At 41.6% G+C, this 144,179-nt stretch overlaps 1 protein-coding gene across 1 annotated transcript; it reads left to right on the forward strand.

The window, feature by feature from the left end:
• Positions 1-14,513: 14,513 nt before the first annotated feature.
• FOXO1 (forkhead box O1) lies at positions 14,514-77,831 on the forward strand. Its single transcript, XM_063428961.1, has 3 exons — positions 14,514-16,365; positions 70,323-71,652; positions 75,675-77,831. The coding sequence occupies exons 1-2, from the start codon at positions 15,790-15,792 to the stop codon at positions 71,637-71,639; spliced, it is 1,893 nt and encodes a 630-aa protein (XP_063285031.1). The 5' UTR covers positions 14,514-15,789; the 3' UTR covers positions 71,640-71,652; positions 75,675-77,831.
• Positions 77,832-144,179: the final 66,348 nt, after the last annotated feature.

Below are 144,179 nucleotides of genomic sequence, written 5' to 3' on the forward strand. Positions count from 1 at the left end.
AAAATGGCAGATGAAATTTAACGTAGAAAAATGAAAAGTTATGCACTTCGGGGTTAAGAATGCACAAGCAATTTACACCCTAAATGGTAGTGAACTAGGGATAACCACACACGAGAAGGATTTGGGAATTGTTATTAACAACAAATTAGGTAGCAATATGCAATGTCAATCTGCCGTTGCTAAGGCCAGTAAGGTTTTGTCATGTATAAATAGGGGCATAAAGAGGTAGTTTTGTCAGAGTCTATACAGATGTTTAAACTGCAATTGAATAAATACTTGCAAAAACATAACATACAAGGATATAATTTCTAATTAGTGGGGTAATAGCTGCTTGATCCAAGGAGACATATAACTGCTATTTTGGGGTCAAGAATGAATTTTTTCCTAGTTTGTTGCAAAATTGGAAGCGCTTCAGACTGGGTTTTTTGCCTTGTTTTGGATCAACAGCAAAAGCATATGTGAGGAAGGCTGAACTTGATGGACGCAAGTATCTTTTCAGCTATGTAACTATGTAACATACAGATACACACTGTCACAGATACATACACACAGATTCACACTGGCACAGATACACACTGACACAGATACACACTGTCACAGATACACACACTGGCACACAGATTCACACTGACACAGATACACACATAGATTCACACTATCACAGATACACACACACAGATTCACTCTGACACAGTTACACACACACAGATTCACTCTGACACAGATACACACACACAGATTCACTCTGACACAGATACACACACACAGATTCACTCTGACACAGATACACACACACAGATTCACACAATCTTACATACACAAACACATGGTATACTAATTTGATCTGCAGCCACCCTTAACTTACCTTGTCTCCTTAGCTGGGAGGAAGTGACAGGCTGTGTATCACTTCCTCCCAGCTGGCAGAAACCGCAGGGGCCCTGTCAGGCTCTTAAAGGGCCTGTTCAGAAATAATGTTTATCAGGTGGGAAATATTAATTTATGCTAAATGCCCTTAATTTGAGAGCATTTAGCATATATAAAATCCTGGAAATCTTCCGGTGCCAGAATGTACCGACCCTATCACCGACACCCTATAATGTCACAACGTGTACCTAGAGAGACATCGACTAACATGCCATGGTTACAGCGGCCAAGAGACACGGCTTTACATTGTGCCATTACTGTACCGACAATACCAATCGTAACTTGATGGCTGCACCACAGACCCACGCAACTTGATGTGTCTTGCTCACAGAAATACCATTATAAGTTACCAGTTAACTTTCTGTTTCCGATACCTATTACTACTCGAATGCTGTTTGATCTCACATGTCATAAAAGCCATTACTATGTATTCTATTCTGTTCACTAAATGTCAAATTGTACCAATGACAAAAAGACAAAAATAAAGATTGTCAAAAAAAAAAAAAAAATCCTGGAAATCATACACACACACACACACACAATCTGATATATATAGTATGTCAGATAGTTTGAGATTTACGGGATGTTGTGTGAGACATAAGGGTGTCAGGGAGACACACTACAAATACGGGAGTCTCCCGGACCTACCGGGGGACTTGGAATGTCTGGAGGTATAAGTTACAGGCAAAAATAGCAAGCCACTGGTCAAGGCACAGAACGCCAGGTGATATCTAATGACTTGCACGCTGTAATGTGGTATTCATTACCACCCCTGGCAGTCTAGGTTCTAATGCCTGGCTTTGATGCTGTCAGGGTACCTGAGGCCTCTACCTCTAAGGGAGGTAGAGACTTGGTGGTGTATCCGTCCAGGCGAGCTGTTTCCTCCGTTCCTCGCGGTTCATCCAGTCACTTAAACACCGGCCGCGAGGAATCCACGTCCTTTTCTAGCAGGACGCTCAATACGTGACGTCATGACGCTAGCACGAGCAATCTGTCACTCAAGTGTCCGATATCCAATCGGTACTTGTCAGAGGCGTGATTTCCATCCAGAGCCAGGGTATTTAAGCTTACTCCTTACTTCAGCTCATTGCCCTGTCGTGGTTCTAGCTTGTCTAGTCACTCAGTGCTCTGGTATTCTAGTTTGCTCTATTGGTTTTGACTCGGCTCGTTGTACTACCCTGTTTCTCTGTTTTCCCTTGACCCGGCTTGTCTCTCGCTTATCTGTCTTCTCGTTCCCTCGACCTCGGCTTGCCTCTGACTATTCTTTACTCTCGGTACGTTAGTCCGGCCATTCTAAGGCCCGGTATACGTACCTTTCCACTCTTTGTACTCTGCGTGTTGGATCCCTGTCCCGATCCTGACATTACGACAGGGCCAATGGATCCTGCAGGTACAAACAGTCAGCTTGGTTCTTCGGATCCCAGGTTTGACGCCATGGAACATAGGATGGATCAGATGGCTTTGGCACTACAGGCACTTTTGTCTCGTGCTAGTAATCCACCTGAGGAGACACGTACTCCTTCTATCTCCCCTGCAGTCTCAGGTCTAGAGGTAGCCACTGTAGGTGCTTCTTCCCGTATTACCCCACCAGTACGTTATGGCGGGTCACCGGAGAAGTGTCGTGGCTTTCTAAACCAGATTAGCATCCATTTCGAACTACAACCCCGCTCTTATCCTACAGATAGAGCAAAGGTTGGATTTATTATTACTCTGCTCATCGAAAAAGCTTTGAGATGGGCCAATCCTTTATGGGAGAATGATAATCCACTCGTCTATAATTATAATGCCTTTGTAGCTGCGTTTAGAAGAACTTTTGACCCTCCTGGCAGAAAGGTCAATGCAGCTAGATTAATGTTGCGCCTTAAACAGGACAATCGAACACTTGTGGATTATGCACTAGAGTTCAGATCCTTGGCGGCAGAAGTTAAGTGGAACGAACAGGCTTATATAGATGTGTTTCTGAATGGGTTATCAGATGTAATTCTTGACGAGGTCGCTACTAGAGAACTCCCTGAAAATTTGGAGGATTTAATTTCTTTTATATCTCGTATTGATGAACGCTTAAGAGAGAGGCAGAACACTCGAGATAGGACCCGTAGACCCTCCTTTAAACTAGCGCCTACCTTTCAAATCTCTGAGTTCGAAGACTTACGTATTCCTGAACCTATGCAGATAGGCAGTACTCATCTCACTGAAAGGGAGAGACAGTACAGGAGAAGGGAGGGTTTATGTATGTATTGTGGAGTCAGGGGTCATTTACGCCTAAATTGTCCCAATCGTTCGGGAAACGCTCGCACCTAAGTTCCTCTAGAGGACAGGCCTTGGGTGTTTCTACTTTGTCCTCTATTCACAACTACAAGGAGCTCAGGCTTGTGTTACCCGTTTCTTTAAAGTGGGAGAAGGGAGTAGTTAAGACTATGGCACTAATCGATTCTGGAGCTGCTGAGAGCTTTATAGATCAGGGTTTTGCTGCCAAGCATGCTATTCCATCCCAGTTAAAAGAGACACCTCTGGCTGTTGAGGCCATCGATGGTAGACCGTTACTTGAGCCTGTTATTTTTCATGAAACCATACCGATTAACTTGACTGTTGGCATCCTGCATAAAGAGGATATATCCTTGATGCTCATTTCTTCTCCGTCTATTCCCATAGTTCTGGGGTACTCCTGGCTGAGGAGACACAACCCTATTATTAATTGGGAATCAGGGGAGATAGTTTCGTGGGGAGAGAATTGTCAAGAAAAATGCTTGCGGAAGGTCTTACCTCTTGGATTAACTAATACATCGAATACCTCTGACAATCCTACAGAGACACAAATTCCGTCTCAGTATCTAGATTTAAAGGCAGTATTTGACAAAAAGAAAGCCGATACCTTACCCCCACACAGGTCCTTTGATTGCAAAATTAACCTACTCCCTGGTACCATGCCTCCCAGAGGTCATGTATACCCATTATCTATAAAGGAGAACTCAGTCCTAGAGGAATATATTCACGAAAATTTAGACAAGGGATTCATCAGGAGGTCCTCCTCCCCTGCCGGGGCTGGATTTTTTTTTGTTAAAAAGAAAGATGGTTCTTTGAGACCTTGTATTGATTATCGAGGCTTGAATAAGATAACCATTAAAAATGCCTACCCGATTCCCTTGATCACCGAACTCTTCGATCGTTTGAAGGGCTCTACAATTTTCACCAAGTTAGACCTCAGAGGGGCATATAACTTGGTGAGAATCCAGCAGGGACATGAGTGGATGACGGCATTCAATACTCGATATGGCCACTATGAATATACTGTCATGCCTTTTGGGTTATGCAATGCGCCAGCAGTATTCCAAGATCTGATTAATGAGGTTCTTAGGGAATTTCAGCAAGAGTGCGTCATTGTATACCTAGATGATATACTCATTCATTCTAGTGACATTGAGATTCATCACAAACAAGTCAGGAGGGTTTTGCACAAGCTTCTCCAGCATGGCTTGTACTGCAAGTTGGAGAAATGTAGCTTTGATCAAACCCAGGTAACTTTTCTCGGCTATGTGATCTCTGGGGAGGGATTTAAGATGGATCCGGATAAGCTCCAATCCATTCTAGAGTGGCCTTTACCCACAGGTCTTAAAGCCATACAGAGATTTATTGGTTTTTCCAATTATTATAGGCGCTTTATTAAGGGCTATTCTTCCATTATTGCACCCATCACTAACATGACCAAACAGGGGGCTGACACTAAGAATTGGACTACTGAAGCTCTCCTTGCGTTCAAGACTCTCAAGGAGCTTTTCGCTTCCGCTCCAATTTTAGTTCACCCTGACACTTCTCTGCCATTTTTGCTCGAGGTAGACGCATCAGAGACTGGTTTAGGTGCTGTCCTATCTCAAAGGTTGGGTGTTGATAAACCATTACATCCATGTGGATTTTTCTCTAAAAAATTGACCGGTACTGAAAGCAGGTATGACATTGGTGACAGAGAATTACTAGCGGTTATCAAGGCTTTGAAAGAATGGAGACATTTATTGGAAGGTACATTACATCCTGTTACCATCCTGACAGACCACAAAAACTTGTCCTATATCGGAGAGGCCAAGCGTCTGTCCTCCAGGCAGGCTCGTTGGTCGTTGTTTCTTACCCATTTCAATTACGTTCTGACTTACAGACCTGGGTCAAAGAATTCTAAAGCCGATGCGCTATCTCGCCAATATGAACCCTCTGCTTCAGTTGAACCACTTTTGTCTTCCATTGTACCCAAATGCAATATTATTGCTAATACCAGTCTCAAAATTCATTCCCCGCTACTTGACCAGATCTTGAAATCACAACATCTAGCTCCCGGAAACACTCCTGAGGGAAGAAACTTTGTTCCCCCTGAACTTCAACTGGAGCTCTTACAATGTTTTCATGAAAGTAAAATAGCTGGTCATCCTGGTATTCGCAAGACGTACTCTCTGATATCCAAGGATTTCTGGTGGCCTTCACTTCGTAAGGATATTGAGGAGTTCGTTGCAGCTTGTGAGACTTGTGCCAAGACTAAACTATCTCATGCATCCCCATGTGGCCTGTTACACCCCTTGGACATTCCTGAGAAACCTTGGTCCTGTTTGTCCATTGACTTTATCGTTGATTTGCCTGCTTCCAAAAGACAGACTGTTATCCTCACGGTGGTGGATAGATTTACCAAGATGGCCCATTTCGTGCCACTACCCAAACTTCCGACTTCTCCTGAATTGGCGGAGATTTTTGCGAGAGAAGTTTTTCGTCTACATGGGATCCCTTCAGAGATTGTTTCTGATAGAGGTTCTCAATTTGTCTCACGTTTCTGGAGATCCTTTTGTTCTCAAATGGGCATCAAATTGAACTTCTCCTCTGCCTATCACCCTCAGTCTAACGGAGCTGCTGAACGTACTAATCAAAAGATCGAACAGTATCTGCGTTGCTTTGTTTCCGAACACCAGGACGATTGGGTCGGTCTGATTCCTTGGGCGGAGTTCGCACACAATAACCTTGTTTGCGATTCAACTCGCTCTAGCCCTTTCTTCATGAACTATGGCTTTCATCCTTCGATTTTTCCTTCGGTTTCCTCTTCTCAGGGGATACCGTCGGTTGATGATCATGTCGCCAACCTGAAGAAATTATGGGACCAGACTCGACAAATTCTATTACATAGCTCCTCGCTGTTCAAGAAACACGCTGACAAACATAGAAGAGCGGCTCCTGTTTTTGTTCCTGGGGATAGGGTATGGTTGAGTACTAAGAATATTCGCCTAAAAGTTCCGTCCATGAAATTTGCTCCTCGTTACATAGGTCCTTACAGGGTTCTCACTCGTATCAATCCGGTTGCGTATCGCCTTGCTCTGCCACCTGCCTTACGCATCCCTAACTCTTTTCATGTCTCCTTGTTGAAACCCCTCATTTGCAACAAATTCTCCTCTAAGGTCTCCTCGCCTCGTCCTGTTCAGGTGGAGGGTCGGGAGGAGTACGAGGTCAACTCCATCATTGACTCCAGAATTTCAAGGGGAAAATTGCAATATCTGGTCAACTGGAAGGGTTATGGTCCTGAGGAGAGGAGTTGGGTACCTCAGGAGGACGTCCATGCTTCTCGCCTTCGCAGAGCATTTCACCTTCGCTTCCCATCTCGCCCCGGTTCATTCCGCCCGGTGGGCGTATCTGAGAGGGGGGGTACTGTCAGGGTACCTGAGGCCTCTACCTCTAAGGGAGGTAGAGACTTGGTGGTGTATCCGTCCAGGCGAGCTGTTTCCTCCGTTCCTCGCGGTTCATCCAGTCACTTAAACACCGGCCGCGAGGAATCCACGTCCTTTTCTAGCAGGACGCTCAATACGTGACGTCATGACGCTAGCACGAGCAATCTGTCACTCAAGTGTCCGATATCCAATCGGTACTTGTCAGAGGCGTGATTTCCATCCAGAGCCAGGGTATTTAAGCTTACTCCTTACTTCAGCTCATTGCCCTGTCGTGGTTCTAGCTTGTCTAGTCACTCAGTGCTCTGGTATTCTAGTTTGCTCTATTGGTTTTGACTCGGCTCGTTGTACTACCCTGTTTCTCTGTTTTCCCTTGACCCGGCTTGTCTCTCGCTTATCTGTCTTCTCGTTCCCTCGACCTCGGCTTGCCTCTGACTATTCTTTACTCTCGGTACGTTAGTCCGGCCATTCTAAGGCCCGGTATACGTACCTTTCCACTCTTTGTACTCTGCGTGTTGGATCCCTGTCCCGATCCTGACAGATGCCAGTTTTAAGATACCCTCTCAACACAACTAGGTATATCAGATGATTTAATTCACCAATGAGATTTCATAGACTAAACATGTGTATTTATTCATAACACACAAAATATTTTCAAAATAAAAACATGTATTATTTTACAAATACACTGAATTTAGGTAGACGAAACAAAATCCAAGAATCACTTTCTTCTATGACGACGCATCTGGACTGACATCCATTTGGGATGCCTAATCAATGAGATCAATACGTAAATTTTCATACTCACGTCACATGGTTGACTCATATGTTGGTTAAACACGGGAGGATAGGTTTGAGTGACATAACTCACATGCAACACCTGCATCACCGAGCTGCAAAGCCTCCTAAAAATAAAATGAGTTAAATATTACCTAAAAAGTGTTCAGGGGAAACAGTGATGCCATAAACTACCTCTATTCTTTTTAAAGAGCATCACATTTCATCTGTAAATGGTGCTAGTAGTTTTGCTAGCATATGTACATATGGGGGTAAATAACCTATTTAAAAATACGACAGATGTATTTTTTGCAGAGAATTAATATTAGGCAGCCTGGAACAGAGTCATATGTGCTGGGATTGAAACTATCCCCCAGCACAAAAGTGAAAATATGTCTGGATTGGCAGGGGTTCAAGCAGGAATGCTGTTCATCCAGACTCCTACCACCATGACCACTTCTAAAAGCAGACATGGTTATGGTGGTTGGAAAGACCCCCACTAGTAAAACTATCTAAAGGGTCAGCTGCCTCTTTAAGGGTATTTCTTCCAGAGCTTCAAATGACGGATATTGCAAGGCTGACAAAACTAAAGGAAGATCCCAAGGTGGGGTGGGACTACATGGGAACACAGGTCTGTATAACTGATTTTATCAATCTGATCTCAAGATTAAGACTTGACAAAAGTGTCAACCATAATCTCTACGCCCAGTATGGAATCACCACTACCAACCCTTCTTTGTTGCTAGTTAAGTCTTCCAAAAGAACTTGAAAATCAGTAGAAATTAGGAAAAGCATAATCCTTTAGTTTTTTTCACATGTACTAGAGTGCATCCACTGCCTCCACCTGAGGATGCGGACTTCAGGATATTAACCTCTCCACTAATCTGTTCATAGACAGAGGGCATCGTGTGCACCTCAGTCTGCCCCACTACTGGTTCGTAGTCATCTCAAACGCCCATTTTGCCAAACATTCTTCTGGGTGCACTTGATGCCAGCTCAGGTAATTTCCTTACAAATTTCTCATTCCCGAAAGATATATAGCTAGACCATGAGGTAGTCTGAAGCACAATCCAAAAGGGTATGCAGGATCATAATTACCTTCTTGCTCCTGGTGCCCCCTGAAGATTAAGACATGCAACCACCAAGGTATTGCCCATCTGTACTTTGACCCACTAGTGTGAAAAAAAATCATTGTTACAGTAGAATGTTCGATGAAGTCTGCATCAGTGGTCATAATCAGGTTATTATTATTATTATTATTATTGCCATTTATATAGCGCCAACAGATTCCGTAGCGCTTTACAATATTTTGAGAGGGGGGGATGTAACAATAAATAAGACAATTACAAGAAAACTTACAGGAATAATAGGTTGAAGAGGACCCTGCTCAAATGAGCTTACAGTCTATAGGAGGTGGGGTATTAGAAACATTAGGATAGGAAATATCAAGTAGGAGTGAAGCAGAGCTGGAGGAGAGAGCAAAGCACTATCCCATAGGGACAGGTATGTAAGGGAGAGATTACTCTGGGAGGCCATACGCTTTCCTGAAGAGATGGGATTTAAGGCCCTTCTTAAATGATTGAAGACTAGGGGAGAGTCTGATGGCAGTAGGCAAGTTATTCCATAGGAGAGGAGCCGCCCGTGAGAAGTCCTGCAAGCGTGAGTTGGCCGTACGGGTGCGAGCAGCGGTCAGGAGGTGGTCGCGGGCAGAGCGGAGGGTACGAGGAGGGGCATATCTCTGGATCAGTGAAGAGATATAAGAGGGGCTGGAATTGTTCAGTGCTTTAAATGTATGGGTTAGCACTTTGAATTGACTCCTATAGGATACAGGGAGCCAATGTAAGGACTGGCAGAGGGGCGAGGTGTGAGAGGACCGACTGGATAGGAAAATCAGTCTAGCTGCAGCATTCATTACAGACTGTAGCGGGGCAGTACGGCTTTTGGGGAGACCAATCAGGAGAGGGTTACAGTAATCCATGCGGGAAATTACTAGAGCATGGACAAGCTCCTTGGTAGCATCTTGCGTAAGAAAGGGGCGGATGCGGGCTATGTTTTTGAGTTGGAACCTACAGGACTTGGCAACAAACTGGATGTGAGACTCAAAGGTGAGACCAGAGTCAAGTAAGACGCCAAGACAGCGCGCTTGTAGGGATGGACTTATGTGGATATCACTGACTTGAAGGGAGAGTGAGAGAGGAGGATCAGTATTAGGAGGAGGAAAGACAAGGAGTTCAGTTTTAGAGAGGTTAAGTTTGAGAAAGCGTGACGACATCCAGTCAGAGATGGAAGAGAGGCAAGCAGTGACACGTTGCAGGACGGCCGGGGAGAGGTCCGGTGAGGAGAGGTATATCTGAGTGTCATCAGCGTACAGGTGGTAGTTGAATCCAAAAGAGGCAATAAGTTTTCCAAGAGAGGCAGTATAAAGAGAAAATAGAAGGGGACCAAGGACAGAGCCTTGGGGAACTCCAACCGAGACAGGGCGAGGGGAGGAGGTATCCTTGGAAAAGGAGACACTAAATGAGCGTTTGGAGAGATAGGAGGAAAACCAAGAGAGGACAGAGTCACAGAGACCGAGTGATTGAAGAGTTTGAAGGAGGAGAGAATGATCAACTGTGTCAAAGGCAGCAGAGAGGTCAAGGAGAATTAATATGGAGTAGTGACCTTTGGATTTAGCGGAGATTAGGTCATTAGTCACTTTGATAAGAGCGGTCTCAGTAGAGTGGAGAGGGCGGAAGCCAGACTGAAGAGGGTCAAGGAGAGAGTTGGAATTAAGGAAGTGAGACACACGGGTAAAGACAAGTCTTTCCAAAAGCTTTGATGAGTAAGGGAGCAGGGATATGGGACGATAGTTCGAGGGGCAGGACGGGTCAAGAGATGGTTTTTTCAGGATAGGTATTACAGTGGCATGTTTAAGGTCAGCAGGAACAGTGCCAGAAGAGAGAGAGAGCAGTTAAAGATGTGTGTTAGGATAGGCACAAGACAAGGGGAGAGAGATCTGATGAGGTGAGATGGGACAGGATCAAGTGGGCAAGTGGTGGGGCGAGAGGAATGGAGAAGTGCAGCCACCTCTTGTTCAGTAGCTGGGGAGAAAGTCTGAAGGGTAGGGAAAGCATGATTTATGTGTGGTTGAGAAAGAGAACGGCAAGGAGGGGAGAATTGTTTCCTTAGCTGTTCAATCTTGTCAGTAAAGTAATATGCAAAGCTATCAGCTGTAAGGTTAGTTTGGGGGGTGGCCACAGCAGGGCGGAGAAGGGAATTAAAAGTGTCAAAGAGACGTCTGGGATTGCGGGAGCATGAACTAATGAGAGAGGAAAAGTAGGACTGTTTGGCGAGGGCAAGGGCTGCGCTGTACGAAAGCAACATGAATCTATAATGAAGATAGTCTGCCTGGGTGCGGGACTTCCTCCAGGAGCGTTCAGCACAGCGGGAGCAACTCTGCAGATAGCGTGTTGATTTATTATGCCAAGGTTGGGGTCGTGTTCTCCTCGTGGTGCATGTTTGGAGTGGGGCTGCAGTGTTCAAGGCAGATGTGAGGGTAGTGTTATATGTGGAGATGGCCAGTGAGGGACAGGAGAGGGAAGGGATGGATAGCAGTTGTGAATCAATGTCAGCCGACAGCTGCTGGAGGTCAATAGAGTTAAGGTTCCTCCTGAGCTGAGGGGGGTTAGGCTGAGGTTGTTGGGTGAGGGGGTAATTGAGAGCAAACGATAAGAGGTGGTGATCAGAGAGAGGAAATGGAGTATTGCAGATATTAGATAATGTACATGAATAGGAGAAAATAAGGTCGAGGGTATTGCCAGCTACATGAGTGGGAGAATTAGCCCACTGCAATAGTCCAAGGGAGGAAGTAATTGAAAGTAGTTTAGAGGCTGCTGGGGTTAAAGGTGGGTTAAAGGTTCCTTAGATATACTAAAAATCCAATGAGAGGCACCTATTGTCAGGATCTTCTATTCAATCTTGCCTAGTGGAAATCCCTGAAGGAGGTTTGCATCCTCCAACCACCACATCAGGTCTTTTGACTCTGCTCATAACTAAAATTAGCTACTATTGGATGTGATGTGTTTATTGGGCTATGAAATATTGCTGAGGGCCTCTAAGATTCTTCTGTGCCAACTGTGTAGGTCCTATAGAGCAGAGTTCCCGGAAATATCATGTTGCAACAGGCCAATAGCAACCTTAAACACAGTGGCTGAAGAATCATGTCCAAGAGACGTGGGTCTCTTTCTCTGAAAAAAAAAATACTGAGACCTCAAGATTGCTAAAGAAAACCCCGAAATATATAATTTGTTGTGCTGGGAACAGGTTGCTTTTCCACTAATTTGTGACTCAGCGGTGAACTTGAAGCACAGTTAATGCCGTATCTCAATGTAATCTAAGGATAGACTGAGTCTGTGCCAAGTTCAGGACAGAAACAATTTGCCAGCTAGACTCCCCAGAGAAACCTCAGCTCAGTGACACACTGTATTGGGCACACAACAGTGAGTTTACCCCAGTCTTCATGGCAGAACTGCCACCTGCAGGATTACAGCAGCAATAGTCTGTGCCATTACAGCAGCAATAGTCTGTGATCATAAGGAGGGCCTGCAAGGGGTCACCTTTTTGGAGGACTCATGTCCTGCAGTCTCCAGAGGGAAAAGGCTGAACTCATCCAGGAAAGGAACTAAATAGCTCCATATAAGACAAACTCTAGTTTACACATACAAATATTGTAGGAAGAATTGACGAGAAAGGTGAGAATTGGGAATATCCCATCCCTGTTCCAAATAATTAACCGTGCCACGCATACAACTTCAACATATTGCAGGGCTGCACATGAAAAATGTTGCCCCGAATTATCGGCACATTAATATGCAGCATGAGTGAAATTAGTTCATTAATTATAAAGGAATTTGAAATTCACTTCCTGGATTGCTTAACATATTTTCCCCATTCTACAAATGCTGCATATTCCAGGGCATCGCATTTCACAAGCTGCAGAACTGGTAAATCATCATGTGTTCCTAGACAGATACAGGGTTAGTCACTAAAGTGTGAATTTCAAATTTAAGGTCAGAGTAGCAAACTGAAAGTAGCATGGCTGAATTACAGAATTTTCCAGTTCAGCTATTTTGACCTTTAAATTTTGAAAATCACTTTGAATTCACCTTGAATTCTCACTTTAGTGAATAACTCAGATAATATCGCTTTTACATGTTTTTGGGCTGTACAATAATACTGCCCTCTTTTATGTAGTATGCATGATACACTTCTTTTGGGATTCTTGATTAATACATTAAAGTGGCACTGTCCCACAGCAGAGAGCACATGAGACCCCCAAAGCGGAGCTACATCACATTTTAAAGGCAGAACATGCGAGGCATAAGCTGATCCCTCTCTACTCACCACACTAGGCTATCCAAACTCATCTGCCACTGCACTGCCGGTTCTAAACAACACACTCTGCAACACTGAGCTGAAATGTGGCTGCTGACATAACCTAAATGACACTCTGGCTGTACACTAACAGGCCTATGTCTGAACACTGGGACTGCCGGTGCTGGGGGTTTGGTGGACTGGGGGTACCTCTCCATGAGCGAATAAGCTATCCTCCTCTGACTAAATACGTGTTTAGGGGCCCAGGGGCATCTACTAACCATGGCATGCTTACCTTTGTTTTAGTTTATTTTCATCTGTTTGCTTCCACATGCCATACTGTTCCAAGCAAACTATATCTGCTATCCCTACTTTTTAAAAATGTGCACTACTTAAAGGACCACTATAGTGCCAGGAAAACATACTTGTTTTCCTGGCACTATAGTGCCCTGAGGGTGCCCCCACCCTCAGGGTCCCCCTCCCGCCGGGCTCTGGAGAGAGGAAGGGGTTAAAATCTTACCTTTCTCCAGCGCCGGGCGGGGAGCTTTCCTCTTCCTCCTCTCCTCCTTCCTAACGACGTCATCGGCTGAATGCGCATGCGCGGCAGGAGCCGCCCGCACATTCAGCCAGTCTCATAGGAAAGCATTAACAATGCTTTCCTATGGACGCTGGCGTCTTCTCACTGTGATTTTCACAGTGAGAAGCACGCAAGCGCCTCTAGCGGCTGTCAATGAGACAGCCACTAGAGGCTCTAGAGGCTGGATTAACCCTCAGTGTGGGATTAACCCTTCTCTGAAACTGCTATGTTTATTTAAAAAAGGGTTAACCCTAGCTGGACCAGGCACCCAGACCACTTCATTAAGCTGAAGTGGTCTGGGTGCCTATAGTGGTCCTTTAAGACATATGCTATTCAACTTTCTTATCAACAATGCTCATGCTATGTCTCAAATAACTTGTTCTTTATCTATGCACAGCAAAAATAAAGAATATAATAATAAAAAAATAAAAAATAAAGAATATAAAGTGACACTGTCACTCCACCCCATTAAAAATGGATATTTCATAAAAATAGATTATGAAATACTCATATTGACTGTGTTGTAATTTAAATACCAACCCAGTCAAGAGATATACTGAGACAAGGAAGAGACTACTTTGTCTATAGATACTTCCTACGCCTGACACTTGTTCGGAGCTACTGCCATCTTGAAGTGTCAATCCCCCCAGCCGTCACCACGACGGCTGCAGGTAATTGACTTTATCTCTGGAGGATCACACCCGGCCATCGGAACCCACAGTGGTGATATCACAGTCTGGGGTCTTTGCAAATTCTTCAAAGTCCCCAGAAGGTGACAAAATCGTTTTAACTTCCTTTTTGCAGCATATATTGCAGGGTACCACTTTTTATGTACTGCCCATGCCCATGTAGAAGTGATGTGTGTCCAGGAAAATGTTGCTGAAGTGGCAACAAGATGTGTCCAGGAAAGCACAATGAATCTGGCAGTCCTGGGTATGTGTCCAGGAAAGCATACTGGGCCTGACAGTCCTGGGTATATGTCCAGGAAAGCATGCTGGGCCTGGCAGTCGTGGATATATGCCTATAAAAGTCTGATAATATTCTGGTAACTCTAGACACAGTGTCAGACACGAGTTTCAGGTATTATCACGTGAAGCATGCATGCTCGAGTTATTGGAGAGAAACACACATAAAAACAGAGATATTATCATCTCTCGGTGTCATTCCCCTCTCTGCTCTTTGGATACTCGGGGCTGTTGACACAGAGGATTCAGGGACTGACTAGTTATGAAACACACCGGTCTGTTTGTTTTCCCTCCTTGTGTCTGTTGTTGTGATGATGATGAGTACTCTGCTCAGGCAGCTCCCATCTAAGCTCCTAGTGAAGCTCTGGAACACCCTGCATGGGAGAACATAAACAAACCCTGGCTAACCCCTTCACTGCTGGTACCTCCTGCAAAATCAGAGAAGTACAAAGGGCGCTTTTACCCAACAAGGGCTGGACTACAGCCGCTTCCTAGCTGAGAGTATTGGGAGTTATTTTCTAGCCTTGACTGTAAGAGCTCACAGCGCCCAGAAACATTAAGAGTGCCACTCATGCACACCCACTCAGAGTGACTGAGGTAAGGAAGGGTGGGGAGGACACTGGCAGCTAGGGCTCTCATTGGAGGAAAGCCGGCACGGAAGCCACGCCCCTCTCCTGTAGGGGGTGGGTAGTGAAGGAGAGGCCGGCGCGTGACATGCTGTGGTGGGTTCCAGTAAAGTGCTTCTCATTGCCGGAGTAAGTCGGAGTTCCAGAGACATTCAACAGGCGGCTGCAGAGAACAGTCTGAGAGCGGGATCGAACCCTCGGACGCAAAGGTTCTCTTCTAGTAAAGGGACTATATCGTCACCGGGACAACGTTCTATTCTGTCAGAGGGATTGTGACAGCTCTGGGGCAACGTTCTATTCCAGCAATCGGACTGTGCTAACTCTAGGACAAGGTTCTATCACATTAAACGGACTGTAGAAACTGTGGGGCAACGTTCTATTCCAATAATCGGACTGTGCCAATTCTAGGACAACGTTCTATCACATTAAACGGACTACAGCAACTGTGGGGCAACGTTCTATTCCAGTAATCGGACTGTGCCATATCTGGGACAACGTTCTATTCCATTAAACGGACTGTGTTCGATCTGGGGCAATATTCTATCCCTACACTTTAACGGACCGAGTTGATCTGGACAAGATTCTGTTTTACTGAGGGATTGTTCCTGCTCTGGGTCAACGTTCCATCATAGACAGAAGGACCGTGTCTGCTCTGAGACAGGAAAGGGATTGCGTCTGTCTTGGGACAAGCTTCAGCACAGACTGGCAAGGGGTTTGCTCTGGGCAGGTAGAAGGACCTGGCCACACTCTTCTGTGAGTTTCACCAAGATAGCACAGCTCCCATGAAGTGACTAAGTTTGAAAGCAGTTTGGGGCTCTCTCCAGTGTGTTTGCCCCATCTTTGTGTTTACTGCCCCCTGTTCAGTGGTAAATTAGGCTGTTATGGCTGAAGCACTACAACCTCCACCACCTGTGGTGGAGATAGACCCAGATTTTGAGCCCTTAGCCCGGCCCAGATCATGTACCTGGCCGCTACCCCGACCTGAGTTTAACGCAAACAGTTCTGCTAACTCGTCCCCAGCTCCTTCCCTGCAGCCAGATCCTGCGGCAGGTAATGTGGACTTTATGAGCAATCTTAGTCTGCTGGAGGAGAGTGAGGACTATGACCCCACTGATGCTCTTGGAGTCTGTGGAGAGTTCCAGTGTCAAGATCTGCGCCAGCTGCAGCACCCACATCAACCACAGCACACCCAGACTGGGCCACTGCATGTGTCCCCTGCCCTGCCGGCACTGTCACCTGCCTCCTCCCCTTCCCCCCTGGGAGCCCAGCAGCCCCGCAAGAGCAGCTCCTCCCGCCGCAATGCCTGGGGCAACCTGTCCTATGCCGACCTCATCAGCCAGGCCATAGAGAGTTCTCCAGAGAAGAGACTCACCCTGTCCCAGATCTACGACTGGATGGTCAAAAGTGTCCCTTATTTCAAGGACAAGGGAGATAGCAACAGCTCAGCTGGCTGGAAGGTAAGTCTGGAATAGAGAATAATGGAGGTGTGGTGCACACAACAGCCCATCAAATCAGGGTTTCACCAAACCAAAGCTTGTCAAAATCTCTGTTTACCTTTGCTCCCAAAAGTCATGGCTAAATATACATTCAGGTATAAAATACAATTCTGGGACTAAAGCTCATGTTAAGAGGAGGTTTGACAACTGTCTAAGTGTCACTTTTATTTCCCACTAAGAATAAGTACTAACATGTTGTGGTCCTTTACAGCGTTACGGAATGTGATGGCGCTATATAAATAATAATATAACACAATAAGCCTGTCTGGAAGAGCATCATGACAAATGCAGTCCAACCACAGATAGAGAGCCAGATGTAAACTATCTCTCAACACACCTTGTCTGGTGCCAGACTGGGCAATAAGTTGGTGATTACACTTGAAAAGAAGTATTGGATGATAGTGCACTGGGGACTATAGCGTCTGTTCAGTTACCAGACAGGCTCCAATGCACTGAGCTTATTACATTACATGCTCCCCAAGGCGATGGTACTAGTAATAAGACTCAGAGGAGTTGTTCCCCCTCAGCTAATCTCTTGCATTGATATTGAGTACAGCTAACAAGCTTAGTGTGCGGATGAGGGACCTAATTGTGACCCCACAATAGAGCATTGTATGTATGTAATAACAAAATCTCTCCACTCACCATTTCCTCTGAGTGCATCCTGAGGAAGCACAGGGACAGATACACCAACCACAATGGGAGTGTATCATAAAATGCCTGAAAAGCTCTTTAAGACAAGGGTAGCCAAAAGGTAGATCCCCAGATGTTATAAAACTACACTGGCAGGTACTGCAACGTTTGGTCGTCCAGGGTTTAGAGGAACATTGCTGTGATCTGTTTTAGCCTTTACAGTATTATACAAATCTAAAAAGATATGAAAATATTATTAAAGAACTATTTTGGCAAATCAACCTGCAGACAGTGTCTATCCGTGGCGATGTGCCAAGTTATCTCCTTTTTGTGATGATCACATCAACGAGAAAGCATTAGGATTTTTGTTTGGGGTCTTTCGCTCATCCAACATATGGTATCTGCATTTCTCTTTGGCTGGTTTGGTTCATTAGAAACATTGACTGTCTTTTAAACAAAGTTAAACACACGAGTTTGCCTCTCTGTTACCATTTGCTTTTTCAACAGTTTGTATTTCAATATTTATTATGGGCAGTTATTAGATTCTAATGTTGAATGACGGTTCCATGATACCAGAGAACTGCATAGGACATTTCAAGTCATATGTCCTAAACATTTACACTTCTGTATCATCTACAAATCTAAAGCAGAGTCCTTCAAGGTGACGTATAAACATATAAACATGATGCCCCTCTGTGCTCATTTGCATGTTAAACTAGGAATTCTGGGAAAATTTTGAAAACAAGAATACTTGGAACTACTATGACCATGCCGAACTTGAGATAAATTAGATTTACAATTTTTTACTAAAGTACTTGTGCAAATATATATATACACACACACACACACACACACACACACACACACACACACACCAATACTTATTTTTCACATGCGTTCAGTGGAAGTTTTGAGTCATTTAGCTCTGAGATAACCTATTTGTGCACAGAACGTGAATGTTTCGTTCCTTTCTGTTTGCAGCGTTTTGTATATTTTAGTTTCTGTGTACTCTACTCCTAGGGCAGTATACTCACGTGAAACAATGTGGTTTATGTGTTAAACTAGGCAGTTCTTGGGCAAAAACACTAAAGGCAGAGCAATCATGTAGAGCAATTCATGGGTCTCCATAAAGCTTGCTCCATTTTTAGATCATTTACACAGGATACAGTTAAAGGTGTTGTTTTTTTTTTTTGCACTCTTACCTGGTAGATTCTGCACTTCATCATGCAGAAAGCAAATAAGTGGTAGGGCAGGTTTCACTATGGCTTGTTAAATGTGTTAATTTGTGGGGATTTTTTGTTTTCTTTTGGTATCTGAGCTATTTGATTTAAAAAAAAAAACAACTACGGTAACTTACTTTTGTTGGGTAGAGGGGAAAGTATTATTAACGTAAGATTGAGAAACACTGGATTTCTGAACGTGCTGCTGAAAGTCAGTGATTTACTTATGGTTATGGGTACAGGTCTTGGCTGAACCTTTGACCTTTAGAATCTGTGTCTAGCGTTATAATCCCTTATATCACACTTCCTGGTGGACTAGATGCAAAATTCACACTCAGTGACTGCTCGACAAAGTCTTTTCCCAGAGAAATATGCTTGCTCTTGATACCAAAATTCTTCCACATTCCTCTAGGGATTAAACTTCACACGCCATCCAAAACACAAAAGCAAATTAAATGCTAACCTTTTCGTTTCCAGGAGGGTCAGCGATATTTTGCAGAACAATTTATTATCTGACTAAGCGTCATAAGGAATAATTAGATATTTTGTCAGCACTGCAACCTGTAATGACTTGAACATTAGTTTGCAAATCACACCATAAAATCTTGCCCATAAACTTAATGTTAAGATTTAGAGGGAAGTTTTTATAGCATAGAAAATAATCACAGTGATGAAAAATGTACTGTAAAGCTAATGAGATTGTAACTGGAAGATAATTGGCGAGCATAAAATATGCATCATAAAAACGAGTTGAGTAGTTTTAATTGCACTTTTTGTTCTGCTACCCCAAAATATACATCCTCCCCTCTCCAATGTATCGTTCTAAAGGGTTATACTGTGTCCTCATTTGTCCCTGTAAACCCCTAAGTGTTGAAACTCGTTACTGTTTTATGTAGTGCTAACATGTTTTGTAGCGCTGTACAACACTGACCGTAGCAATACTGTTTTCTGGCTGCAGAACTGCCTATTCTTGTCAGTTTTCAAATTGAGACCTTAGGTTGGAAAATGCTGACTATACTTGTAAATACTGGAATTGTGTGGACTGATGTTGTTTGATGGTAGATGGTGTGTTATTCACTGTTGCTTAGAAATGCTTAGTGTGTGTGTCTTTTATGAGAACCGAGATCAACAATGCTATGTCGGGTTTCATGCAGTGCATTTTTTTTATGGTAGCAATGTATGATATTAAAAGCTTTTAAGGGACCACTCTAGGCACCCAGACCACTTCAGCTCAATGAAGTGGTCTGGGTGCCAGACCCACCTCGTTTTAACCCTGCAGAGAATCTGCTATGTTTACACTGCAGGGTTAATCCAGCCTCTAGTGGCTGTCTCCCTGACAGTCACTAGAGGCCGCTTCCGAGATTTACACGGAGTAAATCAAACTTATTTGAGTCCAGCGTCAAATAAGATCCCCATAGGAAAGCATTGAGTAATGCTTTCCTATGGGCGGGTTTGAATGCACACGCGCGCGCCTCTGGTCGTGCATGCGCATTCGGCTCCACTCGGGAGCTGATGTTGGCGGGGGAGGAGAGGTCACCAGCGCAGAGGGAGCCCGGCGCTGGATTAAGGTAAGTGGCTGAAGGGGTTTTGACCCCTTCAGCACCGAGGGAGGGGAGCACTCGAAGAGCTTATACTGCCAGGAAAACGGGTTTGTTTTCCTGGCACTATAGGATCCCTTTAAGACCTGACTTGCATCCCGATTTGTTGTCTCCTCTATTTACTCCTTACCAGTTTAGAAAGTGTCAATTTTTTTTTGGGCTGAGATATTGAGTTAAACAGGACGCATAGATATTATTATTATTATTATTATTATTATTATTATTGCCATTTATATAGCACCAACAGATTCTGTAGCACTTTACAATATTATAAGAGGGGGGAATTTAACTATAAATAGGACAATTACAAGAAAACTTACAGGAACCATAGGTTCAAACGAGTTTACAGTCTATAGGAGATGGGGTATAAAACACAATAGGACAGGACATGTACCTGAACTGAACAGTTTATCTGACAATTTAAAGTATCATTGGGGTAACGCTTTTCCTCTTTTTTATTTTTTTTCTTGGACATTGTCACTTTTGCACTGTGACCACTGGTCAAACTTGTAAGGAACTAGGAATATTATAAGAAAACCCATAAATTTAAACCCAGGAAACAGTTACAGACTGTAAGAGAACCTGTGAGTGGACAAACACTTTCCTCGTCGTTACTACTACCTCATGAGGTTCCCCTCAGAAGAGCTTGGTTGAACGTGAGCATTTATACCATTGGGGTGGCAGACCGTTCATTCCCACAAAAGATGTCCAGGACTAAAATGCCAAAGAGCCCTCTCTGCATCTGCAATACAGTGATTTTTATACTATATATATATATATATATATATATATATATATATATATATATATAATTTTTTTTTCCTGCTTTTTGTTAAATGGAATGCCATACCTGTCTTGGTATAAAGGGATTTACATCAAGTGTAGGGATGTTAATACGGTCCTGGGATGTTTGTTTAAAGCAACACTAGCATTAGGGAATACAAAACCTGTATTCCTAACACCTGACTGTTATACATGCTAGTTAGATTCAACGTCCCTTTATTCCTCCCTATATTCCTCCAGCGCATCGGTCTCTGTTATTGCAACTCATCCAATACTAATCATATCAGCCAATCCAATGCTTCCCCTAGGAGGCTAGTGCATATGAGTGTCAATCGCCAGTCTGAATTTCCTCAGAGTTGTTTTGATTCCATGCATCTCTAAGGAGAACTTTCAGCTTCTCCATGCGAAGCAAGTATGTCAAAGGTCCGTCCTGCAATCTTTGCATAAAGGCACCCAGTAAGCCCCTCTAGAGGCTGTCAGAGTAACAGCCACTATAGGTGCCTTTAGGTAGCAATGTCAATTTCTCTGAAAAGGCAGTTTTACAATGCTCAACCATTGACCCAGAAACACTACATGAAGCTGCAGGGGGTTCAGGTGTGAAGACTGTTCATTTAAATTGCATGTTAGGAGCTTAGGGCAACTGTGCAGGTTTTTGGATATCAAAGTTTCACTCTTCACTTCACTCTTATGCCAATGGCATACTAGTAAAGCTCAAGGAGATCTAACTGATGTATAGTTATGGCTTTTCATGTATAGATATATTAGTACTTTGGCTAGCACAACGTATAGGTGACATTTTATTACTTTTTAATAACGCTGACAGTGGTTTTTTTTTTTTTTTTCTAAACTTTAAATCTTTATGAGTTTCAGATTGTAGTTCACAAAAGCTGAATCGGAAACATTCTCCAAGTAAACTGTATTTTCAGTTCAGCTGTTTTTGAACCTAAAATGCAATATTTGATTTCACATAAACTCACATTTTAATGAAGACCATCAGTCCTGTTCTGTTGGTTATGGCAGGTGCACTTTAAGGGCTTATTATGAAGGTGGCAGGGATGCTTGACTATTGCTGCTAACAGCCTGCTATAGCTGATTGGTTTTGTGTCAGGACTCCTGCCTATTTCACTGACGGTGGTTGGGGGGTGGGGATTAAATAAAAGTGAATATACCTCTAATTGCTTGGCAGTAGAGGAAAACCGATGGAAATTTTAAGAAGCAATCCACACTTATTTACTTTTTCTAGTTTGAAATGTCAGTCAAGAAGTATATTTGTTTTTAAAACAAAAAGTATTTTTACTTTTTTTTTGTTCAATTATATATATATTCTTTTTAGTACTAGCCTTTAACCACTTAAGAGCCACACGACAGTATTGGTGACGTTATAGTCTGGTCCATATAAACGCATACAAAAATCCCACATCTTTCGTCCTAGAAGCTAGAAGTGTTAAGACTTGTTTTCATTAAAGTATTTGGACTTTCCAGATATTTATGACGACACAGGTTGTCAGATCACAGCACTGTATTGCTATCTTGAACATAATAATGGTAATAGTGGCTAGGTTTTGTATGCCTTTTGCCCTTATGTCCAGTGGAACATGCAAATTCATTTACAAATATTTGTTGCTTTTTTTTTTCTTTTTCTTCTTAATTTTTATTTTGTTAGAGTTTTTGAAGACACAAAACGTTTTGATTATAGGTGTTTGTGTCCATTTGTTTTGAATTAAAGTGAAGTGTCTTGTTCCCGACGCTGAAGAAATTTTTTAACCCATGACTGTCCTGTCTAAATACCTGCTTGATTTAACAATTATATAGATTTGAGTTACTTTGTTTATAATATTGTATAACCAAGTAATGTTTGGGACTATTCCCAACTCCTTCTACCCATGTTACACATACTTCTGCTTGGCATCTATTGCAATATAACTTTGTATGCCCACTATACAACTGGCACGTTGCATTGCGCGTTGATAGTGTCCGATGTATAACATGTAACCTAAATAGTGTATCATTTTTACGTTGGCTAGCTGTATAACGTGGGACTACATTTGGTTTTCCTTGGCTTACAAAACATATTGAGGCTCAAAATCATTTGTTTTATTGTAGCTAGTCATTGCTTTTACAAAGCTCTGACTAATCTGAATATGAATCTCAAGGATTTACAGCAAGCATCATTAAAAACCAAAACAAAAAAAGTGGGCAGTGTTGTAGCTTAATCTGTTCATATATTGTCAGATCCAACACATTTAGTCAACTGAACTGATGGGTGTGCATGTGTAGCACCTAGCCATGTTAATTTGTATTTAGCAATAAGGGTGGTGACACAGGTATTCTCATAGAGGGGGAGAAATAAAATCTATATATTTTAGATTTATCTATAGGTGTAGGTGAATCCAAAGATCTATATCGCCATGTATTTGCTATTTACTTCCGTAAATGCTTTAAAAAATGAAATTGACCATATAAACTATTATGCACAATATTGTCTTTCAGAGAAATGGCAGTGTTTACTCTGCTGCCTCGTTCCACCTCTTGCGGCTGTCACTTGGACAGCCACTAGAGAGACTTCCTGGAAGAGGTTATGCAACCTTTGAAGGACCTGTGTTCAGCATCTTCATGCTCTCTGTATAGGGAAGCTGAACACAAACAATAGAGATGCATTGATCCAATGCATCTCTATGAGAAGATGTTGATTGGCCTAGTGTGGTGAATTGCCATCCATGCGCACTAACTTCTTACAGCTCCTATATGGCTGGGATCATGAAGACTGATCATTTTAGCTAAGGAGGTGGGACTAGCAGTAAGGAGACTAGTGTGCTACGAGATAAAGCAAGTAAAAAAAACAAAAAAAAACACCTTTTTTTTTCTTAACTCTTTCAAGGGTGAGTCACAAATATAAATGGTGAAAAGAAAACTATAGCGATAGGAATACATGTTTGTATTCCTAAGGTTATAGTGTTCCTTTAAGTTCCTCAGTACCAATATTTACTTTAGGACTTGCATGGGAGATTAAGGGGTCATTCTTATTTCTCTGCTCATAGCTCATTTACTAATGGCTATTTTCATGTATTTTTTTTTTTTTTTTTATATATATATATATATAACTTTTGGATGTAAAGTACACTAAACTGTACGTTATATTTTCATAATTTACTGTATTAGCCTCCCCAGGCCCACGATGCTGGTCTGTGAGAAGCATTTGAAGGGTCACAGCTAAGTACAAACAGTAAATATTTTGCGCTAAGCAAAAAGGAAAGTTTTGCAGGTTAAAAAAAAGTTGGATTTTATGCATTTATGGAAGATTTAAAAAAAAATAAATAAAAAGTAAAATATTCATTTTTGTAAATGCGTTGTTCAAATGCATTTAAATATCATCCCTCCCAACCGTCCTTTTCCTGCCTTAATCGACTGGAGTCCCGCATTTGGGGAAACCAGGAAACTGTCCCCAACAATCATAGCACAAGTGCATAGTTGGGAGTGCTCGCAGTATGGTTAGGCCACTGTTTCAGTGCTCCCTGTACGGTCTGCCTTCAGTGGGCCTGCTACTATTGTTGTTAAGCAGCTTGGTGCATATTCACACCAAGCAGACATGACCCCTTTCTGGGTGGGTCCGACCCCTTTACTCCCCTCCTCCCAGTGTCCCGATTCTGGGGGTACGAAATATCCTTCTATGCTATCATAAAGGCTTTAGGGACTGGACTAAGATTACCTAAAAAGTGTCATTAAAAGCATTTAAATTGTTTAAGAAATAAAACAAAAACAAAACAAATTAAGCGGTTCTTGTTATCTCGTGATCATCAAACCTCACAGATTATCATATCTGTGCACCCTGTTTTGTGTCCTTAAGCTTAAGAAACCAAATCTTTTTTGCTGAATGACCAGTAAAATCATTCAGACCACTTCATCTAAATGAAATGGCCTAGGTTTAACTCTTAAATGCAAAACATCGCCATTTTTGTAAACTATTTTGTCTTCCTGAAAGCCACTAGAGGCACTACTGCATCCATAACCAAGTAAAACTCTGTTCTATAAATGCCTCTGATATTTGATTGATTCTCTTTATGAGAAGCATTGGATTGGCTAAGACGTCATCAGGGATGCTGGCTGCTGCAGTGGCGGAGTCTCTGTCCTGGAAACATTATGAGTACTTGTTATTATATAATTATACAGAGCAAAGGTTAGGGGCTTGTCAGAAGGGAACATGTCCTGAAAAAAAAATTATTTTTAGGACTATAAAAACAAAAATGCTTTAAAAACCATTTAATTGAAAATATAATTTTTTAAATACTGGTAATCGCAGCACCTCATATACCTATCTTCTAGTTAACTATAATCTAGTTCTAAAATTGAGGAGCTGACAATACCTCTTTAAATTAACAAATAAATGCCTTGAAGTACACTAGACACATCTACCCCAGTATCCATCACTAGTTAACATATTGCTTCTTATTTTAGTGTGTGTGTATTCATATATAATCGGTGTATATGTAATGTATAAATATTATGCATTGTTAAGTATGTGTGTTCAAATAACTATGTGTGTCTTTCTAGATTTAAGTTTTGCCATAAATACGGTGGGTGTTCTTTGAATAAATAAAGTATGGGTTAGAAAAGCAAGTTCCAAAAATGATTTCAAGTTGGTCTGCCTACTTCAATAGAGGAAATAGCAGGGGTGGAGCAGACAGCCAAAAACCCACAAAAGTAACAGATGTGAATAATCATAGCTTCACTTGCAATATGACTAATCCCAAATTCAGAAGGGCCCGTCAGTATGACATTTGCATGCATTACTCGTGTGATCCATCTCCATTCTATTCTGTAATGAATTATATTTGAATGCTTCTTATTGCATAACTGTTGCAGAGAGATAAATGTGTGGAGGACTGCTTTTTAGACTATAGATACTCTTAATTAAAAAAAAAAATAATACATTTTTTTTTTCGTTATGCTTTCAATTTATCCATTCCAAGATCAGTATGGTTCTTTCCCTGAGAACTGGAATGCTCAGCAAATTTTTTTATTTTTTTTAATTTACCTGTAATCCATCTCTAGGACAGATTTTTCACTGCAGCCTGATCCTGTTCTGGTAATATCATCATTCTTGTTGATCAGTGTCTCACGAGAAACATTTAGGACATGCAGTGCATGCGCGGCAGTCGATTCACTCCGCTAGTCCATTGCTTCTCTGGGAAACATTGAATCCAACTTTTTCCATAGAGCACCATTAGATGCACACAGCCTCGAGTGGTTGCATACTATAAATACGGACGCTGAACATAAAGTACATGCAACAGTTAATTTAAAATTCTAACTTTTTTTTTAACTTTAGATCCCATAGTGGCAGCCTGCCTGACAGCCTCCCACTTAGATTTGGAATATTGTGAAATGTAAAATTGGAAAGCTGCAGTCCCCAAATCACTTCATTAAAGGGTTACTCCAACCACCATGACCACTTATGTGATCTGAAGTGGTTATGGTGGTTGAAGAATGCATGTGTAGTGCTTCTGCTTGAAACACAGCACATACTGAGATACCGTATATACTCGAGTATAAGTCGAGTTTTTCAGCACATTTTTTGTGCTGAAAAACCCTCACTCGACTTATACTCGAGTTAATGTCTGTATTATGGCAATTTGCATTGCCATAATACAGACATGGACCGGGGGCTGTCAGGAAGCTGTAACTTACCTTCACAGCAGCTCCTGTCAGCTCCCTTCTCTCTTCTCCGGTGCGTGCAGCTCCCAGGTCAGCTCCCTCTGCAACTCTCGCGAGAGCTGCGGGGTCAGAGCGTTGCCACGGGTTACCGTGGCAACGCTCCGCGCGGCCGCGAGAGTTGCAGAGGGAGCTGACCTGGGAGCTGCACGCACCGGAGAAGAGAGAAGGGAGCTGACAGGAGCTGCTGTGAAGGTAAGTTACAGCTTCCTGACAGCCCCCGGTCCATGTCTGTATTATGGCAATGCAAATTGCCATAATACAGACATTAACTCGAGTATAAGTCGAGTGAGGGTTTTTCCTGGCAAGCTAACAAGCAGGGAGGGGGGACGAAAATTAAATCAAATATTAAAAAAAATACAATAAAAAATATTAAAATAAAAAAAACTTAAAATATTAAAATAAATTATAATAAAAATGCCCTCCTCCCACCCAGTACACACACACACACTCTGCATTCTACACACACTCTGCATTATATACACACACACTCATACAAACAATCTGCATTCTACACACACTCAAACACACACTCATACACACACTCTGCATTAATATACACACACACTCATACAAACAATCTGCATTCTACACACACTCATACAAACACACACTCTGCATTATATACACACACACTCATACAAACAATCTGCATTCTACACACACTCATACAAACACACACACTCTGCATTATATACACACACACTCATACAAACAATCTGCATTCTACACACACTCATACAAACACACACACACACACTGCATTATATACACACAGTGTGTGCGTATATAATGCAGAGTGTGTGTGTGTGTTTGTATAAGTGTGTGTGTAGAATGCAGATTGTTTGTATGAGTGTGTGTGTGTAGAATGCAGAGTGTGTTTGTATGAGTGTGTATATAGTTCTAAAAATCACAGAATTTCATAGCCCCAAGTTTTACCCTCGACTTATCCATGAGGCATAGCATATTTCACAATTGTTGGTCACAAAACTGCCCTCGACTTATAAATGAGATCGACTTATACACGAGTATATACGGTATTTGTAATTGTGCTTGGGGCCAGTTGCACCTCCCCCCCCCCAGCACACGTGGCCTAGGCAGCCCAGAACTCTGTTTTGGACTACCTATTGTAAATTGCACAGAGTTCTGGGCTGCCTAAGTCACGTCTACTCGGAGTGCCACTAGCCCCCAGCACACAATTAAGAATATTTCAGCACGTGCAACACATCTGAAACACTGCACATACTGACTCCTACCACCATGACCACTTAAAATCATTGAAGTGGTCATGGTAGTGGAAGTGTTAGTTTAGCTGCATGTCCCTCTTTTTACTTAGACATAAACAATTCACATTAGTGCCCCCAACCTATCCCCTCATCAGCTCCATCCCCCTGTCCCCCATCTCCTTCTCTCCCCTCCAACTTTAGCTCTCTTCAGAGCTTTCTCCTTCTCTCCTCAAAACTTTATCTCCATCTCTCCATATCTGTGGCTGTGAGGAGCATCCTACTGGGGAATTTCCAGGTATCCCAGTGGGTCAGTCTGGCGCTGTGTGGCACCATGACCACTACAGAGAGCTGTAGTGGTTATGGTGCATTGTGTGTTCCTTTAACCCCTTAAGGACCAAACTTCTGGAATAAAGGGGAATCATGACATGTCACACACATCATGTGTCCTTAAGGGGTTAAGCATCAGTGTGGCAATATGTGAAATCCAATGCTGTCATTGAGACTGTTATGCTCAATAAATCCTATCTATAGGTTAACCTTGAATGAAGGCAGTGCTTCCTTTAGGCATGAGCCCTGTTATTTTTTTATTTTATTTTTTTTCCCTTGAGCATGAAAGCACCCTATTCATTTTTCCACTTTCAGGCAAAATTTCTTGTTCTGATGAAGTTGAATCATTCAGTTATTTGGAAGCTGAGTAGCTGCGTTACCACCCACCATTCTTCCAGCATCAGTGCAGAAAGAAAAAAAAAAAAGACATGACATAAGGGTTATTGGAAATGTAAAAATTCCACTGATTACAGATTTCTGCTTATAAAAAAAAATGCAGCATTGCATCATTAAAGCTATGGCCCAGCATGTCTGCAGGCTGTAATATTGGGAAGAGGCTGTACATACTTTTCACTGTAGGCAATAATGTCTGTAAGTATTCTGATCAGATAGGTGAATTTCAAGCTCCATAATTTAGCTTCTTTCAGGTTTACAAGGAAAAGGGATAAGGAAATCTGCTCCAAAAAACATTGGTGTGTTCAAGAGTTTACATCATGTCTTTCAGTGGGAATACGCAACCTGTGTCCAGAGAACAGAGAGTCCACAATGAGAAATGTACTGAATTATTAATTCAAATTTTGTCCAACCTGGTGATTGGTTTAGCCATGTGCTCTTAGCGAATCATTGCCTTCCAGGCATGAAAATGAAGAGGCTTTAATTGTGCGTTATTGGTGAAACTTAGCAGTACTCATCTTCTGTGTGCTGAGAAGAGCATGGGTTTATGTAAAATCAATTTTGAACTGTTTGACATTAAAGGGTTACTCCACGGGCCAAATAAAAATCACCGTCTATTAGGGATTCCTCTGATGAACATATGCATGCAATGCCATTTTTATGCATTTTGTCATAAGGGGCATACCTAAAAAACATTTGAACTAAAGCTGCAGATATCTTGTCTGCAGCCTTTGCAAGCCCTCCCATTCTAACCGTGCCTTTTAACCCAGGGGAAAACACCAGGACACTCAAAGCAACGTAACCTTAACAGTGAGCTGTAGTGGTTATGTTACTAACATGACTCCTCTTAGTAAATATTTAGTAGAGCTGCCACACTGGCGTTAAAGTTGCATTAAGCATGTGTTTGTCATTAACAGTAAGACACAGTGTTATTTTAGCTAATTTGTTTTCAAGCCATAGGCATTCACTTGTGATGATTTTTTGGCTGAGATACATGTTTGGGGGTGAAAAAGTAAATCAATGTTTTCTATCAGATGGAAAAAACTGTAAAAGGAAGTAGACACACTGATAGCTGGATACTTCGCGTCCACTTGATTTCTGCGCGCAGGATATGTTTTTCAGCAAGGATAGTGGAAATTGAGCATAAATCACTTCCTTCTCATTTATTAGGGATGCCTAAATCTAAATTCCTGTTTTCACTGTTAAACATGTAATACCTGGAAAAATTAGAAGCAGTTTTTTTTTTGTCTTGTTTAGAAGCTGCATAAGTAATGTCTTCGGGAACTCTTTATTCTGTCAAGGACACATTGATATTATGAGCATTCACAGCTCAATGTATTGAAAATGAAATGTTTAAATGAAAAACTGAGTGTCATTTGTTATATTTCATATTGGAATTCTGTGTATTTTGTGTCATAGAATCTTCGTCCATTGTGTCTGTTCTGATGTCTCAGAGAATCAATGCATCTTTATTGTTAGTGTTCAGCTATATGTCTGTCCTGCAATTGTTGTAGGAACGCATCCAGGTAGCCCCTCTAGTGGCTGTCCGAGTGACAGCCACTAGAGGTGGCTTTAAGCAGCAGTGTAATGCAATTTTCTCACTAAGCTGTAGTGGTTCTGGTGCCTAGAGTGTCCCTTTATATTCAAATAAGTATGCATGACCATGGGGGACACTTAATGACCGGTTTCTGCCTTGAGTGTTCTTCATAGGTTGAGACAGGTATAACTGAAGGTTGAAAAAGTCTAGAATGTTTGAGGATTTTTGGTCCTCCAAGGAAGGTACTGCTTCTATATATAACTAATATGTAAATGTAGTAATAGACTATCCGGATCATTCACTTAAGTGAAAACAGTTTAATGTAGTTGTTCTGGTGAGTGTAGTATGTCACTGCAGGCATTTAATGGAACACTGCCTTTTCAGTGAAAAGGCCGTTCTTACACGGCCAATAGAGGTGCTTCCTGGATTAGTGCTGACTTTCAGCGTCTCCATGCTCTGCATTGTCAATGCATCTCTATCAGGAGGTGCTGATAGGCGCTGTGTGGCGTTTTGCCGTGCATGCGCAATAGCCTCCCAATGCTTACCTATGGGAAAGCATTGGATTAGATGAGATTATCAAGTTTGCCACCATTTGCGATAGGACCTGTGCGGTGTTTGAAAAAGTTGTGTAAATGATAGTATTTTTCAGAATATCATAGTATGCATTGTACAGATATGCTTGCAGATATGTTTACTTGGTCAGATAAGCCAGTTTGGGTGGCTATACTCTCTTGGCAGATATGCACACTTACTCTGGCATGTTCATTAAAGGGATACTATGGTGCCAGGAATACAAATCTGTAATCCTAGCTCTGTAGCTCCATCTGCCTCCCCCTTCCCTCGTGCTGTGGTAAATAAAAAGTTAAAAACCCTTAATTTACGTACCTGATCCCAGCGCCGATGTTCCACTGCACTGAGTTGTGGGTCTGTCTCTGTCACGTATTCATCCGCTTATAGAAATGTGGTTAATGACATTTACTGTCCACACAGGAAAAGTTGTGCCGAGCAGCAACCTAATCCACAGAAGGGTTAATGCTGAGCAGCAATTATGCAAATGAAACCTGGTAACTAACTTTGGGGTCAAAGGCCGGTTACAACCTATCAGATCTAGAGGAGGGGTATTTAGGCCCAGTTCTCATCCTGCTCAGTGCCCTGTCGTGGTTTCCCTTGTGGTTGTCCGAGAGCACGTTCCTGTTATTAGTTTTCTACCTGGTTTTTGACTTTGGCTTTGTTTATTGACTTCTCTATATTCTGGTATCCTGACTCCTGGCTTTCCTCATCGCTGCGTCCCTTTCTGTGTTCCCTGACCTCGGCTAGTATTTTGACTATTCTATGTACGTTAAATCCGGCCATTCTAAGGACCAGTAATACGTTACTTATACAGTTCTACGTGCTGGATCAAACAGTAATCCTGACAGTCTCCTCAGACGTTACTGACGAGGGGGCACTAATGCTCATGTGCGGCGAGTGCCTCCCCATAGGAAACATTGGGAAGAGGACGTCCAGCATGAGGAGCGTGAGGACATCCGGCACCAGTTACCGGACCAAAAGTCCGTTAACATCCCGGAAGTACCTCCAGTGGCTGTCTAGTAGACAGCCAGTGGAGGCAGACCTAGTCCTGCAATGTAACATCTCTAAAATTGCAATGCTTTAGATTGCAGCACTAAGTTCAATAGGGACACTGCACCCAGACACTTCAATGAGTTGAAGTGGGCTGGGTACCTATAGTGTCCCTTTAAGGTTAGTTCTCTTACTTGGCATATGTTTCCAATGTTTTTCTAAGTCAGACATGCTACTAAATGCAGACATGCTACTCAAGCACATGTTTAGTTTATAATCTGATTGTTTCAGTTTATCATTATCTGGCTTTCTCTGACCGCTCACTGACATAACCAGTAACACTTGGTCAAACATATTCTCCTGACACTTCTAAACACAGACTTTAAATTCACACACTTGTTCACTCAGATTGGTATTTAAACAGTTGCTCACTCAGAAAGCTTTCTCCCCCTTGTTGGTGTGCTCACGCTAACTCAATTCCTTTTGCCATTTCAGTCTGCCATTTCTGTGTGTCTCTGGATCAACCATATCAGTGTGCACTACCTTCTGTACTGTTCTTTGTGTTCTATAACATGTTTCCCAGGTCTTTCCTTTTTTATTTTTAACATTCAGATCTGTGGCATTTTGTTTGTTTTTATTTTTTCCCTCCCAGTTCTAGTCATAACGAAGGCTGTCAAGGCAAAGCCAGGCATGCAATGCAAATCACCGATGTCACATGATGTGCCGCGTTTACCACCTACCTGTCAAAGGGCTTAACTTGTGGTACTTGTTAAATTATCTTTACAAACACAGCAGAGTGACTCACAGTAAGTCTCTCTCGGTCAGGATTAGCGTCAGTTTAAAGATCCCTGGTTATTCATTCTTGAAACAAGCATGTCATGTAGGTGTGCCACTGACTCCTCACTCGTGCTAAAGCATGAATCATTTCTCTCTTATCACAAACCTAAAATTCCTAGACTCCCTTATGGAAATTTCTATTGAAAGAGCTTGCTGTGTGTCAGTGGTGATTGTTACCTGTTCTTGACGTTTGTTTTTAGTTATTTACATTTCTATGCTTACTTCAACATCTGTTGCTGTGGTCACCTTTGAGTCTTAGATTTTTAGAAGGTAACATTGATCTTTGTTTTTCTGTTTAATTTAGTTTTAATCAAAATTTTAGAATGTGAAACTTAGAGAAACGCAGAGTTTGCCCTCAGCCCCTCTCCTGAGATAAAATAATTTGAATACCACAAAAGTTAGCACTCAGTTGTCTGTCTGTGATTAGCGAGTGTGTTTTCCTGTGTCATTGTACATTTCTCTTGCTATAAACACAGATTGGTTTATCTAATAGTGTTTTTTTTTTTTTTTTTAGGCTCAAAGCAATTTTGTCTGTCAGGAGCCATTGTCACTATAGTACTCTTGCACATGCGCAAGATACAACATGGGGTCTATAGAGAATTGTGCAAGACTGTTTATACTCTTTAATTTAACTTTATTGTAAAATGGAACCCCAGAACAAGTGGACAAAAAGTTTAATGTGTTTCACCCCTCAGTGGGACATAGTCATAGAGACCAATAGTTAACATTCTAGTATCATCATAACAAAGAGAAACACATAAATTAAAGTTGTACTTACATTGATGTAAAACATTTAAGATGTGGCTCATTGGGGAAATTGACAATATATGGTAGGTTTTATTGTGTCAAATCTTAGACATTTTTTTTATCCTCCTTAAAATTAAATTTTCTTCATTCACACAGTATACGACCTGTAAGTTCCAGCTAATTTTTCACTTTTTGTATGTATCAAATATGGGGGGTCTTCCCAAGCGTCTTGCCACATGATAGTATAAAGAAACACTAACAGGGCTATTCATGGAGGGGAGAATAAAAAAGGGAATTTCACATTTTAGGTCGAAGTAGGCAAATTGTAATTGTAAAATAAAATACAGTTTTTTTTTTTTTTCTCTCAATTTGGCAATTTTGTCCTTGTATTCGAAATTTTATTTAAATTCCATTTTAATTCTCACTTTTTTAAATAACCCTGTCAGATTTTTTCAATCTCAAAGTAGTAATCCTTTTAAGAATACAAACAAACTGCCAAACAAACACAACATGCATGCTCATAGACCTTAAGAGCACTGCACTGCCTCAAGTTAGTGATTAAATATACCGGTACTTGCCAAGAATCTATATAATTGTCATATTATAACCTGGTCTTATGTTTGGAGCAGGAAAAATCGGTTTATAATGAGATAAAGAGATCCTAATGTGTGTGAAATTAATTGCTAGTCTCAGTCCAATTCTGTTTAGCTTGCTAAATAACGAATAACTTTGCAATTATAAGAATCTCTACAATACGTACGAAAGCTTAACACAGTAATTACTCATCAGTATAGTTATTATCCAATTATAATTGGTATGTTTGATCCTGCATTGTTAGCAAAAGCTAAATGTTCAAGATTTAACTTTTTTTTATTCCCTTTTTTTTTTTTTCAATGTACAAGCATAATTTTATTGTGAAAAATCGACTGGCTTTATTTCTTGTAATCGAGCTAGTATTGTATCTCTCCAGCAAGCACAAAGTCATCGGGTTCTTGAGGAAACGCGCAGCAATTTATGCAAATTGTCTGAGCATTTTGAAGCATTTTTGTTCAAAATGTGCTGCGCTGAGAGCATTCTTTAAAATGAGGTGTAATTTACATGAACACTACATTTATCCCAATGGAAAATGCAATCTGTTAATAGTGATATGTAGGCATAAGAAATATAGCTGTGTATATTCTGGTATAATGGAGATCTTTAACCTAAACGCTTAGCTTCTGAGAAGTCGTGAACTTGACTTGCTCGCATTTTTATTTTAAACTTTTTTTGAGAATTTAGAACTGTAATTTAGCTTGTGTGAGCAGCATATATCAAAAATACCTTTACTCATGGTAAATTAAGTAGGACCCAGTGGTAATTTTTATACCGTGAAGGTCATCTAGTGGTGGAAGAGCTGCCAACAGTCCAGTGTGAACTAAACCTCATAGAAATTAGGTATTTGGGTTAGAGGTGAGAACGCATGGCTTTTGGGCTTGTTTTATCAAACTTTTGCGTAAAGTATTTTTCTAATCTATATCCCATATATCCCAATAGCTGTTTGTCATACTCTATATGAAGATCAAAGAGTTGCCGAAACCTTTAATCCATTGCAGCATGTATGAGAGTTCATCCTTTTTCTCTTTTTTTCTTACCAAGTTTAACCATGTTTATTTACATGTTATGGTGTTTTTCTAAATCAATAAATACCTCTACTCTCTTTCAAAATAACGTAGACCCCCAGAATGTGCTTGGGGAAAACTAGCAATCCCTTTATTTGGTTAAATAATTATATATCAGTGTCTACATTTTAGCTATTCAACATTATAAATGTAGTCTCATAATATAGTTTAGATCAGGGGTAGTCAACCTTTTTCTACCTACCGCCCACTAATGCATCTTTCTTGATGGAAAAATTTCCTTACCGCCCACCAGTTTTCGCGCAAGTGCAAAATATTTTTTAGAAAGGAGGGTGTTTTTAAAAATAAAATAAATGTACGTACATTTATCTTTTTATTTCTACTTTATCCATGTTTATAATGTTTTTTAACTTTATAAAGTTTAATGAGAAAAAGTAAATTGAAATTACCTTTACTAGTGATTAATGAGGTCCTTGAGGTTGATGCTGCGAGACTAAATATTATCTGGTTCGATTTTCGTAAGGTGGATAGGGGGGGGCTGTAAGGTGGGTAGGTGTTCTGTAAGTTGGGTAGGGGTTCTGTATGGTGGGTAGGGGTTCTGTATGGTGGGTAAGGGTTCTGTATGGTGGGTAGGGGGACTGTGAGTTGGTATGGGGGCTGTGAGGTGGGTAGGGGGGCCATATAGTGGGTAGAGGGGCTGTAAGGTGGGTAGAGGGGCTGTGAGGTGGGTAGGGGGACTGTGAGGTGGGTAGGGGGACTGTGAGGTGGGTAGGGGGCTGCATAGTAGGTAGGGGGACTGTGAGGTGGATGGGGGACTGTGAGGTGAATAGGGGGGCAGTATAGTGGGTAGGGGAGCTGTGAGGTGGGTAGGGGGGTTGTATAGTGGGTAGGGGGGCTGTGAGGTGGGTAGGAGGGCAGTATAGTGGGTAGGGGAGCTGTGAGGTGGGTAGGGGGGCTCTATAGTGGGTAGGGGGGCAGTATAGTGGGTAGGGGGACTGTGAGGTGAATGGGGGGCTGTATAGTGGGTAGGGGGACTGTGAGGTGGGTAGGTGGCAGTATAGTAGGTAGGGGAGCTGTGATGTGAGTAGGGGGGCAGTATAGTTGGTAGGGGAGCTGTGAGGTGTTTAGGGGGGCTCTATAGTGGGTAGGGGCTGTAAGGGGGGGGTAGGGAGGCTCTATAGTGGGTAGGGGCCTGTGAGGTGGGTAGGGGGCCTGTGAGGTGGGTAGGGGGCCTGTGAGGTGGGTAGGGGGCCTGTGAGGTGGGTAGGGGGGCTGTGAGGTGGGTAGGGGGGCTGTGATGTGGGGAGGGGGGCAGTATAGTGGGTAGGGGGGCAGTATAGTGGGTAGGGGGCTGTGAGATGGGTAGGGGCAGTGAGGTGGGTAGGGGGGCTGTGAGGTGGGTAGGGGGGCAGTATAGTGGGTAGGGGGCTGTGCGGTGGGTAGGGGGGCATTATAGTGGGTAGGGGGCATTATAGTGGGTAGGGGGCATTATAGTGAGTAGGGGGTCAGTATAGTGGGTAGGGGGGCTGTATAGTGGGTAGGGGCTGTGAGGTGGGTAGGGGGGCTGTGAGGTGGGTAGGGGGGCAGTATAGTGGGTAGGGGGCTGTGAGGTGGGTAGAGGGACTGTCTGTGAGGTGGGGGCATTTGAATGGTGGGTAGGGGGCTGAAAAAGGTAAATACCTTTCAGGGTCCTCTTGGTATGGTGGGCAGCTTCCCAGTAACATGTGTGGGGGTGGAGCTTGTGGGCGGGAGGCAGAGCTTCTGTTTGGGGGCGGGGCATGCGACCGGAATGATTTTAGAGTGTGCAGGGAGACTGAGAGGTCTCCCTGCAGCTGCTGGCAGCCACACCAGCCCCCAGCTCCTCCCTCCTTCCTCCTTCCTCCCCTCGGACTGACAGGCTGGCACAGTCTGAGGGGAGGATTAATCAGAATGATTAGGTCTGTCAGCCCAGCCCCAGCCACACCAGCCCAGCCACCCACTCTCTCAAACAGAGGATTTAGCCGCCGAAATCCCTACCGCCCACCTGGAATCCTGAAACGCCCACTAGTGGGCGGTAGGGACCAGGTTGACGACCCATGGTTTAGATAAAGAGCATTTGTTGACCTGAAGCTCACTTGGTCTACAGAAAGTCTTCAAGACACTAGTCTACAGAAGGTCTTCAAGACACCAGTTGGATTCCAGGAAGTCTGTCAATCTCGCATACACAACTCTCTCAAGGATCTTGGAGACAAACGGCAGTAGAGAGATAGGGTGATAGTTGGACGGGGAATTAGGGTCAAGGTTGGGCTTTTTCAGAAGCATACATTTTTAAATTGTGATACAAAAATTGTAGCTCTTTAACTAAACTTTAATCACTAAGATTCCATTTGAGTTAATGAGTGACTCTCTTAGTAACATATAAGATTAACTTATTTTTAATGTTAATGAATTGCATGCTGTGCAAAATACATATAACACGCAAATCTATTTATGGCATTACTTACATTTCTTTAAAAAATTGTCTGGTTTCTTTCTGTTGGGAGGCAAAATACTTCCTTAATTCTCACTCTTATTTTAAAGGGACAGCAAACCTACCTTTTCTATGTAATGAAGCCATTTCATTCATGTATCCATTACATGGATTATATTATATGGAAAATGTTGATTATCAACACTATACAAGACTAGCGTGTAGGGCAAGCTTGCCTAGTAGTAGAACTCAGTAGCTCTATTTATTGGACTTTACGGTCACTTGACTCTGGCAACAAGTAGCTGTATTAGCATTGTGCATATGCATGATATAGAATCTCAGGGAAACGTGCAAATTGACATATTGTTTTACGTCCTTTAAAAAGAGAAGAAAGAAAAAAGCCACAGGTTAGGCAAAGCACTGCCCAGTTTCTTGTATCCCTTGCCCATGAGAAGGTGCTTACATCAAATCATTTTTAATTTGTCCTCCGTGATGCATATGTTTGTTTAGTAAGCAGTAGTAACCTCTGAAAATGTTACCTGAAACTGTTACGATCACAGACTTTGTGGACCTAGGCTCTTATTTGAACCTTAAGTGTTCTGGAACTCTGAACGTGCCATAGATTGTCTACATTGCCTAATTTCAACCTTGGACCTGTTGACTCTCACACAAGGCCAGTTAAACCACTTTTCTTCCTTTTAGAGTCTAGATACTTTGTATCTGCTCTTTTTTTTTTTAAAGGTACATTTCTTTTGTTTCTTTTGTCACTTTCTTTTTCTTTTTTTTTTATTTAAGAATCCAAGTGATTGACTGTGTGATGGACTAGTGTGAATGACCATTTGTTCAACTTGACTGTTTTAAAATTGACTGTCACTACGTACTGTTTGTCCTTGTAGTTATCAGCATCGTCCACTAATAATTATACTAAGCTGAAAACTTTGATTCAGTTGCAGCTAGTCTCTCGTTACTCCTGTGCACCAGTTCTAATCAAGTCACAGTTGGTGCCAATGTCCCATGGTACAATTTGTATATGACAGTATAGGCATTTTGATGATCAAGCTCAAAATTGAAAGACAATTCCAAGCAAAGTATAAGAAGTATAGCATTAAAAGTTTGTCACAGGCTATTGGTCTGGACATTCAACTCTTGCACATGACTGTCCTAAAAGAGTTGTCAGTATGTTAATCTAACAGTTAGAGGGTCTAGTTTGGGTACTCTTAGCCTGTCAGGTGCTACTTCATCATATTTAGCTAACTGGTACACTGTAAGCAGAAAAACGCATTGCTATTAATGGACAATCAATGTACTATATATACTAAAAGATTAAGCGCACCTGTGCAATAATATACAACCTATAACTTCACTGTTGCACTCTCTTGCTGATTTAACCTTTGTATGTTTTCGGCAGCTGTAGCGATGGCCAAACACTGGTCCATACTGGTATGTACTGCATTGAGTTGTGCTCTTTTTTTTTTTTTTCAGTAATTCATTAACTGTTTTACTGATCGTATGTTTTAAATTGCAAGCTGTTTGTCAAACAGACCATTGATAAGTGTTTAGTAAATACTTTTTTTCTGTAAATAGTACATTTAACCCCTTAAGGACCAAACTTCTGGAATAAAAGGGAATCGTGACATGTCACACATGTCATGTGTCCTTAAGGGGTTAAAACACTGGGATAAGCTGCAGTGTCCCGTCTCCTCCGTGATCTGTATATCACTGACATGCTAACTTGTCTCACGGTGAATCATTCAGCTTTAAAAGTCTTCCTGCCCATCTCTGAACGTATTCAAGCAATCTGCTCCACGTATGTAATAAGCCATAAAGCATCTTCGTCTGGTTGCAGATCTTTATTCCGAGGAATTAAATAGAATAGCCAAACTGTTATTTGAATGTTTTTTTTTTCTTGCATGTGGAGTTTTTCAGATCCTCTCATAAAAGCAGATGTCCTCATGTGTATATTTTCATTTCACCTTTTTACTGACGTCGACCTGGGAATACCCTACACAATGTCTATTAGTATTAAAGTTATTCCTGTAATATAGCATTAAAATACAGTTAAAATCAATGCTGTATTTTTTTTTGGGGGGGGGGGTTGTTTTTTTATTTTTTATGTTCTGTTTTGCCCCCGATCATAAAAATAGTTACAAAAATAAGCGGCACTTATTGTGCAGTTTAATAATATTTTGGCAGACTTTGTGTTTGTTCCCCCATTTATTTTGAAACTGTTTATGCCATTTTTGTGCCATTTTTTTCCCCTTGTGTCCCTGGCATTGTTTTTCCAGGCCCTACCGAAAAAAACATGATCCTTTCTTTTACGAAATGGGTTTTAGTGGGGGCTTTGTTAATCAAGTATGAGAGCAGTAAAGCGGAATTGACTTAGTTATTTTTACATTTTCCTGTACAAACAGCCACAATGAGCTGCAATGGATTTCCTTAGTGAGCATGGAGAATAGCCCATTTATTATTTCAGCTCTGTTTCAAAGTCAACCTGTTGACACTTGATGTTTTAAAGCATAATCACAAGTTACAGGTTAGGGCAGAACTTTAGATGCCAGGTATGATGTTTGCCTGCCCTATACTTACTTATTTTACACTTTTTTTTTTCTTAAAAGCTCTGATTGTTACTGTCAATCTTGGTATCTTTGCTGCACAGATTTTAGTCAGCAGTGACAAATACAGTTTTGTGTTTTATTTATTTATTTAAAAAAAGCGGCCTATCATGCGTTTTAGAGAAGCCGTGAGATTTTAGGGAATGTATTCCTTGAGAATAAAGAAAAAAAATGTAATAAAAATAATTAACCCGTCAGAAATCAAAACTGCATTCGGATAGGTTGCCTGGTGTCAGAATAAATCAGAATATTCATTTATGAGGGTAACGAAGGGCAGGGTCACATCTCTTGTAAAATGCAGACTTCCTGGGACAGGAAAAGTAAAAATAGATATTTCATGGCTTTCAGGTTTTTTGTGTAATCTTAATTTAAAGAAGCCACAATGCTTCAGTGTACATTTTAGTTGATGGCAAGACGATGGTAAAATGATTTAAGTCTAACATCTGTTATCTTTTGTGTGTGTGTGTGTGCTTGTGCGTGCGTGCGAGTATCCCAAAAAGCAGCCCTTGGCTAACATTCTTAAAACTTGGGACTAATTTTGGCAATAAAATACCTCTGACGCCTTTCTTGTCATTAAATGTGGTGGTGAGTTTACCAGGTAATCTGTTTGGGTGTGAATATTACACTTATAAATCTTTTAGTATGATGAGTAAGCATGTTTGACTCATTACAGCGCAGTGCACTTCACATAGTCATCACCTGCAGCCTCAAAGCATTTACAGTATCATGTTAAAAGGATCCAGATTATGTAATAGCCCTATAACTATATCTTTAAAGGGAATAAACATACTAACCACTGAATTCAAAGTTCAGATGCTTAAATTCTACCCTTTCATATGTCCTTTGTAGATACAATTTCGTACAAAAAAAAATAAGTATCTCTTTTATGTTTACTATGCACCTGATAACCACTGTTTATTGAAGGTTTAGGTGGTCTGATTTTTTTTTTTTTTTATAAACTGATACACATATTCAAAACAATAAAACATTTTTGCCCAATCACCTACATACGTTTGAAGTTCACGTATAGTATATATTTGAAATGTTGGTACTTAGACATTTTAATGTTTTATATGAGCTACACTGCACTTAATCTTCTGATATTAACCCGTATTCCTCAAGGTACATTCTAAGCACCAAACAACTCTATCTTAAAGGATCACTATAGGGTCAGGAACACAAACATGTATTCCTGACCCTATAGTGTTAAAACCACCATCTAGCCTCCCTGCCCCCCCCCCCCCCATGCCTCCATAAATATAGCAAAATCTTACTGTATTCAAGCCTGAAGCTGTAACCCTGCATGCTGTTTGCCTTAGAAAAACAAGCAGTCTGCTGACATCATCAGAAATGGTAGCCTGATCTAATCACAGTGCTTCTCCATAGGATTGGCTGAGACTGACAATGAGGCAGATCAGGGGCAGAGCCAGCATGATTCAAACACAGCCCTGGCCAATCAGCATCTCATCATAGAGATGAATTGAATCAATAAATCTATATGAGGAAAGTTCAGTGTCTGCATGCAGAGGGAGGAGACACTGAATGTTTGGATGCATTTTAGGCAGCCATTACCAAGGAAGGATCTCTAACAGACATCTGAGGAGTGGCCAGTGAAGTTATCACTAGGCTGTAATGTAAACACTGCATTTTCTCTGAAAAGACAGTGTTTACAGCAAAAAGCCTGAAGGTAATGATTCTACTCACCAGAACAAATTCAACAAGCTGTAGTTGTTCTGGTGACTATAGTGTATCTTTAATTAAGCAGTTTTAGTGTGTAGATCATGCTCCTACAACCTCACTGCTCAATTCTCTGATGTTTCTGCCATTTAGGAGTGAAATCACTTTTGGTTCTGTTTTTGCAGCCATAGTCACACCTCCTCTGGCTGTGACTCACACAGTCTCCATGGAAAAAAGGCAGATTTTCGATCAGGTCTTACAGCACAGTGTGTTTACTTTACACTTAAACTTCTTCTCTCCTGTTCTGTTAATTTAACTTTAATCGCACACAAGAGGCTGCTGCAGGCTATAAAGGGCAATTAACAGAAAAGGAGATAAGAAATATAAACACATTGCATAATAAGGGTAGCTAATAAAATTTATCAGGACGTGTAAGGCTCTTTGAATTGTGCCAAATCATATTGTTTAAAAAAAATGCAGTAACGTAAGGGTGCATGAGTGCATATGGCAATGGAACTGCTATTCTAGCGTGCAGCTACACTAGGCATTTTAACATGCTTAACTAATGATTTATAGGGGGAATATATGTGCACCATATTAATAGTTTTTACCTGTGCTTATAGAGTTAAATACAGTCAGGTCCATAAATATTGGGACATCGACACAATTCTAATCTTTTTGGATCTATACACCACCACAATGGATTTGAAATGAAATGAACAAGATGTTCTTTAACTGCGGGCTTTCAGCTTTAATTTGAGGGTATTTACATCCAAATCAGGTGAACGGTGTAGGAATTACAACAGTTTGTAAATGTAATGGGACAATTGGCTGCTCAGCTGTTCCATGGCCAGGTGTGTGTTATTCCCTCATTATCCCATTTACAAGGAGCAGATAAAAGGTCCAGAGTTCATTTCAAGTGTGCTATTTGCATTTGGAATCTGTTGCTGTCAACTCTCAATACGAGATCCAAAGAGCTGTCACTATCAGTGAAGCAAGCCATCATTAGGCTGAAAAAAACAAAACAAACCCATCAGAGAGATAGCAAAAACATTAGGTGTGGCCAAATCAACTGTTTGGAACATCCTTAAAAAGAAAGAACGCACCGGTGAGCTCAGCAACACCAAAAGACCCGGAAGACCACGGAAAACAACTGTGGTGGATGACTGAAGAATTCTTTCCCTGGTGAAGAAAACACCCTTCACAACAGTTGGCCAGATCAAGAACACTCTCCAGGAGGTAGGTGTATGTGTGTCAAAGTCAACAATCAAGAGAAGACTTCACCAGAGTGAATACAGAGGGTTCACCACAAGTTGTAAACCATTGGTGAGCCTCAAAAACAGGAAGGCCAGATTAGAGTTTGGCAAAAACATCTAAAAAAGCCTTCACAGTTCTGGAACAACATCCTATGGACAGATGAAACCAAGATCAACTTGTACCAGAGTGATGGGAAGAGAAGAGTATGGAGAAGGAAAGGAACTGCTCAGGATCCAAAGCATACCATCTCATCAGTGAAGCATGATGGTGGTAGTGTCATGGCGTGGGCATGTATGGCTGCCAATGGAACTGGTTCTCTTGTATATATTGATGATGTGACTGCTGACTGTTAAAAGCAGCAGGATGAATTCTGAAGTGTTTCGGGCAATATTATCTGCTCATATTCAGCCAAATGCTTCAGAACTCATTGGACAGCGCTTCACAGTGCAGATGGACAATGACCCGAAGCATACTGCAAAAGCAACCAAAGAGTTTTTTAAGGGAAAGAAGTGGAATGTTATGCAATGGCCAAGTCAATCACCTGATCTGAATCCGATTGAGCATGCATTTCACTTGATGAAGACAAAACTGAAGGGAAAATGCCCCAAGAACAAGTAGGAACTGAAGACCGTTGCAAAAGAGGCCTGGCAGAGCATCACCAGGGATGAAACCCTGCGTCTGGTGATGTCTATGCGTTCCAGACTTCAGGCTGTAATTGACTGCAAAGGATTTGCAACCAAGTATTAAAAAGTGAAAGTTTGATTTATGACTGTTAATCTGTCCCATTACGTTTGGTCCCTTAAAAAGTGGGAGGCACATATACAAACTGTTGTAATTCCTACACCGTTTACCTAATTCGGATGTAAATACCCTCAAATTAAAGCTGAAAGTCTGCAGTTAAAGCACATCTTGTTTGTTTCATTTCAAACCCATTGTGGTGGTTTTAGACCCAAAAAGATTAGAATTGTGTCGATGTCCCAATATTTATGGACCTGACTGTACTTTAGTTCTTAGCAATTAGCACTTTATATTAGTAGTATTGCATTCATATTAATTTCCCATTATTTTTGTCAAACCTGTATATTTAATAGGGCTAGATGCCCATGATAGAATTTCAGTGATGCTTCAGAAGCTTGGAGTTATGTCATTTTTAACCTTTACTGACAGGGCAGTAATTCTTCATCCGTTTCTCTGATCACAGAGTGAGATCCCTCCCCTGCTTTCACCTCAGCTCCTTAATACCTTAAGCTACTCATCGCATTAGGAATAAAATTATCAGCCAAAAAAGGAAATACACTAAAGCTGATAGATTTCAAGTTCAGCTGGTGTCAAGATTTAACTCTTTACAGAAAGAGACCGTTGACTCCCAGCTGAGTACGGGAAACCTATTTTAAAATCCTAGTGAAAGGGGCACTATTGTAGATGAAAACCTGACCCCTCACCGTTCACAAGGGTGTTGTGAGTTTTGCAGGTCTACATGTCCAGGAGACGGGGACAACCATTACCAGTTGTACGGCCACGGGTGAGAAGCATTTGTGGGAACACACACTGACAGTCATAGATAAAAACAAACACACAGTTACATGCACTCTCACACACATACAACAGTAATAGCGTTGGTATGGTCATACTTACACATGCCTATGCTGGTTGATGCATGATATGATTCCTAAATACATGAAAGCCCATTCTTCTTTTAATAAAGTAGCTAATTCTTCAAGTGTAACATCCTTGGCCAGTAATTTACCAGAATACCTTTATTGAGCTTTTTCAGTATCAAATAAGTCTCTATTGCATTTGCAAAGGCAATGGCATTAGACTAACCAGCTTTTTGTAGGCAGGTGAATAAATGCCAGATGAATATTATTTTTATGCCCTTTAGCAGGGACCTTTTTTTTTTTTAGGTTCCAACTTAACCCCTTAAGGACACATGACATGTGTGACATGTCATGATTCCCTTTTATTCCAGAAGTTTGGTCCTTAAGGGGTTAACCACAACTTGTATAATGTAATACCTGCTCTGATTGGTACCACGTCTCATCTTACTTGCAAGAAGAGGTGCATTAGACTAGTGCAGCTTTGTTCCATCCAGCTCTGAGTGGCATTATGAGTAGAAGTTTATTATAGTTAAAGGATGCAGAAAAGAGTGGGGGAAACCAGTGTCTTTGGAGAATGATTGACTTTAAAATGTTAATAAAAAGATGAACATGATTTTTTTTTTTTTTTAACAAAAAGCTTTATCGTTATAACTGCAGCTTTACATGTTTATAGTACCGTACCAAATATGTCTAACAAATATTTCAAATGTATGTCCTGTTTTTTCTTAACCTGTACTCTGATGGCAAGTTGTACAATGAAATGAAACTTGCCGCCAGTGTTAAGCCTTATACAAGCAATCAAAGCAGGTGGGTTCCTTCCCAGATAAGTTTAAAACACCTGAGCTTTTATTTATTTGTGCGAATTCCACGTCACAGGTCAGAGAAGATTTTGGAAACTTTTCTTGAAATCTAAAGCGGGGATTCCAGACTTTGACCGTTCAGCTGTTGTTGGGCTGAATGTTTCCCACCCACTCAAAAAAAGTTTGAGTGGCCATTGAACCCTATTGGTCCCGGGGTCGCCGGGCTAATTGCGTACAGCGCTCTCTCATTACTGCAGTGAGAAAGGAACTCGCCTGTCTTCAACTTGAAAGGTTTGTAGTGCAACAGTGAGAAAATGGTATGCACAAGATATGCACACACCTTGCACTGCAGCCTCACAAGGAAGATATTATAAATCAACCTTATGTGCGTTCCGCAAGGAGATTACACATCTTTCTATATTGTTCAGAGATTCCACAGTGGTTTCCAGTATTCAGTGCAGTGCAATCAGCTGCATAACTGCCTCATTCATTAAAGCAGCATTGAGATCATAGACACAAAGCTGCTTTCTAGGACCCCACGTTGTATGATTTATAAGAAAATATATTTCATTTTCTTACAATTCATTGAAACGTATCATATTAAAATTAACTATGTAAAATGTTTGTGACAAAAAGGAATGGCAGCCAGGTTTGTGTGTGTTTTTGTGCGTACTTGTTTCCTGGATGGCCTTGCAAAGGGCACAATGTCCATGGTAGTTACGTTTGGGGCATTGACTTTTTTTTTTTCTATTTTTTATTTTTTGTGACATACTTGGATCCGAACTCTGCACTGTCCTACATAATACATTCACTCTCCTCGTTATTTACTGGCAAAAGATTCCTGACCTTTGGTCGTGTGTAAAACACGTCACAAGCCTGTTTGTGCTAGTGAACGACAGCTCATCAGTTTGTATTCGGTTACAAAATCATTTAAGAGGCATAGAGGAGATGCTTGCCACCATTGTCTAGGGTTCAGACTCTATAGAAACCAGCCAGTGTGCTAGTTAGACATCTCTATTTTTTGCGTGTAAGCCGGGGCATGTTCTCAGCCGTGAGCAATGTTTTATGACCGTTATAAATGGCCGAGACTGTGACACATTAACTGGATAATGCTGAAGTCCCACCAAGATGAGGTGGGGCACGGATTGCCAAGCTGTTTGTCAAGAACAAATCCCCAGACAGCAATGACAATTAATTACTTTCAGTTTTACCAGCTAATAATCTCATTTATGTGTGATCAAAGTGCAGTACATAAGGCCAAGTCAGGACAAGGAATCTCTTTGTATGAGTAGGAAATGTATTCTCTGTCTCTCTTGTAATGTACTAAACGATTAAAGGGTGTGTTTCAGCTTAATGTTTTTTTCTGAAAACTCAGATTTATATATATTTATTAAATTTTTTTATTTTGACACACGTTTTTCTTATCCGAGATGTTTATTACATGTATACAACAAATTCTATGTTTTTGATACACAAGACAGATCTATAGGAAACTATAACTCTTTTTGGTTTGAACGTGGCATGAATATAGGCATTAGTCACTAAACTGCATGGTCATCTCAGCCTTTCATCCTACTAAAGTCCATACAATGTATACCATTTAGTTGGGTAATACAATTCAGACCCCAAATTGTAATTTACAACTTAAAAGGCAGATTTGTTTTACATAATTTATAAGTGACTCCTGCAGCTTGTAAAACATGTAACGTAGCACCTAGCAGTATGATAAACTTACATGTGCTTTAGTCTGTCTGTCTGTATTGCTCTATCTTCTATATGTCTATATTTATGTATGTGTATATATTTGTGATATATGCATTTGACTGTCTAATTCCACCCATCTCATACCTCCCAACAGTCACAATTTCAGAATCCTGTCCTTGTTTGCTTCTGTGGTGCCCCTTATCAGTGGACATCAGAGTATGGTCCCCACCAAATTGTAAAAGAGTGCATACTTGTACATGCTTTGCTTTGCTGTATGGTGTCAGGACACTAGAGCTATGCACTAAGCATGATCTACCCTGAGTGGGAATGGCCATGGCCGCTTTCAGCCTGTTGTGCATTCATGCCAGGCTGAAACACCCCTTATTTTGGTGATAAGGCGGTCCTCCCGCTTAGGGTATCGTCAGCGAGGCAAGTGACTCACCAGCATGCCTCCACATGCCCACCCTCCCCCAATCACGATTTCTCAATATTTGGAGGTATGCTATGTATATGCATATATTTGACTCACTCTCTACCTCTCTATCTAGATGTGTAATAATTTAGGTTTTTATACTGGTTGGAACAGTTTTTAGCATTAGAAATCCAAGGAGAGATCTGACTGCCACTCTGCTGTTGAGAAGTACTGTAACTCTAGTGTGAATCAGGCCTGCAATCCAGTACTTCGAGATACACCTGTAACATGGACAAACAGGGATGAGTGGTTGGAGGCCACTTTTAAGTATTTACTGGATATGGTAATGACACACAGGTTGCTACTTTTGAGACCCCTATTTCAAACCTAATTACACGTCGAAAGTTGATTCTTCGATTTTAAAACATTCTGTTACTACAGATGAGAAAAGAGAGGTTTCAAGACGAATCCTTCTCTGCTCTATTCACAGCATTCAATTATACGCTATCCTTTAACTGGCATTCTCCTCACAGTATACATATATTTTAATGTGACAACAAAATGTCAAAATTGTACCCATTTGAGAATCGTTATAATTAGAAAATTGCATCTTTATACACCTCCACCATTGTTCTCTTCTATTTTACACTACTGCATAAATTCATTTCTATCCCGGGGAAGAAAATGTGTGTTAGTATTTAGACTCCAGAAAGACTTAAGTACTGTGAATTATTCAAATCGATCCCAGCAGTAACATTTAATGGGGTTTGTCAAACTTTGACTCCTAGTTTCTGAGTCACATACGAACACATTGGGGTTTATTAACTAAACAGCGAGTATGGGTGAGCTGTAAACCAAAAAGCAACATTGAAGTGTGTATATATAGCAGATTTGGTAAAAGTTAGTAAAGGGACACAATAGGTACCCAGACCACTTTAGCTCATTGAAGTGGTCTGGGTGCAAACTCCCATCACCCTTAACCCTGAGCATGTAATTATTGCAGTTTTTATAAATGCAATAATTACCTGCTAGGGTTAACTCCTCCTCTAGTGGCTGTCTACCAGCGGCTTTTGGTCGCCTAAACCATGCTGGACGTCCTCACGCTATGCATGAGGACTTCCAGCGTCACCGGAATTCCCATAGTAAAGCAATGAATAATGCTTTCCTATGGGTAAATCCTAATGCGAGCGCGCCCATTGCTGCGCATGCCCGTTATGTCTCCCCCACCAGGGGACGTTATTAACCCCTTTTGCACCACAGGAGGGTGTGGGGGAATCGGGGGAGCTTGACAGATGGGGAAGCTATAGGGCCAGGAAAATAAGTTTGTTTTCCTGGCACTATAGTTTCCGTTTAATTTGACTATAGTCACAACTATACTATTTTAGCGCAAGACCATGTGAGTGAGTCTTGCTAATGTATGGATTTAAAAAAAAAAAAAAAAAAAAGAGAAGCCATGCCAAATAAGTGGCACACCATAGGGTCAATAAAAGGAGTAAGATACTAACTTTAGTTTCAATTATATATTACGTCACAGGCAAAATTGACATTGGAGACTGGGGACTGAGTGGTGGTAGGAATCAAGAGGAATAGCATGGGCTTTTAACTGGAGGGGAATAAAACATACATACAAGTCAAGAAGGGGAAATGTTGAAGGGTTTGGGGAGATCAGGAGTGACTTAGAAGAATTGTAAAATGCAAAAAAAGGATCTTTTAGTAGATTGCTGTTCTTGCCATATTATGTATCTGATCATAATGCAAACTCAACCTGCCCATGGCTCGTGTATGCTTGCCATGCTAATGTTAAACAGTATTTTCTGTTTATTTTAAATGCAAGACTTTGGAACCTTACTGCACTTTTGAACTCCTTAATATATATAGACAAACACTTTTTTTTTAATTGGCTTGGCAGCCCAATGACAAAACAGTAGTACAAAATGTTGACCCTTTCTTCTTGTTATCAAGATGACATCCTGCTTATGAGGGGCCTGGTGGAATGTGTGGCCAATCATAGCATCAGGTTTCCTTCCTTTTGGCTCGGACTTACGCATCTTGGGCATAGATTAGATGTGGTTGTAAGAATGTATATACTGTTATTAATACCTTCAATAATAGTTGTGTTTTCAGTCTGGCAGTTCATTACTAAACCAGTCATTTAATAAACATGGTCTGACCTTCAGTTCTGCCGATCACAACAAAACAAGTGAACAATAGGTATAAAACCGCTTGTAAATTGCCTGTTTTTACACAAAAAACACCAAAACAACAATTACTTAGTCCCAGTCTTTGACTTTTGATAGTGCATCATACAGCCTTCATTCTGCTAGTACAGGCTGACATTAGATGTTTATGAACAGACGTTAACGATTCACTGTGTAGGCTTTGCATGTTGGCTTCGTGTAGATCAGGGGTGCCAAAAAGGTAGATCCCCAGATGTTGTACAACTACAATCCCCATGATGCTTTGCATGCCTTTAGAATGGCAATGCATCATGGAAGCTGTCATTTTTAAACATACATCTGGGGATATATCTTTTTCAGCACCTCTGGTGTAGATGTTAAAAAGATACACTCCAGTCTCCAAAAGCACTTGTTGAAATGCTTTAGGGTTTTAACAGTATGTCCTCTCTGCCTTATTTTATAAAAGTGACCATTTTAAGAGAAATCAGCACCTTTATTAATCTTCTTAGTAGCAGCACCGGGTTATAAAACAAACCGCATGGTGGGACTTCCTCCATCATTCACTTTGAACTGTTGTTCAGGCAGAAGTGTTTCTCGTAGAGAAACACTGACAGATTGCGGCAATTGCTGGACACTGTGTCCCAGTGCTTCTCTATGAGAGGCATCTGATTGGACACAAGTCATCAGTAATGTTTCTGAATAGAGTGTTACTTTAAATATGTGGTCATCTGAGGTTTCTATGTCTTCCCCACTGGAGTGCTTGAGCACTGATTGCTAACCTTGGTGCTATAGATTTTTTTTTTTGATACATGTTTACCAGGATTATCAACCAGCCTTGGCGTTTGTAGTACTAAGGATTATAACTCTTTCTACGTTTAACATGACTCAATGAGAGTTTTCAAAGCAGTGTTTCCCTAACTCTGTCTTGGAGGAATCCAGTAATGGTTTGGAATATATCTCTGGAATGTCTTAGTGCAGTGGGCCCTGTCCTTTTAACCCTGTAAAACATTGCTGCTTTTTTAAATTGCATGTTTAATTTGCAGGGTTAAATCCACCCTAGTAACTAGGTCACAAGACATGGAAGTTGATAGGAAAGCATTAAATACAATGGTTTCCTATGGGGAAGCTTGCTGTCCATGTGCATCAGGTTCCCTGTATGAGGAGCATTGGATTGGACCATCGTCAGAGGATGCTAAGCCTTTTTCGATGATGAAGGTAAGTAAAACGTATTTTATAATTTTTTTATTTCTCACAGGGGGAGGCTGTATGTAACCAGGGGCAGGGGCAGTATAGCCTTAGGAATACAAACCTGTCTTTCTTTATAGGAATGGCTTGATTCAAGATGAATTCTCATCCAGGCCACTGTCTAATGTTCTCCTGTGCTCTAAGACCACTTCATTCAGATGAAGTGGTCTGGGTGACATTAGTGTCCCTTTAACATAGTTGTAATTTTTAAACTTATACCAGTAGGGTAAGCACTGTAATGATTAGATTGTGAGAGCAGAGTATTTATGGAGTCATTTTAAAGAGAGTTCACATTTTTAAGAGTAATGTTTTAAATGATAATTATTAGATGTTCCTGTATGTGCTAATTGAAAAAAACAAAACAAAAAAAACCCGAAATGACTGAGTGCGGTATTTAATGCATTACCAAATTGAAAGCTGATGTCTACTGTTTCGGGAGCAGATGAGGCCAAGGTAGAAGAACTGAGGGATAAAATATGGTTATTTGATGTAACAAAGTGTTATTTCCAAAAAGTTGGTTTGCATGGAAACTAACATCACTTATCTCAAATGTAGGTTTCAGTATAAGCTTCTTTTAAAAAAACAGAACATTTGTTTAGTATGTAAAATAAATTCAATGCTTTTTTTGCATTTTTGTTTTTATATTCTGTTACAATTGAAGATTGTCAAGGTTACTAGACTAAAATGTGTACCACAGTGGTTTTCAGAGACCGGCATAGCCTTGAAATATACATATTTTGTATTGCTGTTCTGTTTTCTCTTTTTAGACTGTACTTTTGGATAGAATTCTACAATATTTGATTTGATGTAGTAATGGCTTATACGCATCACAAGTGCTATTGTGTGCGTTTGTATGTTAAATGCACTACTTTGTGTTTGTATGAAACTTAAACAGCATTTGGTGCATCTTCGGTCTTTGCTCTGCCACTGACCTTCTTCGACTTACATGCTTAGTCACACTTGCAAGACATGTCGTGAAAGGCTTTTTTTCCCTTTGGAACAGCCTGCCTACCCACATCAGACCCTCCCCTAGTGTTCAAGATTTAACAAGTCCCTCAAAACCCATCTCTTCAGAAAAGCTTATGGGCACCCAGAGTAACTTCTGTTTCACAAACCTATCTCTTGGGCTCTCCTAAAGGGCCACACTCCACTTTCACCTCCAGTTCTGCTACCTTTCCACCTTGTTGTTTGGTTGCTATCCCTCTCAAGGCCCTTCTTACTGGGTTTTTTACTCCACCTCCTCTGGACTGTAAGCTTGTTTGAGCAGGGTCCTCATCAACCTATTCCTGTAAAACTTTGTAATTGTCTCATTTATTGTTAAATGTACCCCTTTTAGAATACTGTAAAGCGCTGTAGAATTGGCGCTATATAAATTGCAAAAGTAATAATACTTAATTCTCCATTTCCCTCCAACATTCCTAGTCCGGTAAACATAAGTCTCTTCTTGGTTTGTGCTAAAAGTGTATTAACTTGTATTGGTCATTAGCTCCCAAAACAGACTGCAGTGACAATTTAAATCCATTGCTTCTTAACTGCTGCTACCACCGTCAATGAGTATGTTGGATTTCAACGCATATCACAATCCGTACATGAAAAATAGAAAATCTAACATGGCATGGATTGAAAAGAAAAAATAAAGTTTGGATCCTCACATTGCTTTCAATGGCAGTGTTACAGACCACACAACCATTTATGTTAAAAAAAAAATGAATAGGACATTTCCTTGCCTTTTTAATTGCTGATGGTTGAGAATTTCAGTTCTACGGGTAGACAGGAACACCCAATATATTTCTGCAGAATGTATGATAAAAGATTCTGGTTTCTGGAAATGGGGAAAATCCCTTTGAAGAAAAAAAAAAAAAAAATATATATATATATATATATATATATATATATGTTGCAATCAACACATCATTTCCTTTATGGCAAAAATAATTTTGTTTTCTTTCTTCAAAGGAATAATTTATTAGAGATGAAAAGAGAACATTTCAATAATCCATAACCTGTATATACCAGCTCTCTGAAGACACAACTTTGAAATATAACATTATTAAAACGACGTACAAAAATATTTTGGGTTGAAATGTCCAGTTAGTGAGACCTGATGGGAAGACATTATCGTTATGCATGTAAAAGGCTGAAAAAAAAATATAAAAAAACAATATTTGTAACATTACAACATTTTTAGATCTTAGTCTTGGCTGCTAGAGTTACTAATGGAATATTTTTGCAGGTCTTAATGTACTGTCTATCAAGGTTTATTTATTCTGTCTCTGACATTTGAGTAATTTATTGACGCTAGACCCAATAGCACTGGGCTAGGAAAATCCTTGAAGCCAAGTAGCCATTTGCGTTTTTGTTATACTCTATGGATTTAATACGTTCAGGCTACTAATGAATCTAGGTTGCTACCAAGTTATACAGATTCTGGTTCTACTCTGGAGTTGCAGAGTAAAATAGCATTCTAGAAAAGTCTCCTCCTAGAAATTACTTTTATAAACTATTTTATAATTTGAAAACATATTTCACAACAGATGAATAATCCTGGCACCCCAAGAGGTTTTAAACTTCTTTTTCCCCATGGTACTCGGTATAATTTTTTTTTTTTTATCTCCAAAATAGTCTGCAGTACTTTACAAATCACAACAAAAAAACTAATATTAAACTCAAAATATAACAAACAGGTTTTTGGGAGCAGAATCAGAAAGTGAGGAGGGTCTGCGCGAACCCACTTAATACAACAAAAATAAACATCTCTTCTAGTAGATATACCCGTATAGATATTCTATGTTTCTATATACCCCAAATGAAAACATGCATGTATTTAATTGTGCATTTTTTCATTGGCGGTATATCAAAAAACTGCTTGCAAAAGCATTTGCAAGCCCTCCCAGTCTTCCCCAGTCCAGACTTGCTGTGGCTGTCCAATCACAGACTTGCAAATACAGCTCAATGAGAAGACTTTGCAAGGTAGGTGCTTTGAGCAATTGCCTGTCTGTTGACTTTAACCAGGAAGTAACAGGACCTGCTGTTTGACAGCCATGGGGATGTAAAACAGGTTAATCTGTAAGTGTAACTTTTTCTAGAAATCTGTACTTTTTTGTTAATTAAGAAAAATAACTCACTCTTTGCACATAAAGCATTTCCGAAAGCTAAAGTGCTTTTGGGGCCTGGAGTTTCCATAAGGTAGCTCCTTAGACCAAAATGTAGGCACAACATTTTCACTACGGACTTGTACTCTCAGATATGCATCAATACATGTTGTTTATCTCACCTTTCTAAGAAAAGAAAGCCCTACCTTTTGTATATGGGAAAGGTTACTGTGGATAAGTTTATACATTTTTAAAATGTACATGTCCAATGTTTAGTTGACAGATTAAACCATTTTTATTGTAATCTAAAAGCAGCAGAACACTGATTACTCACACTTTGCTCACTATTCACACAGAGAAAATTGGCAGCTGTTAATGAAAAAAAAAAAAGGAACAGATTTGAGTTTTCTGTTAGTCACAAAGCCATTCACTGTCCGGTTTTGCAAGTCATAAGATTAATGTAAAACAGCTAATGTTATTGTTAAAGAGTTTATTGTCATGGAAACTATATGGGTTTTTACTTAGGTTCAACAGAAAACAGAATATTCATCAGTGCTAGAAATTGACTGTCTGTATATATAAATTTAGCTGGATCAATGGTTTAGTTGCTGTAATCTGTACACAACAGGTAACAATATCGAACTAATAAAAATTGATGGGGAAAAATGCGTGTAACGTCAGCTGATGCTAACCCAAAAATCTAATTTCTATGTATTTTTTATTTTCATTGCTTCATACACAACCTATACCATCGTAGATCCCAGTGTGACTTTTGGCCTGTTTGCGGTTTACTTATTTATTTATTTTTCTCTCCTGTGAAGAAACAAAATGAACAGTTTATGATATCAATCTGTTTTATTGTCCTTGATCCCTGAAGAGATTTTGCAATTTTTAACTGCAGAAAAAAAAATATTGTCCAGATTTTAGCAAAAATAAACCCTAAAGTAGAATGCCACGTAAAACGTTCTCATGTTTATGCGTAGGATAGTGTCATGATCAGATTTCCTGTCTGAGCTATGACGGTCTGGGAGAGTATGCCACGGAAAGGGTTAATGGCATGCAGCCTTTATATTTGCTAGTTCTACACTCTACCAGAACACAGCTATGCCAGATTAACCCCCAAATCCTATCTACACTATCCCAGATTATTAGTACAATGCCATCACCAATATTTTATATGGGCAACGTTGGTTACCCCACGAATGTTGCCAACCCAGCATGGGTATGAAGTATATAATTATCTGCGTTTCAAAACAATTAACAAATTGTTACCCGGATGAACTTGTTTTGCCTCCTGGGAGAATGTAGAACAACTAGAGCTAAGACCTATCAAATATAATTTTAATTAAACAAAAATAACAGTGGTTGACAACAAACGTAAGAGACATATAAAAAATTCAAACACAAAATAGGACTTAAATGAAAACACAAAAAAGCCAGTTTTTCAAACTCCTATTTTGTTCTTACCCAAATAATATTCAGGGAGAATTCGTAAGTGTTGATTGTATAGCCATGTATAAAGGCTTATTTTGTATTTCCAAAGCCCTTCCTCTCCCGGTGACATGGCAGGACACTGGTCATATTTATGATGTTCATGATTGACAACCAACCGGTTTCTGCAAGGTTTGCTCAATTAAATATTATAGCAAGTTGCACCACCTGTAAAACATTTAAAGGGACAATGTATTATTATTATTTTGTTATTTATTATTATTTTATTATTTATATAGTGCCAGCAAATTCCGCAGCGCTGTACATTGGGTGGGCTAACAGACACGTAACTGTAACCAGATAAGTGGACGCACAGGAACAGAGGGGTTGAGGGTCCTGCTCAATGAGCTTAAATGCTAGAGGGAGTGGAGTATAAGCAGGGGTAATAAGCAGGGGTAATGAAGTAGGTTGTTAGAAAAGTATTCACTGAGAACTTAGTAGGTTATTTTTGACACTCTGTACTATGTACTATAACCATTCATCTCAGGACATACTTGGTTATGGTGCCTGGAGTCCCCTGTCACTGTCCCTCTGTTCTGTGTTAAACCATTGTCAAGCAGTTTAATTCTAAATAAGGGTTCCTTCAAGCCATACCAGTTTAGACCAGCAGTGGGCACTGTGATAGGCTAACATTTTCTGTTCCTTTTTCCCCCCTCTTATGTCACTCCCTGAGATGTTGCATGACATCAGGCACTGTTATGTCCTGTGATGTCACACATATATAATTATGCAAATTAGCATGGCAGGTATTTTTGTTTCCCCCAAAACGTGGCAATTCTAATGGAAGAATGGCACCAGGGGACTCCAGACACTATAAACACTTCAAGAAAACAAAGCAGTTAGTGTCCCTTTAAATCTGGAAATATTATTTAGCATTAGCTCATGGTTCTGCTGACATCAAACATGAACAGGATTCCTTACGTCACATCAGGTTTTAGGTGATCATCCCTGTTCATTAAATAGGTAATAAGCCCAAGATGACAATCCTATACGTATAGGCCAAGAAACACACAGAGAAGCTTATATCACCATGTTCAAGTATTTATCAGTGTGAACTAAATTAGGCATGTCACTCATGCCTGGGTCTATCAGAACCAAGTCTTTTTGACGTAGAATTCCGCTATGGACTTTAATTGCCCAGAGTTTTCTAATTCTCTCAGAGGACTCATGGGACGTGGCTTTCTCAAACAACATAGCTTTTGGACTCCTTTGCTCTGAAATCACACAATATACATAACTTTTTTTTCCCAACTTTTTTTTTAATCTATAAAGGGATAAATCTCTCTTGCCTTCAAAAAGCATTGTACTGCAGGGTGTTTCTCTGGCTGTGCACTTCTCTTTGGGTCCGTCAGGGTTAATAAAAAGTAAATTGTAAGAATTCACACGGGACAAGTACGTTTTAGATCAAAATAAGCAAATTGGGGGCGGAGCCTAGCAGCTAAGCCGAACGGTCGCACATCAGGAGTGCTCCTCTCAAAATAAGCCTAAATTAAGCCAAAAATCTGCGCTGAGCCCTAAAACAGCCTGCCTTTCCACACCAGAGACGAGGGCCCAGCACGATAACAAAACTTAAACGAAACCGAGGCTGAAACCAGCGACGAGAACCCGGGGATCGATCTGAGGCCTACAAGCGGCCTACTCAGCTGGCACGGGGGAAGCGGCCGACCCCTCTGCGGACTGCAGCCAACCTAGTTGGAGGTCTCCCCAACACACTCTCTCCCCCCCCCCCTGCCGGAGGGGGATATCCCGGCACACAGCTCACAACTCGGGTGCACAGCACCAACCCAAGCATACCTGCACCATCGGCCCGGCAAAACACAACATGGCGGACGCCACATGCCAGACAGGACAGGGTCCCCCACTGCTGCCACTCTCAGAACGGCTGGACCGCCTGCTTTCCGACTTCTGGGCCAAGCTCTCAGCCCAGAGGAGCACACCAGCAGAGGCACCAGCGGCAATGAACCCACAGGTTGCCGTGCTGCAACACAAGGCAACAGGAAGGAGCCAAACTACAATTTGGAAGGCTGGGAGGAGAAGGAGGCAGACTCAACACAAGCCTCAGCGGGTCGGCAACAGACCACTGGCGGTGAGTCAAACGACTGAACAGCGACAAACCCCGGGACTGCCTACCCAGACCCCCCCTTCCCACACGGAGACCACTATATTTCCTGGGAGAAAACACCCTGACAGAGGCTCCCCGATTCACAGGCACAACCCAGCCCGATACATCTACACACGGGGGCAGGAGTGCGAAGGGGAACATCCCAATACCCAACAAGAGGCAGAGGCTTCCAACCAACGCATGCACCACAGTCCCTACCACATTAAACGGGTACACGACGTGCTTGCCACAAGACAGGGGACCTGTACTGCTGTGCACTCGGACTGCATACCGGCAGGAAGATGGAGGGGCCCCGAGAGGGGGGATCCACAAGCGAGCCATCACGCCAGCTACACCCTCACAGCATCTGGAGTCGGGTGAAGGACCCGGACTGGACACTAAGCACCGTGAGCGCCAAGCTGAGCAGTATATGGCCTCACGTAATGTCATAATAAGGACACATTAGCGGTTATTAACCCTTACTGTTTCGGCCTATACCGTTTCCTCTACTCATACGATCAATTGCATGTAAAACATAACTATGATAAAAGCCTAATTCTTAGTAACACACAACAATGTACCACTACTCAATTGCCACACTATGCAAATGCTTGCTATGTATTGTCTCTCTAGCTAATCAAGTGTGATAGAGTAATTGCATGCCTACCAGCTTGGCCAGAGCGCACTCGGACTGCCGGGGATGGGACTTGGTGTCTAGTCTAATCTAGCATGTACCCTACGCATACCACTCGCTGTTTTTTCTACTATGACCTCACATACTACTTATTTACTATGTGCCTAAGTTTTGCATAGCCCACTGTTACTCTCTAATAGTCTATCAGAATAGGCATTGATACTAGCTACAACACGCTTTTGTTACACGACACGTTACCACAATTAAAAAAAATGAAGCATCATCACTCAGGAAATGTAATTTTTCAAGCAAACGATGTACTTACCCTTTAATGTAATCAGTTTTTTACATTTCCCTATCTTTGTTTCTGTACCCCATCTAATATGCTTCAATAAAAGAAAGATTGACAAAAAAAATAAGCAAATTGGGAAAAAAATAAATTCAAATGTAAATCTGCTTTATTTACAGATTAGCTGAGAAAGTCAACATTTTGCAATTTCTTGGTGAATTCCTGTCAATTCACAGTTTTAGTGAACAATACCGTTTATTTAAGAAAAGCACATATGTAGATGTTGGGTTTCGGGTTTCTCCTTTATCGTGGTGCAAAAATTTTAACTTTGTGTATAAAAGGGCACTTTCCTTTGGATTACTGTGCCACTATTTAACCCCTTAAGGACCAAACTTCTGGAATAAAAGGGAATCATGACATGTCACACATGTCATGTGTCCTTAAGGGGTTAAACAAGGCTTAAACTTTACCGCCATTGGCTAGTAAACATTTAGCCTTGGCAAGTAGAAATTCACTCTGCGTGTATTCCAAGGATTCTCCAGGTTTGTTGTGGCAAGTAGTTTTTAAGGCCTGGCTAAGGCATAGGACTTGAAATTTTAAGCCCTTCTAAAGCCTTTATCAGGCCGTGCAGCTCAGACTTTGTGTGGTTACATGCTTAGTCTTGACACTTCTAAATGCTGCACTTTGTAGTTTCAGGATGCACGCCCCAAAGCCACAAATTGTAGGTTTGTAACTGCGTAATCTGACACATCTGCTAATCTGTATCTGGGGCATAGGTAATTTCATCTCTGGTGGGAATGGTTCACATTGCTGCATTTTTTAAAATTGTATTTTACATTTTTTTGTTCCGTGTGTATTTTTTTTATTTTTTTTTATATTTATTATAATTTGGTAAATGTTTTATAAATGTTCTTCTTCTCTCTGTCTCTCTATTCACATGAACCAGTGACAGGACAAAATGAAGACCTGCAACTATCTGCAGCGCCAATAAAATATGAATTCATTTAATTAAAACATGTAATAAATAAATGGTCTGTGGTTACAGGCCACAAATCGGCCTATTGCATTATTCTAAATGATCTTTCAATGTTTCAGAAAATCGGGACAGGCCCTTTCGTTTTTTCCATAAGAGGTATTATGGAAATGGACCTGTTACGATTGATGTGAGAGTGCTTAGAACTCATTTTACAGCTGGAGTTTTTGCATGGTGTGTGTGTTTTTGTGTGTGTACATATTCACTTTGTTATGTAGTAGAAGCATTTTTTTTTTCAACTTTTCTAACGATTTAACAAACAAATAGGGAATTTTATTTGACAGAATTAATCCTTTTGAAGAAAGTGACATAGACTGAAAAATAGATATGGTTAAAAAAGTGATAATTCTCTTGTATTAAAAATAGTAACAAAAATTCAAATCTAATATTTTCCTTTTTCCAAGGTCTTGTTTGGTATGACTTCCTTATCAATCCAAAAATATAAGTTTCTTGTTCCTGTTTACAAACTGCTTCGCAGACACCTGCAGATCATTTTCAACTGTCCAGTCATACATGAATGACCAACACGTGTATAAAAGAGCAGCTGTTTGTCTTAAACGAAAAGTGTCTCTGGAAAATAACTGTATATGAGCAAGTGTGTGTGTGTGGTGGTTTGTTTTTTTTTGCTTGTTTTTCTTCTTTTCTACAAAGCTTCATCTCAAACAAGCCTTTTTCTACTAGGCTACAAAGTTTGTGTCTAGATGTGCTTTATACTAGATTCAGTGATCTCCTTTGCGTGTACCGTTTTCCAGCTTAAAAGTTTCATTTGGGGCAGTAGGAGGTTGCACTCTGTTGATTTTGGGACATCAGTCATCTATATATCAGGGGTAGGCAACCTTTGGCACTCCAGATGTTTTGTACTACACCTCCGATAATGCTTTTACAGCCATAATGCTGACAAAGCATCAGGGGAGATGTTGTCCACAAAATCTGGAGTGCCACAGGTTGTCTACCCCTTACATGTTTCCTGATGATTTTGCCAACACCATGTATGCTTTTGAGAGGTATGATTTTGGGACAGGGGACATCATTGTCTATATGTACATCACTGGCAATGGCCATATTGGGCAGGTCTGCCCACTGAAATGGTTTGACAGCCTGTCTGGCCGTCCCATTACTGACAGGACAATGCAGGGAGCTTCATCAAATGATGTTCTCACACTATGCTGTGTAGAAACAATGCCCTGTTGTCCCCGGATACAGGACTCATTTACTCAAATGGGAAGAGGCTGGTTTTAAATCTCTGGGAGATCACTATATAGGCAATACGTTAAAATCCTTTCAAGAAAGGAATACCCATTTCAAAACAAAGTTCCTAACCTATTTGAAAATAAAAAAATATATTGAAGAATAAAACCATAAGTTCAGACCTATTTGATAAAATGCTTTCACTTGAGGGGAACAGCAATATAATCTAAAAAATATATAAGATACTCTATGAAAATAAACTTAAGGGGAAACTAATCAGTATTATAAAGTGGGAACAGGAACTCGAAGTTGCACCTTCAGAGGAAGAATGGGTTAGATAATATAAAAATCTATGAAAATTACATTAAGATCCTGCATAGATGGTACATGGAGCAGCAAAATTATCCAAATTTCATAATAACATACAAAACACCTGTTGTAGATGTAATTCTAATATTGGAACTTACATACACATGTGGTAAGACTGCACAATGCTTTGGCCTATAAAAAAAACAATCTAGAACTGTTATTTGCCAACCTGTTAGGATCCACATTCCCACTAACATCCCATACTTTCCTCTTCCATTAAGATTTACCTAAAATAAATAACCCCTTAATTAATATGTTGATGATACACGTTCTAATGGCCGCAAAGATCTGTATAGATCTTGACGATGGAAAACCACTGTTATCCCTTGTTGGACTGAGATTTTAAATCGGGTGAATTTCCAAAGTCTGATGGGAAAAGCGGTTTATACTAAACTTAATGATCTTGAGTTGTATCACAAGATATGGAATCCCAGGGAGAATGGAGATAATACAGCGGTGACCGTGTAGGACCTCCCAAAAAATGTTTTAATCCCTGCGACAGAGCCCTCTGTTAAACTACGGTACAATTGGTAACCTACGTCGTTTCGTATCTAATATATAGTATTCACACGAAGATGGAGTGACTGCTTGGGGAATGATATATATGTTAAAATACTGGTATTAGTTTAGCAGAAACTACACCCCCAGGATTGGATGACTGCATTAGTATGAATGGTTTAAACATGGTTTATATACACATAGCATGAAAAGATACACTGGAATGATTAATAACAAATGATGATTTGGTATTTGATCTTGATGTCCCAGCTGCCTGATCGAACATGAAAAATCAAAAAATACCAATATCTGATAAAAAAAAAAAGAGAGAAAAAAAAGAAAATACAGTTGATATGGTGTTTATAGCATATGCCTGTCAGCATATTAATGTAAACACTTCCTTTTCCAGTGGCAATCACTCAGACAGCCACTAGGGGGGCTACCTGGGTCAGTGATGCAGCACTGTTAAGTGTTTCTATCCTCTGCGAACATTCCCTATAGAGATGCATTGAATCATGAGGAGATGCGATTTGGCCAGCACAGTGTTTTGTAACGCATGCACAATAGCCTCCCTTTGCTTTCCTATGGGAAAGCATTGGATTGTCTAAGATAATCAATTTTGATGATCTAAGCCAAGGGGGCGGCTCAATGGTGGAGCCAGTGCCGGGTGACATGCACCTTTTACAAAGATTACAGGGGGCTTAATAGTGATATTACAGCTAGAGTCACAGGAATACATGTATTGTATTCCTGTTACTATATTATTCCTTTAAATCTGAACATAACTTTAAATTACCCTTTTAATGTACGGAAACCAGGAACTAAAAATGTGCCGGACTTAAACTGGGTGCTCTCATTTTAACACACCTATAAAATGTGTAGCTTCGTCAAACAGAAATTTCCTTCAAGAACAGGACCTGAAGTCTGTTGCCTCATTTCAGTGCCAATAAGTAGATTGTTTGTTTGTTTGTTTTGTTTTTGTTTGTTTCGTTTTCTTTTTTGTGCTGTTCAGTAAAACACATGTATGAATCTGGCTCTCAGACAATATAATTTGATTAAAAGGCATTTTCCGGTTGTTCTTTGTGAGTAATCAACACATCATACACAAAGTGCTTTCAAGCAGCACCCAAGCAAAAATGACAAAAATAAACAAACTCCATATGGTAGCGTAAGGAATTGTTGTTCCCCTTTGTTCCTTGCAATGACTGTGCTCTTTGGAATGTTTAATATGATTCTTGGTATCTGTCGACAGTCCTGTAGTCACTGCCAATAGCAATGTGTAGCGTGATTTTATTTATGAGTGTGGGTGGTGCTGGGTGACAATATTTGTAAAGTAGCAAAGGTGAATCCAGAGGCCAGCGAGACAGGAAGGGTGTGATTACGGGTAGTTTTTGTCCTCTGTACAGCTTTTTTTTGCATTTCTGTGAGTGAACTTAGTAGTTGAGATGTATGAAAACATGCTGACTGTCAGTGTAGGTTATTACATGATATTAAAAGCACGGGTTCTCCTATAAGAATTTTTTTTCCCATTTATCCACTTCTAGCATGTTCGGATTTATTTAGATCTCAAATATTTCAATAAATTATTTACGTTGTTGATAAACGAGAAGGATAGGAGGACAATTGGCATTTTATGGTAATTGCATAATTATTAATGATTAAAGAGCTTTATGGGAGATGCGGTCTTACCACCCTGGATCCTTTAAGCTCTATATATCAAGCTTCTCCAGCTAATCCCCTTACAGACACATTTGTGATCGTACCTAGAGCCCGGTCTCAATAGGCTCCATATTTAAAGCGAGCAGTGTCACTGTCTCCTTATATATCATTATATTTAACCCCTTAAGGACCAAACTTCTGGAATAAAAGGGAATCATGACATGTCACACATGTCATGTGTCATTAGAGACATAAAACACAATGCCACTTCTGTTTTCTATTTGAGTTTCCCTTGATAAAAGAGTGAATAGGTTGTGTGCAAATTGCACGCCAGCACATGAGATTTGAGGCCTGTCCATTTTAGGCTCTGTAATATGTGAGTGAATCCATTTACCCTGTGTTTCCTGTGACCTATTGTTCATAGAATATTTCACTATATATTTTTGTTTGTTTTATTTGAGCACTGCACTTGTGTTGGTTAAAGGACCACTATATTGCCAGGAAAACAAACTCGTTTAGTGCCCTGAGGGTGCCCCCACTCTCAGGGTCCCACTCCCGTGGCGCTGAAGGGGGAGGAAGGGGTTAATCCCTTAGCTTTTTTCCAGCGCTGGGCTCCCTCGGCGCTGGGACTCTCCTCCCTCTTCTGATGTCATCGGCTGAATGCGCCGCGCGTGCATTCAGTCAGTCCGTAGGAAAGCATTTTCAATGCTTTCCTATGGACGCTGGCGTCTTCTCACTGTGAAAAGTCAATGAGACAGCCACTAGAGGCTGGATTAACCCATTTGTAAACATAGCAGTTTCCCTGAAACTGCTATGTTTACAGCAGAAAGGGTTAACCCTGGATGGACCTCGCACCCAGACCACTTCATTAAGCTGAAGTGGTCTGGGTGCCTACAGTGGTCCTTTAAGTGTCTATTTTCTGTACAAATCTCCAGCCCTCCACTACTGCATGTTGATTATCACTCTGCCACTCAGTTTTGTACATATCCTCTTATCTGATAAGTTTTTAATGTGTTGAATGGGAAAGTACATCTGTGTGGCAGCTACTTGTAATATAAAGTTTGTGAATTAAGTGCTTGTATATCACAGGTGCCTTTGTCTTGGGCTTAACATATATTGTACAGTTTTTTATTTATATTTTTTTCCAGTTGAACAGAGCTGTGGAATCTGTTGGTGTTTTAGTTCCAGTAATGATAATAATAATAATATTAGTCCAGCAAATTATTATTTTTTTTCCTTGTGCTTTTTGGACACTTTTTGCACGTGTCAGAGAAAATAAAATTCAAAACAAAAAAAAGTAATCTAAATAATTCCAGTTTAGCGTGTTCTGCTTTTAGTTTGCAGCGGCGTTTCAGCCAAGCTTCACAACGTGCCCATTAACCCAATCAGTGATCTAAGGGCAGAAGAATCCCATGACTTATAATATTCATTGCTCTTTAAATGGAGATGTTAAAAATTAGTCAAGGGGCGGAGGCACCAAAACCACCCCTTTCCTCCCCATGTTATACAGGAGGCTGATTCACACAAGCACATTCCTGGCACCTTTTTGTGGGGGTGGGAGGGAAAGGGTTAATGGCCTGGCTGCTGACAGGAGCTGCACAGGCTGAATGCTGTATTCAGATTGGGTATTACAGACCTCTTCTGGTTCTTTCCTACATTCCTGAGTAGAATTCCCTGCTATACCTAGCAATTATGGAACACTAAGCATTACACGGAACTACAGATGTATCTTATTCCATCAGTATCCACACTCATATGCAGGGCTTTAGTATTTCAAACCCACGTATATATAAATAGCAAATTTGTGGCAACTATGTTTCTCCAATTCTGTAGTTTGTGTGTAGACGATCTATATATAGTCTTCAATCGTTTAAGAAGTGCCTTAAAACCCATCTCTTTAGGAAGGCTTATGGCCTCCCAGAGTAACCTCTACCTTACATACCTGTCTCTTGCTCTCTCTTAAAGGACCACTATAGGCACCCAGACCACTTCAGCTCAATGAAGTGGTCTGGGTGCCAGGTCCAACTAGGATTAACCCTGCCGGCTGTAAACATAGCAGTTTCAGAGAAACTGCTATGTTTACTTTAGGGTTAATCCAGCCTCTAGTGGCTGTCTCATTGACAGCTGCTAGAGGCGCTTCCGCGCTTCTCACTGTGATCTTCACAGTGAGAAGATGCCAGCGCCCATAGGAAAGCAATGAAAATTCTGTCCTATGAGACTGGCTGAAAGCGCGCGCAGCTCTTGCCGCGCATGCGCATTCAGCCGATGACATCAGAAGAGGGAGAAGAGTCCCCAGCGCCGAGGGAGCCCGGTGCTGGAGAAAGGTGAGTGTTTAACCCCTTCCTTCCCCTTCAGCCCGGCGAGAGTGGGACCCTGAGGGTGCGGGCTGAAGGGGAAGTTTGTTTTCCTGGCACTATAGTGGTCCTTTAAAGGGCAGCACTATACTCTCTCCTCCGGCTCTGCTTCACTCCCACCTTATTTGATTGCTATTTCCTGTCCTAATGTGTTTTATACCCCACCTCCTATAGACTGTAAGCTCGTTTGAGCAGGGTCTTCTTCAACCTATCGTTCCTGTAAGTTTTCTTGTAATTATCCTATTTATAGTTAAATCCCCCCTCTTTTAATATTGTAAAGCGCTACGGAATCTGCTGGCACTATATAAGGGGCAATAATATGAATAATAATATAATGTAATATAATGTAAAAAATTAACTTGGCAAGTAAAAAGTCAAAACATGCTTTTCCTTTTCTTACTGCAGTTGTTAGCGAGATGAGGTTTCTGTGGTCAGTGCATGTGCTTTGAACTGGTGTTGTAATGATCACATGACCTGAAACCTCCTGGCAGTGTTCTGAATAGAAGCCAATATACTCTTGCAATCTTCAGGCACAACAACTAGGTAAAACCTATTTTGAACTGTTGTACCTTCCCATTTCTGTATAACCATATCTACAATAGAAATGGGATCCGTAAAGGTACCAACTCCTGGCTCACTTAATTTATTTATTAAGTGGTGTTTATTGTGTGTTTATGTTTGTGGTTTACTCTAAATATGATTCCGTTTTTTGGCAGCATGCTTTTGCTTTCTATTTGAGCTTTGGAATTTTAATGGGACTTTATTAGCCTTAAAGGGACACCATAGTCACTAGAACAACTCCAGCTAATTGCATTTGTTCTGGTGAGTAGACTCCTTTCCTGCAGGTTTTTTGCAGTAAACATTGTTTTTACAGAGAAAAGGCAGTGTTTACATTACAGCCTAGGGACACCTCCACTGGCCACTCCTCATATGATATTCTGTGTCTACACCCTCTGCATGCAGACACTGAACTTTCCTCATCGAGATGCATTGATTCAATGCAACTCAATGAGGAGATGCTGGTTGGCCAGGACTGTGTTTTGGCTTCACCATCCTGCCCCACCTCCATAGCAATCTCAGCCAATCCAATGCTTCCCTATGGGACATTTTAAAGGGAACCAATAGTCCCAAAAATATATTTATATATTTTTGGACTATAGGCTTCCTTCTGGCCACCCTCACTTTGCCCACCCACTTTGCTTTAAAAAAACAAAGTTAATATTGTTGTTAGTATTATTATTATTATTATTATTATTATTAGCATTTATATAGCACCAACATATTCCGTAGCGCTTTTACAATATTATAAGAAAGGGGGAGATTTAACAATAAGGAGACAATTACAAAACATTTCAGAAACAATAGGTTAAAGAGGACCCTTCTCAAACGAGCTTACCGTCTAGAAGTAAAATAATTTCTGCCGAAGCAGCCGCCAGCTGAGCCTTTGAAGACATCAGCATGCCTGCTGAAGTCATAGGAAAATCAATGGATTGAGTATACGCACACATGGCAAAACAAAGCACTCCTCCAATTAAACGTATTTGATTTCAGGAACACGTTTCACAATGACAGGACCACTGCACCTATACCACTTCATTGAGATGGAGTGGACTGGGTGACTTGAGTCACTTGAGTGATCCTTTAAACACCAGAAACACTACAGCTTAACATAGTGGTTTTGGTGTAAAGTGCATGCCCCTGCACTATCTCCTTTGTACATTGCTAATAACTGGTGCAGAAAGGCAATTGCCACACATGCTTAGTAGATCCTCCCAACATCCTTCTCTGTGGCAAAATACTGGATTGTTTGAGATCATCATCAATAATGATCTCAGCCAGGGACAGTTATTTAACGCATAAAGGGGTGCCAATTAATTTAAATATTCAGATAGAATCTCTTAAAGGGACACTAAGCCCTCAGACCACTTCATCTCATTGAAGTGATCTGGGTGCAGTGTCCCTATTCCTTTAACCCTGCAATGTAAACTGCAATGTTTACACGGAGGGTTAAGACTGCCGGTAGTGAAACACTGGATGTTCTCACACTTTGCATGAGGACATCCAGAGTCTTCAAACTCACCATAGGAAAGCACTGATTAAATTCTTTCCTATGGGAGAGGCCTCATGTGCAATGATGTTGGAGGGATCTCATCGCTTGAAAAAGGGTTTTTTAACACTTCCATTGCCACAGTGGCAGAGTGAAACTATAGTGTTAGTGATACTTATTTGTATTCCTAACACTATAATGTTCCTTTTATGTTAGGAATCTTATTATATCTTTGCATTCATAATGTTAGTTTCCCTTTAACTAGTCTTTAGGAGATCTGCATGGGTTTTGGGGAATTAATAATGAAAATGTTAGCCAAGATCACTGACATGTTGCATTGAACAGTCGAGGAACAGGACTGCATTTTTTTTCTTTCAAACTCTCTCTTTTTAGTTGACCATTAAACACCACATTCTCTTCTGCTCTATAATATGTTCACCTTTGTACCGGTTAAAGAAGAATGGTTTGGTCAAACTTGTAACTTTTACTCTATTTCCATGAAATGTGAATACCTTCTTTCTTGGAAATCTCTCTTAAATTCTAACTTGCCTTCTACGCTTTCACCTGAAAAGACAAGGAAACGAGAGGTGCACGACCGTCAAACATTCCGCAAAATAATACCTCTAGCCATTTTAGATTAATATGATGTTGTTGCCTTTAAATGGACACTTTAGGCACCACTTGATGTCATCTCGGTGAAGTGGTTTGTGGGCAGTATCACTAGCATTTTGTCCCCACCCCCTGATTCTCGACCTGCTGTGATAGCAGCGATCTCCTTGCAGCACCGCTCAGGGTAGATCAAGCTAAAAGCTGATGTCACGCATATTTACCATGTTAGCAGTGCAGAGCTGCTCTGATTGGTGCCACATGCAGCCTACTCTGCGCCCTGCTCCTTCCCAGCTTCAGCTGCGGTTATAGAGGATTTGTCATGTTTCTATTCAGTGGTATAAATTCTAGAGAAGGGACAATTCCATTTAAGTTATATTTTTGTTGAGATTTATAAATATGGCCTTCGTATGACTCTCTTATTCTATTCTGTCTTTTTTTCTTTTCTTTCAGTCATGTTTTCTGCAAAGCTCCTATTGCATTATGTACATTTTTCAATTAAGTAGACTTTAACTTTATTATTATTTTTTTTCATCTTTTATAATAGTCTATTCATTTCTAAAAAAACAAAACCAAAAAAAACCATTAGTGCTTTTTAAGAACTCCACGACTCTTGCTAATATTACATACAAATCAATGTTTTTCTTCTTTTTCTAAATTATTTCACTTGAAAGATATTAATGATTTGCATTAAGCACTTGAAAAGAAAAAAAATCTGAAATATCGTGGAGGGCCCATTTGCAAAACTATAAAGTTTTTCATATTTCAATTTTACAGCTGCCTGCATATTATCCCATCCATTCTGGTTTAAAATTAGTGATTGTTATCTGAAAAGATAATTATATTTATATTATTATTATCTGAAAAGAAAAAAAAGAGTGATTATAATATTATAAAACCTATCTTCTCTACGTAAAGGAACACACTAAATACCACAACCACCACGTCTCCATGGCAGTGTGTGTCATGGGACACTGGGTTTTTGTCAAACTGCTCAAGAGGCTTAACTCAGAATCGGGGGGCGGGTACATTTGGAGCTTACGAACACCATAACCACTTTGTCTGCTCTGTAAACTGGATAACTGGGTTATTGAGGACTTTACTAAAAGTTATGTAACTGCATCAGATCAAAGTAACTTGTCAGCATTCCTGGCTATTGTCCGGTTTCATTTGTAGTCATTTGTGCTCTAGGACATGATTACAGTAGATACTTCCCTACAAAGGGAAATAATAACCTACAATGAGGCGTAGCCAGAGACTAACTCTTTCTTGGTTGTAAACGGAGTTAATGTTTTTTGACAAATTAATTTTAGTCGAACGGATTCTTTTAAATCTTCATCAACCCAATATTCACCTGTTTGCAAAAGAAGGTTTTCTCCTGGTTTGAAATGATTATATATCTTTTTCTTTTTTCTTTATTCTTTAAATCCCATAATTACATGACAGCCACCAATCTATAATAAAATTCTATTTAAGTAAGGTTTAGCTTCTTAAAGACCCCTTATCCCTTTTTATGAATTCCCTTTTCTCTCTCTTCCTGCTGGCTGTATGTTTAAAAAAAACAAACAAAAAAAAACAGGAATTTGTGCAAGTGGCCAGGCAGACTTTTTTCCTGTTAGGAAAAAATTGCTTTTTTTTTTTTGGCCATCCCCCTTGGCTTCAGTATCTTTTTGTGTGACCTCATTTGTCCTTGCGACAATCATACTAGTTTAGGATATTTTTGATGAGTAAGAAATAACAAGTTACTGAAAATATGTAACTTCTTTTTATGGAACAATGAGATGTTTCACAGCCTGGAACCAAACGTTTGGATTTATTTTCTACTGGGTGGCTTCGACTGTTTTGCAGTCCTATGGATTTGTAATTTATACATTTTCCTACATAAGTGTGTACAAGAATTTTAAAGGAATGCACCAATTAGCATCTCCTCATTGAATCAATGTGTCTCTGAGGAATGTTCAGCGTCTCCATGCAGAGTGTGCAAACACTGAAAGTCAATGCTGCACATTGTGTAGCACTGACCCAGGAAGCACCTCTAGTGGCTGTCTGAGTGACTGCCACTAGAGGTGTTCCTAGGCAGCAATGTAAACACTGCCTTTACTCTGAAAAGGCAGTGTTTACATTAAAAACCTGAAGGGACAAACTATACACACCAGAACAACTACATTTAAGCTGTAGTTGTTTTGATGACTATAGTGTTTCTTTAATGTTTTGTATTTATGGCAAAATGTTGTGCAAATTACAGGTTTATTGCATATTCACAACCCTTTGAGCTCCAGTAATTAGACAAATCCCTTAAATCCATTAAATATTTATATCCTATATAGACTAAATAAATGTTTTTTTTAAATTATGGGTAGCATGTACGTAGGTTAATTTATTCTTTTTATTAGATTGAACAGAGTTTTGACTAAGATTTTTTTTGTTTGTTTGTTTTCAGAATTCCATTCGTCATAATCTGTCCCTGCACAGCAAGTTTGTGAGAGTGCAAAATGAAGGAACAGGTAAAAGTTCATGGTGGATCCTCAACCCTGAAGGAGGTAAGAATGGCAAATCGCCTAGAAGAAGAGCCGCTTCTATGGACAACAACAGTAAATTTACCAAAAGCAGAGGAAGGGCTGCCAAGAAAAAAGCCTCTATGCCCTCAAGCCAAGATGGGAGTGGAGACAGCCCTGGATCACAGTTCTCTAAATGGCCCGGTAGCCCAAATTCCCACAGTAATGATGACTTCGAAGCATGGAGCACATTTCGTCCTAGAACAAGTTCCAATGCTAGCACGATCAGTGGTAGACTTTCTCCGATCATGCCAGAACAGGATGACCTTGGGGACGGAGATGTACATTCTTTGGTGTACCCCACGCCAGGAACCAAATTAGCTTCTACTTTGCCAAGCCTTTCAGAGGTGGCAAACTCTGAAAACATGGAGAATCTCTTGGATAACCTAAACCTCTTGTCACCAAACACCTCATTGACTGTTTCAACACAGTCCTCACCTGCTTCAATGATACAGCAATCAGGTTATTTATTACCATCCCCAAACACAAGCATTGGATCACCCAGCCCTGATTACAGAAAGTACAGCTATGCTCAAGCTGGTATGAACTCCATCTCACAGATGCCTATGCAAACCGTACCAGACAGTAAATCAGCCTACAGAGGTGTTGGTCCATACAATGTTCCTGGACTTTTAAAGGAACTACTTACATCCGACTCACCACCACATACTGATATTTTGACTACAGTAGATCCTACAGTTTCACAGGCCAGCAACAGAGTATTGGGACAGAATGCAATGATGGCGTCCAACTCTATAATGCCGACATATGTCAGCCAATCCTGCCACAACAAAATGACAACCCTTCCCCACTCACATCAGCCACATAGTCAGCCATCAGCAATCAATGGTCGTGCCTTGCCCCATACAGTGGGTGCCATGACACACAGCTCTGGCATTAGCCGCTTGTCAACAGTGAAAACGTCATCACAAGTGCATATGACTCAATCCGTTCAAATGGCAGGCATGAGTCCATACCCTGCTAGTAGCTGCAATGGCTACGGAAGAGTTGTCTCAATCCATCAAGAAATCCTTCCTAGTGACTTGGATGACATGCTGATTGAAAGCTTGGATTGTGATATGGAGTCCATAATCCGGAATGACCACCTTATGGATGATGACTATAACTTTGATAGCATATTGCCCAACCAAAGTTTTCCTCACAGTGTAACAAAAAACACGCATAGCTGGGTATCTGGATAAAGAATATAAATTGGTGAGTTAATGATAGTAGAATTTTATGTAGTCTGAAAAGCTACTGTACTATAAAGTAGATTCTCTATGGTAGCTTTTGCAATCTCCACTCCCCCAATCGTCTATACTACCTATTAACGTTATAGGCTGTAGCCTTGATAATTGGTTGTTTGAAGTATCTTTACACCATTATTTTGCTTTACATTTTGTTTTTTGAAAGTGTGAAACGTAACATAATGTGGACTTTATTAATGAACTTAGAAAGCCTTGTCTTTTATGTAATTATGTATCATTTATGTTGCTCATTATCCAACACAAACACGCAAACTGGAAATAATTTTTCTTGAAATTCCTTTACTTGTGTCTCAAGGAATCATTTTTAGCCTACAAAGGAACACTTATCTTTTATTTTTTATTTCGATAAACTGCTTACATGACACAAAGAGTAATAATACGTAAGCAGTTATGTAAAAGAGGCACACAGCACCCTTGAGTTTCAAAACTAATCTTTTCATTGTTCGTGAAGCAAATGAAGGACAGCTGGTTACTCTCCGAACACGGCTTGTAATATTTTGTCTGTCCCTCTATTGGACTGTCATTTGTCAGTCGTTTAACAGTGCGTAGTGCTACTAATGTTACTTGGTGGGAATTCAAGGTGAATTCAACGTGAATTTAAAAATTTAAATCAAAATGGTAAAACTGGAACCTGACTTAGAGAAATCAGACTTAGAGAATGTTTCCACTTCAGCTATTTTAAACTTAAATGTGACATTTACTTTGATCCAGCTTAGATTTTCTGACCATTCTCCCATTAGTAAAAAAAAAAAAACCCTGTCAATGTTTTAGGTGACAGAACATTGGCAGGTTACAAATGCATGCATTTTAATTTATTTGACTTTTGTGTTTTTAATCTGGCCTATTTTATTGGGCAAAGATGGGGCTTACAATTTGAGTTTGCAGGGAGGTGCAGGGGCCATCAGATTTCCCCCCTATATTTTTGTTTTATTTAGTTAACCAACCACATTTTCTAATTCTTGTTAGGAAAGGAAAGTAGATAATAAACCCTGGATCTGGGTGGCAAGCCCTTTGGTAAATGTAGGTCTAGTGTCAACAATTTTGGAAAGGAAATATTGCTAGGCCATCTCTCACTTGGAATGATCCATGTCAGACTATTTTTTATCTAATGAGGAGGTATATTCTAATTATTTAGGGATTTTACAAATGTCGAACAATAAAGGCTGTAGCATGTAAATGGATTTGCCTAAATAATGAAAATTTTATATTGCGCATTGTTCCAAATTTTTTCTGCCCAATTTATATTCCTTTCGCCTTTAGATAATTTAGTTTATCCATTGTTTTCTGCATACAATCATAGGCCACTAATCAGTCTGGCTGTCTACTGTGTCATTATAATCTTTGGCAAATCAAAAGGCTAGAAGTTCACATGTAAATCATATTCATAATCCTACCTCAATAGAAGAAACATGCTCTGCTGTTTTCCTCCAATTAATACATCTTTGGAAGAAAAGTTATTCTTCGTAGTTCATTGAATTAGTATTCATGAATGTCTTAACAAAGTCTAGATAAACAGACCAGTGGTAGCCAGTGAATGAGGTCTACTAATTTACGTAGCGACCTTGGTAGCAAAGTTGCACAACACTCTGTTACATTGTAGCCATAATATACTAGTGTCATTTTATTCTATTTTTGTTTAAAGATTTTTATTTACCTATTTTTAAAGCTAGCTACTCACTGGAAAAAAAATAAAACTAAATGTTTGTTTACTAACTGGACTCCAGTGCCTGTAGAAGCTCATAGCACTGACTTCCAAGCCTATTCCTGATGTCAGCCCAGCCAAAGGATGATGAAAGGGAGAGGAGCACTGCAAGCTTAATATGTCCGTTGACAGGCTGCTGTGCGCGCTGACTACTGACTTTTTATGCACACAATTGACATTAGGCAGCCCGTAACAGAGTTCTGAGTGTCTAAATCATGTGAGCCAGGTATGCAACTAGCCCCAGCACACAAGCACAGATTACTCAGTATGTGCAGTATTTTAATCTGAAACACTGCACATACATACTTCTACCATCATTACCACTTCAAATCACTGTGGTCAAAGTGGTCATGGAGAAACATAGAAACATAGAATGTGACGGCAGATAAGAACCATTCGGCCCATCTAGTCTGCCCAATTTTCTAAATACTTTCATTAGTCCCTGGCCTTATCTTACAGCGAGGATAGCCTTATGCCTATCCCATGCATGCTTAAACTCCTTCACTGTGTTAACTTCTACCACTTCAGCTGGAAGGCTATTCCATGCATCTACTACCCTCTCCGTAAAGTAATACTTCCTGATATTTTTAAACCTTTGCCCCTCTAATTTAAGACTGTCCTCTTGTTGTGGTAGTTTTTCTTCTTTTAAATACAGTCTCCTCCTTTACTGTATTGATTCCCTTTATGCATTTAAATGTTTCTATCATATCCCCCCTGTCTTCTTTCCTCCAAGCTATACATGTTAAGATCCTTTAACCTTTCCTGTTAAGTTTTATCCTGCAATCCATGAACCAGTTTACTAGCCCTTCTTTGAACTCTCTCTAAGGTATCTATATCCTTCTGAAGATATGGTCTCCAGTACTGCGTACAATACTCCAAGTGAGGTCTCACCAGTGTTCTGTACAATGGCATGAGCACTTCCCTCTTTCTACTGCTAATACCTCTCCCTATACAACCAAGCATTCTGCTAGCATTTCCTGCTGCTCTGTTACATTGTCTGCCTACCTTTAAGTCATCAGAAATAATCACCCCTAAATCCCTTTCCTCAGATGTTGGGGTTAGGACTCTATCAAATATTCTGTACTCTGCCCTGGGGTTTTTACGTCCAAGATGCTTATCTTATAGCTAGGACAGCCTTATGCCTATCCCACGCATGCTTAAACTCCTTTACTGTGTTAACCTGGTGTAACCCTTTAATTCATATGGATAAATACAAACTTGACATTCTACATGCACTGTCTGTATCAATGTGTATTTCTAAAAGAATAATGAAAATCCATTAAATGGGAAATAAAATAAAAAAACCTCCAGAAATTATTTTTAGTTACCAGACTGTTGTTACAATGTACTTTGTAACCGTTCGATTTTAACGGGTTAGGCATATTTACTTAATTTTTTCAGTAAAAAAGTAAGAATTATCAAATTTTGAAAACAATCCTACATAATGCTTTTGAACGCTTTCCGATTTACAGGCTAGCGTGTCAGATGAAGCAGAAATTAACTCCATTAGACATCTGCATGCAAGCTTTTCATGCATTTCTCCTTAAACCCACTTTTCTCCCAAAGCAGGTTCATTCTTAAAGGGACACTCCAGGCACCCAGACCACTCCAGTTAATTGAAGTGGTCTGAGTGCTGTGCCCCTATTGCACTAAGTGCTGCAATGTAAAACGTTACAGTTCCAGAGAACTGCAACGTTTACATTGCAGCTCTAAGTCTGCCCTATGTGGCTGTCTACCAGACAGCCAATAGAGGGCTTCCGAAATCCATACCGACTTTTGTTTGGTTATCTGACGCTGGACGTCCTCACGGAACTCCAGCGTCAGATTTTCCCCGTAGGAAAGCATTGAAAAATGCTTTCCTATGGCAAGGTCTAATGCGTGCGCAGCCATTGCTGCGCATGCGCTTTAGGTCTCCCCCGCCGGGACATGGAAAGTAGGAGGGCACTTTGTTTTCCTGGCCCTGGAGAGTCCCTTTTAGACACCATTGGGAAAATATGAAAAGTTTATGAAAATCAGTGTTACACGTTGTACTTAAAAAGTGTATCACGAACTCAACATTTATATTAATTCTCTGCAGCACAAAAAAAAATGCCTTGATGATTTTACTTTACGAAGAAATTACATTTAAAGAAAATACATTTTATTTATTTATCAGTGTGTGAACATTTATTTGCATTTATGTTTACGTTTTTAATTGTATAAAACATTGTGTCAATTAAATTTAAATAAAATAAACACTAATAGTTATTTTTTTTCCCCCCACTTAGGTTTTCTCAATCACAGCAAAGAGCAGTGGAGGTGGAAATGTCCAAAGATGCCCAATGCCCTTCTCCAAATTTTTGATAATTGGTTCCTCTTTTACAAACGTGGCAGATCCAATGGGGTTCTTTTGGATGGATGTTGCCTAGCGTCTCTGTGTGATGTGCTGCTCTTTGACCTCTTTTTAAATATGAAGTGCCAAACCGACTAGAACTCTCAATGGGAAAGTCAACTTTTTTTGCCCCTTCTACCAGCTTTTGGAATACAACTCCTTTGTCCAATCATTGTAATCCAAAAATCCTGCAAGTTGCCAGAGTGTTTTCTCGTCCCCTGTTGATTCAGTGCATGTATGAGCAGTGAAGAATTGATGAACTTGATATGTGCATATGCTCTTTGAGTAACACCGGACATCTACCATAGAGATTTAAAAAAAAATTAATAGAAACTTTGGAAAAGGCATTCCTAAGCATTTGGACACCTTAAGCACCAAATGGGCAACTAACTCATTTTTTTGCAGTTCTATTTCCAGAAACTGAGTTTGTCTGTGTCGCTCTTTATTTTTACCTTTTCTTTCTTTTTTTCTAAAGTAATGTTACCTGTGTTTGGTAACAATGTGTTTAGAAACATCATTTTGATTTACTTAAATACCCAATCTACTTAGTTTTGTCTATTTATTGGACCAATGTTAAAAATTATCCATAGTTGGTGCTAAACGTTAATTTTTGAAGGCCAATAAATCTGCTTTAAGTAAAACGGTAAGAAAAAATACTAGAGAATTGTTGGTGTTTTCCCATACATGTAGTCTTAATAGTATTACAGAACAGCCTATCTGGAAGAAAAGCCCTTTGAATAATTTTATGCTGATCCAGTAAATGTTTGAAATATATGACGAGAAATCAAGTCTAACTACAGAGACAAATTGATTACAATGTACATTGTAGAAAAGGAACGTGTGTGTGTATATTGAGGAGCCAGAGGCCAGAGCTATGTTGGTTACAAGTAAATTATAGAGCACAATAAACTCAAGGCTGTGTTGGTAAACACCGTTCAAGAAAAAAAGTTGGTAGCCCTGCTTCAGGAATAACGAGGTCTTCAACCTACCTTCGTATGCAAATGAACTTCAAAACCGGAGAATGACATATTCACATATGTGGTCAAGCTTCTGATGGCCCAAAAGCAAGATGTGCTTCTGAATAGGAATGGGAGCTATATTCTACCAACAAAAACATTTAGAACTGACCCTTTTGCCCTGTGAGAATTAAAAAAAATTAAATTTGTGGGGGCTGGGGTGGGGGAGAGGGACACACACACATCAGTTTGAAAATTTCCAATGCTGATAAATGGAAGCTGAAAATCTTGTAAATCAAGGCAGATAATCCGTTTTACTTACTTAAATATTTGAAAAATTGGCATTTTCTTCTTAGATTAATATTCATTCAAAATCGTAAATTATCAAAGTTAATATATAACAAGTTCAAGGCAGATGGCGATTTAAAAAAAAAGAGAGAGATGTTTTTGGACGGGATGTGCGCTTTTATCCCAAAAATATTCGGGCTGTGCACAGTTATCCAAAACCATTCACTCATTATTCGTGTTGAAGTTTACTTCCGTACCCAGATTAACTTAACATTTTTTTTACATTTTTATTTTTCTAATTTTGTTAGTTTTGTAAATTCAGCACAATTACCGTGTTTACTGAATAGCACTGCTATTCTCAACTTTCAGTCGCCAACATGCTCAGCACCAGCTTTTTATGTAGAGGATTTGGGTGAGTTATGGTTAAGATATCATGGACATTCTTAAAAGGAAAATGGTAGAAAACCCTGTAAATAAGAAGTAAATATTTCTTCATTTTGCCTTAAAAGTTGTGTATAAATGTTTGTATCGCCTGCTTAGTTAATTCCTGAAAATAAGTTAGCATTTTTTTTACCTTTTTTTTTTTTAACAACCTTCTTATGAGACTGATTTACGAATACCGTAAAGTGTTTTAATATGCTTTGATTGCTTGTTATTGATGCTTTACCCCCTTTTCATCTGTTTGGGGGGGACTGTGATGCAATATAGAATAAATCATTGCTATCCTCTCTTACCGTGAGAGAGTGAACTGTTGTATTTATTTTCTAGAGGTTTCACAATGTATTATTAAATGCTCATGTCCATTTTAATTTATCTATTTATTTTTTAACATTTTTCTATTTTAAAGGAAATCAGTCCTGGAAAATACTGCGTGTGTAGTTTTGTTGTAAGCATAATATTAATTTGTTTTAAATACTTTATTGGTCCACAATCAAGAGTTCGAGTGTATCTAAAGGGGGAACTCTCCTTATCTTTAAACAAATACAGAGCACCACCATTCGACCAATCTGGCTTTCCATACTCGAGTTAGTCAGTTTTGGCATGATGTTTATCACAGCCATTTCCTTTTTGCTCCTCTTTAACTGTACTTTTTGTTGGTACTATAATGTTAAAGCCACGTAGACTTATAGAATATCAACTAAAACTGAAAGTATGCTTCAATATATATAGTTAGAATCATCACATTTTAAATGGACACATCTCATTCTACTGATTATAGGGCTTGGAGTTCCCTGGTAATGTCCCTCTATTTAATGTTAAACCGCCCTCACTGGAGGTATGGCTAAGGCAGAGATTACACACTTCCTTCTAGCCATACCGAGTCTTACCAGCAATGAGAGACATGATAGGCTGAAATCAGTCAGCAGACACTCTAAGCCAATCACATCTGTCCATTGCTGGTCAGGCTGATGCTTCATCATTAGCCTAAGCAACTCAGAGAATATGGGCTTCTTGGTATTTTTGTTTAAGAATCAAACATTGAAAATTGCTTAATGCTGAAGGACAGAACCAGGGTATTCAGTTAAACAAATCTGTTACAATGCCTACAGTGTCCCGTTAAGTGTTTTCCAGTGCCACATTCTTTATTGAAACTTACAAACTTGCAAGATTAACTCATTGGCGTATGCTTAGTACACTGGGACGGTATCCCCATTAACCCATTCAGACCCTGTGTCCACTGTAATGGACATCACATGTTTTTTGCTTTTATTAACTGAGAGCTTAGTATATCTCTCCCATGAAGTGCCTAGTAACTTTTAAGGTTCTAACTGACCAGAGTTGAGTATTGAGAGAAAATCTGCAGTGACAAAGTCAGACGTCACAAAGACAGCCACACAGCTACAACAGAAAGAGGAGTAAGCCAACTTACTTTTTCACCTGTTAAATATTGATAATATTTCATTTAGGCATCAGTTTCTTGAGCTGGTGTGATTTATAACATGTTGACATTAAAATTATGTTTTCATATTTTAGATGTTTCCAATATAGAGAACACGGGATTTTTTAAAAGTTCAATGTTCATTATAATGGACAACAGGACATGAACATGGAGTTGGCATTGTTGGTATTGGGTTATATATTTGTTAGTCATTTTATTGATACAACACTTATTTTTTTTTTTTTTTTTTACAATAAAAGTTATAATTTTAGTTAATATGATTATATTACCATTCACTTTTAGAGTATGTACAGCATTAGAAGCAATGGGAAACAATTATAAATAGAGCACAATCGAAGAGTGCAGGGACAATACAAATGCATCATTTGCAAATCATACATGTAGAATTTTTGTTACACTTTAGTAGAGCTACAATTGATATAGGAAATATATTTGTTTTGTTTTTAAGTTAACGGTTCTATAAGTGGCAACGTTTCCTGAAAAATCAGACAAATACTTTAGAACAGCTTTGTCTGGATTTTTTTTATTCCAAGGCAACTATACTTAGAAATAAAAAAGCAACAAATTGATATGCCCAAATGGATAAAATGTTCAGATTAAACCAGGTCAATCACTTAACCTAATCTCATGTCAGCATTAATTAAATTTCGCGCTCTCTCAGTTGTAATGTCCATTATAGTGGACGTTAGAAAAACTTAGTAATGACATCACTTAGCTTACAGCTTGTCTGTTTAATTCGGGATTGAAAGGGCTACGTATTTGCATGTAACTTTCAGTGCTATTATCAGCAATTCATAGTTTGGTGAAAAAGGCTAATTTACAGATCGGCTTTAATAGTTTTGTTCCATAAACTCATCTCTTTCAATTTCCCTACTAGCAACATCTACGATTGGGATTAAAAAAGACCGCTGTTAATGAAATCACTTATAATTCTATATTAACCCTGCCTCTATCATCCCCCCACAAATAGCTTCATTCATGACACGGATTGCGGGCTGAAAAACCTTAATAACATGCTGACACCTGAACTACAATTCCCTTAAATCACTGGCTGATCAGTGCCGTGAGAGCACTAGGATTAGCTGATCTACTTCCTGGAGCTTTGGAGGCCTCACTGAAGAAACTGCAAATCTTACTGATTTGCAGAAAATACTATTTAATTTTTTTTACATTTTCATTATTCACATGTATTTTATCTATACAGTGATTACCAACGGGTCAGGAGGCAATATTGGGTCACCAGGCTGTTTCAGTGTGCCCCATTGTTGCGAAAAGACTACATGCAACTATAGTGGGAATGTCTTCTCTCATACAGTAGGGATCCTTTTGACTCTAGAGAGAGTCTTATAATGGTGTATTCCACCATTAAGACAATATGGGGTAATGTAAAAAAAAAAAAACTTACCCATTGATCCTTATATTGCATTATAAAAAAAGTTATCAAATTGCAGTGCCCCTTTAAAGATACATTTCACACGCTTAGCTGAGTGTAGAAATGAAAATGTTATATTCTCTGTGATTAGTTTCTCTTTAAAGTAGCGGTTCCTCCTTAAACCACATCCTCTCATTTGCCTTAAACATGCAGGTAGTGTGTTTGCTTCACTGTTCTATGCAACTTGTCCTGAATTCAAATCAATCAAAATTTTTACAGTTTGTTATATTGGTAGGGAAGCATATATCTTTATTCTAGACAACTAGATATTAAGCGTTTGCATTGCATTTTAAATAAACTTTTTTTTTAAACATAACAGATAATGATGTAAAATTTCCCTGCAATTAATAATAATTAATTATGCGTGTATTTATACAAATATTTGGATAATGATAAAGTACCTGAGGCAGACGGATGGGCTTTGGGAGCCATGCATCCACTTTTTTTGTCAGACTACTTGGAAACAATTGGACAAAAACCAGATGGAACTGCACCTGCAGCCTCCTAACACTATAACCACTTAAATGTGTTATGACTAGGGTGCATGGAGTGTTAAAAAACAAACACAGAAAAAAACTGCTGGTTTGCCAAAGTTACCCGCTCCTTTCATTGTGAATATTTTTGCACATCTTGTATGAAAACTGTTCTAATTACACTTAGAGATTTAAATTTTTTTTTATTATTGCTTATATGATGTAAGATATTTAGAATTTTTTAGTTGGCAGGTTTTGCTTTGATTAAACTTAATATCTATCCTTATGTAGTTTAGTGGTGTAAATTATACAGATACTTAAGTCATCCAACCATTCAAATTTTGGCTTCCATTTCCAAGCAGGTCTACCCCCTTTTGGGGCAGAGCCAGTTCCGCAATTGCACAACTGGCCCGCCCCTTTTAGCCCCTTTCCGCCTGCAACTGATTTTGTGGTTGTGGTTTTGTGAGTTGTGAGGTTTGATTAAGTTCAGTAGTGAAATGATTTAATGGATATTTTTTTTTTCAATTAGCCCAATGTCGATTTGTGTTCCTGCCACATTGACTATACGGCCCATTGCCACTAAACAAATTATAGCTGTGTAAGAGCAAATTATTGGTGTTTTTTGAGCAGGGTTTTTTGTCCTATGTCGTGTTTTGATTTAATATAAAGATTGGTGAATAATCACACCAATTAGCTTTAACTGCAGGACTAACTGTTGTACATTTCTCTGACAGTCTGAAAGTTATGGATTGGACCAATGTTAAAATTGTATATAACATTTGCACTTGTGAAACCACTGGAAATAGTATTTGTACATTTGACGCAAATGCCATATTCATATTTTCAATACAATTGTTAATCCCTTAATTTATGATGATTGATTTTATTGTTTTTTTTTCCCTTTAATACTGTATTATATATTAGAAGCTACAGAGTGGTTTTTGCAAGTAAAATAATTTGGCTATAACCAGCATACATTTTTCATAGATACAATAAAACTGCAGTATAGCTAATAGTTGCATGTAAAAACTGCTTTATATTTTTTTATATTTGTGGCATTGCAGCATTTTCATATTCCTTTTAACGATTCATGGGTCGTTTTCTGCAGACAAGTGCCTGATGTACTTACAGACACAAGAACAATCCTTTGTATGAAGCCATAAATGTATATAAAATGTTACAAATCACTTCGTCCTCAGTATTTTTTGTGTATTGGATATTTTTTTTAACTAAAACCTGCCATTTCTGAAAATGTAATTGAATATGTGAAGGCCCTCAAATTCACATGGTTTTAACCCCTTAAGGACCAAACTTCTGGAATAAAAGGGAATAATGACATGTCACACATGTCGTGTGTCCTTAAGGGGTTAAAGGAACACTCCGAGCTCCACATCAACTACAGTGCACTGTAATGATTTTAAATTAGTTTAACTTTTACTTAGGCTCTGTTGGGCACCACTCTTTGCCTCTCAGAGAACCAGAAGCTCTCTGAGCTAAGCCCTGTGATGTAAGGTTTAATTCAATGGGTGAGATTGATTAGCTGATGCTGCCAGCCAATTCCCTACACAGCAGGACCTAGTTGGACAGAGGAGGCTGGCAGAGACACCTTGGGTAAGAAATCAAACCGTTACAAACACGTTTGACTATATTGGGGGTGGAGGGTGCCAGGGCACACCTAGAGCCATACCACTAGTGTCTGCTTGGGAGTGTTCCTTTAAGAAAACCTCATTATACTCAAATCAAGTCTTTATTAAGAGTTCTTGTTAGGACATGTCTACAAGTAAGTTGTCCCTCCCCATGTCTGCTTCTCTACAGAGTTGGGCCAGGGTTGATCCGGTGTTTTAGGCGTCAGAATAATAAAGGTGAAGATTATTTAAATTGGATATGTAGAGGTTGGAGCGAGAGGAGGGTGAGTGGTATCAGGAAGGGTATTGGGTTATAGAAAGTCTTAACATTTGATTTTTTTTTTTGGTGGGGGGTAGGGGGATTGGATGTGAGGTGCCATTCATGTTTAGCCATCACTTGCATCCATGTATAAATTTGCATACATACCTAAATCATGCCACATTTGAAATGTATTACATTCTGCCTACTCTTGTGGAGAAGGAAAAGGAGTTTGGGAGATGCAGTTTTCAGTTCATGGTTTTTAGTGGAGAGCAGGATGTCTTCTGTGAGTTGCAATTTGAGGGACAATTTCTGGAATTTCTTGCAGTTCCACAATGTGTTGTCACATCCTCTCAGCACTGAGTCAGGATGCAAGGGAACCAAAAAGAGAAATGGACACATTTTATAAAATCCTGCACCCTCCTGGCTGTCTTTGAGCAGTTGAGCAAAGGGAAAGCAGTAATTCCCATTAGTTTCAATGGTTCCCTATTGGCACAGCATTGACACCAGTGGATTTGAGTAACTTCTTTTTTGTAGGAACACTTAAGGAGGAGACTATATTTAAAAGAAGAAAAACTATCACAACAAGAGGACATGGTGTAAATTAGAGGGGCAAAGGTGTAAAAAATATTTCAGGAAGTCTACACTGTTTGTTTTTGTTTAAATGCGTGCTATTGCTGAAGGGATTTGCTATGACCCAATGGAATGCTTGCCTCTACAAAGGTATAATGTAACAGTATCTACATAATTCTAGATAATATTCTACATTGCATTATATAGCCGTTATAGTGTGGAGTGGACTATCCATGGTTGGCATATTTGATATTTCATCAGGTGAGTTCTTATATTCGTTTTCTGTATATTAAAAGTCTGACCAGGTACCACAACAAAAAAAAGAAGAAGAATTTCTGGAAGTATTACTTTACAGGGGGTAGTGGACAGATGGAATAGCCTTCCAGCTGAAGTGGTAGAGGTTAATATAGTGAGGGAGTTTACACATTCGTGGGATAGACATAAGGCTATCCTAGACTTAAGGTAAGGCCACTAATGAATGAAATTATTAAAACATATTGGGCAGAGTACGTGGGCTGAATGGTAATTATCTGCTGTCACATTATATGGCTTCTACAACAGCATTACAAATTACAAGTTTCTCTCTAAACCCATCACTTACCACAAGAGGGATTTCAAAATAGCCGTTCCTACTTGGCCAAGAAACTATCATTAGAGAGAGAGTACAGATGTGAGCCCTAAAAAGTATTGGTTAATTGTGTGTCTAGAGCCCATGTCAATATACATGTAATGCCCAGACAGCCTGTATATTGGTTACCTTGAGAGCAGGGATCGCATCAAACCGATTTCTCTGCCTCTACAAATACCAGTTGGAAATTCAAATACTTTGAGAACTTGGCAGCTAGACAATGCTTCCCCAACCTCTGCCTATGCCTGCACTGGCTATGGCTATATCAAAAAGTAATCAAACGTAAAACCATGAACAAAACAAACCCCGTCTTACAATGTATGTGTACATTCAGTAAGATTCTGGGGTGAAATAGTGCAGGAAGTCTGAGTAAGTTTGTGCAAAATACTCTATTGAGCATGTTTGGTCTGAATTCATCACAGCCAAACTGATGTGTAGACATAGCAGAGCAGCATGGGATCAGAAGAGGTCTATAAATTTATAGATTTCTGCCACGAAAGTGTCAGTTTGTGAATAGGGCATCAAAAGGACACATGATGAAAATATGACACTGTGGTTTCAATAAGACTCCTTGTTTTGCCAACGTACCATTAGATACTCACTACAGATAAATATATCAAATACACATAGGGTGCAGAAAAAAAACACATTACATACAGCAACTACAAAAGCAATATAACAGGTATAAACCACTTAGATTAGTGAGATATGGTAAGCTCTGAAGATGTACAAATAGGAGGAAATGAGACTCAGCCCTGAAACATGTATAAAAATGTATTCATATTGTTAAAGGTCATCAAGAATATACCCAAGGTTCAACTGCAATATATTGCGCTTTTATTTAGCGCTAGGAGATTTCCGCTGCTGTGATCCAATGAGGTACTAATATAGATTCGTACAGCACTGGTGCCATGTGATCCATAAATCGTTTGTATTATACCTGTGTATCATGTGGAATTTCAAGTCTTATCCAAATCTGCTTTCATTCATTTGAGGATAGTGATCTAATAACACTGACTATTAGTGTTCAGGGAGGGTAACACAGAATACATGCTGCGGTTGTGGCTCTTGTCCAAATACACTGAATCCTGATGTATAAGTTATGAGACATGAAACATTCACTTTGGCAAATGATTCTTCCAGCAATGCACTTTGAGGAGGAAGATTAAATTCACATTTATCACAGAGCAGATAGATTTACTGTCCTTTCTACGTAGGATTAATAACTTGAGTGTAATATGCTAACCTTCTTTCAAATTACGAAGTTTTATTGTGTAGCGACTATAAGCTGATTTCTAAAATCGTATTTCCTAAACTATTTAAAATGAGGCACGCTTAGCAGAAACCTGCGTTTTGAAAATTGCAAGTCCACTATTAGTTCAATTTAACCATTGAGTTACCACTGGATTTGCATTTCTTCCTGAGCTGTTATGTAGAGCAAACATATTTAACCCCTTAAGGACACATGACATGTGTGACATGTCATGATTCCCTTTTATTCCAGAAGTTTGGTCCTTAAGGGGTTAAAGGAATGCATGTCTAAAATGGAATAATGAGGCAAAAAGTGACTCCTTGTTGAACTAATTTGCATAAACCTACCCAGAAACCCTTGCATATGCCCACCAAGAATCCCTTGCAGTAGCAACGTCATGGCAAATTTTAGATTCCTGTGGGAAAAGCAAGTTGTATGCCTTGACTGGTGTACAGATATGTATATAACAATGTATTGACTATCCACTGACTTCAGGTGGAAGGGGTTTTCAATTACTTTTTTCCCCACCAAGAGTTTACATATACACACACAAGTCTTGATAAAGGCTCAGAGAGGAGCCGAAACGTTGTCTCCACTTTATTGTTCCAAATAAAAAGACTGCATTTTATAAGAAACCTCAGGTGAGCCTGGATATTTTTTTCCCATTTGATGTCTCCAGGGATTGGTCCTCCCTTTCTGGAGCACATTGCTGGATGTATCCCCCCTTTTTTAGTGTGTGCATTATACTCTTTGTTTTTTTATACTACTTTTTTTTTTTTTGGCAAAGCACTTGCTTGTCTGTCTGGATCTGGCAGTCCCATAGGATCTTAGCCCTGTCATTCTCAACTACCCTTTTTGCTATCTCTGCACCTTGGGTCTTGCCTGGTAGGCTCCCGCTTTTATTGATCTTGTGCCAAGTGCCTGTTCCTTTGCTGCTAGGATTAATGCCTCAGTACTGCCTTTTCAACTGGTAAGATTTTGTCATGTGAGACACATCCACTATCTGCCGGTGGTACACCCCATGGAGAGGTTTGTCTTGCCATGGAACCTCCTTCTTTTCTACATCCTCTGTCTGTTGTATTTCATCCAGGACTGTGGCCTTAACACTCATCAGGCCCCAACCTCCTTCCTTCCAGCTGGTGTACAGTCTCTGGGTGTTGGATCTTGGGTTCAATCCTTCATTCATAGTGAGTAGTTTCTGGTTCTTTACATGCATGGTGACCAGTTCTTCTCTTGGCCAGGTTATTATTCCAGCATGGTAGGGCATATGTGTTTATGGCTTGGATCTTGTTCTTTCCATTGAGCTGGGACTTTAGACTGTCTCACTCTCTGGAAGTACTTAGATGATGCTATTCTCCTTGCCTCTTCCTCATGGTTGCCATGTGTTTGTGGTACCCCCAAATACTTGTAGCTGTTCTCTACATCTCCTATTTGGCCTTCTAGTACTTGGTCTACCAGTATTTGGTGTTTTGATCTTCTGGTGATGTTTCCATACCCCTTCTGAGCATTGCTTGGAGGCTATGATGCCTGACAGGACTTTCAATGTTGTAGGGAGGCAGGTGATTGGTTGGTTGGTAGTTAGATGGTGTTATTGCCTTGTGAGGCTCCTTCATGACCACTATTGTTTTGCCTTGTGTTATCCAGTCAGGGTGAGAGCTAGTTGCTAGAAGCTGGGTGGATCATGTCAGGTACTGGGGCTGACCAACTCTTCATGTGGGCTACTCTATGCTGGATATCACCCACTGTGATGGTGACTAGTTCCTGTTCTGGCAGCATGTAGTGGTCTTCTTTGAAGTCTAGTAGCCACTGGGCCTTGGTGTTATCTGATGCTTCTTTCTCCCAGATAGTACTGGATGGGTTCAGTCTGGGTGCTCTGGGTGAGTCTTGGGTGGATATGTGGTGGTTACCCTGCAGCTGTGCATACACCTTGGATGGTTCTTTGATAAACAGGAAATTGATTCACTTGAGCCTCTGCTTCTCTGGTGTATCTGCTCAGTCTGGTTGCCAGTGCTGTCAGTCTTTGCTTAGCTGTTTCCAGTGCCTCTGGTAATTGTACTTTCTCAGTAGCCAGCATCTATCCTTGATCTTTCCACCTCTGAATTTGGTTCAGCTTTCTAATGTCCTTCCGTGTTGTCTTTATCTTGGCGACCAGTTGTAGTCTCATGGTGGGCATTGCTTCTCTTTAAGCCTGATCTTGTAGTTAATCAGCTGGTTGACCACCAATGCTGTGGCATATTTGAGCCTGTTGGTCTCTGTGATTCTTAATTTTAGTAATGACAGTAGGCGAGTATTTTCCCTCCCTTATCTCCCTACCCTCTAATATATCTCTCTGTATGTTTTTCTATTTCTACTAACAATTTAGAATAGAAGTTTTATAGTTTGGACAGTACTTTTCGATAAGTTCACTTGACATATTAGGTCAGGATTTGATAATTGATTTGTAAATTTCTCCAGGATTTGTTTTTAACTGCTAACAGTTTAATACAGTTAGTATGGTCTGTCTAATACACAACAGTGTTTATGTTGCCTACAGTTCATTACAAGTACCTTTCACTTGTGTCTACTTATTTTCAGTATGAAATTATTCATCGGTTTTCCTGCAAATGTTACTTCCTTACACGCTACATACTCTCATCCGAAGTTACCAGTAGGTGTATCCAGGGGAGGGCTGGCAGCCTTAGGCCTGGGGGGCAAATCCAGTCAAGTGGCCCATTGCACCAAGGGGAGAGTAAAAACACCTTTCCCATGTGATTGAAAGTGTGTGTGTGTGTGTGTGTGGGGTGGGGGGGGGGGGGGGGGGAGAGCAGTCACCTAAACAGACAATCAATGACAGGCACACTTGCTGATTTGGCACACACTAAAAAACACACACTCACTGACAGGCACACGCACACACTCACTGACAGGCACACAGACACACACAGAAAGACACATTGTTACAGGCATACTGACTCAGACAGACAGACATACTGACACACACAGGCATACTGGCTGACAGACATACTGACACACACACAGAGACATACTTGCACACAGACATACTGACACACACACAGAGATACATGCTGGTACTCACACAGAAACACACAGAAAGACACACTGTTACAGGCATACTGACTCAGACAGACAGACATACTGACACACACACACAGGCATACTGGCTGACACACACACAGACAAACTGGCACACACACAGACATACTTGCACACACATAGACAGACATACTGACACACACATAGACAGACATACTGACACACACATAGACAGACATACTGACACACACACAGTCAGACATACTGACACACACACAGTCAGACATACTGACACACACACAGTCAGACATACTGACACACACACAGTCAGACATACTGACACACACACAGACAGACATACTGGCACACACACAGACAGACATACTGATGCGCACACACACAGACATACTGACATACTAACGCACACACAGACATACTGACATACTGACTGACACAGACATACTGACTGACACAGACATACTGACACACACAGACATACTGACACACACAGACATACTGACACACACAGACATACTCATCCACACACACCCAAACTTGACACTTTCAAAACCAGTGGACAGGGGCTGTAGTGGGGGGACAGGGGTGGTAGTGGAGGGTATAAGCTGTAATTGGGGGTTTAGGAAATGTACGGGGGGATAGGGGCTGAAGCAAGTTGATGGCTACAATTTGGGAAAGGGGCTGTGGTGTGTGTAATATGGGTTGCAATTGGGGGAGAGGAGCTGTAGTGGGGATGTTATGGGGCTGTGGTGGGGGGCATGGGGCTGTGGTGGGGGGCATGGGGCTGAGGAAGGGGGCAGGAGCTGAGAGGGGGAAAAGGAGCAGGGAAAGGGTGGGACAGGAGCTGACCAAGGGGACAGGGGCTGACCAAGGGGACAGGGGCTGACTAGGGGGCCAGGGGCTGACTAGGGGGCCAGGGGCTGAGGTAGGGGACAGGAGCTGAGGTAGGGGACAGAAGCTGAGGTAGGGGACAGGGGCTGAGGTAGGAGCTGACTAAGGGGACAGGGCCTGACTAAGGCTGAGGTGGGGACAGGGGCTGAGGTGGGGACAGGGGCTGAGGAGGGGACAGGGGCTGAGGAGGGGACAGGGGCTGAGGAGGGGACAGGGGCTGAGGAGGGGACAGGGGCTGAGGAGAGGACAGGGGCTGAGGAGGGGGCAAGAGCTGACTAAGGGGACAGGGGCTGACTAGGGGGACAGGGGCTGACTAGGGGGCCAGGGGCTGAGGTAGGGGACAGGGGCTGAGGTAGGGGACAGGGGCTGAGGTAGGGGACAGGGGCTGAGGTAGGAGCTGACTAAGGGGACAGGGCCTGACTAAGGCTGAGGTGGGGACAGGGGCTGAGATGGGGACAGGGGCTGAGGAGGGGACAGGGGCTGAGGAGGGGACAGGGGCTGAGGAGGGGACAGGGGCTGAGGAGGGGACAGGGGCTGAGGAGGGGACAGGGGCTGAGGAGAGGACAGGGGCTGAGGAGGGGGCAAGAGCTGACTAAGGGGACAGGGGCTGAATAGGGGGACAGGGGCTGACTAGGGGGCCAGGGGCTGAGGTAGGGGACAGGGGCTGAGGTAGGAGCTGACTAAGGGGACAGGGCCTGACTAAGGCTGAGGTGGGGACAGGGGCTGAGATGGGGACAGGGGCTGAGGAGGGGACAGGGGCTGAGGAGGGGGCAAGAGCTGACTAAGGGGACAGGGCTGAGGAGGGGAATAAAATTTTTTTTTTTTTTTAAAGTGTATTTACCCCCTCCCTGAGTCTTACCTTAGGCCAGGGAGCAGCAGCCAACAGGAGCAGCAACCAGCAGCAGCCAGTGAAGTCGTCCTCTCCTGATGATGTCATGAGGAGGGGCCGTGACTTCCTCTACTCTTCTCCCAGACTCCCCAGCGGTCCTGTGAGAAGAGCAGTGGAAGTCACGCCCCCTCCTCCTGACATCATCAGGAGAGGCCGGCCGACTCCACTGACTGCAGACTGCAGGAAGAGTGAGGTAAGTTGAAAAATCTGACTCCTCAGCCAGAAGCAGGGGGTTCAGATTTTTCATTTTTTTGCTGGGTGTGGGCGGCCCTGGGTTTAGGGCGGCCTGGGGGGCAATTGCCCCCCTGCCCCCCTTCCCAGCCCGCCCCTGGGTGTATCAAGTTCTACAGTTTTCTCAGTTTCTGTTAAATGGACTATTTACGTTCACATAAAAAAAGAAGAGGAGTAGGGGGCAGTCCTGTCTTATTGTATCTATATTGACTCTTATTTTTGATTGGTTACGTTTTTTATGATTGACCTGTGCTGCTGAAGATTTATAGTAAAGAAATTTATGCAAAATACTCGCCTCCTGCCATTACTAAAATTAAGATTATGATTACACTATGGTAGCATAATCTACAGTTGTTGCACTACCTGTAGGCACACTAGAATGTCCCAAGCTTTGTGCGCTTCCAATGATCCTCTCACGGTAGACACATTAATTGAGAAAGAATGTCACCAGGGTTTCATGTAATGCTCTTTTTCTCAACCCCCCTTTCTTCTTTGCACTCGAACCTTGTTGGTATTGCCATCGGCAAATACTCCAATAAAAAAATAATGATAATCAACATCCTCACTCCTCATTCCTCCCTCAAGTAGATATCTTTAGTCCCTACTGGGATCTCTTAACTTTGCTATACACATTATACATCAGGGTAGATCATATCTAAGTTACTTTGCCTCCTACCTTGTTTTCCAGACAAGGGTATTGTTTAACTCGATACCACAGATTTCCCCCTCTCTGCTACACTCCCCTCTTCTCTAATCTCACACCCTGCACTCATTTCTCTCTCTCCTACAGCCAAGCAATCTCATTCTATACTTCATACATACAAAACCCACTCTCACCTCTTGTCATTGTCTCTGCTCTTGCTACTAGCATCAGGTGATGTCCCTCCAAACAGAGGCCCTTCACCACCTCTGCTGACACTAAGCTACCAGAAACCTCATGAACCTCATCCCAGTGCCCTGCCATTTCTCCTTTTCTACCAATGTTCAGTGTGCACTGTGTAATGTCCACTGTCTGCAGCAAACTGAAATCTACTGCTATACACAACCTTTTTATTTCAAAGTCTCTCACCCTACTAGCAATCACTGACCCTTCTGATAGCACTACCCCTGCTTCTTTATGTTTTGGTGGCCTACGACTATCCCACACTCCCAGACTCAACAACTGTATAGTTGTAACAATAGTAACATGCCTGATGTGGTTTATTCAGTATTATCATAGTGTAATGCGTTAAAACAGACCAATAAAAACACCAAATATATACAGTTACACAAATATGGCCATAAAGTATAAACTATCTCCACTGTTCTAACTGACATCTAGATTGCATACCAATTTTCAAGAGACTGGATTTTGGTTCTTCAACTTCTGATATAAGGAGTGTTCTGGTGATAGTATCATAGCCCCTTTTTCCACCTCTTCTGACCTCTTAATCAAAGAATGCTGTATCAGTCCTGACCTTATCGTTGTTAAACTACCCCGCTACTTGGAGCATTCATGAATGTCACTTCCCCAACGTCAATGTGACTTTATTACTGTCCAATAAGAAAATGTTGACCAACATATCTTCAATTCTGCATAAGTCACTTGCTACTAAGGTTATTCACTAAAATATGAATCATAATGTACCTGTCTTGGTACATAAAACAATCTACTTTTACAGAACAAAGATTTCATCTATGTATTGCTTTCAAACATATGGATTTTAAGTTATTTCTACTTAAAATCTCTCACCACCTGTGAATCACTCATCAGCATAGATACTAGTATAGCTTCTATGTTGAGGATTGTATGACAAGAAAGAAGCAGGAGAACCTACAGCTCTCCTTCTGTCTCTCTTACAGCAGCTACAGCACAGCACTGTACCTGCTGTCATTATTCCCCCAGTGAGTATGCCTCATGCAATGGACCGGCATCAGATAAATGAAGGTGGTACATTGGTGTCAGAGGAGAGATGCAGTAGACAGGGAAGCAGGAGAACCCTTCTAAAGGTTGTTCTCTTGCTCTCACACATTAGCACAGGTGATGTACCTGCAATGATTATTCAACCCAGCGACCAGGTCTAGTGCACTTCTGGGGGATATAGAGATAGACTGACATAGTTTGAATAAAAGCCATCACATGAACTGTACCCTGCTTAGAGAAGTGTCCCCAAAGAGTAGCCAAATGCGGTAGGATGGTGGAAGGCAGGTGAGCTGAGGCAGTGTTGCAAAGAAAGTGTGATTGCACTCTGGAATAGGGGCAAGTACATATTTAATCTCTACTTAAGCAGTTGAATGATTTATCATTGTGATATATGTCTGCCTAATGAGTTATTAGGGCTTAAGGTGAACCCGACATGACAGTCTCACTTAAAAATCTATGTTACAAAATACCAGCTAAAATAGTCAATTTGTGATTGTTGCTCATTTGGAGAATATTTGCAGATAATCTATTTTTGACATACACGTGTCAGCTCAGTGTAATTTTTAGTTTAGTAAGTTACCCTGCTAGTGGATAAACACTCCAAATCCTAGGTTAAAAGTGTCCTTCGACTAGGTTACGTTCTGTGGCACTGCCCGTTTACTTTATTGCACAGTGTACATGTCAGCTTATGGCATCATAACTTGAGATTGTTCTACAGAGTCAGACATAGTTCATAGGTATTGAAAAAGCTTATCTCCTGGGCTGGTGACTCACCGGAGGTGATTCTCGGTAGCTTGTGTGTGCAACAGGACTGTCGTGCATGTGACTTTTCTCTGATAAGATTGATTAGAGATTACTCAAACATTGCCACAATTATTCCAGAGTTATTCAGTAAAGTTTGGATAGTCAAGAAATATTATGCTACAGTAGCCAAACTGAAAGCTGCAGAAACTCCGAATGTCCCTAGTGCCTGCTGAACTGAAGCCCTCGCACTGTGCTACCCAGAGGACAGTTCCCTGGTGTTCACAGCACCAAGTAAATAAATTGGATGGTGGGACAGGAACCCGAAATCTGAACTGTTTTGAAAAAAGTGGGACCGTTTGCGAACTCTGAATCTCAACTCTTTTTTTTCCCACATTGGCTACTTTGGCATACATGTTCCAAATCCCTTAAAATGCATTTTAATTTCAACATAATTCACTGTTTGCCCTGTTTCATATTGCATCCTATGGCAAATAATTTGCTCACAGTAGTCACAAGTACTAAAGAATCACAATCACAATTGGATTTGTAGACCAGAAGATCTACTGCTTTTCAAGTAATCATTTTTTTTTCTTTCTAGTAAGAGAGACTGGCTTTTTTAAGGACAATCTTATCGTCACATACTTTTTGCCTTAACCAAAATATCAGTCTTCCTGAGCATCACACAGCCCTTCAAGCACTCATAGGGTTAAATCCAGGCCCAATATGGGTAAATTCTTAGCTGTTGTCGGAACTGCAACTACCATGATGCTTTGCCAGCCTTATTGTGGGGATCACACCTTTGGCCATGCCTGGGTTAATCCATAAACTGCAATCCTAAGCATGTACGTGTTTGTCTGTATAGTAGCTGACAGGCATAGCATAGATTCCGGAATGTCATTAAACCTTCCTTCCTTAAGACGATTTCTCTGGAATTCCAAGACACTGCATCCTGTGTTCTCACACACATTTCGGTGAGTACTGTGTGCAGACATTAAAGCAAGTAGAACTGCTATTTCAGGAAAGACTGTGGGCTTTAGGATAGATATATGTTTCATCGAACAGGATTTAATGCACAAGACATGTTATGATTAAATATACATTATTTGATGTTGTAATTGCTACATATGATTATATCATTTAATGCAAGGGGATAATTTTCCGAGAGGTTTTAGCTGGTGAACAAAAATCAAGAAATAAACAAAGAATTTCTGAGTCATCTCTAGTACATCGTCACACATTAACAATGAATCAGGATTTAAGGATTTCCTGGCTCAGTTTCAATAGGATATTGATGAAAGCTTCTATTAGGGGTGCATGTGATTGGTTTTGGACTTGTCTAAAAGAACAGGGTAAAATTGATTTGAAACCAGATCCATAGAATGTTGCATATTTTGCAATATTCCCCTATTGTATAAATCCAACAGTAATATACGCACTCCCTATGAGTGATAGTTACTAGTTTTTAAATTTGTTTTACTATTTTGGTTTGAGATATTGAATCAACTTGTTCATTTCTAGTTTTAAAAATATCCTTTATCTGTGTAAAAGTTCATGTTTGGAGACCTGATTTACCTGATCTATTATTTGATAAACAATCCTACTCAAATAACACCTTTTAGGTCTTGAGGAAGCTCTTGAGGATCGGATTTGATGTAGTACCTTTACTTGGAATAAATTCTCATTTATTTAATTAACAAAGTCCTGAGAGTGCATCTCTTATTCATTCCTATATATCCTATAATGTGGGATTGCACCTAGGCGTAAGTGCTGTTACCTAATTGGAGAAAGGGTGAGTGCCAAGTTACCTGTGTTTTGTATACACATAAATATATATGTATATATCACTATCAGGGCCGGCGCGTCCATAAGGCGGCACAGGCGGCCGCCTTAGGGCGCACCGGCTCTGGGGGCGCAAAATTCCAGTGACCGGCAGGAGGGAGCACTTCCCTGGATCCCCGGAGCGGCGTGGCGCGGCGTGTGGCTGAACTGGGTTCGGAGGCGGCGAGGGAGCTCTGAGCTCTCTGACCGGCTCCCTCGCGCGCCTTTTGCTGATGCCGCGAGAGCCGGAATGTGACGTCATATTCTGGCTCCCGCGGCATCAGAAAACAGCCTGCGAGGGAGCCAGTCAGAGAGATCAAGGCTCCCTCGCCGCCTCCGAACCCAGTTCAGCCACACGCCTCCCAGCAGCCCCACTGGACCACCAATGAGAGACCCACGCCAGCTCTCCAGGTAGGGAGGCTGGGTGGGAAATGTAAATTGAATTTAGATTATTAATTACTGTGTGTGTATGTGTGTGTGCATGTGAGTGTGTCTGTGAGTTTGTGTGTGTGTGTATGTCAGTGTGTGTGTGTGCATGTGAGTATGTGTGTCTGTCAGTGTGTGTGTGAGTATGTGTGTCTGTGAGTTTGTGTGTGTGTGAGTGTGTATGTCAGTGTGCGTGTGAGTATGTGTGTCTGTCAGTGTGTGTGTAAGTATGTGTGTCTGTGAGTTGTGTGTCTGTGAGTTTTGTGTGTGTGAATGAGTGTGTCTGTCAGTGTGTGTGAGTGAGTGTGTATGTCAGTGTGTGTGCGCATGTGAGTATGTGTGTCTGTCAGTGTGTGTGTGAGTATGTGTGTCTGTCAGTGTGTGTGTGAGTATGTGTGTCTGTGAGTTTGTGTGTGTGTGTCTGTCAGTGAGTGTTTCTGTCAGTGTGTGTGTGTGTGCATGTGAGTATGTGTGTCTGTGAGTTTGTGTGTGTGTGTATGTCTGGGCATGTGAGTGAGTGAGTGTGTGTTTGTCAATGAGTCTGTCAGTATTTGTGTGTCTGTCAGTGTGCGTGTGAGTGTCTGTCAATGAATGAGTGTGTCAGATAAGTGAGTCTGGCTGTCAGAGACGTCTGTGTGTTTGTCATTGAGTGTGTGTGACTGTCAGTGTTTATACACCCCTGACTGTAGCGTGGCCAAGCGGAGTGTACCGTGGTACAGGAACTTCTGTTTCATGTACCTGGCAGGACTGACAGGAAAAGCTCACTGTACCGGGATTCGCTCCGCTCAGCCACGCTACAAGAAAGGTAGGAGGCACACCAGGAAGGGGAGGGGACCACTATGGGGGTGGGTGGCGCACCAAGGGACAGGGAGAGGAGTGGAGAGATACCCTGAGGTACAGGAAAAGGAGGGAGAGGGAGAGGAACACTAAGCGACAGGTAACAGAGGGGGGAGGGGAGAGGAACACTAAGGGACAGGGAAATGAGGAGAGAGGTGAGAGGAACAGTAAGGGTCAGAGAAAGGAGGGGACCATTAAGGGACGGGGAGAGGGGCTGGATGTGAAAGAAACACACAGCGGGACTTGAGAAGGAAAGAGACACACACAAAGGAGCTGGGAAGAGTAAAAGACACAAAAGGGCTGGGAGAAAAGGAGTCACACAAAGGGTCTGGGAGGAGTAAGACACACAGAATGTGGGAGGATGCAAGAGTCATACAAAGAGGAGACATAGGAGACACACAAAGGCAAAAATAGGAGATAAAATACACTAAAGGGAGTCAGATATTTAAAGACGGGATAAGAAACACAAAAGGGAGGTTAAGAGGCACACAGGTGAAGATGTTTTTTGGGGGGGAGGAAAAATGCATCTTCGCCTATGTACCCAAAATTCTTTGCACCGGCCCTGATCACTATATATACCTATATATAAATAAAAAATAATCAAAAAATATTATATATATATATATATATGTATATATATAAAGAGATAAAGAGATAAACTTGGCACTCACCCTTTTCAAATTTTTTTTCCAATATTCTTGCCTGGGTGCAGACCTCAGCGTCAGTATGAATATTCCAATGTTGTAATAAGGTGCACTCACAGGACTTTTTTCAATAACTTACTTTTATTCTGAGAAGTGAATTACATGTGAAGAAAATATCGTAAATCGACGTTTCGACCCCTATAGGGCCTTTTTCAATATGTAATTCTACATATATATTTATGTAATATTTTTACATAATTAAGTAATTTTATTAATTACAATTAAGTAATTTTATTAATTACAATTTGCGGGACCTGCCTGATAACCGAGGCAGAAAGTCCAGAGAATTTAATTTGCTAGCACTATATTTAACCCTGTAACTTTCCAAGACACCATAAAACCTGTACATGGGGGTTACAGTTTTACTCGGGAGACTTCGCTGAACACAAATATTAGTGTTTCAAAACAGTAAAATGTATTACAACGATGATATCATCAGTGAACGTGACTTTTTTTGCATATTTCACACACAAACAGCACTTACATTGCCGATATAATTCTTGTGATACGTTTTACGGTTTTTAAACACTAATATTTGTATTCAGCAAAGTCTCCTGAGTATAACAGTACCCCTTATGTACATGTTTTATGCTGTTTTCAAAAGTTACAGAGTCAAATATAAGGCTTGTGTTTCAGTTTTTTCACTTAAAATTCACCAGATTGGTTACGTTGCCTTTGAGACTGTGTGGTAGCCCAGGAATGAGAATTACCCCCATGATGGCATACACCAGGTCACCAGGTAAAGCAAACCCATGACACAAAGCCAACTCTGCTCGCCTCCCGCCGACATGCTGCAGAGCCGATCCTGCTTCCTGCCCGCCTCCCGTCCCCATGCTGCAGAGCTGGCCAGCCGCCCTTTACCCTGCGTGACCGCAGCGCCGGGAGGAAGTTATTACAGTTCCCTTCACTTCCTCTCGGCGCACACGGGGCTGGAGAGACAGAAAGAGGCGAAAGCAGGGAGTCTGGAACAGCGGCTGCCTACTCCCATTAGCCGCAGCCAGCCCCACTAACAAGATGTCACCTGCTGCTGCCCAGTCCCACTGGAGCCCAGGGGAGCCACCCTCCTGAGCTGAAATGGTAGGAGGGTTGCTAAAAATATGTATTTTTCTTCTCTAATTTCTGTATATCTGTCATGTGTGTATGTCTGTATGTGTATTTGTCTGTGTTTATGTCTGTATGTGTATTTGTCTGTGTATATGTATGAATGTTTGTGTGTGTATATATTTGAGTGTATCAGTAATAATACTTTGTGTGTGTGTCTGTCTTCATGTCTCTATCAGTGTGTGTATCTGTCAGTGTGTCTCTCTCCATGTCTCTGGCAGTGTGTGTGTGTGTGTCTGTCAGTGTGTCTCTCTCCATGTCTCTGTCAGTGTGTGTGTCTGTCCGGGTGTCTGTCAGTTGATGTATATGTTTAGGTCACCAGCCCCCTCTGATCGCATTGGGAATTACGTTTTTACTCATCTTTTACCCAGCGCCGTACCGGTCTCGCTGTAGCTGGCCCACCTTCGTAGCTCAGATTATCAATTACCAATCAGCATCTCCTCATAGAGATGCATTAAATGAATTAAAAGCATATCTATGGGTAACGTTCAGCACCTCCATGCAGAGCGTGGAAACGCTGACCGTAGGTGCTGCTCATTGTGGACTAAGATAGGAGACACTTTAGTGGACATCTGAGTGACAGCCACTAGAGGTGCTACTGGGAAGCAATGTAAAAACTGCCTTATCTCTGAAAAGGCAGCTTTTACATTGAAAAGTCTATAAGGACAGGCTATATACACCAGAGCCATTACATTAAGCTGTAGTGGTTCTGGTGACTATAGTGTTCCTTTAAGAATTGTATTCTTGTTGAGGGGGGGTGGGGGGGAGAGAAGCTGGCTCCTAATTTTTTTAGCTGGCTCATAGATTGAAAGCAAATGTGTCATGCCCTGCTATATTTGACCCTGTAACTTCCCAAAACACCATAAAACCTGTACATAGGGGCAGGGGTCAAGTCCTGGGTAAAAAAGTGCAGGAACTCACCCAAGATCCACTCCCCCCCTCCCCCCCCCCCTCACCCCCAAAAAAATGATACGCTTGTATGCAGGGGCTGAGTAAGGGCACGGGGCTGAAGAGGGGGACAGGAGCTGAGGAAGAGGGACAGGAGCTTATAAGGGGGGAGGGGTGGCATGGGCTGAGGAAGGGGGACAGGGGCTGAGGAAGGGGGACAGGGGCTGAGGAAGGGGGACAGGGGCTGAGGAAGAGGGACAGGGGCTGAGGAAGAGGGGCAGGGGCTGAGGAAGAGGGGCAGGGGCTGAGGAAGAGGGGCAGGGGCTGAGTAAGGGGACAGGGACTGATGCTCGTATGCAGGGACTGAGTAAGAGCACGGGGCTGAGTAAGGTGGACAGGGGCTGAGTAAGGTGGACAGGGGCTGAGTAAGGTGGACAGGGGCTGAGGAGGGGGACAGGGGCTAAGTAAGGTGACAGTGCTGTGGAAAAAGGGATAGGAGCTTAGGAGGGGGGGGGGGACATGGGTTGAGGAAGGGGCCATGGGCTGAGTAAGGTGGCAGGGCTGAGGAAGAGGGACAGGAGCTTAGGAGGAGGGGGGAGGGGGGGCATGGGCTGAGGAAGGGGCCATGGGCTGAGGAAGGGGCCATGGGCTGAGGAAAGGGACAGGGGCTGGAGGAGGGGGACAGGGACTGAGGAGGGGGGGCAGGGCCTTAAATAGGGGGACAGGGACTGAGGAGGGGGGACAGGACCTTAAATAGGGGGACAGGGACTGAGGAGGGGTACAGGGACTGAGTAAGGGGATAGGGCTTGAGGAGGGGGACAGGGACTGGGGAAAGGGACTAAGGAGGGAGACAGGGACTGGGGAGGGGGGACAGGGCCTTAAATAGGGGGACAGGGACTGAGGTGGGAGACAGGGCCTGAGGAGGGAGGACAGGGACTGAGGAGGGAGGACAGGGACTGAGGAGGGGAGACAGGGACTGAGGAGGGGAGACAGGGCCTGAGGAGGGAGACAGGGCCTGAGGAGGGGAGACAGGGCCTGAGGAGGGAGACAGGGCCTGAGGAGGGGAGACAGGGCCTGAGGAGGGGAGACAGGGCCTGAGGAGGGGAGACAGGGCCTGAGGAGGGAGACAGGGCCTGAGGAGGGAGACAGGGACTGAGGAGGGGGGACAGGGACTGGGGAAAGGGACAAAAAAAAAAAAACTAAAGTGCCTTCCCCCCTCCCTGAGGCTTACCTTGGGCCAGGAGGGGTGGGACAGGATCTGGAACCTGCAGCCTGCAGTCAGTGGAGTAAGCCGGCCTCTCCTGATGATGTCAGGAGGAGGGGGCGTGGCTTCCTCTGCTCCCCAGCGGTCCTGTGAGAAGAGCAGAGAAAGTCACGCCCCCTCCTACTGACATCATTAGGAGAGGCCGGACGACTCCACTGACTGCAGGGGGAGAGGTGAGTTTAGAAATCAGAGTCCCCAGTCAGAGGCAGGGGATTCGGATTTGTCCTCCCCCTGCTCTCGCAGCCGCTTGTGCCAGCCCTGGGTCCTGCAGGACTAGTAATGGGAACGGCGTTCCTGCTGTGGAAAAAGTGCAGGAACGCCGTTCCCACGCGTTCCTGCAGGACTCGAGCCCTGCATAGGGGGTACTGTTTTAAATGTGAGACATCGCTGAATACAAATATGTGTATTTTATTGCAGTAAAAGCAAACAGTATTATGACATTCACAGTTAGAATGTCACGTATAACTAAATAAATAACAAAATTTCTAAAAAAATATGTTTCATAGCTAAATATTTAATGTTAAATTAAAGCCCTATTTCTCCTGAATAAAATGATATATAATAAGTGTGGGTGCATTTAATATGAAAGAGGTGAATTACGGTTGAACAGACATATAGCGCAAATTCCAAGTTATGTTTACGTTTTATTTTGATCAAAATGTGTACATTCGGGCAGGTGTGAGACAGAGCAAGAAAAAAATAACTTCACAAAAATATTATTAATCCACCTGGGAGCCCAATCATTTCAAAGTCACTACTAGTAACGTCTCAACTCATGTTGGCTCCATTTATAATTTGTCTTGGTGGTGGCAGTGTTATAAAATGGTAATTATACTTACTATATTATCAATAATTCCGGTCTAGTGCAGACAAATAGTGAATTTTAACCCCATTCACCACCAGAACCAGGACACTATTCAAATAGTCAATACATGCAAGTAAAAAGGAACTGCAGTATACCTCAAGAATTAAAGGAGGAATTTTATCTAAATCACTCCAATGTAGATTTATATCCAAACACTATAGTTCTGAATGTCAAAGTCATATTCAAGAAGAGGTTATGCAAATAAACAGAACTACACTCATTTATAGTAGTGCGAGAGTGTTCTTGGAGAACCAATTACCCATATTTGTCACCACTTTTAATACAGCGGCTAACAAGACAAAAAAGTATCATATGAAAACATTGGCAATAAAACCATAAAATAGAGTAGCACCAAGTGTGGTTAAAAATTCTCATAACAATAAACAGGATAATAGAACATATCTCCCATTACTTAAAGGCCTCTTTAGATATGGAAGGAAATGCTTCAAAACTTGTCCACATATCCCTAGATGAACCAATCTTAGTTCTATAGTTCTTAGTTCAGTTCCATACAAGTTAAAACATTACTTTTAAAATTGAATCTTTTACCAATTGCGATGCTACTTTATGTTATTTATTTGGTGGTGTGCCCATGTGAGAAACTGTATGTTGGATGTACCGGTACATGTAGGGTATTGGGGATGGATATTTAAGTGCAAGATTTTGTGAGCTACTTAACAGGTAAGAATGGGTGGTGAACCCATACTTATTTGTATTTTTTTAGGATTTAATAATTAACCACATTATGACATTCTATAAATATTATACTTGATATAAAACACTGTTGGTAATGATGTGGGCATTTCACTGATTGAATTTAATCCTGCGCAGGCGTCTGGATAGCTAAAAGGCTCATAGATGGAAAAATTTGCACAGTTTACTGTAAACCAGCTGGAAAAAAAGAACTTGCTTGATCAGTGCCAACTGCAGCTATAAAGAGTTAAAGAAACTATGAAATATGAGCCATGATATTTTTTTCTAAAATAAGTTGAAATGAACAGTATGAATCGAAAAGCAATGGAAGGCTGAGCACCACTTTACTAAGAATCCCATCTCTGGAACAAATTAGATAATCATTATGATGCAGTTGGTTTCAGACAATTTAATGATGGTACAGTAATGGAAATCCTTCCGTAACAGCCTTGAGATTAGAGACTTATATTACACATTAGAGTTTGGATGTGGTTAGTCTACAGGGGTCCAGCACCAAAACATTTTAACATAGAAAATTAAAAAATACCAACTGTTTGCTTTGTAGAATTTGTTATTAAGGTTCAAGCATAATATGATGGCTGTAAACCATACATTTTGATTGCAAAGTGTTTCTCTACGTGTTCAACAAAGGAGTACAATGTAACTAGATGTAAGTATAGCTATTTTAATATTGGTGTTGTCCAAGTCATCCTGTAATTTAGACAATTAGTATTACAATGGTGGGGTGCGAGTCTGGTCAATAGTATTGTTACATTATTATTATTATTATTATTATGATATTTATATAGCGCCATCAAATTCCGCAGCGCTTTACAATGGGTGGACGAACAGATATGTAGTTGTAACCAGACAAGTTGGACACACAGGAACAGATGGATTGAGGGCCCTGTTCAATAAGCTTACATGCTAGAGGGAGTGGGGTAAAATGACACAAAAGGTAAGGATAGTATTAGACTAGTGACAGTTGCAGAAGAGGAATGAGTTGGGAGCTATTAACAGTTTAATTGATACGCTTTTATGAAGACGTGTGTTTTTAACGATTTTTTGAAGGAGTGGAGACTGGGTGAGCATCTAACGGAGGAGGGAAGCGAGTTCCACAGGAACCGTGCAGCCCTCGTTAAATCTTGAAGGCGAGCATCAGAGGTGGGAGTACGGATAGAAGATAGACGTAAACATCATGTCGAAGGTGCCACTGTTACCTTTACAATTATTTCACAGCATTACTAGACTCTAATGATCAAGGCCAGTGACCACAGCTTGTATACCAAAGACAAAAATGATTGGGACAGACCCGGAACGTGCATTCTGCAGGAATGGTGCTGCCGTAATGACCAACATTCATAATTAATACAAATTGAGTTACAGCACACACAAAAAAAAACACTTATAAATTTTATGAGGCTACATAAAATCGCCTGTCTAAGGAAACAAATATGGGGATTCAGTTCCACCATATGGCCATATTGTGTTAAGCCCGCCACTACTTCACAGTACCCCAATATCAGTCGGTCTTATACTAAATCCAAATGTGGGAGACAAATTAAATAGTGCTAGAGCTATATAAGCTAAAGTGGATGACTCTTTAGCTTATTGAGCACTAGCACTAATATGTCTCCCACATTTGGAATGAGTGTAGGACCCACTGATGTTGGGGTATTGTGAAGTAGTGGTGGGCTTAACACAATATAGCCATCCCCATATTCGTTTTCTTAGATAGGTGACAGATGTGTGACTATTCTCCAATAAGAGAATAAAAAAAAATATTGCCACTTGTTCTTTACTAGAGCAGTTAGTAAACTGCATCAGTAGGGAGTTTGTGGTGGGGGAGTCCATCATGATACCAGGATGTCGGCAATCATTGTTGATTTATGAACCACTATGTAGCAGTGCTGTCACTAGGGTTGGTGTCACCTAGTGTGATAACCCATAGTGTTACCTTCTCTCCCCCCTCCCATGGGCCTTCTGCCATACCAGATCAAATCAGCAACTATTAAATTACCCAGAACAATAAAAAACAGAATGTGAGAGTATGTGTGTAGGAGATGTGGTGTTGGGTGGGATTTTGTTTGTTTGTTCATGAAGGGGTGGGTTAGCAACTTAGTTCATATATCCTTAACCCCTTAAGGACCAAACTTCTGGAATAAAATGGAATCATGACGTGTCACACATGTCATGTGTCCTTAAGGGGTTAAAGGACCACTCTAGGCACCCAGACCACTTCAGCTTAATGAGGTGGTCTGGGTGCCAGGTCCCTCTAGGATTAACCCTTTTTTTATAAACATAGCAGTTTCAGAGAAACTGCTATGTTTATACTGAGGGTTAATCCAGCCTCCAAAACCTCTAGTGGCTGTCTCATTGACAGCCTCTAGAGGCGCTTGCGTGATTCTCACTGTGAAAATCACAGTGAGAGCACGCAAGCGTCCATAGGAAAGCATTGTAAATGCTTTCCTATGCGACCGGCTGAATGCGAGCGCGGCTCCTGCCGCGCATGCGCATTCAGCCGATGACGTCGCATGGAAGATGGAGAGGAGGAGGAAAGCTCCCCGCCCGGCGCTGGAGAAAGAGGTAAGTTTAACCCCTTCCTCCCCCCAGAGCCCGGCGGGTATGTTTTCCTGGCACTAGAGTGGTCCTTTAATAATTTATAAGTTCAAATAAAGTTCAGAACCCCCATCCTCTTGTTACTGTGGACATGGATGGATCAGTGAATTTACATCCCTGGTACAAGAATGAAGATGTAAATGCAGCCCTGACCATATAAAATATAGTTATACATTTCATATACTAACCATGCACATTTGCAATGATGTTTATTGTTGAAAATGAATTATACATGCAGAAAATTTTGATTTACAACAGCAATTGTTTTCATTTCACATCTCAAAATACAAACAGATCAACACTCTTTGAAAACTGCACACTTAGATCAATTCCAAGAAATGGATAATACTCATTATATATAAGGCAAACACTTATTGGCCTAGACCCTCATAGATACCGTGGAGTATTTCAGTGAATGATGATTCTGGCATGGAAGTGTCTACTGTGCAATCAGATAATGATTTTCTTAAGTTAGTTACAAACATTAAATGATGTTGTGCATATTGACCTGATAAGTCTAGGTGGATTGAATAACGAATGAAACGAAATCAAGACAAAGGAAGCAAGCTCACACAGTTTTATAAAAGAAATACATTTGTGTTTCATTTGTGCTTGTTCGAACAGTTGAATGTGATCTATGGAGCCTTGAGTAAAAGAATAACCTATCCTAAACTAGTGAGTACCATGATAACCTTTGAGTCAAGGAAAATTGTAAAACCTAACAAAAAGAAAATACTTTGTGTGCAGAGACAGAATTGAATTATCTTCCTAACGGAGAAGAGCCTCCTACGCAAATCATGAAATGTTCTAAATCATTTAAAGAGCATGCAACTAAGGAAATCAGCTTTTAATTATATATATACACTTATGTATCTCTGTAACGTATCTGTTTTCACATTCTATTCACTATTCTAATTCCACTTTAAATTTCACTTTATTGAACACAAATGAAGGATTACCCTAGCCTTGGTGAAGGTATAATCTTAATTTGAATAAAGACATGAGGCTGTACCCCCCAGAAGCAAAGATATGTAAACACAAATGACACAGAAACACATAACCAATCAGCATTCAGGTAACAACATAAGGCATACTTTAAGCTCCTAAGACAACAAAGTGGAAACCACATTCAATAAGCATACAATGTGGAATACAACCTGGAGAATATATCCAGAGTAGAAATATTCTATATAAGAATATTGTGGAATCTAAAATGAAAAAATACAAATCATAGCGTAACACAGTATAATTATTATTGTGAAAGTGTGATGCTAGTAGCAAACTCACAAACAGAGATGAAAATCAGGCCTCTCACCCCCTTGGGGTATGTGTAGTAATGGACTTGATAGTAGATCCTGATATATGAATGTCTTCAAAGAAATGGATAAAAAGAGCCATACATGGTGAAGTACGTAGAAAAATTACAAAAGATATTTATTGATTGCACTTACAGACATAAAGATGTTCTAGGCATATCTCCACTCTCAGTGAAACTGGATGGCAGTGTAGAAAATAGAACCACAATTCCAATTTGGGCAGCAGAGCAAGCAGAGGAAATGAATAAAATATTAAAAATAAAGAAAACAATTAAGAGTTAGGACTCTTATTTGTTTTTATTGTTTTCTTTATTTTTATTATTGTTTGTATTGTTTCTCCAGGTTGTATTTCACATTGTATGCTTATTGAATGTGGTTTCCACTTTGTTGTCTCTTGTTTTACTACTTTGGGTGTTAGTGAGGTTCACCTGGGACCCTTTCAATTTAGCAGATTTATTATCTGTAATTAGCTTGTATACTATTTCTTCTTATACTTTAAGCTCCTCCCTCATCCTATTTCTTTGACAATGACGAGCCAGGGAGTCCAGCATGTAAGAAAAGTAACAGTCAATCGAATAGAGAATACAACCAAGACTCTCACTGTGAATTAAATAACGTGTCATCCGGAATTCCAAGGGATGAACAATTCACACTACAAGAGAAAGAGAAACTCATGAATGTATAGGTATAAATATTATTATACAGAAGCATAATCTAAATAAATACACAATCCCAAACTGAACGACAGTGATCGATATAAGGATATACTATTCAAAAAGAAAACAAATAAATCCGTAAACTGTATAATAAAGTGATACATACTTCACTTAATGTCAAAATAATGCAATAATAAAATATAAAGATAAGAACAAAACAAAAGAAAACAAATGCGATAAAAGACAGATAAGGCGGGATGGAAAATATTTGCAATTTGTCTTTATTAATATTTAGATTGTACTTTCAACAAAGCTAGGATAATCCTTGATTTTAAAATAAGACAGTAGGCTTCATATTTGCCATTGTAAAGCCAAGATAGAAGAAAAAGGGTAATAAGAGAATAAGGGTGTAAAAAGCTCAGAAGGTATTTTCCATAGACCAGTCAGCAGCAGCCAGAATGTCAGAAAGGGCGCCACCTGCTTTGAAATCTGAAGAGGTAGCAACACCTCTGATAGAGTGAGCTCCACAAACAAATTGTCAATGCCTGGTTGACCAAGCAGCCATCTGATCCAACAGGTCACAGTAGTTGAAATGACGTGTCTATGTGGGTGCACATAGAAGTGGGGAAGTAGGAGTAGAATTAAAGAGAGTAGTGGATTCTCGGGATTGTTGTACATACTGAGCTACACAAATGGTCTAGATGGAAAGTCAGGATAAAACACAAATTAATGTGTTTTATTTAATCTTGAAAAGGAAATTGCATGTCTATATTCGAACCTTGAGGATAAAAGACATAACAAAAGAGAAAGCGCTGCAGTGAGTTGACATAAAGAGAGTGAGACGTTAGCCGGCCACTCTTTAAGGAATGAGAAGATTATGGAAATGTTCAAAAGAAGGAGGTTTGGCTAGCTGGATACCATATAGTGGACTGCAAATAGAACATTCTCTGTTGATTTTAGACCCTAGAAAAGTAACGTGAGCAGCAGAAATGGTGGAACAAAAATTATTTATGGTTCTATAAGACTTGTCATAGGGGAAAAGATTAGCCAGAAAATTCAGAAAGGCCAGAATTTTCCAGATTTCCAAAAGCACAGGGGAAACTGAGGTGGGGGAGGGAGGGAATGGAAGAGGAAAGATAGTTACTTGTGAAATCCCACAAGAACCAAGATGGGAAGGGGAAACTTGAGTTCCCCTTAAGTCCAGAGGCAAAACAAACTACTGAGAACCTGTGAAAGCAAACCAAAAGTTGGTAAATGGCCAACAATTTTGAAATATGTGCTGATAAATAATATCAGTGTAAAATATAGGAGAAAGGAAGGAAATCAGGCAGAAAAATATAGGAATAAATTAGTAGAGAATAATGACTAAAACATAATAATATCAATAGACAATAAGCAATTATAGCGGACTATGGGTAACCCAACTGGTTGCCTCTGCTTATTCCTTCTCTCAGCCAGACTGGAACCATTAAAGCATACAGGCATCCATTCCCCCAGTAACCAGACAAAACATAGTTCTGGAAGTCAACTGATTTATTTCAGGCCACACACGGCTTTTACGCACAGACCCCTACATGGGGTCTCCAACACAATAATACAGGGGTTTCATTCCCAGGATCCTTCGTGCCTAAAAGAGATAATTGCGAGAGAAAAACCTAGAATTCAATTATCTCTCAAGTACAAAAAATCTATACAAAATATACAGTACCCCAAAAGTACCCCCACCATAACTAGAAAACCCACAAAAGTTATATCCCCGGATAGCTCTGATCTGAGTGTATAACATAATAAAATATTACTCAGATCGGTTTGGTGAAACTTGAATGCCACCGGGTTTCGGCCGGTCTCTGTTTGGGGGTTCCTGTGCGAACACCATGCAAGGGATTCTCTTATTTTCAGGGTACAAATGCTCCCCCTGTTCAGTAGTTCCCATCAGAACGTCGTTTGCATAGTTGGTCGGGAAGTAGAACGGGCAGCGGTCTAATCTTTACCAGGGTTGGTGCGAGTGCCTAGCCAAAAAGAGTTCCAGGCACTCGATGACCAAGTGCCGCTGCCCACATTCGGGAGACAAAATGGCCACCACTCCTTTGTCGACCATGTGCATTCAGTTATACAAAATGGCAGCCACCCAAGGGAAGCATTCATTAATTACTTCCCTTGCGGTTTTGCACTTAAGTTGCTGGTTTGAACATTCTAATGGGGTACAGAGGTGGTCCTCGTTCTGGGTACGAATGGATGGTGTTCGTATACCATAACTCCAGAACGGAAAAAGGTCAAACAGTTGAAATTGGGCAAAATAGATAAATTGGCAGTAGGTTCCACCACAGCAATAATAAAACCAAATATTCCTAATAGGAAGACATGCTAAAAACTGACTTACCTGGAAAGCCGCAGCAAAAAAAAGCGGAAAGGATAGGAGCTCGATGTATGCCTTATGTTACCTGCAGGCTGATTGGTTAATTCAATGTTGTTTTCTGTTTCACTACTGTTTACATCTCTTTGCTGCTGGTAGGTAGAGTAAAACTATTTATTATGAAGCCTCCTGTCTTGTTTTAAAACTACAGGATGCACTATGGCCAACATTACTGAATTAATGCTCTCCCCTATCACTTCTAGCCCCACCCCCTCTTCTTTCTTTCTACCTTTCCCAGGGCCGTCTTTAATATTGATTGGACCCTGGGCAAGAATTTACTTGGGCCCCCGGGATCACGCCTTCCCACACCCTAGCATGCAATCACGCCCTCCACCACAACACACACAAAAATGTGCAGTATGTGAGTATACATCAGCCAACCCACTGCTTTCACCTACGAAAGCATTGTGAGGCTATTGGGCATGCGTGGCAAAACACTGCCCTGCACCAATCAGCATCTCCTCATAGAGATGCGTTGAATCAATGCATTTCTATGAGGAGTGTTCAGCGTGAATGCCAGTGCTGCACGTTGTGCAACACTGGACTAGGAAGCATCTCTAGTCGCCGTCTGATGAGTGGCCACTAAAGGTGTTCCTAGGCAGTTATGCAAATACTGCCTTTTTTCTGAAAGGGAAGTGTTTACCTCAAAAAGCTTGCAAAGACATGCTATAGACACCAGAACTACTACGTTTAGCTGTTGTGCTATAGTGTCCCTTGAATATAGAGAAAAAAATAATCAGTACAAATGTATGAAATGAAATTTATGTATCATTATTCTAAAAATTATTTTTAAAAAAACAAAAAAAACTATGCACATTCCTAGCTTTTAGCACAACTTCTGACACAAACATTTTGTACTTTGCCGATTACTTTGTATATGTATAAAAAAGATATAACAAGTAATCTGTGAAATACAAAATATTTGTGTCAGAAGTTTTTTTTTTTTTAATTTTTAGAATACTGATACAGCCATTTTATTTCATATATTTGTGCTAATTTCAGTGCTGGTTGGAGGGGGTGACGGGCGGTATTACACAATCTTTTTTTATATATATATCCATATATATATATATATATTTTTTTTTTTATACATATACAGATTGTGTAATACTGCCCCTCACCCCCTCCAACCAGCACTGAAATTAGCACAAATATATGAAATAAATTGGCTGTATCAGTATTCTAAAAATTAAAAAAAAGCACAACTTCTCACACAAATATTTTGTATTTCACAGATTACTTATTATTTTTTTAAACAATGTGTAGATAGAGATAGTACAATACTAACCCCTCATCCCCATCCCCCCCCCTTCTCCAACCACCGCTCCCTAATCCTTCCCCCTCCAACCACCCAGCCCCGTTACCCCCATAGAACATCCAAGTAATATATCTTCAGTGAATTACTGTAATTTAAATATTTACAGTTCTGAAGACAGCAGGCAGCAGGCTCAGGGATCAGTGCTCTGGGGCCTGGGCTCAGGATTCATGGTATGCGGTGCAGCTCTGCAGTTGGGGGAGACCGGGCTCACCCTAGTGTTGCCGTGACTCCGCCTCCGCGTGACTTCATGGCAACGCGCGCAAGTAAAAGGCAGGGGAGGTCGGGAGTGACAGGAGGAGCGAGTAAGTCCTTCAACTCCTTCACTATGCGGCAATGTCGCTCGCATAGTGAAGGACTCGGGAGGCAAATAAAATATGTAGCATATAATTGTGGACAGCGGGGCTCAAGAGGTAGCTGCCATGGGCCCCCCAGGAGCAACTGGGCCCGGGGCAGCTGCACCTTTTGCCCCGTGTTAAAGACGGCCCTGACCTTTCCTGTACTTTTACTTGTCTTTTGTAACAAGTTAATACTGGTTCCCGTTTTATAGGTAGAGTGCATTCCCATTTCTTTAAGTTTCACAAATGTTTTCAAACTCAACACAGCATATTTTGTATAATGTGTGTTTTTTTCTTTATTAATTTGTTATAGATATTTTAGATAAATATTTTAACATCTGTAGTCAAATATATATGCTGCATGCTGTTATGAATCTATGTTGACAATATTTCTTTTTTTGAGTTTAAGTTAAACAGAAATGGAGAAGTCAGAATACTCGGCAACCATTGAATTATAAACCAGTGTACAAAAGCAGTTAAATATGGTGCATCTACAAACTGCTCTTTGTGAGGATATAACCTTAGATAACTTTTAGGAAGTCCCAGCTATGGTTGGTCTGCACTTTTTGGAATCATATGATGCATCTGTGGTGTGACCAGAATTTTTCGGTACATTGAGTGAGAAGAATCTGTCTGTTTCATGTAATGGAAAACTGACATGTTGAATGGCGGGAAGGAAACATTGGGTACCTTGTCTCTTATGGACTGGCCACGTTTGTTTGCAAACAGTGGGGGATTTTTAAATAAATGTCCAGTCTGCTTATCTGTTTGTAGTATAAACCAATTATTACGTATGATGTTCTGAATTTGTGATTTAATTGATGAATGAGTACTCACAAATGGTATTCTATCCTGTTTAGGTTTATTGGTCATAGAGAGTAATTCCTCCCAATTGAAGTCTTTAGCATTTTGTTTAGCTTTTCGTAACAGATGGGGCTGTATCCCTTATCCAGGAATTTCTGTGAGAGATTTGAAAAGCAGGTATCGACTATGCTGTCATCGCTGACAATACGACACACGCGCTGTAACTCGCATTTACATGTAGCAAACTATTTGAATCAGTCGGTTTAGTGTACAGATCAGTATCCAAGGATCCGTCCTTTTTACCGACCTGCACATCTAAAAAATTCACAGTGTCAGTACTCACAACCATTGTAAATTTAATGTCCCTATGACACTCGTTTATGTACATCAGAAACACTTCAAGATCAGACCTAGTGCCCTGCCATAGCACAAAATAGTCATCTATAAAGAGTAGCCACTTAGTGGCATACCTCTGGAAAAGCCCATGTTTGTAGACAACATTTTCTTAAAAGTCTGTCATGAAGAGTGTGAAGGATTTTTCATGTACTTGCCTGTGGGCCCTCAGTTAAACCCTCTCCCTGCTATTTAAATACCTGTATCTGTTCGGTTTAAAATTTATAAAAGAAATGTCTGTGTGTTATGTGTAAAAGGTGACTTTATGTATTTTAAAGTGTTTTATGTCTTTTTGCAACCATGTGCTCAATGGAGTCTGCCTCTAGCCCTGGATAATTGGATTACTTTCCCTATTGTCTCCAGGATAGAGGCCTCTGTAAAACCTGTTTAAACCAGATTGCCATGCTGCCAGCCCGGGACCAAAATATACTTTTACTAACTTTTGAACCCCAGAGTGTGTGTCATTAAAAGTCAGTCTTGTTCCAGCATTAAGCCTTGGCTCATGTGCGGATTATTTGGCGATACCAGCAAGATATTACTCTGTGGATTACTTGGTGATTTTATTTTATGGGAAGAAGGGAATGCTTGACGGAGTAACGGATTGTACCGTCACAAAGAGATTGGCATACAAGGGTGCCCTATTATCACCCATCGCAGTCCACTTGGTTTGTTCATAAAAAAAAATTGACATATATCTGAAGAAACATAAAAAAAATAAAACAATTTCCAATAATGTGTTAACAAATGAGCAAATTGTTTCATCGGTAAGTACACTAGAAGAGTCTCTTTTGCACTATCGCCAAACCCAGATATTTCCTGGTGGGCTCCCCCTGTCCTGAGCCGCAGCTCACTGTTAAAAACAAAAAACCTAGTATCCTTCCTCCAGAGCCCCCACCCATGCCACGTGAGTGGGGGCTATTGCCTCCTCCCACCCCTGGCCCCCACCCATGAGCAACACGTTGGGTCCATAAATGACAATAGAGGGGACCTGTTGTCCCCGCCCTGGCCCCCACCCATGAGCGCGGGTGGGGGCCCTAAATGAAAATGGGGGGACCTATTGTCCTCTCCCCCAGTTACAGGCTGCTCACTGTTGAGTAGACATACTCTTACATGCGGCATAGTGAGTAGGGACAATCGGGAGATTTCAATCTCCCTTATGCTAAAATAGGGGTCATATTGACCCCTTTAGAGGAAGGGAGGACATGGGGGGGGCTTAGGAAGTGTCGGGGAGCACTGCTCCCTGCCGCTGCTATTTTTACATTTTACAAGGAGGGAGCTGCGCGCCGGTAGCTCCCACCTTGTAAAAAACTAAACAAACGAACTTCAGACAAATGAATGAATAGACAAAATTACCGTCCGAATTTTGGACAATAGCGAATGCCCAAGTATTTAACACTATCTAGTGTGGGCAGATGGCGTGTCCCACAGTGACTTCATCTACCCACACAAATGGCGGTGCCCAGGACCTAGGTCCAGGCACAAAAAAAAGATTTAAAAAGAGGTAATATGGGGAGCTTAGGGGTGAATAAGGGGACAGTTAGATGTAGTGGAGTCGGGAGGGGAGGGTTAAAAAAACAACAACTGGATTTGGCCATGACAGTGCCACTTTAATAATGAACTGTTCTCAATCAGTTTCTGTCTCAGTGTCTATTGCCCATTCTTTAATAAACTCTGATGTAAAACAAACATCAAATGTGCAGCCGGGTCCATTGAAGGAGACATACACATATACAAAAAAAAAAACTCAGAAAATATTGCAGGCACATTCAGAATATAAACTACGCACACCTGTAGCTTCCCCATAGCTATGTACTCTCATTTCAAATCTCCCCACCATCAGGAAGCATCAGGGGCTATGTATAAAGGTGTTTTAATGATAAAATTATGCAATTATAACACAGTTAGTGTATGCGCTTACAAATGAAAAGATTCCAAATAGATATACATTTATGTCCACCAGCTGCAACAAACTAGAAAAGTGAGCCAACAGTGATCTAATTATTTTATTCAATTATTTATATAAATAGGTAAAACATTTTTTTACTTAAAATAACTATATTTGGCATTTTTGCTGAAAAGACCAAAGTCAGAGAATAAAACATTGTTTATGTGCCCTGTTTTGTTTTTGTATAAATTCCATGTAGACATCTTTATACATACGGTACAGGAACAATTGTACAAAATATGTCCAAATAGGCAATGCTTAGGGTTAGAGATTAGAAGCATTCATATATAGCTCTATATAGACAGCAACAATTAGGCATGTGCATGGGGAAAATTTTCTTCTCGGTTCGGCATTCCGAAATTCGGGACTTCGTCAATTCGTCAATTTCGACACTTCAGAACTTCGGCACTTCGACACTTCGGCAACTTCGGAACTTTGGCAACTTCAGCAACTTCGGCACTTCGGAACTCAGGCATTTCAGGACTTCTGTTGCAGCCGCTTGGTAGATGACTCCCTAATTCCCACAGTATTAGGGAGTTATCTACCAAAACGCTGAAAGACCTAAATTGGTCTTTCAGCCAAATTTACTAATACTAAGTAAAAATTACATAGTATTAGTAAATTTTGCCCCTACTCGCTATACCGCGAGTAGGGGCATGTCTATTAAACAGTGAGCAGCCTGTAGCTGCTCACTGTTAAAAAAAAAAAAAAGGGTCCCCCCTCCTGAGCCACAACTGCTCACTGTTTAATAGACATGTTTAGTAGACATGCCTCCACTCGCGATATAGTGAGTAGGGGCATCATTTACTAATACTAAGTAATTTTACTAATACTAAGTAAAGATTATTTAGTATTAGTAAATAATGCCCCTACTCGCCATACCGCGAGTAGGGGCATGTCTATTAAACAGTGAGCAGCCTGTTTAAAAAAAAAGGTCCCCTTTCCGAGCCCCCACCTGCGCTTTTAAACTAAAGGGGGGACCAATTGCCCAGAGCGGTGGGTGGGGGCCCTAAATTATAATAAGGGGGGACCTAATGTCCTCCCGCCTGGCCCCCACCCCTGAGCGGTGGTTGGGGGCCCTAAATACTAATAAGGGGGGACCTAATGTCCTCCCCCTGGCCCCCACCCCTGAGCAGTGGGTGGGGGCCCTACAGTAAAATAAGGGGGGGCCTAATGTCCTCCCCTGGCCCCGACCCCTGAGCGGTGAGTGGGGTCCCTAAATACTAATAAGGGGGGGGGACCTAATATCCTCCCTCCTGGCCCCCACCCCTGCGTGGTGGGTGGGGGCCCTACAGTAAAATAAGGGGGGTCCTAATGTCCTCCCCCCTGGCCCCCACCCCTGAGCAGTGGGTGGGGGCCCTACAGTAAAATAAGGGGGACCTAATCCCCTGGCCCCGACCCCTGAGCGGTGGGTGGGGGCCCTAAATACTAATAAGGGGGGGATGACCTAATGTCCTCCCCCCTGGTCCCCACCCCTGCGCGGTGGGTGGGAACCTACAGTAAAATAGGGGGGACCTAATGTCCTCCACCCTGTCCCCCACCCCTGAGCGGTGGGTGGGGGCCCTAAATACTAATAAGGGGGGCCTAATGTCCTCCCCCCTGGCCCCCACCCCTGAGCAGCGGGTGGGGGCCCTAAATACCAATAGGGGGGACCTATTGTCCTCCCCCCGACCCCCACCCCTGAGCGGCGGGTGGGAGCCCTAAAAAAAAATGCCCCCCCCACCCCCAGGTGACTAGGGGTCCCCAAACTCCTAGTCACCCCTGTCAGGATCGGGACAGGGATCCAACACGCAGAGTACAAACAGGTACAGGATACGTATACCGGACCTTAGAATGGCCGGACTAACGTACGGAGAATATAGAGAATAGTCAAAGACAAGCCGAGGTCGAGGGAACGAGAAGACAGGTAAGCGAGGAACAAGCCGGGTCAAGGGTAACAGAGATAAACAGAGTAAGTCAAACAAGCCGGGTCAGAACCAAAGGGATAACAGAAATACAAGAGCACTGTGTGACTAGGCAGACTAGAACCACGACAGGGCAATGAGCAAATGGGAGAAGCAAGTTTAAATACCCTGGCTCGGAAGGGTAGACACGCCTCCGACGAGTCCTGATTAGTCTCTGAAGGATTGAGTGACAGGTCGTTCCGTGTTGGCGTCATGACGTCGGTTTCCGGACGTCATGCTAGAAAAGGAAGTGAGTCCCTCGCGGCCGGCGTTTACGTGACCGGATGGACCGCGAGGAACAGAGGAAACAGCCCGTCCGGACGGATGGACGTCTAAGTGAAACGCCCTGCGGAGACGAGGAGCATGAACATCCTCCTGAGGTACCCAACTCCTCTCCTCAGGACCATATCCCTTCCAATCGACCAGATATTGTACTCTCCCCCGGGAGATTCGAGAATCGATAGTAGAGTTAACCTCATACTCCTCCTGACCCTCCACCTGAACAGAGCGAGGAGAGGATGATGTGGAGGAAAATCTGTTACAGACTAGTGGTTTCAACAATGAAACATGAAATGAGTTAGGGATGCGTAAGGCAGTTGGAAGAGCTAGACGATACGCAACTGGGTTAATGCGAGTTAGCACCCTGTAAGGTCCAATATAACGAGGAGCGAACTTCATGGAAGGCACTTTTAAATGGATGTTTCTTGTACTCAACCATACTCTATCACCTGGAACAAACACCGGAGCCGCCCTTCTACGTTTATCAGCGTGTTTCTTAACCAGCATAGAATTGTGCAGAAGAATCTGTCGAGTCTGATCCCACAACTTCCTCAAATTGGCAACATGAACATCAACCGACGGCACCCCCTGGGAAGAAGAAGCCGAAGGGAGAATAGATGGATGAAAGCCATAATTCATGAAGAAGGGGCTTGAACGAGTAGAATCACAAACGAGATTGTTGTGTGCAAACTCCGCCCAAGGAATCAAACCAACCCAATCGTCCTGGTGTTCGGAAACAAAACAACGTAAATATTGTTCAATCTTTTGGTTGGTGCGTTCAGCAGCTCCGTTAGACTGAGGATGATAGGCAGAAGAGAAATTCAATTTGATACCCAGTTGAGAGCAGAAGGACCTCCAAAAACGGGAAACAAATTGGGAACCTCTGTCAGATACAATTTGGGAGGGTATCCCATGTAATCGAAAAATCTCCCTTGCGAATATCTCCGCCAATTCGGGAGAAGACGGGAGTTTAGGCAGAGGAACGAAGTGAGCCATCTTGGTGAATCTGTCAACCACGGTGAGGATAACAGTCTGTTTTTTAGAGATAGGTAAATCGACAATAAAGTCCATAGCCAAACAGGACCATGGCTTCTCTGGAACCTCTAAGGGGTGCAGAAATCCACAGGGAAGGGTATGAGGTTGCTTGGTCTTAGTACAAACCTCACATGCACCGATGAAATCTTTAATATCCTTCCGTAAATCAGGCCACCAGAAGTCCTTAGAGATCAAAGCACATGTCTTGCGAATACCAGGATGTCCAGCCACCTTGCTGTTGTGGAAACATTGCAACAGTTCCAGTTGTAGAACAGAAGGAACGAAACGTCGACCTTCAGGAGTCTGTTTAGGAGCTAAATGTTGCAGTTTAATGATCTCGGCAAGTAACGGAGAGTGAATCCTGAGATTCGTGTTGGCGATAATATTGCATTTCGGAACTATAGAGGAAAGAACCGGTTCAGATATAGTAGAAGGTTCATATTGGCGAGACAAAGCATCGGCTTTGGAGTTCTTAGAACCAGGTCTATAAGTAAGCACATAATTGAAGTGGGTCAGGAATAAGGACCAACGAGCTTGTCTGGCGGACAGTCGCTTAGCTTCCCCAATATAAGACAAGTTCTTGTGATCCGTTAAAATAGTAACAGGATGTAAGGTCCCCTCCAATAAATGTCTCCACTCCTTTAAGGCCATAATGACCGCTAAGAGTTCCCTGTCGCCAATGTCATATCTACTTTCAGGGCCAGACAGTTTCTTAGAAAAAAAAACACAAGGGTGTAGTGGTTTATCCACCCCTAACCTTTGCGACAGAACAGCCCCTACGCCTGTCTCAGAGGCATCGACCTCGAGTAGGAACGGCAGAGTCGTATCAGGATGGACTAGAATTGGAGCAGAAGCAAAAAGATCCTTGAGAGTCTTGAAAGCAGCGAGAGCTTCATTAGACCAAGTCTTAGTGTCAACCCCCTGTCTGGTCATATTGGTAATAGGTGCAATAATAGAAGAGTATCCCTTAATGAAGCGCCTATAATAATTGGAGAAACCAATAAACCTCTGAATAGCCTTGAGTCCCTTAGGCAAAGGCCACTCTAAAATGGACTGGAGTTTGTCAGGGTCCCTCTTAAAGCCTTCCCCAGAAATCACGTATCCAAGAAAGTCTATCTGAGACTGGTCAAAGCTACATTTCTCCAATTTACAGTATAAGCCATGTTGCAGGAGTTTGTGTAATACCTTTCTGACCTGTCTGTGGTGGGTCTCAACCTCTCTAGAGTGTATCAGTATGTCATCCAGGTATACAATAACACAATCATGTTGAAATTCCCTAAGAACCTCATTAATCAAATCCTGAAATACTGCAGGTGCGTTACAAAGACCAAAAGGCATGACCGTGTATTCATAATGCCCATAACGGGTATTGAACGCTGTCATCCACTCGTGTCCTTGCTGGATTCTCACCAAGTTATATGCCCCTCTGAGGTCCAACTTGGTGAAAATTTTAGAGCCTTTCAGACGATCAAACAGCTCGGTAATCAAGGGAATCGGATAGGCATTTCTGATGGTTATCTTATTCAAACCTCGGTAATCAATGCAAGGTCTTAGTGAACCATCCTTCTTTTTAACAAAAAAAAAAACCAGCCCCGGCAGGGGAAGAAGATCTCCTAATGAATCCCTTGTCTAGATTCTCCCGAATATACTCCTCTAGAACTGAATTCTCCTTAGTGGATAGGGGGTATACATTGCCCCTCGGAGGCATGGTACCAGGTAGTAAGTTAATTTTACAATCAAAGGTCCTGTGTGGAGGTAGAGTATCAGCATTCTTTTTGTCGAATACTGCTTTTAAGTCTAGGTACAGGGGCGGTATCTGTATCTCTGTAGACTGGGTAGAACTACCTGATGTGTTAATTACACCCAATGGGGAAACCCTCCGTAAACAATTCTCCTGGCAACCCTGGCCCCATGAGAGTATCTCCCCTAACTCCCAATCAATAATAGGGTTATGTCTTTTTAACCATGGGTAACCCAGGACTATGGGAACAGAAGGGGATGAAATAAGCATAAGCGATAAGTTTTCCTCGTGTAAGATACCAACAGTTAAGCTAACTGGGATGGTCTCACGAGAGATAACAGGCTCAAGTAAAGGTCTACCATCTATGGCCTCAACGGCCAAGGGTGTATCCCTTAACTGGGATGGGATAGTGTGTTTAGTAGCAAAGGCTTGATCGATAAAATTCTCAGCAGCACCGGAATCTATCAAAGCCATGGTCCTTAGTACTCCCCTTTCCCAAGTTAAAGAAACTGGTAGCAGAAGCCTGTGATCTTTATAATTATGCGTAGAGGACAAAATAGAAACACCCAAGGCCTGTCCTCTAGAGAAACTTAGGTGCGAGCGTTTCCCGAACGATTAGGACACTTCAGGCGTAGGTGACCTCTGACTCCACAATACATGCATAATCCCTCCCTTCTCCTGTACTGCCTCTCCTCCTCTGAGAGGCGAGTATTGCCTATCTGCATAGGTTCAGGACATAGTGAGGTAGTGGAATCAGGACTTTGAAATGCGGGAGCTAATTTAAATGAAGGTCTAAGGTTCCTCTCTCGAGTGTTCTGTCTCTCTCTTAAACGCTCATCAATACGAGAAATGAATGAAATTAAATCCTCTAAATTTTCAGGAAGCTCTCTAGTAGCAACCTCGTCGAGGATTACATCTGATAGCCCATTCAAAAATACATCTATATATGCCTGCTCGTTCCACTTAACTTCTGACGCCAAAGACCTGAACTCTAGTGCATAATCCACAAGAGTTCGGTTCTCTTGTCTCAGGCGCAACAGTAATCTAGCTGCATTGACCTTTCTACCAGGAGGGTCAAAAGTTCTTCTAAAGGCAGCTACAAAGGCATTATAATTATATACCAAAGGATTATCATTCTCCCATAATGGGTTGGCCCATCTCAGAGCTTTCTCAATGAGTAAGGTGATAATAAATCCAACCTTCGCATTATCTGTAGGATAGGAGCGAGGTTGTAATTCAAAGTGGATACTGATCTGGTTAAGGAAACCACGACACTTCTCAGGTGAGCCACCATAACGTACTGGTGGTGTAATACGGGAAGAGGCACCTACAGTGGCTACCTCTAGGCCTGAGCTCACAGGAGAAATAGAAGTAGTACGCGTCTCCTCTGGCGGGTTATTAGCATGAGACAATAACGCCTGTAGTGCTAGCGCCATCTGATCCATTCTGTGCTCCATGGCTTCGAACCTAGGATCAGAAGGACCAAGCTGACTGTTTGTACTTGCAGGATCCATTGGCCCTGTCGTAATGTCAGGATCGGGACAGGGATCCAACACGCAGAGTACAAACAGGTACAGGATACGTATACCGGACCTTAGAATGGCTGGACTAACGTACGGAGAATATAGAGAATAGTCAAAGACAAGCCGAGGTCGAGGGAACGAGAAGACAGGTAAGCGAGGAACAAGCCGGGTCAAGGGTAACAGAGATAAACAGAGTAAGTCAAACAAGCCGGGTCAGAACCAAAGGGATAACAGAAATACAAGAGCACTGTGTGACTAGGCAGACTAGAACCACGACAGGGCAATGAGCAAATGGGAGAAGCAAGTTTAAATACCCTGGCTCGGAAGGGTAGACACGCCTCCGACGAGTCCTGATTAGTCTCTGAAGGATTGAGTGACAGGTCGTTCCGTGTTGGCGTCATGACGTCGGTTTCCGGACGTCATGCTAGAAAAGGAAGTGAGTCCCTCGCGGCCGGCGTTTACGTGACCGGATGGACCGCGAGGAACAGTGGAAACAGCCCGTCCGGACATCGGAGGTAGAGACTTCAGGTACCCTGACAACCCCCTCCCCCCCCCAAAAAAATGATCCCCTTAACTACCCCCCTCACCCTAAAAATAATGAGGGGGGGACCTTTAACTAAGAACCTGTTGAAAAAATAAAATAACTTACCATTCGATGTTTTTTTTCTTCTAAAATCTTATTTTTTCATCCCAAAAAAGGGCAAATAAAAAACCATAATAACCGGCGCAATAAAAAAAAAACGAGCGCAAAAAAACCCTAATCCTTCTTCACCCATGGAGGGCTCCGCGCAGACTGAGCTCTGCAGGGCGTGGGAAGGCGTATAAAGCCTTGCCCCGCCTTGCAATTAGGCTCAGAGCTCTCTGATTGGTGGGTTTAAGCCATCCAATCAGAGTGCTCTGACAGGTAAATGAAGAGACTGACAGGTAAGTCTCTACATTTACCTGTCACAGCACTCTGATTGGTTGGTTTGAAATCCACCAATCAGAGTGCTCTGTGTCATTTTACACAGCGTGGGAAAGTTCTTTGGAATTTACCCACGCTGTGTAATTTGACTCATAACTCTCTTTGGAATTTTCACACACAGTGTAATTTGACTCATAACTCTCTGATTGGTTACTTAATCCACCAAGAGAGTTATGAGTCAAATTACTCATCGTGGGAAAATTCCAAAGAACTTTCCCACGCTGTGTAAAATGACACCGAGCACTCTGATTGGTGGATTTCAAACCAACCAATCAGAGTGCTGTGAAAAGTAAATGTAGAGACGTACCTGTCAGTCTCTTCATTTACCTGTCAGAGCACTCTGATTGGATGGCTTAAACCCACCAATCAGAGTGCTCCGAGCCTAATTGCAGGGCTCGGCAAGGCTTTATAAGCCTTCCCCTGCCCTGCAGAGCTCAGTCTGCGCGGAGCCCTCCATGGGTGAAGAAGGATTATTATTTTTTTGCGCTCGTTTTTTTTTTTTTTTTTATTGCGTCGGTTATTATGGTTTTTTTATTTGGCCTTTTTTGGGGCTGAAAAAAGATTTTAGAAGAAAGAAAACATTGAATGGTAAGTTATTTATTTTTATTTTTTTACAGGTTCTTAGTTAAAGGTCCCCCCCTCATTATTTTTAGGGTGAGGGGGGTAGGTAGGGGGATCATTTTTTTTAGGGGGGGAGGGGGTGACTAGGGGTTTGGGGAACCCTAGTCACCTGGGGGGGCGGGACATTTTTTTTAGGGCCCCCAACCCGCCGCTCAGGGGTGGGGGCCAGGGGGGAGGACATTAGGTCCCCCCCTTATTAGTATTTAGGGCCCCCACCCGCCGCTTAGGGGTGGGGGCCAGGGGGGAGGACCTTAGGTCCCCCCCTTATTAGTATTTAGGACCCCCACCCACCCCTCAGGGGTGGGGACCAGGGGAAGGACATGAGGTCCCCCCCTTATTAGTATTTAGGGTTCCCCACCCGCCGCTCAGGGGTGGAGGCCAGGGGGGAGGACCTTAGGTCCGCCCCTTATTAGTATTTAGGGCCCCCACCCACCGCTCAGGGGTGGGGGCCAGGGGGGAGGACATTAGGTCCCCCCTTATTCCGAATTAGGGCCCCCACCTGCCGCTCAGGGGTGGGGGTCAGGGGGAGGACATTAGGTCCCCCCCTTATACCAATTTAAGGCCCCCACCTGCCGCTCAGGAGTGGGGGCCAGGGGGAGGACATTAGGTCCCCCCTTATTAGTATTTAGGGCCCCCACCCACTGCTCAGGGGTGGGGGCCGGGGGGAGGACAATAGGCCCCCCCATCATTTTACTTAAGGGCCCCCACCCGCCGGGGGGGCTATTTTTTTATTTTTTTTTAAAACAGTGAGCAGCCACAGGCTGCTCACGGTTTACTAGACATTCCCCTACTTGCGGTATAGCGAGTAGGGGCAAAATTTACTAATACTAAGTCATTTTTACTTAGTATTAGTAAATTTGTCTGAAAGACCAATTTAGGTCTTTCAGCCTTTTGGTAGATAACTCCCTAATACCGTGGGAATTAGGGAGTTATCTACTAAGCGGCTGCAATAGAAGTGCCGAAGTCCTGAAATTCCGAAGTTCCGAAGTGTCGAAGTGCCAAAGTTGCCGAAGTTCCGAAGTGTTGAAACGCCGAAGTTGCCGAATTTCCGAAGTTTTGAACTACAGAAGTGCTGAAGTTCCGAAGTTGCCGAAGTTCCGAAGTGTTGATGTGCCGAATTTCCGAAGTCCCGAATTGCGGAAATTCCGAATTTCAGAATGCTGAACCGAACCGAAAATTTTCCCCATGCACATGCCTATTAGGAAGGTGCCCTATAGTGGGTTTGTTGCTTGGAGTTCTCATTTAAAGTGTGAATTCACTATTTTATAAATTAAGCACATTTATTTTGACTCACAATAAAAATTAATACTTTTTTTTTCAGGGTTTTTTCTCAGATTTTTTTAAACCTATGGGTTATGACTTAGGTGTGAAAACCATCTTAGTGTCCTGTCCACGCATGTGCCTGTGCAAACCACAGAGAATGATTTATGTTACCAGTTTACAACGATAAAATTACTTTTAAAGGCTTGTATAAAAGGTGTGATCCAAGTATGAGGTCAAGCTCCTAGTTCACAGATTGTAACAGAAGATTTCATGTGAAGTTTGATTCAAAGGCACAACGACTTCCTTTTGAAGAATTATATTGAAAAAAATTCCGACATGGTAAATTAGGGTGAGTAAATATTAATAATAGTTCATTGGCAGAATTTAGCATAGATTTTCTATGATAGAAACATAGAATGTGACGGCAGATAAGAACCATTCGGCCCATCTAGTCTGACCAGTACGTGATGCAATTCATATACATTATAGATTAAGGCACTGAATTATCAACTTCAAATTCTCTAAATGGGGAAAATGCATGTATCAAACTGAATCTTGAATTGAACAAAATACTTTAGGGCAGCAGAATCAAAAAAATATTTTCCCTACTACTAGTCTACTGTCCTGATGCTAGACTCTTGCCAACTTTGGTTCTAATCTCTAATGCAACAACCCTTTTTCAATACTTCTGTAGTACTTCTGGTCTTACAATGCCATTCTGCGCTCCTATACCCACTGTGTTGTGTTGTCCCCTCGTGCTCCAAGACTGCATTCAGCTGTTAAAATTCTCTTTTTGTACTCTCCGTTCTGTTTTTTTTGTTGTGTTAGCAATTTGTTAAAATATATGTTTTCTTTATTTGCATTAATCAAATCAAATAAAATGTCTGGGGTTTCTCATCAAATAAAGCAAGGTATAGACTCTCATCCACAAATATAGATAATCAGAAATAACAGCTGCAAATCAAATAATCAGCACACTTACATAATCTCTTCACCCCTAACACTCACTCTTTATCTTCCTCACCTCTGCCTGTTACTCTCTAGCCCAGATTTCTACATCACTGCATCTCCTATCTGTGCCTCCCCTGGCCTACTCCCAACTTCCAAGCTTTTTCTGGAAGTGCATACCCATCTGAGTAATGCTCTATTTGTCCTCCTCTTATTTTCCCTTTTCTCCCTCAGCATCAAAATCTCTCCTTACACCTACTTCCCTCAACCTCCCAACAACCTCCACATTAACCCGTCTATGCTACACTCCCCCCTTCTTTCATCGCATGCCCTGCACTCTTTTCTCTATTCTCTCCATCCTTCTACCACTCGATCTCATCACAGATTCCATCCATATAAAACCCGCTCACATCTTCTGTCTCTATCTCTCCTCCTGCTTCTAGCAGCTGGGGATGTCTCTCCCAACCCAGGGCCCGTTATCTTCTCTACTCCCACTAAGTCAACCAGAAACCACCTAAACATCATCCCCATACCGTGCCGTCTATCCCCATCTACCAATATTCAGTATGCACTCTGGAACGCCCGCTCCACCTGCAGCAATATAAAATCAACAGCCATACACGACTTCTTCATCTCAAATTCTTTCACACTTCTTGCACTCACTGAGACCTGGCCGTCCCTGGCCGCCCCCTTCTGATACGGCTACTCCTGCTTCTTTATGGTATGTTGGGCTACAATTCTCCCACACTCCTAGACCAAACAACTGTAAAGGAAGTGGTGTAGGCATCCTTCTCTCCCTTCAATGTACCTTTCAACCTATCCTCCCTGCCCCTGCCATGTCTTTTACTTCCTTTGAAGTTCACACAGTCTGTCTATTCAAACCCACCCCTCTAAGAATTGCCATCATTTATCAACCGCCCATCTTCTTGGCTACCCCATTTTCTCTCCTCTAGCACTCCTTCCCTCATTCTTGGGGACTTTTATATCCCAATTAACAACCCTAACTGCCCTGATGCCTCTTGTCTGCTCTCTATAACCTCCGTTGGATTCACACAGTGGTCTAATTCATCAACTCATAGAGCAGGAAACACTATTGACCTCATCTTCACCAATCTCTGTACCACCTCTAATATCTCCAATGTTCCAGTTCCTCTATCTGACACCCATCTGCTGCCCATTGACATCCGCATACCCCATACCCAAAGTATACCACCCTCACCACATCAGTCTTACAGAAACCTCCATTGTCTTGACCGACAGCAATTCTCCTTTCACCCATCTCAAATCTCACCTGCCCTAACACTGCAACCTCCCGCTACAACTCCACTCTTTTCTCTCAACTAGACATCATGACACCTCCTACACTTAAACACACTAAGCGCTCCCAATTGCAATCCTAGCACACCAAGCTGACCCGATGCCTCCAAAAATGTTCCAGAGCTACTGAACGCTGCTGGAGAAAGTCTCACTCTGCATCTGACTTCCTCCACTATAAATTTATGCTGCACTCCTACAGTCTGGTTCATTCCTCTTCAAAATAAACCTACTTCAATACACTCATAACCATGCTCTCCTACGAGCCTACATGACTGTATCATGTTTTTAACTCTCTTCTTCGTCGTGCCTCCTCCTCCTATCAACTTGACCGCCACAAACTTTGCAACTCACTTCACTGAGAAGATTTCTACAATCAGGGGAGAGATCTATCATCTCTCTCTATCCACTACCAACCTTTCCCCTAACCACATTTGCACCCGCTATAGCAGAAGAGGTTTCTGCTCTGCTTAGTTCCTCCCACTCCACCACCTGTTCCCTCGATACTATTCCCTCGTATCTCAACTGAACTTTCTCTACTTCTCTTGTTCTGCCTCTCACTAAAATTTTCAATCTCTCCCCCTCATCTGGCACATTTCCTCTACCGTTCAAACATGCAACGGTAACCCCAATTCTGAAAAAGCCCAACCTTGACCCTAATTCCTCGTCCAACTACCGCCCTATCTCGCTACTGCCATTTGTCTCCAAGATTCTTGAGAGAGTTGTGTATGCGAGATTGACAGACTTCCTTGAATCCAACTCTCTGCTTGACCCGCTTCAATCTGGATTCCGTGCTCGTCACTCTGTTGAAATAGCTGTGACCAAAGTATCCAATGATCTTAGCACTGCAAAATCCCATGGCCACTACTCTATCCTAATTCATCCTTGATCATCAACAGCTTCTTCTCATCCTCCGTAATCTCGGTCTACGAGATACCGCTCTCTTCTGGTGCTCTTCCTACCTCTCCCAGAGCTCATTCAGTGTTTCTTTCTTGGGCTCTGCTTTTTGTCCCCAATCCCTCTTTGTTGGCGTTCTCCAAGTGAAAGGGTTAAAAATTAAGTACGTGACTACTGTACATGCACAAGACTACATTATTAGAAATAGCAATTGTTAAATGTCAGCTTAAAGTGAAACCTGTCACAGACCATCAAAGAAATAACCTTTTGACCTCGCTACCAGAAATACATGTTGTTGGTTGCTGAATAAGCAATTTCGTGTTTAGCTGATGTGATTGTGTCATGTTACTTTTGCTGTAACTTCTGTCTATAAATATGTTTGCCTGAGCCTTAATACATTGGTAGTAGCCCAAATTGAAACATGTTGTCTGTGTATCACTGAAAGGCTCTCCCCGGACGTTCAGTCCAAAAGGGAGGTGCATTGAACGCTTTGCCCAGCAGTTTATTATGACCCCAACACCAAGGGTCTGTCCTTGGTTCCCTACTGTTTTCAATCTACACTACCTCCCTTGGTAAACTCATCAGCTCCTTCGGCTTCCAGTATCATTTCTATGTGGATGACACGCAAATGTATCTGTCCTCTCCTGATTTCTCCCCTCCCCTCTTGACTCGTGTCTCTGACTGCCTCTCTGCTATTTCAAACTGGATGGCTGCTCATTTCCTTAAACTGAACCTGTCCAAAACAGAACTTCTGGTCTTTCCTCCCTCAAGTGTTGCTACTCCCTTGTCTGTGTCCCTCAAAGTCAATGGCGCTACCATCCACTCTACCTCTAAGGCTTGCTGTCTAGGTGTTGTCTATGAGTCCAACCGCTCTTTTACCCCTCATGTCCAATCAATCGCCAAATCCTGCTGCTTCAATCTCAAAAAAATATTGTGCGCCTCCGACCCTATTTAACGCCAGATGCCGCTAAGGTGCTGGTCCATGTCACTGTCCTCTCTCTCTCCTTGACTACTCCCAACAAGTTCCCAACTAGCCCTGTTAGTGTATAATGAATGCGGCGGCGAGGCTCATCTTCCAGTCCACCCGCACCTCCCACGCCTCCCCCCTTTGTCAGTCTCTACACTGGCTTCCCGTAAGATATAGGTCTCAATTTAAGATCCTGATACTTGCTTACAAATCTCTACACAATGCTGCTCTGACCTACTTATCCTCACTATTACACAAATATGTCCCATCCAGGCCCCTACGCTCTGCCGGAGACCTACGCCTAACCTCTGTTCGTACACCTACCTCTGATGCTCACCTTATAGACTTCTCTAGGGCTGCACCGTTCCTATGGAACGCCCTTCCCCTCTCTGTTAGACTTTCACCCAATCTCCACTCCTTTAATAAAAACTTTGAAAACTTACTTCTTCAGGAAAGCATATCAGTTAAACTGTGAACAGCTTTCCCTCCCGCACTCTGATTCCTCTCCTGAAACTGTCATCAAAACACTAAGCCCTCAATAAACACTATCCTAGCAACCTACTTCACTATCCTACCCTTACCTTTTGTATCACTATACCCCACTCCCTCTAGCATGTAAGTTCATTGAGCAGGGCGTGTTAGTCCACCCATTGTACAGCGCTACAGAACTCATTGGCGCTCTATAAATAGTAATAAAAATAATAATAAATAAAGCTCCATTTGTTGATTTATGTAAGCTTATTCTAGACCAGGGGTCAACAACCTATGGCAAGGCACTTAAGGCTGCCAGAGCCAGACAGGTTCTAACCTATGAGAAGTCCCATTGGGACTTCAGATATCTGCTAGTGCACGTGGTGAGGAGCAATCTTCAATTTACTCTCAGATCATTTCCTCCCAGCACTTAAGAACAATAAACCGCATTGAAGTAGGGCAACCCACAGCAGCTATCGCAGCTCCTGCCCTTAACCTGTAACTGCCCAACCTGGTCCCCACTGGACCCCAGGGAACACACCCACACTGCTAGATATACACAGAGATGCAGTATAAGCCTCCCCTCATACAAACAGCTCACATACAAACACATATTCCCCACAAACACAATAGCACTGATAATTCTCATACACGCACCCATCCCGCAAGCCCCCCACCACACACACTGCCAAACACACAATGTGACACCAGCTACACAATTCCACAAGCAGCTCCAACACACCGTCCATATTCATAGGTATCATACACAAACCACAAACTACTCATGTGCATTCACAATATAACAGCCTACATACGCACAAATAGTGATGTCGTGAACATAAAATTTTCTGTTCGCAAACGGCGAACGCGAACTTCCGCAAATGTTTGCGAACGGGCGAACCGGGCGAACCGCCATAGACTTCAATAGGCAGGCGAATTTTAAAACCCACAGGGACTCTTTCTGGCCACAATAGTGATGGAAAAGTTGTTTCAAGGGGACTAACACCTGAACTGTGGCATGCCGGAGGGGGATCCATGGCAAAACTCCCATGGAAAATTACATAGTTGATGCAGAGTCTGGTTTTAATCCATAAAGGGCATAAATCACCTAACATTCCTAAATTGTTTGGAATAACATGCTTTAAAACATCAGGTATGATGTTGTATCGATCAGGTAGTGTAAGGGTTACGCCCACTTCACAGACCAAACTCCCCGTTTAACGCACCGCAAACAACCGCAAACAGTCCATTTGCACAACCGCAAACTCCCCATTTGCACAAGGTTGGATACCAAGCTAGCCATGTCCCGTTCCTTGTCCTCACTGATGTCATTGAAGGTCTCTTCCTCCACCCAGCCACGTACAACACCAAGGGTCCCCGAAAGGTGACAACAACCCCCTGTATTTTTTTTTTTTAAATGTACACTACTGTTACACCAGATATGAGTTGCACTCGTGTGACACTGTGCCCTGGCAGGCCCTGAAACGCACACGTGTGAAGGAAACTGACTGCTATTATTTCACAGTCAAATTTCTAGTTTTTTTTTTAATGTGCACTACTGTTACACCAGATATGAGTTGCACTGGTGTGACACTGTGCCCTGGCAGGCCCTGAAACGCACACGTGTGAAGGAAACTGACTGCTATTATATTACAGTCAAAAATGTTGTATTTTTTTTTAAATGCAAGCTATTGTGATACCAGATATGAGTGGTGGCACTGGGCAAGTGGGCACAATATACGCTGTGAGCCTGACACACACGCTGGCAGGCAGGCAACTGCAATTAGATTACACAGAAAAAAAAAGCAGACTGATGTTCTAGCCCTAAAAAGGGCTTTCTGGGGTGCTGTCCTTACAGCAGCGCTCAGATGAGTCCTTCAGGACTGTAGTGGACACTGAATACACTAGCTTAGCTATCGATTTCCCTATTAAATCAGCAGCAGCTACACTGTCCCTCCTCTCACGAAGAGTGCCAGGCGGGCCACGTGACCGATCACTGCGGTCAGTGCACGCGGCTAAGTCAGAAGAGGAGATCAAGCTGCATGCGGCTCGTGTGGAGGCAGGAGTGATCCAGCCACGCGCGGCTCAACTTAGGAGCCAGGTCAGTCCCAAGATAAGGTAAATACAGCCACAACCACTTATCCCAATCACACAACTTTCCTAACGTCCTATCCCATTAAAAGCATATTATCGCGTATTTAATAAAACAGATAGACCCCCTAATTCATCCAGGTTACCGATCGATGGTTCGATATTCTGAGCCCTCTCTGATTTACTGTACACGACTATTCGATATTCCCGCAAATTTTATATAGCATTTTATGTTTGTTTGAGACCACCTTAAAATTATTGGATATCGCTAAATATCATGATCACTATATACTTTCTCTACAAACCTCTAAAACTAACCAAACTACTCATCCATCCGCTATACCACTTTATCCCACCTAGAACTAGTGCCCAGTTAAAATACTTGACTCTTACTTACCCACACTCAGTCATGCCACACACATTTCACCACTACTCTCACTGAATCCCTCTGACTACGGCTAAATTCATCTTCTACATCAGAACACTACTCCTAAGATTGGGTTGTATCCATGTCTCAGGTCTTTCATTTAGAATAGGGGCAGCTTCGGTCTCCTTCAACACTGACACTCCAGTGCATATTATTAAAAGATTGGGCAGATGGAAATACTCAGTCTACAACCGATATATTCCTCATCCCGAGAAAGAAATGAGGAAAGCTTTTAAAAGTTTGGCTTTGTAAATTTGATGCAATAAGTGTGTTTTTCTTTAATACCTTTTCACCCTCTTTGCATGAACCCGATTTACATATATTACTAATATGTTTCTGAACATATATATTATATTATTCACCCACTCACTCACTCTCTGGGCCGGCCTAAGACATCATGCTGCCTAGGTCCAACGATAAATGGCTATGGGGGATAATGTATAATAAACACAGGTTACTGGCTATGGGGGGGGGGGGATAATGTATAATAAACACAGGTTACTGGCTATGGATGGATAATGTATAATAAACACAGGTTACTGGCTATGGGAGGATAATGTATAATAAACACAGGTTACTGGCTATGGGGGGATAATGTATAATAACCACAGGTTACTGGTTGTGGGGGGGATAATGTATAATAAACACAGGTTACTAGCTATGGGAGGATAATGTATAATAAACACAGGTTACTGGCTATGGGGGGTAATGTATAATAAACACAGGTTACTGGCTATGGGGGGATAATGTATAATAAACACAGGTTACTGGCTATGGGGAGGGATAATGTATAATAAACATAGGTTACTGGCTATGGGAGGATAATGTATAATAAACACAGGTTACTGGCTATGGGGGGATAATGTATAATAAACACAGGTTACTGGTTGTGGGGGGGATAATGTATAATAAAAACAGGTTACTGGTTATGGGGGGATAATGTATAATAAACACAGGTTACTGGCTATGGGAGGATAATGTATAATAAACACAGGTTACTGGCTATGGGGGGATAATGTATAATAAACACAGGTTACTGGATATGGGAGGGATAATGTATAATAAACACAGGTTACTGGCTTTGGGGGGATAATGTATAATAAACACAGGTTACTGGCTATGGGAGGATAATGTATAATAAACACAGGTTACTGGCTATGGAGGATAATGTATAATAAACACAGGTTACTGGCTTTGGGGGGATAATGTATAATAAACACAGGTTACTGGCTATGGGAGGATAATGTATAATAAACACAGGTTACTGGCTATGGGTGGGATAATGTATAATAAACACAGGTTACTGGCTATGGAGGATAATGTATAATAAACACAGGTTACTGGCTATGGGAGGATAATGTATAATAAACACAGGTTACTGGCTATGGAGGATAATGTATAATAAACACAGGTTACTGGCTATGGGAGGATAATGTATAATAAACGCAGGTTACTGGCTATGGAGGATAATGTATAATAAACACAAACACACACAAAAAAATAATAATAAAAAAAAAATGAATGCAGCTTCAGAATTAATCTAAATTGTATGCTGTCTAGGAGGTGAGAGGGTCTGGGAGGGAGGGTCTGCTGCTGATTGGCTGGAATGTGTCTGCTGACTGTGAGGTACAGGGTCAAAGTTTACTCAATGATGACGAAAAGGGGGCGGACCGAACATCGCATATGTTCGCCGTCTGTGGCGAACGCGAACAAGCGATGTTCGCCAGGAACTATTTGCCAGCGAACTGTTCGGGACATCACTACGCACAAATACAACACCACAAAGCAACTGCAGCACCCATAAACAACAGAAGCACAATACAGCAACATACACATCTCAATTAAAAAAAAAAAAATAGGATCGGTTCGCCAAGGGACTTCAATAAGGTTGCCTAGCCCCATTCTTGACTGTCATCGCAAACATTTCACTTTAGGATAGAAACAATGTTTAATTTATTCTCTTCTCTGCATGCTTTCCCTATACTGACTGCCAGGTGCAAAGGACAGAGTATGCAACAATGATTGACAGGGACTAAAATGGATTCACCCAGTTGCCAGATAAAGAGGTGTGAATTTTTACATTTAAATTTAATTTTTCAAACTTCACAAATACGTATGTGTTAAATACAGAGGTAAGTTAACATAATAATAAAACTCATGGAAGGGGTCAGGTCCCCTTTAAAAGCTAGGAGTTTTAGGTAATAAGTATAAGAATTTAAATGTTCTGTCCCCATGACCCAATATAGAATTTGGCTCATTTTATAGAGGATAGAAAATGCACGTGGAGAAATTACAAGGCTAGGAGAGTCAATGATTTGCATGTTTGGCAGTATTTGACCTCCATGTGGTGTGTTTTTGAAGGTTAGAATAGCGTGGGAGGCATTATATTACACTGTTTCCCTGTACCCTCTAGAGAGAAGGCATAAAATATCTATACTACTCAGCTACTGCTCTCCTGCACCTGATACCTCAAAACTCAGGAGGGGAAGGAACTATCAGCACTGGTGGAACAGAACAAGAAAAGGTTCCTGAATGGGGCCTCGGCCAATTCATACGCTGCCGAGTGCTGAATGACCCTTACGTGACAGCATTGAAAACCTGCTACTTCACTGCATCACACATTTGTTCATTCTTATAAGCACTGCGGCTTTAAGAAATCCACTGTGCAACTATTACCCTATAGCAGATAATGCAGTTGAATGGCTGTTTTTCTTGAATGGTAATAGACATATGTTCTCATGCAAATATATGCAAAAAGGGCCGAACGAGAACAACAGAAGTGTCCAGTATTTTAAAAGAGAGGGAGAGAATTGAATAAATACCACGTTAAATTGTAATGCCTACTTCAATCAAATTCTCCAGCAATGGAAGCTGACATCTTTTTAATTATGTCATTGGGCTTTTTTTCTATGATAATCAAGGGTTGTCTAAATTGAATGGGCTTTCTTCTCTTTGAGATGTCTTCTAAGAGGTTTCAGAGAAATTCAGAGAGCTTACGTAGTTTCAATATGAGCTCAAGACATAATGCACTTTATATCTAAAGCGTGTGTTTCCTTAGAATTATTTTTACATGTTTTATTTGTATTTATTTGTTTATTTATTTATTTTAATTGAGGATGTTTTTTGAGCTTGTGCTTATCATTTGCTACCAAGCATTAATCTCAATGCTATTAAAAATCTTCTTTGTTAGCAATCTCTTCGGTTATGTTGCTTGGAACAATATCTTTACGAAAATGTTTATTGCAAAACATTGTTTCATTAATTGGAATGGAACACGCTTGCTATATTTGTATTTATTTTAATGCTATATTTGGCTTGGCGAATGTCTGTACATGTGAGTAACCAAGAAAGAAGACATTAAGCAGATGCAATTCTAATAAACGTTATTGGTAGATTCATAAGGATAAAACAAATACAATGTTATGTGCACAGTGCTAAATGCTGAGAGATATTACACGGTTTCTAAGGGGATTAGTTTTTATATATTACTTTTCCCCACAGTTTCACATTGTTCATATATGAAATAAAGCAAAAGAAAGGTGTGTGATGTTGCCCCAACTATTTTGTTGATCAAAACTAATACAAATGGGTATACAAAATATCCCAAAAGTAGCAGGAAACAAATAACTCATTGTGCCACAGCAGTAAATGTGTTCCAAGTTCTCGAGTTCTTCCAATTTTGAAAATGCTCACACACATATCACTCAATAGAACTTAATGGAATTATCGCACAACTATGGCCAACACATCTCTGCTCTGGGCATAAAAGAATAATGCTCATTCTCAAATCATCATGGTTTTAGTAGGACCAAGTCACAGGTAAAATTCCAATAATCGTGATTTTATTAAATTATAATAAATGTTGGACTGTTCTTCGATTTTGAGTTTGATTTTTATAATATGGACTTGCCAGCTCCGATAATCCATTTCTCATGTCGTAACTCTGTGCCATTTAAGAAAACCTAGACTAGAAAGTAGGGCGCTACTATCAGGGACCCAGGATGTTTGTGTTACCAGTAAAAGGAGCAGGGATTGTAAATGATTGTGGCTTTGTGACGAAGCTGTAAATAGGTCAAGGTACTAAGGGATGAAATGGAATGTAAATTGGGTGAAGGCTCTGAACTGGGGTTGGCAAGCAAGGTAGCCTTTATATTTTAAGTTTGTCCTTTTATTAGTATAAAGGGGTTCTGCAACTTTTTACCCTGATGGAAATATCATTAAAATAGTTACTGCAGTCGTCATGATCACTTCAGCTTGAAACACTGCACATCCAGAGTTATTTTTAATTGTGTACCAGGGGCAAGTTGCACCCCTCAGCACACATGACTTAGGCAGCCTTAAATTGATTCAGTGGAAGCATACGTTCACTGGTCTCTCTCAAATGCTAAATAAAGACTTCCCTTCTACCTAACCCATGAACTAATATCTTCCCCCCCCCCCTTCTTGCTCTACCAAGGGCCAGATTTCCCATTCGGCAGGGTAGGCCCCTGCCCACTAGGGGGCACCTATTTTCAACAAGTATGTGCTTTTTTGAGCTTAAATAGGCTAGTAGTACCAGGAGCCTTGGCCAGTGTACTCTGTGGTCCAGAGAGGCTTAATAGCAGACCTGCAGGAACAGTTATAGAGGGTGTAAAACTAAGTTGTCTCAGCTCCTCCAGTGTCTGTGGAACTGGCAAGAAGTGAAAGGGATCCCTTTCCAGCTACTCAATAGTAGTAACCTCTTACATAGGAAAAGCACTGGAGGCTCTGAGTGATGCACAATGTATAACCACTCCTGCAGCTCTAATATCAATCAGATCAGGGCTGTATTTGCCATAAGGTAAACAAAGCATTTGCATGGGGCCCAGGCAAATTTCTTGTTTGCCTCATGTCCTGGGGGGCCCAAGAGGTGGCCAGCTGGCCACTTTAGGGCCTCATGAGGCGTTCAGATTCCATAGAGCAGCCGGGCGGCGAGGGAGCGCAGTCCTCTGAGCTCTTCCTGCTCCGTCACCTTCATTGAGAGCCTGCCTGTCCACCTAGCCAGCCAAGGAAGCAGAAGCCAGCAGCCCCAGCAAGGAGCCTGCCAGCAGGAGCCAGCAGCACCAGCAAGGAGCCAGCCCAGCAGCAATCAGGGACATGATCCACCCCAGCCATGCTAAAGGTAGGGAGGCTGGGTGGATTTCAATAATAAAAGAAAACTGGTGAGTGTATGAGAAAATGTGTGTGTGTGTCATTGTGTGAGTGTGTGTCAGTAAATGAGTGTTAATGTGGCTGTCAGTGAATGTGTGTGTGTGTGGCTGTCAATGTGTGTTTAAGTGAGCGTGTGTGGATGGCTTTCAGTGAGAGTGTGTGTGTGTTTGTCAGTGTGTGTGTGTGTGTGTGTGTGTGACCGTCAGTGAGTGTGTGTGTGTCTGTCAGTGTGTGTGTATCAGTGAGTGAGTGTGTTTGGGTTGCTGTCAGTGAGTGCGTGTTTGTGTGAGGATGTTTATGTCAGTGAGTGTATTTCAGTGTATGTGTATCTGAGAGTGTGTGCGCCTGTCAGTGAGTGTATAGGTTGTTTAAACAGTGTGTGTGTCAGTGACTGTATGTATGTGCCAATAACTGTGTATTTGTCAGTGCATGTGTCAATGAGGGTGTGCGTCTGTCAGCCAAAAAAGTGGCCCTGACATGAAGTTGTGGGGCAAATTTAGATTAGGGGAGTGCCTGAATTTAGTTGTGCATAGGGCAGCACAAATCCAGAATACACCATTAAATCAGATGACGCTGAGTGGCCTACAGAACACATAGTTAATTATTTTGCAAATAAACATTCAAACTTCAGAACTCAAAGCCTAAACCTGGTGACCCATCGTGACCTGGGGGTTGACCACTGGTAGGTAAGTCCAGCAGTTTTGAGAAGGTTGGCGAGGGGTTGCTGTAGCGGTACTTACCTTATCCGAGGGCCGGACGCGGTCCTCTCTTCAAGCCGCGCGCGGTCCTGCGGCTGCACGAGCCGCGCGCGGCTCGTCCGACTGTTCAGACAGGAAGGCGGGCAGTGACCGCGAGAAGCGGTCACGTGTCCCGCCTGCAGCTAAGAGCGCGCCGCGAATCTCGGGCGCGCTCTTAAAGAGACAGTGGGAGCCTAAATTGCAAAAAGGCTCCCATTGGCTCCTGTCATGCCAATCACCCCATACATTTACCTGTTGGGGGAGTGGAAGTGACAGGAGCCAATCACATTAGTTTGAAGGCTACTTATACTTACCCTTTTCCCTTAGTTCCTTGCCCTATCGTGGTTTCTGCTACAGTTCCCTTTAGTGCTTGTTGTGTTCAGTTGTGTTTCTCCGTATTTGACCTTGGCTTTGTATTCTGACTTCGTTTTCGCTTTATCCTATTCTGTACTGTTTGCCGGCTTGCTGATTCCTGTGTACCAGTCCCCGGCTAGTTTTCGTTTACGCTGTCTCTTTGTGCCCTTGACCTCGGATCGTTCCTGACTCTGTCTTATCCTATTACGTCGAGTCCGGCCACTCTAAGGTCCGGTAGACGTATCTCTCCTCTGTACTGTCTTCTGTTAGGCTGGATCCTGCGTGTAGGGGTATATACTCGTTACATTACGATAGGGCCATGGACCCCGCAGATTTAGCTCAACAGATGGCGACCCATGAGGCTAGATTTGTAGAGCAGGATCACCGTATGGATCAAATAGCTCAGGCTCTCCAGACGCTCTTAGCTAGAACCATTCCAGCAACCGCACCTAACCCTCCTGCACCCCTGCTTCCTGAAGTATCGACTATGCCTAACGCTACAGCACATTTAACGCCTCCTCCTAGGTATGGAGGGGATTCTAAGACATGCAGAGGGTTCATTAACCAAATAGAGTTTCATTTTGAAATGTATCCACGTTCATTTCCCACAGAGAGGTCTAAAGTTGGGTTCTTTATGCACCAACTTACCGACAAAGCACTTGAATGGGCAAACCCTATTTGGGAGGCTAATGGACCTATGGTGCATAACTTTCACAGTTTCCTAACAGCTTTTCGCAGAACTTTTGATACTATGAAAAGGTCTAAGAATGCCGCTAGAGCATTAATGAGGGTTAAACAGGGTTCTAGGTCTGTGGCTGATTACGCTATACAGTTTCGTACCCTTGCCTCACAGGTCGATTGGACCAATAATGGGTTAACTACGGCCTTCATGGAAGGTTTATCAGACTCTATATTGGATGAGGTAGCAGCTAAGGAGCTTCCTATTGCCTTAGAGGACCTTATTGACTACCTCATCGATATAGATAATAGGATTCGTGACAGGCTCTATACTAAGAACAGGAATAGACGTTTTGTTACACCTATTCAACCCAGAGTTAATATACCGGAGAGTGTTAAAGTATCTGAAGAGGAACCTATGCAATTAGGGGTTGCCAAACTCTCAGATACTGAGAAATTACATAGGAGAAGGGAGGGACTCTGCCTATATTGTGGTAAGAGAGACCATATGGTAAAGGAGTGTCCTCTGCTCCCGGAAAACTCTCGCACCTAAGACCTTATAGGGGACTGGCCTTGGGTGTGATTTCTAAGTCTCCTACATTGCCTCCTAACCGACTGCTTCTCCCTGTTTCTTTACATATGGGAGAGAGTTGTATAGTTGAAAACATAGACGCCCTGGTTGATTCTGGGGCAGCCGAGAACTTTATAGACTCTGGTTTTGTAAAGAGAAACAATATTCCCATCAGAGAGAAGGAGATACCCTTGGCCGTTGAGGCCATAGATGGTAGACCATTGATATCTCCTGTTGTTACTCACGAGACTGCACCGCTACACATGTACACAGGGGTTCTACACTATGAAACCATTCGGTTCCAGGTCATCACCTCTCCCTCTTCACAGTTGGTGTTAGGGTATCCATGGTTACATGCCCACAATCCCATTTTTGACTGGGAGACAGGGCAGATAAAATCATGGAGTGAAGCCTGCCATGAGTCATGTACTATTGAAGTCACGCCTGTGAATTCTATTAACGTTCCTACTGTTCCTCCTTTATCTACGACAATACCCTCTCAGTATTTAACTTTAAAGACTGTCTTTGATAAAAGAGAGGCTGACAAATTACCGCCTCACAGACCCTACGATTGTGCTATTGATTTGTTGCCTGGTACTATACCTCCTAAGGGCAGGGTGTACCCCCTATCGGTTCAAGAAAACCGTGTCATGGAGGAGTACATTAAAGAGTCATTAGACAAGGGATTTATTAGAAGATCCTCCTCTCCGGCTGGAGCGGGGTTCTTCTTTGTATCAAAGAAAGAAGGTGATTTAAGACCTTGCATTGATTATAGAGGTCTTAACAAGATCACCATCAAAAATGCTTACCCTATACCTCTAATAACAGAATTGTTTGACAGGCTCAAACATGCTACGGTATTCACCAAATTAGATCTTAGAGGAGCATACAATTTGATACGTATTAAAAAGGACCACGAATGGAAGACAGCCTTTAACACTCGGTCAGGTCATTATGAGTATACCGTCATGCCATTTGGGCTTTGCAATGCCCCAGCAGTGTTCCAAGAATTTATTAATGATGTCTTAAGGGACTTTATTCACTCATTTGTTATTGTGTACTTGGATGACATTTTAATATATTCTACTGACATTCACGCTCATCACAGACATGTTACAACAGTTCTGAAGACCCTTCTTGCTAATGGTCTTTATTGCAAATTAGAAAAATGTCTATTCGACCAGTCCGAGGTCCAGTTTTTAGGGTATTTGATTTCCGCCGAGGGTTTTCGGATGGATCCCCAGAAGCTCGCTGCAGTCATAGAATGGCCTCTGCCGCAAGGTCTGAAAGCCATCCAGCGTTTTCTGGGTTTCTCTAATTATTATAGACGTTTTATCAAAGGTTTTTCGTCTATAGTAGCGCCTATTACTCGTATGACTAAAAAGGATGGCAATACACGTGTCTGGTCTACTGAGGCACTTCAGGCTTTTGACTTTCTTAAAACTACGTTCGCCTCTGCCCCTATTTTACAGCATCCTGTCCCATCATTGCCATATATACTTGAGGTTGATGCTTCCGATATAGGGGTAGGTGCTGTCTTATCCCAAAGAGAGTCTCCTGACAAGCCATTGCATCCTTGTGGCTTCTTTTCTAAACAAATGTCCAAGGCAGAGAGGAATTATGATGTGGGTAATCGCGAACTCCTTGCTATCATTTTAGCACTCAAAGAATGGAGACATTTGCTAGAAGGAACTAAGGATCCTATTCTCATATTTACAGATCATAAGAACCTATCCTACCTTAGCGAAGCTAAAAGATTGTCTTCAAGGCAGGCTAGGTGGTCACTGTTCTTGTCTCATTTTAATTATATAATCACCTATAGGCCAGGTGACCGGAACACCAAAGCGGACGCTCTGTCCAGACAATTCGAGACTATTGACAAACAGGAGATTGATGTCACTCCTGTCATTCCCCCAGACAGGATAATAGCAACTACTATATTGTCTATTTCCTCGTCCCTCTTGCAGGCCATACAAGCGAAACAAGGCATGGCACCCAGCGAGAGGCCTAATGATAAATTGTTCGTTGACATTCCCGAGAGACGGGATATTCTGTCACTTTATCACGATACTAAGACTGCTGGACATCCTGGTATTTCCAAAACAGTGTCAGCCGTTTCTCGGTATTTCTGGTGGGATACCTTACGTAAGGATGTTACTGACTATATAAGTGCTTGTACTACTTGTGCATGTATGAAAACCTCTCGTAGAGTTCCTTGTGGGCTGTTGCATCCGTTGCCCGTTCCCGAGAGACCTTGGTCTAATCTATCAATGGATTTTATTGTTGAATTACCCCCTTCGAATGGTAACACAGTCATCCTAATGATAGTAGATCGGTTTTCCAAAATGGCTCACTTTGTGTCTCTTCGCAAGTTGCCCACTTCCAAGGAATTGGCTCTTATCTTCGCTAGAGAAGTGTTTCGATTACATGGTATTCCCTTATCTATTGTATCCGATAGGGGTAGCCAATTTATTTCCAGGTTCTGGAAAGCCTTTTGTTCGGAGATGGGTATTTCCCTCTCATTTTCTTCCGCTTACCATCCCCAGTCTAATGGAGCTGCTGAACGTGCCAACCAGTCTCTTGAGCAGTACCTCCGTTGTTTTGTGTCTCACCATCAGGACAATTGGTCTGACCTGCTTCCTTGGGCTGAATTTGCTCGGAATAATGCCACTCATGATTCTTCCGGCAAAAGCCCTTTTTACGTTGTCTATGGCCAGCATCCCGTTGTTCTTCCGGCTGCATTCTCCTCTCAGGGCATGCCAGTTCTGGATGAGCATTTGGCTGGTTTGCGTAATACTTGGGAGCAGGTTCAGCGTTCTTTGGTGGACTCTGCTGCCCGCCAGAAGGCTCAGGCTGACAAGCATCGCAGAGCGGCTCCTTCCTATGTTGTGGGGGACAGGGTTTTGCTTTCCACACGGAATATTCGCCTCCGGGTGCCTTCTATGAAATTGGCTCCCCGCTTCATTGGTCCTTATCGCATTATACATAAGGTTAATCCCGTTTCTTATGCCTTGGGTCTGCCTAAGAATCTGCGTATACCCAATGTATTTCACACCTCTTTGTTGAAGCCTTACGTACGCAACCGCTATACCCGGCATACTCCCCCTCCCCCTCCTGTCTCTGTGGAGGGTCATGAGGAGTTCGAAGTATCTGCTGTTATTGACTCTCGTTTTCTTAGGGGTCGGCTTCAGTACTTGGTACATTGGAAGGGTTATGGGCCTGAGGAGCGCAGTTGGATTTCTGCGGATGCTGTTCATGCTCCCCGCCTTGTACGTTCTTTCCATTCGCGTTTTCCTGCCAGGCCTGGTCCTGCCCGCCCGGAGGGCGTGTCCTCAGGGGGGGGTACTGTAGCGGTACTTACCTTATCCGAGGGCCGGACGCGGTCCTCTCTTCAAGCCGCGCGCGGTCCTGCGGCTGCACGAGCCGCGCGCGGCTCGTCCGACTGTTCAGACAGGAAGGCGGGCAGTGACCGCGAGAAGCGGTCACGTGTCCCGCCTGCAGCTAAGAGCGCGCCGCGAATCTCGGGCGCGCTCTTAAAGAGACAGTGGGAGCCTAAATTGCAAAAAGGCTCCCATTGGCTCCTGTCATGCCAATCACCCCATACACTTACCTGTTGGGGGAGTGGAAGTGACAGGAGCCAATCACATTAGTTTGAAGGCTACTTATACTTACCCTTTTCCCTTAGTTCCTTGCCCTATCGTGGTTTCTGCTACAGTTCCCTTTAGTGCTTGTTGTGTTCAGTTGTGTTTCTCCGTATTTGACCTTGGCTTTGTATTCTGACTTCGTTTTCGCTTTATCCTATTCTGTACTGTTTGCCGGCTTGCTGATTCCTGTGTACCAGTCCCCGGCTAGTTTTCGTTTACGCTGTCTCTTTGTGCCCTTGACCTCGGATCGTTCCTGACTCTGTCTTATCCTATTACGTCGAGTCCGGCCACTCTAAGGTCCGGTAGACGTATCTCTCCTCTGTACTGTCTTCTGTTAGGCTGGATCCTGCGTGTAGGGGTATATACTCGTTACAGTTGCATACTTTTACGCTAGAGTAGTACTCAAGTCATAAAAGAAAGCAATTTGGCACGATTCAAACTCATAAGGAGTCTTCCCTTTGAGTACTGGCATTAAGACATCTTGTCTGATAGCGTTTGACATCGTAGGATAAGATCATGTGGCGCTGAGTTTGGGGATTATGACGATTTGGATATTCTGTATATGCCATCAAATGAGAAATATTTGACCTGTTTTGTGGGTAGGAGTTAGGGCACCAGGCATATAATGAAATGTATAATGAAATGTCACAGCTTGCTCTTCAATTTGTGAGTACCGTCACATGTGTCTGAGATTTTGCTGGTGACCAGCCAGCATTTCCTGGATATCCAGCTTGTAGGATCTCCAGGTCTGTTGTAGTAGCCAGGCACTGTATTGAATCCCCATTGATGGGCTCCATGGGTGAGGCCTCCGGAGTGGCCAGAGGCTGGATTGACAGAGGAGATTTAAGCAGGCTGATGTTGTGCTGTGACTTGGGTGCAAGTGGCAGCGTTTTGAGACCTTTGTCCCATCTCATGGGGGGCAATGACTGTGTGAGGTAAGTGTCACAGCTGTACTCCATACTGGCAGCCCTCCAGCAAGTTCCTGCGGTTGTCCGCCCACATGGTAGGCCCGAAGGCCTTTGCTGCCTTATTTATTCCCCAGTGAGAGAAAGAAGGTTTGACAGTTTGCCCAGAGTTTGTGTCCAATCTGTTTGTTGATGGATGTTTGATAGGTGGGCAGGTATTGAGCAGATTAAGCTTTGATCGATCTGAGCCAATAAAATGGCAGCCACTCCGGTGCGCTGTGAGGCTCTGTCCCCCATCCCATGTATTTTTTTTTCTACTCCAATGCATAAAGTGCCTTGACTGTGCCTGGACTGAACTGGATTGTGATATGAACTGCTAAAAAAACTTTTATAAAAAAATGTTCAGTTTTTTTCAATTGTGTGATTTACTCGTAATTCAGAGGTCCCTGAGGATGTCCTTATATAGGATTTGCGTTTAATTGTCACTGTCATTTTTTGGAACAATTTATTTTTTACTGTAGACCAGGCTTCCCCAAACTCCGGCCCTCCAGATGTTGCTGAACTACAACTCCCATGATTCTCAGCCTATCTATTTCATTCATAGAATCATGGGAGTTGTAGTTCAGCAACAACTGGAGGGCCGGAGTTTGGGGAAGCCTGCTTTAGACTTTCTGCTGTTAACATCTGGGTCACTGGGAATCCAGTAAGAGTTTTTCATTAGATCTCCCCACAGCTATCAGGGGAGGAACTTTGAATCTGCTGTATTTGCCCTAGATTCTAACAGCCATAATTAGTAGGCATTCTTCAGTTTTCATAATTCCTTCCATATTTCCAAAGTCACAGTTTGTACACCACGAAGGACAAATGCGGTTATTACGTTTGTTTTTCTGTACGTGACATGGCAGTCCTCATTACGGATATTTGGCTCGGAAGATATAGTATCAGCAAAGAGTGGTTTGTGTACATGTTGGGTGTGTGTGAGATGTTTATTTGGTGCCAAATGGCTGACCTAGGATATTGTATATGTAAGCAAGTTCAGTTATTCCTCAATTCTTTTAAATGGTATCACCTTTGATATATTTCATGAAAATTCATCATAAAAAAGTCTACCAAACAACTTTAGTAACACATAATAAAATGCTGTACATTAACTGGGCCAAGCAAATATTCTGACAGCTGTTGTTTTTTAGTAGCCCTGGTTGAGCAGATCATGCAGTTCAAGATGCAGGGACCCATGTTAACCTCCTTTGACCAGCTCTCTTAAGCTGTGGAACAACTAACATTGATCAAGGTCTGTGGTAAAATCCATTGGTACTTCATAATTGTGTAGCTGTAGTAAAGAACACAAACATGTTAAAAACACCATCTAGCCTCCCTGGCACCACTTTGCTTCTTAAATAAAGTAAAATCTTGGCTGAGATTGCCAAGGAGGTGGGGCAGGGGGCAGAGCCAAATGCCACCCTATCCAATAAGCATCTCCTCATAGAAATATTCAAGTTCAGTGTCTCCATGCAGAGGGTGGAGCCACTGAATGCGCAACACTGCCGCAGGAAGCACCTCAAGTAGTCATCTGAGGAGTGGCCACTGCAGGTGTCTCTAGGCTGCAATGTAAAAACTGCCTTTTCTCTGAAACTATAGTGTTTACTGTAAAAAGACTGAAGGGACTGATTATTCTCACCAGAACAAATCTAATAATCTGTAGTTACTCTGGTGACTATAGTGTCCCTTTAATATTGTCATAGCCTTACAACTAGAATTTCAGGTAATTGAAACTTCAAGAGGAACTGTCACTTCTCTGAAATTTACATGAGATGCAATTACATCATCCAGCACAGACAAGGTGAAGCCAGGACAAACACTACAAATTAAAAAGAAAAATAGAAAAATGATTTCTCCTATTCACTGTATGCTTTCTCTATGCTGACAAGTGCAAACATCACTTATAACAACTGACAAGGAGGTAAGATAGATGCAGGATAAAAACGTGTGGAGGCGTGACTCTCTGCTTGAGCACTGGTTTAAAGGTTTTTAACATTTATAATGTTTATAAAGTTTTATATCTATGCTGGCTTATAAAGAGTTTTATTGTTTTAAGGGCATTTGTATTACTTTACCTTTTTAGCGCTGCAGCCTTTTATTTGCTATTATATGGTATAACCCTTGCGACGAACCTATGCATGGTTTAACAGTTAAGATTTTGAGGCTGACTTTTTAAAATAATCCCCGTACATCAATACGTTTCTACATACATGCAATACAAACCTTAAACTGGATTGTACTTTCCACAGGTGGTAAATTTCTACAACATGCTGTGCCCTCTGAGGGTTGTAGAAGTGAAACACCAACTGTACATTAATTCTATTCATGAC

Source organism: Pelobates fuscus, chromosome 1 (assembly GCF_036172605.1).
Source record: "Pelobates fuscus isolate aPelFus1 chromosome 1, aPelFus1.pri, whole genome shotgun sequence".
Lineage (NCBI taxonomy): Eukaryota > Metazoa > Chordata > Amphibia > Anura > Pelobatidae > Pelobates > Pelobates fuscus.

Excerpts from the sequence above, each read along its gene's own strand:
- FOXO1 (XM_063428961.1), top strand. The coding sequence starts at position 15,790 with ATGGCTGAAGCACTACAACCTCCACCACCTGTGGTGGAGATAGACCCA. Across the intron at positions 16,366-70,322 it reads ACAGCTCAGCTGGCTGGAAG|AATTCCATTCGTCATAATCT; the intron begins GTAAGTCTGGAA and ends GTTTGTTTTCAG.